The sequence below is a fragment of the Bos indicus x Bos taurus genome, chromosome 15 (genome assembly GCF_003369695.1).
Source record: "Bos indicus x Bos taurus breed Angus x Brahman F1 hybrid chromosome 15, Bos_hybrid_MaternalHap_v2.0, whole genome shotgun sequence".
Classification (NCBI taxonomy): Eukaryota; Metazoa; Chordata; class Mammalia; order Artiodactyla; family Bovidae; genus Bos; species Bos indicus x Bos taurus.
In genome coordinates this window covers 54,284,655-54,406,550 of record NC_040090.1, presented here as the reverse complement: position 1 = coordinate 54,406,550, position 121,896 = coordinate 54,284,655, and the positions used below count along the sequence as shown (strand labels likewise).

General features: G+C 49.6%; 5 protein-coding genes and 1 long non-coding RNA gene across 12 annotated transcripts; 2 read left to right on the top strand and 4 right to left on the bottom strand.

The window, feature by feature from the left end:
* The first annotated feature begins 15,753 nt into the window (after window positions 1-15,753).
* On the top strand, window positions 15,754-18,570 carry RNF26 (ring finger protein 26). Its single transcript, XM_027563487.1, has one exon. The coding sequence runs from the start codon at window positions 16,341-16,343 to the stop codon at window positions 17,640-17,642; it is 1,302 nt and encodes a 433-aa protein (XP_027419288.1). The 5' UTR covers window positions 15,754-16,340; the 3' UTR covers window positions 17,643-18,570.
* Window positions 18,571-20,404: 1,834 nt separating this feature from the next.
* Window positions 20,405-22,995, bottom strand: C1QTNF5 (C1q and TNF related 5). Of its 3 annotated transcripts, none has more exons than XM_027563486.1 (3): window positions 22,492-22,995; window positions 21,640-21,896; window positions 20,405-21,296 (listed from the first exon to the last, which is right to left on the bottom strand). In XM_027563486.1, exons 2-3 carry the CDS (start codon window positions 21,851-21,853, stop codon window positions 20,779-20,781), a joined length of 732 nt encoding a protein of 243 aa, XP_027419287.1. In that variant the 5' UTR covers window positions 21,854-21,896; window positions 22,492-22,995; the 3' UTR covers window positions 20,405-20,778. The 3 variants fall into 3 exon arrangements, with proteins under 3 accessions (XP_027419287.1, XP_027419285.1, XP_027419286.1); XM_027563484.1 differs by having other exon boundaries at window positions 22,177-22,994; XM_027563485.1 differs by lacking the exon at window positions 22,492-22,995 and having other exon boundaries at window positions 21,640-22,140.
* MFRP (membrane frizzled-related protein) lies at window positions 22,608-28,165 on the bottom strand. Of its 2 annotated transcripts, none has more exons than XM_027563483.1 (13): window positions 27,888-28,164; window positions 27,663-27,765; window positions 27,432-27,545; window positions 27,151-27,312; window positions 26,799-27,012; window positions 26,232-26,362; window positions 25,988-26,113; window positions 25,690-25,766; window positions 25,170-25,318; window positions 24,529-24,659; window positions 24,278-24,400; window positions 23,380-23,507; window positions 22,608-23,290 (listed from the first exon to the last, which is right to left on the bottom strand). In XM_027563483.1, exons 1-13 carry the CDS (start codon window positions 27,939-27,941, stop codon window positions 23,066-23,068), a joined length of 1,737 nt encoding a protein of 578 aa, XP_027419284.1. In that variant the 5' UTR covers window positions 27,942-28,164; the 3' UTR covers window positions 22,608-23,065. The 2 variants fall into 2 exon arrangements, with proteins under 2 accessions (XP_027419284.1, XP_027419283.1); XM_027563482.1 differs by having other exon boundaries at window positions 23,055-23,290; window positions 24,529-24,701; window positions 27,888-28,165.
* A 7,165-nt stretch (window positions 28,166-35,330) lies between these two features.
* Window positions 35,331-61,033, bottom strand: USP2 (ubiquitin specific peptidase 2). 4 transcript variants are annotated; one of them, XM_027563479.1, is made up of 13 exons: window positions 60,828-61,033; window positions 51,870-52,687; window positions 39,824-39,874; window positions 39,182-39,305; window positions 38,918-39,029; window positions 38,707-38,817; window positions 38,484-38,548; window positions 38,188-38,291; window positions 38,020-38,100; window positions 37,807-37,885; window positions 37,518-37,625; window positions 37,229-37,349; window positions 35,331-37,083 (listed from the first exon to the last, which is right to left on the bottom strand). In XM_027563479.1, the coding sequence occupies exons 2-13, from the start codon at window positions 52,644-52,646 to the stop codon at window positions 36,996-36,998; spliced, it is 1,821 nt and encodes a 606-aa protein (XP_027419280.1). In that variant the 5' UTR covers window positions 52,647-52,687; window positions 60,828-61,033; the 3' UTR covers window positions 35,331-36,995. The 4 variants fall into 4 exon arrangements, with proteins under 4 accessions (XP_027419280.1, XP_027419279.1, XP_027419281.1 ...); XM_027563478.1 differs by lacking the exon at window positions 60,828-61,033 and adding an exon at window positions 58,710-58,817; XM_027563480.1 differs by lacking the exon at window positions 60,828-61,033 and adding an exon at window positions 56,139-56,235.
* Window positions 43,711-52,896, top strand: LOC113905753. The gene is made up of 3 exons (XR_003514727.1): window positions 43,711-43,966; window positions 51,214-51,404; window positions 52,810-52,896. It is a non-coding gene; the product is annotated as an uncharacterized LOC113905753 (long non-coding RNA).
* A 19,925-nt stretch (window positions 61,034-80,958) lies between the features above and the next one.
* THY1 (Thy-1 cell surface antigen) lies at window positions 80,959-87,080 on the bottom strand. The gene is made up of 4 exons (XM_027563477.1): window positions 86,803-87,080; window positions 84,010-84,070; window positions 83,186-83,521; window positions 80,959-82,437 (listed from the first exon to the last, which is right to left on the bottom strand). The coding sequence occupies exons 2-4, from the start codon at window positions 84,044-84,046 to the stop codon at window positions 82,325-82,327; spliced, it is 486 nt and encodes a 161-aa protein (XP_027419278.1). The 5' UTR covers window positions 84,047-84,070; window positions 86,803-87,080; the 3' UTR covers window positions 80,959-82,324.
* Window positions 87,081-121,896: the final 34,816 nt, after the last annotated feature.

Genomic DNA, 121,896 nt, shown 5'->3' with positions numbered 1-121,896 from the left:
AATGGAGCTACATTGTTTTCAGTGTGGTAAAATACGCATAACCTAAAACTTACCCTTTTAACCACTTTAAGTGTACAAGTCAGTGGCATCAAATATGCTCACAATGTTATGCACTCATCACCATTTCCTAGTTTCAGAACTTTCTGATCACTCCAAGGAACTAAAATTTGAACCAAGATTGATCCAACTCCCAAATATGGGCCCCCTACCTGTGATAATTTACAGCTGGATTAAGTAAACACATCATGGAAAAGAAAGCAACAGATTGAATACCAACGAATTATGTGGTATAAACAGGAAATGCAACGGGGATTCAGAAGAGGGAACATCTACAGAAGGTGCCTGCACTAGCCAGGAAAGCCTTTTTGGAAATGTGGCGGCTCCAGCGAAAAGTCAAGTTTAGATAGGGGAGGAATGAGGCTAGATCATTCCAAGCAGAGCAAATGGCACAGACAAGGAGAGGAAGGGTGAGACTGAAGAAAGGGACGCACACAGCGACAACTACTTCTTCTGTATTAAAGAGTTTCAGCGTCGGCAGCTGGCTAGAAGGTCAGGCTGATGTGGGGAGGCTGGCAGACATGCACTGCTCTTTGCATAGCCAGCTCACCGCTTTCACTTTCAATGTATGTTTACTTAGAGTGTCTTGAGGAGAGCTTCAGCCACTGCTACCACCTATTGGCACCACCTTTATACAAACAGCTGGTGCTAAAATAAAGGGTTACACGGCTAACTAGAAATTCAAGAGGGTAGAGGGTGCATCCGCGTGAGAGGTTGGGCAGATGAGGTGGGGTAAAGTCACGGGGGAGGAACTTGGCTCTTAAGATAGAAGAGGCAGTGGGGACCCGCTGCAAGTTCTTGAGCAATGATGTGACGAAATTGAAACTGAGGTTTATAAGGCTTTCTCCATCCTAAAGGAAATCATCCCAAAGGAAGTCAGTCCAGCCTAAAGGAAATCAGTCCTGAATATTCAGTTGAAGGACTGATGCTGAAGCTAAAACTCTTAATACTTTCGCCACCTGATGTGAAGAAACGACTCATTGGGAAAGACCCTGATGCTGGGAAAGATTGAAGGCAGGAGGAGAAAGGGACGACAGAGGCTGAGATAGTTGGATGGCATCATGGACAGGATGGACATGAGTTTGAGTAGGCTCCTCGAGTTGGTGATGGACAGGGAGGCCTGGTGTGCTACAGTCAATGCTGTTGCAGTCAGACGACTGAGCAATTGAACTGAACTGAAGGGTTTCTCTATTTCTTCTTGCCTGAGAGCGCCCCCTGGTGCCCCTAATTTAAATTGTTCTCTCATCTCAGGGAAAGCAGGTAGGATGGGGGGATGGAAAAACAATTGATCAGTTGGAGAAGCCAGAGTCTTAGGCTTCATCTCAATTCATCCTGAGTGATGCCAACACTGCGGTACAAATAGAGGTGACATGTGGACAGAGAGGGTTTGCTTTGAAGGAAAAGGGCATTGTGGCAGCTCCCTTCTCTGTCTCATCATTGAACTAGGATGTCATGTGTCAGAGACTAAGCTTGGGGGCGGAGGGTGGGATCATAATTAAGACAAGGTTCATGGGCTTAAGAGGTTTGTGCTCTAGTGAGGGAAGGTGTGCTCGGTTGCTTCAGTCATGTCCAACTCTTTGTGACCCCATGAACTGTAGCCTGCCAAGCTCCTCTGTTTACAGGATTTTACCAGGCAAGAATACTGGAGTGGGTTGCCATGCCTTCCTCCAGGGGATCTCCTGACCCAGGGATCAAACTTGCCTCTCTTGCACTGCAGGCAGATTTGTGAACGCTGAGCCACTGGGGAAGCCCTACTGAGGGGACTGACAAGTAAACACTTAGAATATAATGTGCAAGTACTAGGGTGCACAAATGCAGACAAACAGTTACTTAACTCAACCTTAGGTGGCCAAGGAAGGCTTCCTGGAAGAGCTGATGCCTAGCTTCATTTTAAGGGATAATGGCAAGTAGCCGGGTAAATAGGGTATGGTAGCATCCTCTGGAAACTCCCATGGACAGAGGAGCCTGGTAGGCTGCAGTCCATGGGGTCGCTAAGAGTCGGACACGCCTGAGCGACTTCACTTTCACTTTTCACTTTCATGCATCGGAGAAGGAAATGGCAAGCCGCTCCAGTGTTCTTGCCTGGAGAATCCCAGGGACGGTGGAGCCTGATGGGCTGCCGTCTATGGGGTCGCACAGATTCGGACACGACTGAAGCGACTTCGCAGCAGCAGCATCCTCTGTGTAGGAGACGGCTAGTGGTTGGTTCATATCCTGCAAGAGAGGAATGAATTTAGTGAGGGATGAGGCCAGATTACAGAGGATTTGTAGACCCTGATAAATGGTTTAGCACAGCAGGGTGTGTATAAACAGTTCTGAGCAGGGAAACGCCTGCCAATCAGTTTAGATCCGTCTGAGTTCAGGCACAGAGGGACAGAACCAAAGGTCTCATTTTTCTTCCTTTTTTTAACTAATTAATTAGGCTGTGCCAGGTCTTAATTGCCTCATGCGAGATCTTCATTGCCAAATGTGGGATCTTTTTTTTTTTTAGTTGCATCATGCAGGATCTTTTTAAAATTGCAGCTTGTGGGATCTAGCTCCCTGACTAGGGATCAGCCCAGGCCTCCTGCATTGGGAGTGTGGATGGAGTCTTAGCTACTGGACCACCAGGGAAGTCCCCCCAAAAGTTCCACTTTCTAAGGTCCTGTCTCCCTTCCCAGATCTGTCCTGTCTCTTGGGTGACTGAGGTTGGAAACATCCAGCCGCTTCTGGGGAGGCTGCTGCTTACCTGGGTTATACCTGCTGTACCTGGGGTATGGCCTTATTTTAACTTTGAACATGCCAATCCATCTGATCATAAAAGCTTCACACTAGAATAAAACATAAGCTTGGAGGAATCTGGTCCCTTATGTCACCCACCATGACTGAGATCCTCTTGGCAGACTTCTCTCCCTACCACATCTGACTTGAGATGGGACACAACACTTCTGAGTCCCCTATCCACAATCCTTGAATTAACTCCACTCAGTGGAGTACTGCACAGCTGTTAAAAGGATAAGGACACTCCCTATATGTTGATATGGAATGATCACTGGAATATAATTTTATTTATTTATTTGAGGCTCATTGACATTTTTATTAAGGTATGGTTGGTGTGGAATATAGTACTAAATTTAAAAGCTTGATATACAGTGCTATATGTGGAATGCTACCTTTTGTATAAAAATAGATAAATATTTTTATATGATCAACATCTATTTGTACTTTCAAATAGAAGTAATTAAAGGACCAAAACCTCCAATACTTGTGTGGCCAGGTCAGATATAAATGAAGGTTCACATATTGTATGCAAGCTGTTTGAATTATTTGAAGGATGCTGCTGCTGCTGCTGCTAAGTCACATCAGTCGTGTCCGACTCTGTGCGACCCCACAGACGGCAGCCCACCAGGCCCCTCTGTCCCTGAGATTCTCCAGGCAAGAACAATATGAAGGCTAGCTAACTCTTAAACATGCTCTGCCCTCTTACCTTGACAAATAACCTTTCTAATGACAAAATTAAAAGATATGTAATGGCACAGTTTTTGTATGACTTAAAGTCAGCAAAATATTCAAGATAATTTAACTTAATTTTCATTGCGCATGCCTGGGTGTCCTCAAGAAGGGCCAGCAATGTTTGGATGGATAATAAAGTCACATGCAACTCATAAGTTATTATATAATATTCCATTAAATAAAATGTTCTTGTCTTCATTTTGGCAAAATACCTAATTACTTTGTATAATAAAAATCTCATAATGCATATTCTATTGCTAGGAATGCCAAGTTAATTTACTTTTCTTGGGTTGCTGTTTTTAGCTGTTTAAAAAATAAATTTCAATTTAGAGAAACATTGCTCCAAACTGAAATTATTACTAACAATTTTAAAGCAATACTTGGATTCAGAACTGAATCATAAATTTTGCACCTCACATTTAAACATTATAAAGGAGCCACAGATAATAAATATTTTATCCCTGAAAATACTTTTTCATCATGTACGTCTTTATCATAATAATTTTCAACAGCCTTTAAAGCAATATCTAGATCCATTTGGTGTTTACATTTTACTGTTTGCAAATTATTCAATGCTGAGCTCTTATTTAAAAAAAAACTCCAGAGCACTATTTTGTTACATTTCTTAAAATCTCTCTGCAATTGAAGCTGTAATTTGAACTTGGCCAGAAGTTAGTCTCAAGAGAAATTAGTTTGGGGATTATCTGCATGTGAGTCTTTTCCTTTATGCCCTTGCAAACATTTTTATTTCCTTGTTTTAGCTTCGCTTTTTATATATTTAATTTTATTTTGAATTAATTTCAAACATTCAGAAAGTTTGCAGAGATAGTGTAGACTCCCTGAATACTCTTAGAATCATGATGATTATTAATGTTTTGCCACAGATTTTGCTTTTTCCTTTTTTTCCCAAGCTACCTGGCTTGTGGGATCTTAGTCCCTCCACCAAGGATTTGAACCCACACTCTCAGCAGTGAAAACTCAGAGTCCTAACCACTGCACCACCAGGGAATTCCCCAGATTTTGCTTTTTTTATTCTTTCTAAATTAAAATTTATATTAAATTTTAACTAAAATTATTTATTTGATGTGTGTACATATGTATAATTATTCTAAATCATGAAAGTAGATTGCATGCAGTGTGCTCGTAGGTCCCTTTATACTTCAATATTTCCTGAGAAGAAGGATATTGTCCCATATAATCACAATACAGTTATCCAATTTAGAAGATTCAAATTGATACAAAACATTAGTCTATAATCCATATTCCAGTTTGACAAGAGTCCCAAACATCCACCGTGGTGTTGGTCTTTTCCCTGTGGAATAGGATGCAGTCCAGGTTTCTCTGTTGTCTTTAGTCTTCAGGTCTCGTTATTTCCCTATAATCTGCAACGGTTCCTAAGACGTTGCCTTCATATTTGTCAATCCGGATTTGTCTGGTGTAATCTTGTCCATGAAGTAGGGTTATGTAACCCAGGCTGAAATACTATATAAGTAATACATACGTTAGCATCCCGTAATGGTTCTGGTCTGAACCAATTTTTCCCATGATGGTTTTATTTATTATGATTTTGTTTTTTAATTTTTGGCTACACCCCATAGCATGTGGGACTTTAGTTCCCCAGCCAGGGATTGAACGTGCACTCCCTGCATTAGAAGTGCAGCGTCTTCACCACTGGATCCCTGGGGAAGTCACTCTGATGGTTTGAAATGATAATTTTCTCCTGTCAGCCTCCCTCCTTCTGTATCAGTCAGTGCTCCATTGTAAACAAGAGCCCTCCTTTCTAATTTTTTGTTTATTTATATTCTTTGTAGTATATCTGGACTCATGGACTCCTATTTTATTCAGTGGGTTTTATTCCATTACGGTCCTTATTTATTTTGATGCTGAAATCAACCCAGATGTGGCCACCTTTGATCTGGCTTCTGCATCCTCTGACACAGCCACCCCCACCCCCAGTCTGCTGGCCCCTGACCCATAATTTTTGGTGCTACTTCATTTCTGGCAGAATTTTCAACCTTCTCCCTTCTCTGTCTCAGCCACTATAATCAACTCTTTTCCCCCAGGAACCCTGTTTCTTTCAGTGGGGAATGGTAGAAACCAACATCTGAGCACTAGGTATGCTTCTTGCTACTAGGGTTTTATTGCTTCTAGGTTCTTTCAATGGACACACATAATCACATATACTATGTATATAGCACATCTAAGATAATATATAGTATATCTAATATATATATATATTATTATTATAGAAAGCATGAGTTTATACTGGTAACTTACAATTTTGATCCAGTTTCATGGAGTTCTCTACCTTGCCTTCCTGTATTTCATATTTATGTCTCCCTTTTTCCAAACGAAGAACTCTGGCTCCCAACAATATTTCAAAATTGTCTTACACTATAAAAAGTAAGCCTAGTAAAGTGAGTTCAAGAGGTCTCTACTTCCCCCAGGCTGAGGGTGTATGGTGTGGTGTCCAGTCGTCCAGTCATGTCCGACTCTTTGTGACCCCACGGACTGCAGCCCACCAGGCTCTTCGGCCATGGGATTCTCCAGGCAAGAACACTGGCGTGGATTGCCATTCCCTTCTCCAGAGGATCTTCCTGACCCACGGACGGAACCTGGGTCTCCTGCATTGCAGGCAGATTCTTTACCGTCGGAGACACAGGGTATACTTCCCTCCTTGCTATGTGGTTATATCACTCATATGAAATTCAGCTGGGTTCATTTGTTTCTGTTTGCATTCAGTTTGTTTTTCCCTCATATTTTGATTTAGTTTAATATTTTAAGTGTGTAGGAGATTAACAGCCTTCTAAAAGTCAAAATGACACCAGAGGATTCCCTGGTGGTCCAGTGGTTAGGACTTGGCGCTCTCACTGCTGTGGTCCAAGAACTAAGATTCCACGATCCATACAGGCGGGGCCAAAAACAATTTCCAGTATTTTACAATTATAAATAATGTGACAATAAATTTTCATTTTGTTGAAAGTGTCTTAACAGTACATTCCTAGAGGTGGATTTCTGGGTCAAAGGGTAAAATCATAGGTGGGGTTTTTTGTTTGTTTCTTTAATTGTGATTTTAAAAATTTGTAAAATTTAACTCCTTTGCCATTTTTAAGCATACAGTTCAGCAGTGGTGAGTGCTGTGTTATACTCAGTCTCTTCAGTCGTGTCTGACTCTTTGCGACCCCATGGACTGTAGCCCACCAGCTTCTCTTTCCGGGGGATTTTCCAGGCAAGAATACTGGAGAGGGTTGCCATGCCCTCCTCCAAGGGATTTTCACGACCCAGGGATCGAACCCGTGTCTCTTATGTCCCCTGCATTGCAGGCAGAGAAGCCTGGGAAATGGCAAATTAAAACAGTGAGATGCAATACACACCTATTGGAATAGCTGAAGTTCAAAAACACGGGCAGCACCAAGTGCTGGAGAGCATGTGGAGTGATGGGAACTCTCATTCATTTCTGATGGGAATGCAAAATGGCACAGCCACTTTGGAAAACAGTTTGGAAGTTTATTATAAAGTGAAACATACCTTTACTATAAGAGCCATTAATCACTCTCCTTGGTATTCACCCAAGGAGAATTGAAAACTTAGTTCTACACAAAACCTCCACATGGATGTTTATAGCAGATTTATTCATAATTGTCAAAACTTGGAAGCAATTGTGATGTACTTTAATAGGAGAATGGATAAACAAACTGGTAGCTGCATCCATACAATGGAATATTATGCAGGGATTAAAAAGAAGTGGGCTATCAAGTCACAAAAGGACATGGAGGAAGCCTGAATGTTTATTGCTAAGAAGATAATTTGAAAAGGCTACATACTGCATGATTCCAGTGATATGACATTTTGGAAAAGGCAAAACGAAGAAGATGGCAAAAAGATCAGTGATGGCCACAAAGTGGGGCTGGAGGGGAGGCAGGAAATGGTCATCCCTGTGGAGCACAGGGGATTTTTAGGGCAAGGAAAATACTTTCCATGATATTGTAATGGTAGACCATGGTATAATACATCTGTCAAAACCCATAGGATCTACAGCACATTTCAGGTTTTCTTTTAATATTTATTATTTTTATTTATTTATTTGGCTGTGCTGGGTCTTCCTTGCGGCATGTGGGATCTTTAGCTGTGGCATTTGGAATCTATTTCCCTGACCAGGTATAAAACTCCACCCGCTGCATTGGGAGCTTGGCGTCTTAGCCACTGGACTACCAGGGAAGTCCCTATAGGATGTACCGCATTAAAAGAGAACACTAATGTAAACTATGGACTTCAGTTAGTAATAATAATGTATTAGTATTAGCTCATCAATTGTGAAAAAACAAAGAAACTAAAACAGTCAAACTTAGGTTTAGATTTGTTAAACTTTTGTCAATATTACTAAGAAACAGTCCGTCTCAAATATCTGTGGGTAGCACACATTCAAGAATAATTTCATTTTCCACTTGGGACCATGTGGAAACTATTTGAGAGATTTCTGTTGTTTTGCTTAACTCTTCAAGCTCTTTTAGTATCATGTGTTAATTAAGTCTACTTGTTTTAATAGCATTTAGCCAATATTCTCATCATGTGTCCAAGAGTGTTGTAAAGTCAAATGTGATATGTGTTTTCCTAAGATATTTCATCTTTGGGAAGATCCAGAAATATAATCTTTTTAATGTTCCAAAGAAAGCCATGATGATCACAGTTGAGGTCAGGTCATAGTAACAAATAACTATGTGCCATACATGGCATATGGCACAAAAAATGTTTCTGGATTTTCAGTGGAAAAAATGACCTTGTTCATCTTTATTTTTACTAACCGTGTCAATTGCATTATCAACTTACCTTCAACATCCTTTTAAATCAATGCCTAAAATCGTAAGTTGCTTTTCTTCAGTCCTTCCCATAAATCAGAACAGGACTAAAGCCAATAAAATCGCGAGTATTTTTCATCTAGACTCATATATAGACAAATTTTAAAAAATATGAATTAATATTACAAATGTTCCTCAGCCACTATTGCACATACCACATTAATTTCTGAGTGCTTCTGGAACCACAAATTGGAAGAGGAGGAAAAGCAAGAGGATTTGACTAGTTAATGTATTTCTTTTCTTCCCTAAGTGCTTCAGTGGCTGAAATCCTCCCCTGGCACAAACCATAGAACTTTGTGGCATTTGGATACAGTCACCTCATGTTTCCAGGACATGGGTTATGAGATGTGAAGTGCTTCTCTGGGCCTGAACAGTGTTATTACTAGAGCCGATGTTTAGGGTTTGGGTTCTCCTGTACCAGTGCCAAGCCTCGGATGCCGATTGAGAGAGGAAAACAATTTTCAGTGTGTTTGTGATTTATGGGGCTTAGGGTGTTACTCGAAGGGAACAGGGTGGAGGGGTCAGGGTGAAAGCAAACTGTGGGGCCCTGTACCCAGTTCAGAGGAGTGGAGCCCTGTACCCAGGTCAGAGGTGTGGGGCCCTGTACCCAGGTCACAGGACAGACATCTCTGCAACTGATGGAGCCCTGTATCTACTGCTGCCATAAGCCTTCGGATCTAAACTAGCCAGTTCCCTGACCCCATATTAGGTAAAATACCCACCCAATGCATCCTAAAAAGTGAAAGTGTTAGTTGCTCACTGGTGTCTGACTCTTTGTGATCTCATGAACTGTAGCCCGCTAGGCTGCTATGTCCCTGGAATTCTCCAGGCAAGAATACCGGAGTGGGTGGGTAGCCATTCCCTTCTCCAGGGAATAGGTCAAGCCTGCATCTCCTGCGGGCAGATTCTTTACCATCTGAGCCACCAGGGAAACGCCCATAGCATCTTAACCAATCACTAATGCCATGCTAGTAAAGTAATGCTCAAAATTCTCCAAGCCAGGCTTCAGCAGTACGTGAACCGTGAACTTCCTGATGTTCAAGCTGGTTTTAGAAAAGGCAGAGGAACCAGAGATCAAATTGCCAACATCTGCTGTATCATGGAAAAATCAATAGAGTTCCAGAAAAACATCTATTTCTGCTTTATTGACTATACCAAAGCCTTTGACTGTGTGGATCACAATAAACTGTGGAAAATTCTGAGCGATAGGAATACCAGACTACCTGACGTGCCTCTTGAGAAACCTATATGCAGGTCAGGAAGCAACAGTTAGAACTGGACATGGAACAACAGACTGGATCCAAATAGGAAAAGGAGTACGTTAAGGCTGTATATTGTGACCCTGCTTATTTAACTTCTATGCAGAGTACATCATGAGAAACGCTGGACTGGAAGAAACACAAGCTGGAATCAAGATTGCCGGGAGAAATATCAATAACCTCAGATATGCAGATGACACCACCCTTATGGCAGAGAGTGAAGAGGAACTAAAAAGCCTCTTGATGAAAGTGAAAGAGGAGAGTGAAAAAGTTGGCTTAAAGCTCAACATTCAGAAAACGAAGATCATGGCATCTGGTCTCATCACTTCATGGGAAATAGATGGGGAAACAGTGGAAACAGTGTCAGACTTTATTTTTTTGGGCTCCAAAATCACTGCAGATGGTTGACTGTAGCCATGAAATTAAAAGACGCTTACTCCTTGGAAGGAAAGTTATGACCAACCTAGATAGCATATTCAAAAGCAGAGACATTACTTTGCCAACAAAGGTCCATCTAGTCAAGGCTATGGTTTTTCCTGTGGTCATGTATGGATGTGAGAGTTGGACTGTGAAGAAGGCTGAGTGCTGAAGAATTGATGCTTTTGAACTGTGGTGTTGGAGAAGACTCTTGAGAGTCCCATGGACTGCAAGGAGATCCAACCAGTCCGTTCTGAAGGAGATCAGTCCTGGGTGTTCTTTGGAAGGAATGATGCTAAAGCTGAAACTCCAGTACTTTGGCTATCTCGTGCAAAGAGTTGACTCATTGGAAAAGACTCTGATGCTGGGAGGGATTGGGGGCAGGAGGAGAAGGGGACAACAGAGAATGAGATGGCTGGATGGCATCACTGACTCGATGGACGTGAGTTTGAGTGAACTCCGGGAGTTTGTGATGGACAGGGAGGCCTGGCGTGCTGCGATTCATGGGGTCGCAAAGAGTCGGACACGACTGAGCGACTGAACTGAACTGAACTGAATGCCACTCTTCCAGTAGGAATTTTCTCGGTCTTGAGGCTATAAAAATTGGCTACTAGTCCTTGAAAGGGTTTGGCTTTCTCTTGAGCCAGCTCTCTGTTCTAACTGCATCTCCCACTCTAATAAACTTTAGTCTCTTCTCATTCTGCCTCATACCTGGCAACTCTTTTCCAACCCACACACAGACCATGACACAAACCTTTTAGGAATGTACCTTTTCATATAGTTTGACTTTGGGTATCTGGTAAATGATTTGCATAATTAAAAAGCCAAATTAAATCAAAAAGGAGAAAAATATCAAACTCTTAAGACCATGGCAGTGATATGGATTTTACTGAACACATGATGGGGAAATAAAAGGGAGGATTATAGGAGACACATCGCCACAAAGCAAAACTCCTAAATTAGACAGTCTTTCTGGTTTCACCCCGTCTCTTCAAGCCTGAACAACCTCTAAAAACCCCCTCTGTTGTCCCAGCTCGTATCTCTCACCTAGCAGCACAAAAGCCGTGCGCTTAGCACAACAGCAGAAACCAGCTGTTGTTCCAGCAGGCCCCTGAGCAGATGCCTGAGCATTTTAGATCATACCACTATATCTTCCATGACACAATTCTGCAAAGATAGAGGCATTAAGTTTTCTCCAGATCTGGTTTATTTTTTCTCAATCACTGCAACTCACACTCATAAGCAATTTGAACTTCCTCCCTAAAGTCAGTTGCTGTTGGTTCTTTCTTTTTTAAATTTAATTTTATTTATCTATTTAATTAATTCTGTATTTATGTATTTCTGGCTGGGTCTTCGTTGCTGCGCAGACTTTTCTCTAGTTGTGGAGAGTGGGAGCTATTCTTTAGCTGCAGTTCATGGCCTTCTCGTTGCAGAGACTTCTCATATTGCAGAGTACAGGCTCTAGGACACATGGGCTTCAGTAGGTGCGGCTCCCAGACTCTAGAGCTCAGGCTCAATAGTTGTGGCACGTGGGCTTAGTTGCTCCGTGGCATGTAGGATCTTCCTGGATCAAGGATTGAACCCATGTCTCTTGCACTGGCAGGCAGATTATCACTGGACTACCAGGGAAGCCTGGTGTTGGCTCTTTTGACCAAGACTCTCGAGTCTTCCAGCCTCCAAATAGAAGATGGGGATTTCCCTGGTGGTCCAGTGGCTAAGGCTCCATTCTCCCAATACAGGGGCCCTGGGTTTGATCCCTGGTCAGGGAACTAGTTCGTTCCCACATGCTGCTACTAAGGCCCAGAGCAGCCAAATCAATAAGTAAAAATAAACATTAAAAAATATTTTCAAATAGAGATGACCCCTGCTTTGGCAACAGTGGGTTTGAACCAGCTGTTATCTGAAACACAGTCCTGGAAGAGAAAGAAATATTATCAAGTCAGTAGAGATAGTGCTTAAGTCCAGACCACAACGATCACCTCAAAGGGAGTGTTTACAACCTCTCAGAACCAAGAAGTGCCTTTGTTTCCCCAAGCAGTGGTGGGGAGGGGGGTGTCATCCCAGCACTTCATTTGTACTGTGGTCACACGGTACTTTATATTTCTAGCATAGGAATAGAGAGCATTTTGCAGTAATTCACCCACAGTAATTTACCCATAGAATGTTGACCACAGGTAACCTCTGGCTGTCCGCTGCTGGAATGCCAGCAGAGTCAAAGGCTGTGTCTTGTTTAAGGATATCTCAGATCACAAAGGTGAGGCCTTGGTCCCAGGCTGATGGACATACTGTCTTAGAGGATCCTGCCAACTTCAAGGTCTTTCTCGGTGCAGAAAGCTGGCTGGTTAACTACCCACAGTGTAGGCACAGCAAATTTGCTGAGTTTGATTTTGGACACATTGAGTTTGAAGTACCAGTAGGCTATCCAGCAGCTGTTGAGGAAGCAGCTGGAACCTGAACTTTGAAAGACAAATTCAGGCTGAAGACATAGATTTGGGAATCATTGGGAGAGAGGGGAGGGGGCATGGTGAGCACAGAAAGAAGACAGGAGAGGGTAAGGTCCAGAGGCCAAGGGTGGAGGAAGTGGTCACTGGTGTCAAGTGCTTCAGGAAGATAGATTAAAAACACAATAGTATTCATTGGACAAGTAAAGTCTTTGAAGAGGACAGGTTATGGGTGGTGGGATCAAGTATCTTGAAGAGGAGATGGGCATTTTCGCTAAGATTTCAGATTAGGGGAAAATGAAAAACAAAACAAAACACCAGCAACAATAACCACAACAGACTGTGATATGGGCAGAAGGTTAAACAAATCTTTATATTATCTCCTTTGCATAGAGAAATGAGCATTTTGTGGCTAAAGTTTAGAGGGAATTGGGGGTAGAAACAGACTATTCTGTATATCAAACAACAATGGAGGACTTCCCTGGGGGTCCAGTGGTTAAGAATCTGCCTACCAATGTAGGGGACATGGGTTTGATCCCTGGTCCCAGAAGATCCACATGACAAGGGGCAACTAACCCCGCGAGCTGCAATTCCTAAGCCCGGGCTCCACAACTACTGAAGCCCACATGCCCTAGAGCCCATACTGGGCAACAAGAGAAGCTACCCCAATGAGAAGCCCGAGCACTGCAACTCGAGAGAGCCTGCATGTAGAAATGACGATCCAGTGCAGTAGAAATAAACAAATAAATAATAACAATGGAAAGTTGGAGTCTGGTGGCTCGAGAAAGAGGGGAAATCTCAAAAGGAAGAGGAAGACAAAGGGAAAACATGTCTCAGAGAAAACATGAAGTTGGGGCCTGACAGATGTGAGAGAGAAGCTAGAGAAAAACCAGGGGAGTTGTAGAGATTGCACTATGTTCTAACCTGTACTGGGAGCCACATGTCTCAGAAAGGTGTGCAGAATATTTCAGCCTTCAATCAGTGGTGCTTTGGGAAAGAAAGGATTCAGGCAGTGTCCAGGGTGGGGTGATGGAGACAGTTTAAGAAGAAGTCCAGGCCAGAGTGGAGGTAAAGAGTTTAATGTGCCAACTAAAAACTGTCACTAGCCACCAGTCACTGAACTTTGACATACCCTGAAGGGAATTCAGAACCAAGAGCAGGAATGAGGCACTCTGTGCTCTGGGAAAAACAGGCAGAACAGGCCTTCAGATAGTTATTTTCAGGAGATTTTATGAACCCAAATTCTTGTACCTTCTTATATCTAAAAAAGCACTACAATCATTAATGGAGACATCTGCTTCTCAGGACTAGCAGCAAACTTCCTGTGACCAGCAGCAGCCTTCTGTAAAAACATGTGTGAAAAGATTGCACGTCTGCCCAATTACCTACCAAAATTACAAATATATATTCACCTCCCCTCTTACGTCTTCTGAGCAGTCCCTCAGAACTATCTGAGAGACTGTCTGCTGGCCTATAGTCCTCGTTTTACTCTAAGTAAAACTTAACTCACAACTTTCTTGTTGTGCATTGTTTTCAGTGGACAAATGCAAGCAGGAAATTAAAGCAATAGAGGCCAGGGGAAGGCTCAGACCCCCAAGTATCCTTGGCTTTAGTAGAGAACACCAGGCTCTCAATATATTTGGGATAGGATCTTAGATATTTTGAATATTATTTGAATATTTTTAAAAGGGATAAATTTTTGAGGCCACTACTAAGGCTGCCCAGGCAGATATCTAACGAGAGTGTTTAAGTAAACAAATGAATAGGGCCTGGGCTAGGAGTGTGAGCTATTTCCGGCCTGTGACCTCTTTTTCTTACTGACAATGAGGTAATCTCCTGAGGATGCTGAGAAAACGTGACAGAGCTTGAGGAAACAGTTTGGAAATAGCAGCTTGGGAATCCCCCATCACAATCTGTTTCCCCTTAAACTGCGTGTGAGCAGGCAGGTCTTAAACAGTTTTTGCATCCCCAGGGCATGTGTAGCAGCTCAATACACGTCGGAGTAAACGGATGAGTGGAGGAGGACAAGTGACTGAGTCTGGCTGTGGAGGTGGTGCAATCCTAAAGCCTGGTTCAGAACACTGACCACCAATCCGTACTTAAAAAAAAAATCAAGGCTGGAGGGGAAGAGAAAGAATAGCGCCCGTGGTCAGTTCAGTTCAGTTCAGTCGCTCAGTCGTGTCCAACTCTTTGCGATCCCATGAATCGCAGCACGCCAGGCCTCCCTGTCCATCACAAACTCCCGGAGTTCACTCAGACTCACGTCCATCGAGTCAGTGATGCCATCCAGCCATCTCATCCTCTGCCGTCCCCTTCTCCTCCTGCCCCCAATCCCTCCCAGCATCAGAGTCTTTTCCAATGAGTCAACTCTTCGCTCAAGGTGGCCAAAGTACTGGAGTTTCAGCTTTAGCATCATTCCTTCCACAGAAATCCCAGGGCTGATCTCCTTCAGAATGGACTGGTTGGATCTCCTTGCAGTCCAAGGGACTCTCAAGAGTCTTCTCCAACACCACAGTTCAAAGGCATCAATTCTTCGGCACTCAGCTTTCTTCACAGTCCAACTCTCACATCCATACATGACTCCTGGAAAAACCATAGCCTTGACTAGACGGGCCTTTGTTGGCAAAGTAATGTCTCTGCTTTTGAATATGCTATCTAGGTTGGTCATAACTTTTCTTCCAAGGAGTAAGCGTCTTTTAATTTCATGGCTGCAATCACCATCTGCAGTGATTTTGGGGCCCCCCAAAATAAAATCTGACACTGTTTCCACTGTTTCCCCATCTATTTCCCACAGTCTAAAGTCCTGTTCCTTTAGAATCCACCTGCCAATGCAGGAGACTCAAGAGAGGCGGGTTCGATCCCTGGTTCTAGAAGATCCCTTGGAGTAAGAAATGGCAACCCACCCCAGCATTCTTGCTTAGGAAATCCCATGGACAGAGAAATTTGGCAGACCACAGTCCGTGGCGTCGCAGTCTGACACGACTGAGCCACGGAACACACACAAAGTCCTGCTCCTTTAGGGGGCGGGGCTGGGGCAATTCGCCTATGCTCTTCAATTGACCAATCCCCGCCTCAAGGGGGCGGGGATTTCAATCTGTTTCCGCCCCACCTCTGTAAAGCACTGAATGTGTTTGGGCACCGTTCAAACGGGCCAATGAACGCTCGATGTTTCCTGTGGTTGGTTCTCACCGATTGGCCAGAGTTCGTCGCCCCTCCCTCCTTGACATGCCTCTTGCCCTACCCTTTCTCGCACAAGATGGCGGCGCCCAGCGGAGTAGAGGCCGCGCCTGGGGTTTGCTGAGGCTCGTTCCCTTCCCTCTTGCTCCCTCAGGCGCAAAGCGCCGCGAGCCCAGAGAACGGGGGCCGGGAGGGGACAGGGGCACCTGCGTAGCTGGACCGCGAGCCTGCGCCCAGCCTGCGCCGCCCCCACCCGGCCCCGGCCTGGCCCGATCCCTTCCGTTCCCGGTGTTCTCTCGATCTGACCCATTGCCCGGCCGTGGTACGCCACCAGCAGGCCTCCAAAGCTGAGATTTTTCCTCCAGCCCGGGATCACTTCGACTTTAGAGATGTTTGGCTTCTTTCTTTCCAAACAGACCGCCTTCAAAACCGGCAGTCCTGGACCAGCACCTGGCCCCCTTTCCCTCCCGAGACTCCACTTCTTCTAACCCAGTTTTTCCTCAGTTTCTCTCTGATTGGAGAGACGGTTCACTTCCCTTCCAGATTAATCCCTGAGCCCCCTTCCCCCCAAATATTGACAACCCTGGCACCCCCCTCAGCCGGGAGCCAGACTTCTCTGGGACCAACCCCATAGCCCTATCATGGAGGCTGTGTACTTGGTAGTGAATGGGGTGGGCCTGTTGCTGGATGTGCTGACCTTGGTGTTGGACCTCAACTTCCTGCTGGTGTCCTCCCTCCTGGCTTCCTTGGCCTGGCTCCTGGCCTTCATCTACAACCTGCCACACACGGTACTGACTAGTCTTCTGCACTTGGGCCGTGGAGTCTTACTTTCACTGCTGGCCTTGATTGAAGCTATGGTCCGCTTCACCTGTGGGGGCTTGCAGGCCTTGTCTACGGTACTGTACAGCTGCTCTTCTGGCCTGGAGAGTCTAAAGCTCCTGGGGCACCTGGCCTCCCATGGGGCGCTTAGGAGCCGGGAGATCCTCCACCGAGGTGTCCTCAATATGGTCTCCAATGGCCATGCTTTGCTGCGTCAAATCTGTGACGTCTGTGCCATCACCATGAGCCTGGTGGCCTACGTGATCAATAGCCTGGTCAACATCTGCCTCATTGGCACTCAGAACTTCTTCTCCCTTGTGCTGGCCCTGTGGGATGCAGTGATGGGACCACTGTGGAGGATGACAGATGTAGTGGCTGCCTTCCTAGCCCACATTTCCAGCAGTGCTGTGGCCATGTCCATTCTTCTCTGGACCCCCTGCCAGCTAGTGCTGGAGCTCTTGGCCTCAGCTGCCCGCCTCCTGGGCAGCTTTGTGCTTGTCAATCTCACTGGCCTGGTGCTGCTGGCTTGCGTGCTGGCAGTGACAGTGACTCTGTTGCACCCAGACCTCACCCTGAGGCTGGCCACCCGGGCGCTCAGTCAGCTCCATGCCCGGCCATCCTACCACCGGCTCAGAGAGGATGTTGTGAGGCTCTCTCGGCTAGTTCTGGGCTTGGAGGCCTGGCGCCGAGTCTGGAGCCGTAGCCTGCAGCTGGCGAGCTGGCCAAACCGGGGAGGGGCCCCTGGAGCCCCGCAGGGTGGCCCTAGGAGGCTGCCCTCAGCCAGGACATGGCGACAGGATGCTCTTCCTGAAGCTGGGCCCCGATCGGAGGCAGAAGAAGAGGAGGTCAGGATGGCCAGAGTAACGGCTGCCCGGGGCCGGGAGAGGCTCAACGAGGAGGAGTCTGTAGCTGGGCAGGACCCGTGGAAATTGCTGAAGGAGCAGGAGGAGCGGAAGAAGTGTGTCATCTGCCAGGACCAGAGCAAGACAGTGCTGCTTCTGCCTTGTCGGCACCTGTGCCTGTGCCAGGCCTGCACTGAGATCCTGATGCGCCACCCCGTCTACCACCGCAACTGCCCACTGTGCCGTCGGGGCATCCTGCAGACCCTCAATGTCTACCTCTGAAGGTTTCCTCCCTCCCTCCTGCCCACCCCTCCATGCTCCACGCAGCCACCTGCGCTCAGACAGCGTTCACACCTGATCTCTGGGTCCCGGCCTGCATCCCCTGCTGCCCCGACAGTCATCGTGCTGAGTCTCTAAGCTGCATCTCCAGGACTTTGAAATGGGAAACCCTGGAAGACTGTGACTTGGGTAGGGGCAGGGTAACAGCTTTTCCTTACCCTGTGTGTCCTGTGATGCCGAGGGTGGTGAGGGTGTCATTCTGCAAGGCCCTGGAGACTGTTCACTGTGGACTCCCCTCCAGCCAGGGCCCACCCTGATGTCAGCGGTGGGGACTCCCCCTGCTTCGCTTCTGGTTTTTCTGTTGCGGATTTGTAGGTTCTCTCCCTGCACCCTCCCCACTTCCTTCCCAGCTTCTTCAGCCATGCACATCAATGTCATTTGGGTATTTTGGCAATTCAAGGGCCTTAGAAATATCTTGAACATTTGCTTTCAGCTGGAGCTGCTATGCTCTGGCAGGCTTTGGGGGTAGTATCTCTCAGGTGCCCTTTGAGCTGCTTCTACCTGTTGTGATCTTACAAGGCTCCCTCCTTACCTGACCCAACAGCTGGGATCAAGAATTACCCCCCAGGTGTGTGTGTATATGTGTATGTTTGCACCTGGCTTTGGGACCATGTACCCTCTGATACCCGGCATCACTGGGAACCTCAGGAGGGATAACCAGATTTCTGTTCCTCTTCCTTTCACTCCCCACATCACAGAGAAAAAAATGGCATTCCCCTTCTGTCCATCTCTCCCTGCCAGTGGGGAGGGCAGACTGTGCACATTTCACTAGAGTCCAAATACAGAAGAAGCCGGGGCTGAGGGGCATGCAGCTCCCTGAGGGGTCTGTCTGGCCCAGGATTCAATGAATAAAGTTGTGTTACAGCTCTGATGGCCTCTGCGTGCATCTTCGCACGGGTGAACGGTTGGTTATGCTAATGGATGCTGCAGCAGGGTCTTTCAGTCCCAAGTGTAGTTGATGGGGGAACTGGCAGGGGGAGAGCTGAGACAGGGTGCCCTGGGGAGAGCCCGTGCCCTGTGTGGCTAGATTTGCTTTTACCTTCTCCAATTTGTGCCCTCTCTTATGCATGGCTTTTGGAAAGCTATCCCTATCTTTTCCAGGCTTCCCTGGTGGCTCAGTCAATAAAGAATCTGCCTGCAGTGTGAGAGACCTGTAGGGTTTGATCCCTGGGTTGGGGAGATCCCCCGGAGAAGGGCATGGCAACCCACTCCAGTATTCTGTCCTGAATCCCCATGGACAGAGGAGCCTGGCGGGCTACAGTCCATGGGGTCTCAAAGAGTCGGACACGATTGAGCGACTAAGCATAGCCCTATCTTTTCCATTTTGCCAGAATTGAGCCCTCGGAAAGAGGAATGTGAACTTACCCATTGAGCAAGTTTTTCCTCTAGTGCCACTCTTTCCAGGAGAGAACTTGGGGTTCCTGCTGCCTGGAGTCCGATCTATCCTGAGATCCCTGAAGGAGTTGGTGCTTGTCTTTGTGTCTCTTGGCAGAGAGTGGCGCTATGATGGGCTGGAGCATAGCTGCGGGGCCTCTTCTTGGAGAGCTGGGAGGCCTGCCTCTAGCTCATTTAATGGGCCCAGTCCCCATTGGTTATATCAATCCTCACATGACCTGCAAAGGGGTGGGGGGGGGGGGGGCGGGACACTACCCCATAATTGTATGTTAAATGTAGGAGCGTAATGCCAGGGACAGCCTTCTGGAAGGAGGGGAGGGGGGAAAGGGGTAGGTCAGGAGGAAACGCTGAGGAGAGGCCCCTCCACTTTTGTGTTGAGAGCCTGAGCTGATGTGGGCCTGGCAAGCCCAGCTTTGTTAGTCCTTGGGTTAGGGGCGGGACAAGGCAGGGAGACTTGAAGGGGCTCTGCGGCTAGCCTCAGACTTAGTGGCCCGGCCTAGCACAGTGAGGGAGCATTCCCCACATCCACCTTGGAGTGGAGAGGCCTGAGGAAGGGCTTTTCTGCCCCTCTTCCCCCAACCCTGGAGGGGGAGATGACCAAAGGGAGGCTTAGTTACTTCCAGTCTCTGTTTAATGTGAGGATAAACATTTTATGAGAGAAGATAAACTTCCTGAGCTGGGAGCAAATAACCCCATTATCCCCCACCCCCATTTGGAATCCTACTGGGAGACCTCAAAACTCTTCCTCGACCTAATCGCCCTAGTAGCCAGGAGCTCAAGCTATCTAGGGTCACTGCTGCATTCTGGAACTAGGGCGCCCCCTTGTGGCAATCTCCAAAATGACATCTCTAGACAGCCAGGGACACTTCACTTCCCTGGCATTAGGGACAGAGAAATAGTGTTCCAGTCATCCAGGAAACAGGCACATAGCCAGAGCAGCCATGGGTGAAAATCCCAAGTTCCTTTTTGTTGGTCAGGGCAGGGACGTGTGTCTTGAAGCTCCAGCCAGTTCTTATGACATCTTCGAGTTAGAAAAAAGGTGTGCCTTCTTGGGAGGCCGGAGTCCCCCACCAGGACACCATCCCTAGCAGGGCGCTCCTGTTCACAAACTACACCGCTTGGGGGGCAGCTCCGTGGACTGGGCCTCTTCATCACCTGGGCCTGTTTTCTGTATCTCCTGGTCCATAGCTCCATCTAGCCTAAGAGCCCTCCCTTCTGCCTGAACACCCTCTCCCTCCACCCTGCTCCCTTGTCTCCCCATTCTCAGAATCAAAGTATCTCCACCAGTAAAGAGAGACTGAAGCCAGTAGGAGGGTTTTATTAGATTTATTGAATGATCTCTGAGAAAAAGGGCCCAGGAGCAGGAGGGATGAGGGAAGACCCAGAGAGACAGGGGACCAGAAAACGAGCACTGCACCTTGGGGTCCCGGGCCAGAGCAACTGGGGGGAACTACCGAACTCCTTTGATCTAGGGCAGAAATCCAGCCACTGCCCCATGCTGCCAGCCCTCATCTCAGCCTTGATCCCCATTCCCTGCCGGCAGCAGAACGGAGAGGCCCCCACCCCACCTCTGCAGTCATTCAGGACATTCCAGGGGGGCCAGCCCTCCCGGGTGATGGGGCCGTCGGTGTCACCTCCTCCTCCCCTAGGAGTGAGACAGCATGAGCTCACTTTGCAGTGGGCATCAAGCGAAGACAGGGGAGTTGTGCCAGTCAGAATACACTAGAAATCCAGAGAAGGTGCTGTCTGTCTTGATGCTGGCGTAGATGCCAATATAATCCCCCACGCCCACCTGTACCCACACCTGGTCTTCAGGCTCCAGCCTCACCATGGCGCCCCCGGAGAGCGAGGCTGGCTTGGGCCACCCCCCGAAGAACTGAAAGAAAGAGGCGATAGACTCGCCATTCTTGACCAGATCAAACTGCAGGCTAGCCCGGTAGACGGTGGCGTGGACGGCGAAGTAGTAGACCCCGGGCACCTGGCAGGTGAACTTGCCGGTGACGGCGTCGTAGTGTCCCTGCTCGTTCACCAGCACGCGGTCGAAGGGTAGGGGCGCGTCCGACGGCGGGGGCACCCGGCTCTCAGAGCGCTTAGCGCTGAAGGCGGAGCGCGGAGGCACCGAGCACTCGCCCGCCGGCCCGGTTGCCCCCATGGGTCCCGCCTCTCCTCGCGGCCCGGGCTCCCCACGCGGCCCCGGGAGGCCTGAGGGTGGGAAGGGGAGGGAAGCAGAGCGGTTAGGGTGAGCCCGCCGGGGTCCTCCCGCACCCTCCCTCAGCCTCCCAGCCGCCCCTTCCCGGCTGCGGCCGCCCTGCGCCCCAGGACCCCCATCCCCGCTTCCTGCAGGGCTCGGGGCGGATCTGAGGGTCCCAGGGGTTCCGGCTCCCGCCGCTGAGTCACTCCTCTGCGGGCTCCCCGATCTGACGGGGTCGGGCGGGGACGGGAGCGGCGCCCCCTGGCGTGAACCCCTAGCTCGGGACCCCGCGGGCAAGAGCCGGGCCGCGCTCACTGGGACGTCCCCACCGATTGCCGCCGAGGCGCCGCTTACCCGGCCTCCCGCCCTCGCCTTTCTCTCCCGGAGCCCCGGGCGCGCCATCGCGGCCGTCGCGGCCGTCGCGGCCCGGCAGGCCCTGGCTGCCGTGGTGGCCCGGCGTGCCGGGAAGGCCCGGGTGCCCCGGGCACAGGCTGGGGATCTTGTTGTCGTCCAGAGGGGCCGAGCCGGTCGCCAGGCCCAGGAGCAGCAGGGCGAGGAGCGGCCTCATGGCGCTGGCACGCGGGGCCCGGACGCCGCGGGCCTCTGGTCGTCTGTGGGCCGGGCAGGACAGGAGTCGGGACCAAGAATCCTGGGACCTGTCTCGGTCCCCACTCCCGGCGCGGCCGGCTCGGTCCCCACCCCACTGCCGTGTCCCTGAGCGAGGCTGAGTGGCCGCGTGGGGAAGAAGAAGAGGGGTCCCTAGACCTGGGAACCTCTAAAGCCCCGCGCCGAGGGAAGGACAGACCGGACCTCCCTCCTCCTCCGGCCCCGGCCGGCGCCCAGTCTTTCCCACAGTCCCCTCCCCCAGCCCCATCTCCCCGCCCCACTCACGCCCCTCCCGGCGCCCGGGGCTGCTGGCTCTTCGGGGCTCTGGCTAATTCAGACCCTCCAGGTGACCCCAGCGCTGTCTTCCCTGCGCTTCTCTCCAGCCAGGCTCCCCCCGCCCCCGGTGTCTCCCTGGTCCTGGTTCGTTCCTTGCCGGCTCTGCTGTGCTCCTCCCAGACTCCAAGAGGAAACCAGTTGCTCGGGGGCCAAGAGCCCGGGCCGGGAAGTAGCAGGGAAATAACTCGTGGTGTCGCGCGGCGGCCGGCCAAAGTTTCGGGGAGAAAGGAGGGAGAGGTTTGAGGCGGGCACAGAGAGGCAGACCTGTGAGAGACAGACGCTCAGGGCATCCATAGCTCCAAGGAGCTGGAAGCAGAGATGATGCCGCGACAGAATCCAAGGATAAATCCAGAAGAAATAGAAGCTGAGAACTGAGGGTGGAGGGTTCTAGAGCAGTAGACAACTGGATGACCAGGGCTCAGAACAGACCCTGCCACATGACTAGATTCTAGATGACATTTTCTGTTGAATAAATGAAAATGTCAGAAGGCGGGGTGATAGAGAGCCTGAAAAACCAGATGGGAGATGGGGAAGGCAGAAGACAGGAAGTCAAGGTCAGAGACTTGGGTGGGAAGGGGTCCAGATTGTCAGTGGTACAGCGTGAAGTCAGGCCAGCTGTTTGAAGCAGCTGGGGAAAGTAAAGGGATGGGGGAGGATCTGGGAGGGTGGGAGGAACCCACTAGTCCCACTGAGGACTCCTCTTCCCCTCCCTGGGAGGACCCCGAAGTGAGGGGGATGGGCAAAGTTCCATGTTGGGCCCCTTGCCTTGCTTCCCTGCCTGCCTACCCTGATGGGCAAAGGAGGGTGTGTAGCAGAGGGCAAGGGCCCCGCCTCAGGGTCAGGGCTGGGCACAAGCCTCCAGGCCAGCTGCCTCAGGCAGCCTGTTGCAGTTGAAGGGCCAGGGGGTGCCCAGTAGCGCCAGGCCAGACTGGCACTGGCGCTCTGCCTCCTGGCAGACAGAGCGGCAAGGGGGAAGGACACTGCCTAGTGGGGTGCAGTGGGGCACCAGCAGCCCGCAAAGGAGCCTCCGGAAATTCTGGTAGCAGGGCAGGCTTGTCAGGCTCTGTGGAAGGAAGAGAGGATCCCTCAGGCACCTGGCTCCCCAGGTTCCCTCCCTTCCTGGGGGCTCCTCCTTATCTCTGCTTGGAGCACCTTGTAACCTCTGAGGACCTCCACCACCTCTTCCTGGGTGGTCATGCCCACCCAGATGTTAGGGAAGGCCGTGGTGTTGTAGCTCAGACCGATGCACATCTCCACCTGGACAGGCTCACAGGCCAGCTCTGCGGGGAGGGGAGGGGAGGGTCACCCTGGGGAGCACTCACTAGCTGTGTGACTGGGGACAAGTCACCTAATCACCCTTTATGGGTCAGATGGGGCTTGTTGTGAGAACCAAAGGAGATAATACAGAAAGAAAGTGAAAGTGTCAGTTACTCAGTCATGTCCGACTCTGCGACCCCATGGACTGTAGCCCACCAGCCTCCTATGTCCATGGAATTCTCCAGGCAAGATCCTGGAGTGGGTTGCCATTGTTGTGAGAATCAAAGGAGTTAACATAAGATGTTAACATAATATAAGATGCCTTATATACATGTCGAGGGGTCCTGTTCTCGGGAGCCTACTCCAAGCATCTTTCGCCAGCCCTGGGCATCATGAAGGCACTTCAGTGATCTCAGGGAGCAAGGGTCACCAACATTGGCAGAACCACTAGCCATCTGGAAGGAATTCCCCTGGGCTCACCCACATTTGTGAGGTGGGCCCTGGAGAGAGCCTGTCTCTGTGTGGCAAAGGCCAGACTGGTTCTTGAAGCCCGAACCATCGGCTCCCAGATTCCCATTTGCCTTGGGGGTAACTCTAAATGCTGTTGCCATGGCTAGGGGAGAATCCCTTCAGGATTTGGTAAAGTGGTCCAGAGTCTGAACAGGGGGCCCCCAGCCCCCATCAGGAAGGATAGGGGTAACTGTTAAGAGGTGTGCCCGTGGGTTTCTCTGGACGGGCACCCAGCCTTCCCATGCCTGCCAGCCCTGCCCGCAGTGCAGGGCAGGCTCCTCACCTGGGGGTGGGAACAAGGGGCTGCTGCAGTTGTCATCGGCGCAGTCTCGCCATGTGCTGCACATCCATTGTGGACTCTTACACCCTCCATCCTGGCAGGACAACTCTCCGGGCCTACAGGGGCCTGCAGGCACGGGGGGACATGTCTGAATCCCCATGACCTTCACTGTGCCCGAACCAGCGTCTAGAACCCTTCCCCATTCTTCTGGAGGCACCCCTACTGCCCACACCCAAGCGCCCAGGGCCACCTACTCTCTGTGGCGTTGAGGGCCCGGTAGGTGGCTGAGAAGCCCCCAGCGCTGAAGCCATGGTCTGTCCTAAAGAGCACTGCCAGCTGGTGGCGCGAGGAGAGGAGACGTGGGGGCGGCTCTGCTCCACAGAACCTGTCCACAGCAGGCAGCAATCCTGGCATCGGGCCCCCCTGGCTGGGCGAGTATGCATGAGGCCTCTTACAGGCCCGGGGGAGACCCAGGTGTTCTGGACGATGCCGGAGGGGATGGGAGGCATAGTCATTGACTCATGGGAGGAAGACACACGTGTTCAGTAGACAAAGTACTAGACACACTGCTTGAACTTGAGCCACTTCCACCTGGGGAAAATCAGTGAGGGTTCTGGGGGAAGTGGAAATGGACCCAGGAGAACTGGGAGTGGGAGAGGCCTGGGGAGGGCTTCCTGGAGGAGGCAACGAAAGGAGTCGAGGCAAGAGGGACAGGCACAAAGGTGCGGAAGGACAAGCCTCTTTTTAAAAAGTGTGACAGTGAGGAGACCTCCAGCTTGGTGCAAGAGAGGACAATGAGGCTACTGAACGGGTGTGGTAATTTGTGGGCAGCCTTGACGTCAGGCTGTGGAGACAGGGGTGTATCCTTGGCTCCTCCTGTGGCTCTGCCCTGTACCTGTCCAGGAGGCTGAGGGCTCCAGAGCTGTGGGCCTCGTACACCTCCACGTAGTCAGACTTGCACTCGTCCTGAGCTTCCAGGCTGAAGTTGTGGAAGAGCAGTTCGATGCCATGTCCAGCAGGCACTGAGATATGCCAGGTACAAAGCTGGGGGAGGGCACAGGTGGGGTAATTTATGGGTTCCTTCTCCTGTTCCAATCGGGGTCCCCAGGCTGAGCTCCAGACGGGCTTTCCCTGGTTGCAAGTTGGGTAGGGAGTGGGCGGGCTTGGCCTACACCACTCTCAACATCGTTGGTGGAAGGGCCTTTAACTTGTCTGGTCTCAGAGATAAGCTTACCCAGCACAGGAGCTGGGTACCTAGTAAGCACTTAATAATGTCCCCTTCCTGTTTGCTTGATCTCTGGTCTTTCCAGGTACAAGGAGTATCTGCCATGCCGTCCTCAATTGCACTAACCCCGCTGCTCAGGTGTGCCCACATGTGCCCCACTGCCCTCCCCATGGAGCACTAGCTGGCTTACCTGTTGGTGAGGGTACTGCTGCAGGTAGCTGGGAGCAGAGAAAGTGCCCTCAAGCCCAGTCAGGTTCCCCCCACACCCTGTAGAGAGGAGGGGCGGAGGCTCATGAGTTTACTGGATCTGTGCCTTTCGCCAGTAGGCCTGGCAGTGACAGTGGCGAAGAATCTTGTCTGTGCCCATGGGAAACAAGTTCTGGGTCAGAAGGATGACCAGGCAGGTTTGGAGCTGGGCCAGGCCAGGGTGGGGTCCAGCCTGCACCTGGATCATACGGTACCTGCCCCAAGGCTGATCGGACCTGTACCTGAAAACTTGGCACTGCAGTTGATCTCGTCACTGCCATCAGCACAGTTGGCAAAACCGTCACACACCGAGTCACGCAGCAAGCAGACGAACTGGTCACAGGGGAACTCCTCGTGGGCACAGCTCCCTGGGGGTAGGCATCTGGATTCAGAACCCTCTAGAGTCTCTACCCCTTTTTTAGGGCTGGGAGCGGCTGGAGTTGGCCAGTTGACGGGTAGCCGGGCATTTGGTGGGAGAACACTCACCGTGTCCAGGGGCCACAGCCTGGTACCAGGCATGGAAGCCAGATCCTTCCACACTGCTGTCAGAGACGAAGGCCACCCGGAGGCGGCTGGCATTGGTATTGAGTGTGGGGGGAGGCACCCTCCCACATACTCTGCAAGAAACCAGATTGGGGATGAGAGGGGCTCAGAGCTCAGGGCCAGCGGGAGTGGAGCCTGCCTGGGCTCTGTGGTCCTCTTTCCTGAAGCCCCATCCTGGGGACGATGTGTCAAAAAAGGTTCTGTTCCTTTCCAGCAGAGCTGTGACCTCCCTGGCACCTGCTTGTCCATCCTTGAACCATTGATTCATGGGAAAGACATGTGGGAGCTCCAGCTTCCAGATTTGGAAGCCAAGGTCAGAGAGGGGAAGTGACCTTCCCAAGGTCATATAGTAAGATGGTGGCAGAGCTGGGCGCAGAGGCCAAGTCTCTCCATTTCTTCCTCCCAGTCAAGAGTTTCCCTCTGCACCTCCCTGGTTCTGCCCTCCAGACAGTCATTCAGTACAGGGTGGAGAGAGTGGGGGTTGGGATCTCTGGGAACAGAGGAACCTACCTGAGGAGGGGGCCTTCAGGCTCGGGAGAGATTTCCAAGCGATCGAAAAGACAAGAGGCCACACTCTCTGTGCTGAGAGTTTCGATCTTGAGCTGTATTGTGTGGTCTGTGGCCACCTGGATATGCCACACGCAGTGGGCGTTGGGTGGGTAAGGGTCTGGGTAGTTGGGACTGCTGAAGAAGCCCCTTGGGCCGGGAAGGAGGCCCCCACAGGCTGCAGAGATGGAAGTGAGCGTTCAGAGGTCAAAAGAAGAGAGAGTTTTGTTTTTTTTTCCTCAAGGTGCCTCTTCCTGCATACCCCTCTCCTGCCATCTTGGGCCCTTCTCCAGGAAGATCAGCCCTGAGTACTCACCGGACTGGGGTGCGAGGCTCACTCCTGCCTCCGGTTGCCCTTTAGGGGTCCCAGTTGCCTGGGAGGTGGTGGTGGAGGTGGCAGGGGTAGTGCCAGTGGTGGCGAGGCCTCGGGAAGGCAGTGGATGGTAGGTGGCCCCCGGTGAGGTTGTAGCCTGCAATTCTGGAGGTGACAGGATGGGGGAGGGGGCTCAGAGGCTCTGGATCCCTTGGGGGCATGGGCAGAAGAGCTCATGGAGTCTCATCCTAAAGCCCTTCTTCCTGCAGGCTCTGGGGACTTACGGGCCAGGATGATGGCCACCAGCAGCCCGAGCAGCAGGAGCAGCAGGCCGGCCAGCAGGAGGACACACAGCCAGGAGAAGCGGCAGTCTGGCTGCAGCCGTCGGGGATGCCGACCTGCGGACACGCAGGGCGGAGTTTTGAGAGCCCTCTCCCTAGGGCGTCCCTCACCTACCACCCTGAGCTGCCAGGCCTTTCTTGTCCTACCCCCGGGTCACCCCCTGAGATGGTTACCATGCCAGGGAGCTCGGGCGCTGCAGTCGGCGTCCTCCCGGAGGGCGGGGAAGGGGCAAGGTGGCCCTGATTCAGGCTCGAAAGCAGGATTGCAGAACTCAGTCTGAAGGGAGAGATCTGAGGGCTGAAGGCCTGTGGCAGTGCTGCCTGGCAGGTGTGCTCACGGGGCACGGCGGCCCTAGGCAGGCGTCTGGGGCTTGTGGGAGCGGCCCTGGTGGCCCTTACCTTGCTCAGCTCTGTCGTCTCCACACAGAGGACGATATCTGAGCAGTCCTTCATGGCTCTAGGCTCTGCATGGCTTTCTGGAGTCCCTGCGACAGCAGCGCAAGACCCCAAAGAGCCCACTTCCTGCCCCAGTCCCCCTCTCAAGGGGCGGCCTCTGCTCCCTGAAGCCGAGGGCAGTTGGGCTAGACCAGCTGTCCTGCTGCCCTAGGCAGACTGGCTCAGGCTGCTGGCTATTCTGTCTCTGTGTGGGGGAAGGATCAACAGCCAGAAGGAATTCGCAAAGGCATGGAATGGTCGCTTAATCCAACTCAGCTGAGGGTGCTGAAGTCGAGACCCTGGCACACAGCAGTGGTCCTTAAAGGCACAGGCCATGGCTGAGGACATCCTGCACAGGAAGCTGGGTGCTCTGTGTGGGCTGTGGCGGGGAGCTGGTCACCCCCTTTCTTAATCTCACTGAGGTGTTGAGTGAGTGCTGGGAGGGAAGAGGGGCAGTGGGGCATCTTGCAAGCATGAAGGAGCCTTCAAAGCCAGGTGTGAGGACTTGGCAGCTTCAAAGCCCGTGAGTCCCGAGGGCCCTGGACAAAAACAGCGGCCTTCTGCTCCTTCCAGGCTTCTGAGGTGGCTCAGGCATAAAGAATCTGTCTGCCAATGCAAGAGACGGGAGTTCAGTCCCTGGGTGGGGAAGATCCCCTGGTGAAGGAAATGGTAACCCACTCCAGTATTCTTGCCTGGGAAATACCATGGACAGAGGAGCCTGGTGGGCTACAGTCCATGGGGTCGCAGAGAGTCAGACAACAGTTTAGCGACTAAACGACAATTGCTCCTTGGCATCTGGGTGACTGAGGCATTACCCAAGCTGGGTCTTTGAAAGTCCCACTAAAGCACCTGGGTGCCCAGGGACAAGAACATGGTGTGGGTGGGACATGGTGTGTAGGGGCTGCTTGTGAACTTGAGGGGTTGGCTGCTTCTTCCTGGGCCGCTTCAGGCTGCAGGAGAAAGGACAGAGGAGGAGAAGGTGCCTGAGGCCTTGGGCAGGGTCAGGGCAGGCCCTTCAGTAGGGCTGTGAATTCTGGTGGGTGGTGCCATCTGCTGTTGCAGGATAGAAAATCTGCCCTCTGCAAACTACATCACTCCGTGCCTCTCTCTCCAGGAGCGAAGTTCTCCTGGAAAATCCCCGCCTGGCTCAGCTGTCCGCAGGGAGACTGGAAAGGGATTGTCATCTGTTTTGACTCGGCCATGCTCGGGCTGAGATGGGCAGGGCAGGAGGTGGGGAAGCAGTGTATTTTTTTTCTACTGTTTGTAGAATCTGTTACATACTAGCCCTGGGTGAGAGGTTCTGAGTGCAATTTCTCTCCTTGCATCACTGTGAGTCCGCATAATCCTTTAACAAATGATGGCCTACAGCTCCGGCTCCCGGGAGGTTCAGTAACTTCCTCAAGGTCACACAGCTGGTGAGATACCGAGACAGGAGTTGAACCCAGGACTGGGAAAATCCAAAACGCACATTTTCTCAGACACCTCTGTGCCTCTGCACTGGCCCCAGGCAGGCTGGTGACAGAGGGGAGCTAAGTGAGGAGCCCAGCAGGGAGAGAAGCAGGGAGGCTGCGTCTGTGACCCTGAGGCAGCTTTCCTCACACGCACACATCCAGCTCCTCTCTCTTTCTTTTTATTTATTTTTAATTTTAATTTTTTTAAACACCAAAAACATTTTTGTATTGGAGTATATAGCCAATTAACAGTGTGATAGTTCCCAGTGAACAGCAAAGGGACTCATACACACATACACACTCTCCTCCCAACCCCTCTCCCATGCAGGCTGGCTCAGAACATTGAGCAGAATTCCCTGGGCTATGCACTAGGTCCTCATAGGTTACCCATTTTATATATAGCAGTGTGCCTCAGTCCATCCCAAACTCCCCCTGGCAAACGTAAGTTTGTTTTCTTAAGTTTGTGTCTCTCCTTTTATTTTTAAAAAAATATTTATTTGGCTGCGCCAGGTCTTAGTTGCCCTAAATCTTTGATCTTCGTTGACACATGCAGTCTCTTTAGCTGAGGCATGTGGGATCTCATTCCCTGACCAGGGATCCAACCTGGACCCCTGCACTGGGAGCTCAGAATCTTAGCCTCTGGGCCACCAGGGAAGTTCCCTGCTCCTCTCCATTCACCCGCGGAGGGCCCTGGGGCACTTTTGTCTAGGGGAGAAAGCTTTCCTGGGTCCTAAGGCTGGACTGTTTGTAGGGGGTTTAAAAGGTCAAAAGTATTGTCCATAAATAACACAGGCATTGTTTGTCCTTCTCCCTTTCATTCCTGAGCACACAGCATGGTTTCATGAGGCTGCCTGAAGTGAAGCAGGTGAGAATCCAGCCAGGTGTTAATGAGATTTGCAAAAATGTAAATATTATCCTTCTTCCTCAGTTCTTTTTGTTTTGGAAAATGTAGTTTTATTACTCAGCCATTAAAAAGAGTCCATTTGAATCAGTTCTAATCAGGTGGATGAAACTGGAGCCTATTATACAGAGTGAAGTAAGCCAGAAAGAAAAACACCAATACAGTATACTAATGCATATATATGGAATTTAGAAAGATGGTAACAATAACTCTGTGTGAGAGACAGCAAGAGAAACACAGATGTATTGAACAGTCTTTTGGACTCTGTGGGAGAGGGCGAGGGTGGGATGATTTGGGAAAATGGCATTGAAACATGTATAATATCATATGTGAAACGAATCGCCATCCAGGTTCAATCCATGATACAGGGTGCTCGGGGCTGGTGCACTGGGATGACCCAGAGGGATGGGATGGGCAGGGTGGTGGGAGGGGGTTCAGGATGGGGAACACATGTACACCCATGGCGGATTCATGTCAATGTATGGCAAAACCACTACAATATTGTAAAGTAAAAAAATTAAAAAATAAATAAAACAGAGATTAAAAAATAAATAAATACAGAATCCAAACATGGCTAAAAAAAAAAAAAAATTTAAGGGAATTCCCTGGCAGCCCAGAAGTTAGGACTCTGTGCTTCCACTGCAGGGGGTCACTGGTTCGATCAGGTGGTTTAATCCCTGGTCACAGAACTAAGATTCCACAAACTGTGTGGTGCAGCCAAAAAAAGAAAGAAAAGAAAGAAAATGTTACTTATGTTAGCATATAAAAGATTTACTGTTATTTTAAAATTTTATTTAAAAATTAATAAGTATTTGGATTCCTTTCAAATTTTAACATGGTAAATATTGATAGCTATAACAGGCAGGGAGACTTCTTGGAAGAGGTGGACATTTGGTCTAAAGTTAGAGAGTTGAGGGACTTCCCTGGTGGTTCAGTGGATAAGACTCTGTTCCCTATGCAGGGGGCCTGGGTTCTATTCCAGGTCAGGGAACTAGATCCCAGATGCTGCAACTAGGACCTGGCATAGCCAAATAAAACTTCTTTTTAATTAAAAAAAAGTGAGAGAATTGAAAAAGATTTTAGTAGGTAAAACTTGGGGGTTGGGTAGGGATTCCAGAAAAGAGGGGCTGCTTAACACTGTGGGCCTCAGGAGCCTGGGTTGTAACCCCTTTTAAGCAGGGAGTGGCTTGGTCAGAACTGGGTCTCAGAACAGCCCCTGTTTGTGGGGAAGTGGTAGAAAGGAGGCAAGGGGGAGGCAGGCAGGGCTGGAAGCTTCTCTCTGGCTTTGCCCTTGCCCTCGGCCATCCTCCACGACATCCTTTGCAGTTGGCTGCTTCCTGAAAGTATTCATAGGAGGGGAGGTAAGCTGCGTGAGGCACCAGGGCAGGGCGGGACGAGAGCTCGGCTAAACGGACAACGAGAGAAACAGAACTTGATCCTCATAACAGCCCTGGGAGGCAAGGTCAGGGAGGTGTTTTTGTTCCCATTTTCCAGATGTCACTGAGGCGCCAGAGTCGCACAGCTGGCAAGGAGCAGTGCTGGGTTTCAGAGCTGGGTCTAATGGATTCTGATTTTTTAGCTTTTGTTCCTTTTCTTCCTTTCCTTTTTTTTTTCTTTCCTTCCAAGTTTTTTCTGCAAACCGTGTAGAATAGCGGGGGTGAGAGGGCCTGTAGGCAAGGACCCCGTAGGCAGCCTTTGCTGCAGCCCAGGTGTGAGGAGGAGGCCTGGGCCCTGAGGCCCCTGGGAGGTTTTCTGCTGGCAGCCATCGAGTCGCAGGTTCTTGCTGCATTCTTGGCTACCTCTTGGGCTTCCTTTTCTCCTTTGCAGGCCCCAGGCCTTGGCCTTCTTGCCTCTTCCTTCTCAGGGGTGTGCCCGCCTCCTCGCTGCCTGCAAGGACTTTGTGTCTCCAGCCCTCCCTTTTCTTGCCCCTGCAGGGGCAACTGCATGGACTTTCCTGCCAGCCACTGTGGATAAAACTAACAAGCTAAGGGAAGTGACCCCTTTTCTTGCTCAGGCGATTTCCAGACTCCCGGAAGCTCCACTGGGCTTTTGCTTTGGTTCCTGCAAAAGCTTGGCCTGCCTGGCTCTCTGTGGCCCCTCCATAACCAGGAAGGGCAAGGCTAGCTGAAGTTAGCTGTCACCTTCTACGTTCTGGCTCACTAGCTCTCCCTCCTACTGGGCCTCTGGCCCCAGACCTCAACTCCCGCCAGGTTGGCCTCTCTCTGGTCCCTGGCACACACTGTACCCACCCTGTCTTTGTCCAGGCTTGTCCTCTGATCTGAACACTTTCCTTTTGCTCGCTTCCAGGGCCAGCATTCTAGGCATGCATTTGGACTTAATTCTCCTTCACTAAGTCTGTCAAATACTCTCTCCTCTCGTTATTCACTGCCACCTGTACCCTTGACTCCCACCCCTTTGGTTCCTGGATCTTTAGTCTCTAGGAGCCAGGACGACTGCAGCTCTATCCCAGCCCACCCTCTGCAGTCTCCAAGAGGAAGGTCACACCAAGTACCAGGAAATCAGAAGAGCTCAGCCCTTGGCTTTGGAATGCCCAGACAGTGCTCTGCGTCACTAACTGTGTGGTTTGGGCAATGCTGTACTATACTTATTGCATTCCTGAAAAGTCAGAAACACTCTGAGAGGCCAGGGGAACTCGGCATTTGCTAAGGATCACTCGCTATGAGAATCTTAGTGGAGTGTTGATGGCACAGTCCTGGAAATGGAGGTGAGGCGGGGGAAATGGACATCCATTGAGTACCTACTATGTGCCAGACTCTCACAGTCACAATTCTGAGTAGCTCTTGTTGTGCACAGATTACAGAGGTGGAAACAAGCCCAGAGAAATGAAATACTTTGCTTGGACTATGAATGCTGTTCTCTCTGCTGCCCCATCTCCTGCCCGGGTGCTCATTTGTGCCTCTAGAGCGGTGCGTGGGCCCAGGTATGCAACAGATCGTGCTGGTTTGCTCTTGGCTGTATGAACGTGTAAGAATCCCATGGACAGAAGGGCCTGGTAGACTACAGTCCACAGGGTCACAAAGAGTTGGACACGACTGAAGCGACTTAGCACGTATGAATGTGTAAAGTGAGTGAGTTCCCAGGTTACTGTTCCGCTCAGCTGAACACAGGGTTGGGCAGTTTGCTGCAGAAAGCCCTGAAAAATGCTGTCAATTATTTGACCAAAAGGAAGAGCACTCAGATGGAAAGAAAGCTGGTGGGGAGTCAAGATCCCCGAGTTGTGTCCTGTCCCTGCCACCGACAAGCTGGTGGACTTGAGGTGTCTCTAGAGCTCATGTCCTCCCTGGCAAGATGAGAACATGGACAAGGTGACCCCAGCGGAAAGCAGGACACATTTTCTGAGCAGGCTCCTTTAAAACAGATAGACTCGAGGAAATGGAATCAGGGAACCAGAGGTAGGACTTGCATTTAGGGAAAAAATGACTTAGAGTGAGAACATTTGAGTTGAGACCTTTAAGAAGCTCTAGTAGCAGTCCAGTCTCCTTAATTCAAAGATAAGACACCAAGGCCCAGAAAGAGGGAGGTTCTTGTTCAAGGTCACACAAGAGCAGGAGCAAGGGGAGCTTCTCCTCTAGGGAGAGGCCTGCTGGGATGCCAGCAAAGAATGGGGACCGCAATCCCAGTTGCTAGGAGGCAAAGCTGACAGGTGAGGAAACACGGCGATAGGCTGTTTGGGGACCTGTGCAGCACTAGGACCTGTTGCCAGGGGGATGAGAAAGCACCACAGGTTAAGTACAGAAGGAAGGGCTGGGAGCATGGATGGGCTGAGCCCCCGTCCTCGAGGGGGCCCTTACCTATATATAGTCTGTCTGTTCCCCAGTAGAAGACAACAAAACACACAGGTGACTTCTACCTCTCGTGAAAAATTGGTCACAGAAGAGGTAGAGCACCTTACGTGGATTAGGGGCTCAGCCATCCACTTTGCTCAAGCCTGGTGTTTCCATTTGGAAGGTCATCCTGCTCACTTGTGGTTTGGGGGAAATTATCTTTCCTAGGTCAGGCCCCTGCCAGCGCATGTTTGGGAGAAATCTCTGCCTTGAGTCACTGTTGTTTTCGATCCTACTCAGGAAATGCCCAGACATACCTGCTGTCTTGGCCCAGGAGGTGTGACAGCAGGTGCCACTGTCTCAGAGACGGAGGGGGAGGGAGGCCTTGATCTCTCAGGGTCTGGATCATGGGTGGCAGTTGTTACTGGGAAAAATCCCACTAAGACACTCTAAGCTCAACTGGTGGAGACTTAAGTTTCCCAAGTTCTAGATCGGTGATAGAAATGGAAAATCTGAACAGAAAAAGAGAAAACCCAAGGAACCAAGTCCCTGGGGGTGCCAAGGAGGTCCTTCCTCCAAGAAGTTTAATCTGGTGATGTCTTGAAAACAGTACAGAACACTTCTAATGTAAACACAGCTGTTTCCAGGTATTAGTGGGGCACGTTGAGATGTTTCACATGAGGACCAGGCCTTGATCACTCCCTACCCAGGCATAGGCCACTCTGCTCTAAGAGCAAACCGTGCTGTCTGTATTCAGCCTCTGCTGGAGACCTGTCTTGGCTCGTCATGGGTGTGTAGAGGGACCTGAATTGTCAATAGAGAACCACCAGGGTGCCCATACCAGCAGTTAAAAAACAGACCATTTAGAGAGACGTCTGTTAGAGGTGATTTCCTCCGTGTGAAGCCAGGGTTGTGGTTACATGGGAGAAACACGCTGAGGTGTTCAGAAGTGGTAATAGGACGCCTCACCCCCTAAACGTTTCACCCCAAAGAGTAAAGTGTATACATAAACAAATGTGGCAAAAAGTTAAAATGTCAGTGAATCCAGATGAGGAATATCGTGTTCAAAGTAAGTACTATTCTGGCCTTTTTTAAAAACAGAATTGAGTAAAAAGTAGGTAGTTTACTTTTTCTAGAACAGGTAGTTTACTTTTTCTAGAACTTGGAATTTACAGCCTGGTTGAAGCAGTAAAATATCTGGCCACTGATAGGCTAGGAGCGCTTCCTGGGTTCGGACCTCTCCCAAATCAAGAGTCCATCACTTATCAGCTTATTTCTCAAAGCTATGATTTATTCTGTACAAGGTTCCACTGTACATCACACATTCATCTACTCTTGCTTACACGGTAAACAAGTGTATACACCAGCCCTTTGGCTCAGGTTCACAGCTCTTCCCTGGAGAAGGGTGTCAGGCCAGTTAGACTCAGGGTGTCTTATTCTGCTGCCTCCTGGAAGCACTGGAGAGTTCTGCCCTCGAGGGGCACAGGCAGGGCCCAGCTGTGTGGGTGTGCAGAGTGCACCATGCACAGAGCTCTGGGCCTTGGTGCTGAACAGCTTTTCTCTCTGGGACAACACAAGAGTTTTGCCCGACAACTTAAGAGCAAAATCAAGCCCATGGGGAAGAACCATACAACTGAGGCAAGATGTCCCCAGACACCCAGGCTCCAGCTCCCAGGCTGAACTGCAGACTGATGCCAAGGGGAGCTGGGGGTGGCATGGGCATCCCTGAGAAACTCGGTCCAAAGGGCCTATGTCAGGAGGCTCTGAGAAGGGGGGTGGGGCAGGGAGGCTGGGGAGAAGGAGCAAGTTAAGGGGGAATAAATTAAAGGTGAAAGAAGCTCAAGGGTCAGGGGCTCGTGCTATCCTTCCAACAGCTGGGGAGTAGACCAGGGCTGGGTTAGAGGAAGCTGGCGGGAAGAACTTGATACACTATCAGAAGAATTTCCTTTTACCTACTCTCTTCACCTCACTGCAGTGCGAAACGAGCCAGGGGCTGTGGGTGTGACCCCGAGCTCCCTGGCAGCTCTGGACATGGCACTGGGGAAAAGGGAAGAGGCTGAGGGATATTTCAGGGAGGGGCAGTTACCCCCTGGTCCCCAAACACTATAAGGCACAATTCTTGGAGGCAACTAGATTCCATCCAAAACATTAAAAAAAAAAAAACACCAAACCTGTCAGATCCCAGGTCTACTGTGGCTGTGCTTGGGCCTGGCCAACTCCCACCTAGCACCACTGGGGGCTAGCACTAGAAAAGTTGTACTTGTAGAATTAAAAAAAAAAAGACCAGCACAACATCCCAGCTGTGACGAGGTGTGAAAGAGAGCATCTCCAGTCTGAAAACTTTAGTTACGATAATTAAAAAAAAAAAAGTTGGGCTTTTAAAAATCAAAAACAGCTTTTTTCAAAGACGTCCCCTCATCTGTCCCCCTGGAGTTAGCAGCCTTAAGAGGGCTCTTGGCTCATGGGTGTTTTTCTTGCTCCTGGAATGGTGAAGCGGGGTCCAGGTAAAGACGGGCGGCGTTCCAGGCGGCGATCCTCCCAGCAGGCTCCAGAGGGCGCTGTGTTCTTGGGAGGCCGGGGCTGGGCCGAGGCCAGTGGGCCCGTGGACAAGGATCTTCTCCCCACCGAGGGCTGCGGTTTATCACACACGGGAAAAGAACCACGCGCTTACAAATGCAGACATGAGAAGCCGAGGGCACCGTGCTGGCTCGGTCTGCGTCCTGCCAATCTTCCCTACCAGGCGGGGCTCTGGGGCACCGGGCTCCCCACTCCCGGCTCCGGCCAGGCTGCGGCAACTCCTGCTCTGCAGCTTCACTTTCCTTTATTTTCCTCTTATTTGTCAGGACTTTTTTTTGCCTTTTTTTTGGTCTTTTTAAAAAAACTTAGGTTGTGGGGCCACCACGGGGAAGGGAGGATGGGATGTAGCTCCTCGTTGCTACATGCGGGAGGGCGGACTGGCCAACTCGTAGAAGAGCAGGTAGGCGTCGCTGGTACGCACTTGGCTGGAGGACATGGGGGAGACGCTGCGGAGAGAGCAGGACAAGTCAGCCTGGCGGCCTGGGGAGCCCGGGACGCGCAGCCAGGGCAGCATGAGGGCCCGTCTCTGACGGCTCCTGGGTGAGGGAAGGGTGTCTGACGGCTGGGAGCCCCGCCCGAGGCCCGGCTCACCTGGAGTCGTTGAACGTGTGCCACTCGCCTGTCACCGGGCTCCGGCAGTAGGCTGTGTAATGGCCGCCCATGGTGGTTCCGGAGTGATTGGACACGGCGTACAGGTTGTAAACAGCGTGGTCTGAAGAGGAAGCCTGAGGTGTCAAGCCCCAAGGTGTCCCTTGCGCCCTCCCCTTCTGCCCTCCCAGTCCTGCGTCTCCTCCCAGCTTCCACCTCTCTCTCCTCAGCCGCTTCCCACCAGCTCGGGGCCTCCCATCTGCAGCTCAGACTCCAGCTCAGAAACACTTACTGGTGTTTTCTGAGGCAAATTCCCTCAAGTCCAGGTCTCGTAGTGGGAAATTCACAAATGCTGTGAGCTTGCTGGTTCGTATCCTGGATTCTGAGAACCGCTTCAGATCTGGTGTTGGTGTGAGTCAAGGACAGAGTCAGAACAGGAGACAGCCCCTGAGGGCGACTACAGTCTCAGGAAGCAGAGGAGGGGAGAGCCCAGCGAGTTTTCTTGTCCTACCCTGCTGGCCCTCACCCGGCCCCCAGTCACTCTCTAATGTCAGCCCCTGCCCTGACCATCTGAAGGATACGGAGCACCAAGATCTTTGGGAACCTCTGGATGGAGAACTTCTTTATACACCGTTTTCTGGCTCGGCAGCGACAGCACGTCTGAAAGACATAACAGGACAGAGCTGGGAAGGACTCATGGGTGAGGCCAAGGCCGAGTGCGGCAATTCCGAGGCTGCTCCGCTCCCAAGAGGACTCCGGGAGACGCACCCTCACTGCCACAGAGGGTGACATACCGGCTTTTCATCGCCATCAAGCACGTCCTCTTTGGTGAAGAGCCTCATGCAGTCCATTAACGTCACCTCAGGATAACCTCGCTGTGAGAAAGAAGGGAGGGGTCAGAGGTCAACGAAGTGAAAGGGTAAGAGCAAGAGTTTCAAAACTGGGGCAAGAGGGGTGCCTACCTTAGTAATGGGCAGAGAGAGGTCCCAGAAGGGATCAAAGACCGTAGAACAGTAGCCACAATCAGTGCATGTCAGGGAGCTCTTCAGCTGCCCAACAAAGAGATCTGGGAAGAGACGGACACACGACGCCTAAAGGCCACGGGTCCTTTCTCACTGCTCCCACCTCAGTCCCCTGGGGGCTGGGCACTGGGAAGCTGGAGGGGTCCTGAGAGGATGGGCTTCTCATGCTCTGCTCAGGCCAAGCAGTTAACAGGGAAGGCAGGCAACCCATGCCCGCTCCCCTTGCCTGCACTTACCCCCGATCCGACTGTCTTCCCGTTCTAGATACTTTCTCCACATCTGGCGCCCTTTCTCATCATCACTAGGACCCAGAGAGAGGAAGGCAATTGGGTCAGAGCTCAAACCATGATAAGTGTAAAGGCCTAGCCATCTAAATCCTTAATATCCAAAATTCTTCTGAAATCATTATCCCCAAAGAAGTTCCCATGGTTCGGGCCCCAGCCCTCTCCTCCCACTTACGGCAGATGGTCGAGGTTTTCAGTGTTGGACTTGGGCCTCGCTATGACCCGGTTCACCTCATTATGCAGCCCATCCAGAAGGAAGCGAAGAAACTCCTGAGCATCCTGCTGACTGAACGTGAAGAAAAGGGAGTTAAGCGACACCTCTGGTCCCTCGAATCTGCTACTGCTGCCACCCACTCTGGGGAGGGACACGTCCCCAAGGCCCTTACTTATAGCCGACGAAGCGTGGTGCGTATCTCTGGATCTGGGTTTTGAACTCAGAGGGGCTCACCACGTCATTGGGGGATGAGGTCCATATGGTCTGGATTAGTTTTGCAAACTCTATAGGAAGAAGAAAAGGGTAGAGGGGGGCGTGGAGGATAGCTGAGCCATTTTCTGTATTCTATAGAGTCCCAACAAAAAGAAGCCAGAGGAAGAGAAATGGGAGAGAAGCATGTAAAAAAGTGGAAAAGCGTGCAGGGCCGGGCCCTCACCTTCCATGAGGGCCGTGTGAGCACGGCTGCTGTGGCTGAGGTCCCGCAGGTAGAGCCGCTGCAGGCAGTAGTCTCTCAGCTCCCGCGTGTTACTCAGGCACTGTAGGATGGAGTTCATGAAGCACTGTGGGAGACCACTGGACGTCAGCAGCGGAACAAAGACCCCTGGCTGGCATGTCTACTTACCTAACACTCAGAGCCCTCTGGTACACCTGGCCTACAAGTGAGCCTCAAGCCTCCCGTAGCCTCAAGTTCCTCTTTCTGTAAGTCACAGTGTTGAAGTGAGGCAAATCCCCACTGCTGGCACGGGTGAAGTAACTGGTTATTTACTAGAGGTGTGCAAAAGAGTGTAGGGCAGCTGGACAGAGTGGGTGGGAAGTGATGGATGTCCTGGGGGAGAAGGATCCAGGAAAGTGACTAAGGTATCAGTTAAAAGGGCAACTCCCATTTAGCAGTGCTTCCTGCTGGGGTGGGGGTGAGGCAGAGCCCAGCAACTCTGTAAAACATCAGCCAGGAAGGGCAGGTACCAACTGGCCTAGGGGGTAGGGAGTTAGCTGTAGCCAGGATCATCTGGTTAGATAGTCCCAGTTGAGATGGGACTGAGTCCCACCTCAGGAAAGAAGTGGGCTGGGGAGAACTCACCGTGTTCCCAAGGTTTCGAAGACCAGCCAGACCCTGGGCGCTCTTAGAATTCTGTAAGCAAAGAACATGAGGCATATTCAGGCTGAAGGAAGAGGCCTGGCCTACGTTAGGTTCTCTCTACAACGTTCTGCCAGTTGTAGCCACTAGCCTTAGGCCGTACACATGATCCTCTCTTTAACTTTAATCTACTTACATTGTAGGAAAGCGGGTATGGAATGCCTGTCATTTTCAACACAGGACAAAAACATTCTTCAAGATTTTGCTTTTTTTTTCTTGACTTATGTGGTTTTGCTTTCTTTAATTAACATGTAATTACCCCCCATCTTTTATGTTAATACTTTTCATTCTCTGCCATATTGGAGACTGGAGATTAGAAGCCAGAGACTAGGAATTCATATACCTGATTCTGACAAATTTCAGGTCCCAAATCCAGGCTCTCTCTCAAACGACCTACATTTGTACTCTGAGATGTCTGATAACTAAAGCAGCTGTCATAATGAGCGCTTCATGGAGGTCTTGAAAAGTTCAATGACAAAACATCTAAACTGAGTTTAGATCTTCAGCTGGGGAAAAACTCCAGTCGGCTTGCCATTCTGAACTGCCAGAGACAGGTGGAATTCCTTCCAGCTGAGCTCAGCTCCTGAGGGCTGTATAGAGCCTGGGAGAATCCTCCCTGCCTGGTTCAGGTTTCAACATCCTGGTCGGCCACTGGCTGGGAATCCTTCTGATGGCAGCCTGCGGCCAAGCCGAGGTCAGCACCTGGCTGAAGGTGCTGCTCTTGCTCCTGTACCTCTTGTGGAGGCTGGTGAGGGGGTGGGAGAGTGAACAGGACTCTGAGCATTGTTTGTCCAGGTCCCTTGGCTAATCCTGGTCCAACCTCCAAGAAGTCAGATAGCCTTTCGGCTCAAAGGGTTAAAGCATCAGCATACAGATGCGCCTGCTACCCTCTTTCTTGGGGAGGAGACCTGGGAGCAGGCAACTCTGGAGCAACACTGGCTGGGGCATGCGTGGGGCCAGCTCAACCCTGATCAGAACAGGAGCCTGAAATAACTCAGCTAAAATTACTCATGCCGTGTGCTGTCAGCAGCTCAAAGCCCATGAGGTTGTCAGCATAAGGGGGTGGGGTGGGGAGAGGCAGGCTGAGGGAGGGCTTTTCTCAGGAATTGCCCTGCTGATCCCCCACAAGAAAGACGATCCCTTCTTGCCAGTTATCAGGTCTAACACTCACAGGAAGGGAGGGAAATACCTAAACCCAGCAGGCGGACCTGCTGTCCACCTGCAGCTAGAAAGAAAAGCCTATTGGCAGCAGGTGGGGTACAAGCATCACTGAAGATCAGCGGTGTGTGGTCCCAAACATGACATTTAAATCTTACCTGTATGACAATCTAAACCCTGATGTTCCAGTCAGTGGGCCACAATAGAGATAATTCCCTGGACAAAGACCTTATCAGCGTTTTGAAGTAGACCTGGGGCTCAACAGAAACACTGAGTCTGTGTTGCTCATTTGGAACTAAATATTAAAGCCTGCCCACACCTGCATACCTGCTCTTCCTCCCCTAGAATACTCACTCGAACACCTCTTTCCAGCAGTGCTTTATCAGTTCTACCCCGCGCCCCTCCCCCACCTGCCCCTCATGCCTCAGACAACATCTGTCTAAATAGACCACAGAAGCAAAGCATTCTACCGCTGGTGACTGTAACTGTCCACCAAAGTGGGCCCTCGACTGAGATAGCAGTCACGCAGCACCAATGGGGGTGCGGCAATGGGAGGCTGGAGGCATCTTTCTAATGAAGCATTCCTGTGGTGTTGACGCTTCTCTCTCTGAACCAGCGGAGGGCAGGTCAGGAAGAACAGGTCATGATCGAGGTTACTATCCTTAAGAATCTAACCCTATGTCTGGCCTGGCTAGTGGAGAGATGCGGGAGGCTCCTTTAAGGCTTCTTCGCCAGGACCCTCTTAATTCTGGGGGTGGGGGTTGTGCCTTTGTCTAAAATTTCCTGAGCTTGAAAGTGCCTGCCAATTTCCAAGCACTCTGTGTAGAAGGCGGATGGGTATCAGGAGTCAGGGGGTGGGAGTGGAGGGGAGAGCAGAGCTGTTCTCTGCCCAGCCAGATATTCTTCTGCCATGAATAGGAAATCAGGAGCTCCAGGGAAAGTCAGCAGTTTCCATTCCAGAGGGGAACAAAATGTCCCAGGAGTGACCTTTCTTACGGGGAAAACAATCCTACCTCAGGGCTGACAGGGAGAGGCCCAAACTGGAGAAGCTGGGAGAGACCCTGCACACCAGCCTCTCAGCAGGAGAAGGAAATGACTCCAGCTGGGCTGCTGGAGCTCAAGTGCAAAGAGCTGAGAAAAGTTCGGGGCAAAAACTTCCTTAAAATTAGCCATCAGAAGACCTAATTCGACTCAGGAGCAGCCATTGTTCTAGAAGGCAGGTGCCACCTCCATGGCTAGTAAACAGACAGCATTCACCGCCCACTGAAGGAGCAAGAGCCCAGCTGCTATGTGAACATGGAGGAAACATCTGGGAACACGGGCCACAGAAGAAAGGCTGATGGAGGTTTGTGTCTTCACACTTGAGACCCCAGGAAAGGGCTTTTCCGGCTTACTTCACCTGTGCCATGAGGGTCAGCCATGAGTCCTGGCTGCAGCCAAGGAGCCTGGTGTGGCCCTGGCACGGGGCAGTGCACGCACTGCCAACACGGGAGCTTGTGCTGTTACGTAAGATCTGTCAAGCTCTGGCCCCTTCTCCCTTCCCCGAGGGGGCAATGCCCAGCTTTTAGCCCCAGCATCACTCTGGGGCGGCTACATCATTGAAGGGATCCAGTGCCCACTGAGCTGAACTGGGGAGGGGAGGGGAGGGGAGGGAAGGGACGTTGACCTCTTTCCCTGTCTGCAACTCCTTTGCCCTTCGCGGGGTCAAAGGACCCCTGTTGCCCACCCTCTGGGAGAGGGCGTTTTGCGATGAGTGACGGGGAGGCGGTCCCTTTCGCACCAGCCTTTCTTGCTGGCTTTTGGCCTTGAAGGAGTCACACCCGCAGAGTCCAGCGAGCTGCCCGTTCCCTCACACCCCGAGATCTAGTCAAGGTTACGCTTTTCTGCACCTGTCCTGATAGGTGCCAGGAATTACGAGCCCAAGAGCCACCTGGTGCTGGGGTCGAGGAGAGGGAGGTGGCAGGGGGACTCGGGGTGGGGGGGCAGGGACCTCAGCGAGGGGGATGGGGCCGCGAGTAAGCGTGAGATCACCTGGGGAGGGGGCATTCCTTGTCGGGAGACCCTGGGAAAGGAGGGGAGGGGGCTGGGAAGAATCTGTGCCCCGGCCGGGCGGGCGCGCGGTGGAAGGGGGCGGGAGTGGGGCACCCCGGTAAGGAGGCAGAACCCCAGCCCTCGGCGTGAGGGTCCCGGAAAAGGGCCCCGCGTACCTTGGCTTTGTTGAGCAGGAGCCCCACGAAGGTGGAGAGCAGCAGGGAAGGGGAGAGAGGGGAGCGCGGCCGCAGCTCCTTGGCGAGGGCGGGAAATGGGGCGGCGGGGGGCTCCTCGGGCAGGGTCACGGTGTACGAGGTGCGCATGCTGGGGGGCGGGCGGCGGGCTCGGCCCCTCGCCTAACGTTGGCCAATAGGGCGCGGGGGAGTACCGCGAGGTCCCACGGCCTGGACGCCCAGGCCAGCGAGGCCGCCACAGCACGCCGTCCGCGGCGCCCGGCGGTAACCGCTCCGGCGGGCCGACCGCGCGCTCCCGCACCTCAACCTCCCTGGCACGAGCCGCCAACCGACCCGGCGCCGGCTCTCGCTCTCCGGCCGACTGGGGGCCCCGCCGGCGCCTCGGGCCGCGCGACGTCATCGCCGGGGCGGGGCCAGGGCCCGGCCACGCCCCCACTCGGCCCCGCCCCCGGCTCCCGGCACGCGGACCGGAGTGAGGCCGCGCCTCCGCGCCTCCCGCGGTTCCACCCCCGGCCCGGCTGCCCCCAGCACCCCCGGGACCAGGCGGGCCTGCCCGCGACCGAGACCTGCAGACCCGGGGGCAGGCGGACCCGGGCGGGCAGGACCGGAGCGCGGAGCCCGGGAACCACCTCGGGGTTGGGACTCGGGAGAAACTGCCTTTGAGGCCCAAAGAGGACACGTCTCCAAGGCCGAGTGTCAGCGGGTGAGCTTCCCCGAAGGCAGCGAAAGATTCCTGACTTTTGGAGGGCTGCAGATCATTTTGATAACCCGATGAAAGCCCTGTACTCATTTTTTTCAGGAAAAAATGCACCCACGCGCAAACTTTTGCACAACATTCTGGGCGTGTGGGTGGGAGGGGACGACTCAGGCCTTCTTGGAGCCCAATATCCACCCTCCCTGTCCGTGAGGGTAAGAGGACCCAAAGGTAGATTTCCACGGCTTCCGGACGAGCTCCCCTCCTCCCTCCAGTCCTAGTTTGGCTCACTATCAAGAAAGGCAATGCCTAGATTTTTTACATGATGACAACAGGTCACTGTCCCTTTTGGCCCCAGGAAGAAACCTTTTTCTGGCCTCATCTACCCAATTACCCAATTCCATCTCTCTGAGAATCTCAGAGTTTGATTTGTTTTTGGGAGGTAGGAAGAAAGTCACAGCAGGTGGGGAAACTGGTCCTCAGTTGGTGTGTTGGGGGGAGTGTCCTTCTCTGACCCTAAGGGCAGCAGTGGTCGGAGATCAGAGGTCTCTGGGTTTTATTCCTGCTGCTCCACCCGTCTCACCTATCAGGGACCCACACAGAATCTGCCTGGAGAAAGTATCTTGTTTGGAGCTTGACGGCTATTTTTAGCCAGTATTTTTAGCATTTAAAAATACTCTGAGAGGCAGCAGTGTGTGCTGTTACTCATCTGTGGCCTCCTTCTGTTCCTCTTGGCCTGCTCATCCCCACATGTACACGCGCACTGCACACACAACCACAGCCACATGGGGCATGTGTCCAGGACACATGTATGGCTGTACCCCAGGCCTCCCACAGAACAGCACTTTTGTGCTGTTGAGAGAGGAGCACAGACGGTCGTCCCCGTGTTCCCACCTCGGTGGTGGGAGGAGTGGGCAGGAGGCAGGGGCTTCAGGGCATCTTCCTAGATGGTAAGTGACATTAGAAGAGCAGATCTCCAGTCACTGTCCTTGCTGGGATCAAAGCTGGGCCCTGGACAAGATGCAACAACCTTTCCCTCCATGCCTCCTTCTTCCTAACCACACTCCTCTGAGCCAGTCCCACACTGTCTGCAGCAAGGCTTGCATTTCATCACATCACTCCCCTGCCCTGACATACCTGACTCTTCCAGCCAGTCCGGAAGCCTTAGGTAGACTTGTCTGTGAGGCCGTGGTCCATAGGCTGGATAGCACCATGGTCACCACCCTCACTCTTCTCTAATCCCTGCTGCCAATCAACCTGCTTTAGCACATGCCTTCTCTCCTTTAACAAAACTGTCACCAGTGAAGTACTTACTAAATGCCAGGCACTGCTGAGCGCTTTATATACATTATGCCACTTAACTTGCATAACAACTCAGTGACAGTGACGCAGTAACTATTACCTCTGTTTTCTAAATGAAGGATCTTAAGCCCTGAGAGGTCAAACAACTTGCCAGGACTGCAAAGCTGGTACATGGCAGTGTAGGGCTTTGAACCCAGATGGATCCTACAGCAAAACCCATGCTAGTAATAACTACCAGGAGATTCTGGAATGCCCTTCCTGTTCTCTGTCAATTATCTCCTTGTAAATTCTGCTCAAAACTCATGTTTTCCACAAAGCCTTTTCTAATGAACTCCAAGTTGTAAACAGTCCATTACTGCCTACTCTCAGTTTTCTAGCATTGTTTCCACCTTACCAACTTGTCTTAGTATGTTTATCTTTGTCTTATACATGTTTCTACTGCTACTGCTAAGTCACTTCAGTCGTGTCCGACTCTGTGCGACTCCATAGATGGCAGCCCACCAGGCTCCCCCGTCCCTGGGATTCTCCAGGCAAGAACACTGGAGTGGGTTGCCATTTCCTTCTCCAATGCGTGAAAGTGAAAAGTGAAAGGGAAGTCGCTCAGTCGTGTCCGACCCTCAGCAACCCCATGGACTGCAGCCTTCCAGGCTCCTCCATCCGTGGGATTTTCCAGGCAAGAGTACTGGAGTGGGGTGCCATTGCCTTCTCAATACATGTTTCTAAGACTTCTGTAAATGGTCTGAGCTTGTGTGTTGATTGTACCATCACACTGATACCTCAAGGGCAGGACTGTGAGTTCTCTTAGTGGGTGCTTAATAGAGGTGTTGAGCTCATCACAAAAGGGGGCCAGACCAGGCAGTGCTGGAAGTCCCATTGAGCCTCAGAGGGTGGGGTCAGTCTGGGTTTGCATGTTGAGTAAGTGATTTGCAGGAAGTGCTGTCAGGCGGCCACCCACTGGACTGTTTGGCTTGTTTCCCCATGACGTAGGCCAGCTACCCTGGGGACATCATGGCATTCTGCCAGCCTGCTCTCTCCCTCTTTCCTGGGATGTAGGAGGTCAGGGGCATTGCTGGGAGCAGGGAGGCCCAGCTGGGGAAGGCTCTTCATGGGTGCCCTTTGAGAAGTCTGGTTGGAGAGAATTCAAATGGGGTCCAGTCTCATCAGGCAGGTGTGATGGCTGCTGGACCCGGCCATGAAGAACTGTGGTCATTTCTCAACTAACCGAGACCCCGAGAGACCCTTTCTCCTCAGTGCCGTTTCCTGAAGTGGCATGAGCAAAGCAGACAGTCTTCGGGGATCTGAATCTGGCTCTGGCTCTGTGACTTTTTGCCTCAAACACACTGAGCTAATCTGAGCAGAACTCCTTGCTGGAGCCCAAGACTGCCATTTCTCAGACCCTGTGCTTGGCCTGCCTCCCCTGGCGGTATTTTCTTCCCTCAAATCCCCCCTGGCACGGATGGAGTATTTAAATAAAGTCAGGTTTAGTTGTGTGAAGACAAGACTGCAAATATCTTGCTTTCTCAGCTGTTAGTGGGCAGCCCAGTCCCAGGTTTAGAAACACGGCTTAAACCCTGCTCCTGCACGCACCTGCAATTACCCACGCAAGACGGGACAGACTGGCGGCCTGATTGAACTGGTGGGGGCTCAGGGTCCTCGTTAGGGGTTCGGCTCTCAGCCCTCCAGTGCCCTTGGGGAGGGAGGGCCAGCCAGCTGGACCGAGGTCCCTGGGAAGCTCCTCCTTCCTGCATCACTCAGACCCCAGGAGGCCTAAAGCTCTGTGCTGCTTGGAGCCCCTGGGCAGTCTGGTCTGGACCAGCTGGATTCCAGAGGCCCACACACTTCCCTCTCTCATTTATGTCTCTGTGTGGGGTGCCAGTTTTACGTCTCCATTGAGGTGAGAGGGTGCAGGGAACCACGTGTGCAGCTCTGGGCCCTGAACATGATGTTCATTTCTGCAGCAGGATGGTCAGTGGAGCGGCTCTCCCACAGGCAGGGAACATTTTGCTAGGCTTGGATTAACTCCTGCCTTGCTGAGCCCACCCCCATGCCACTTGAACTCACTCACAGAGACATCCATCCCAGAGTGGGGGTGGAGGAGGAAGCAGGGAGCATGGTGCTGGGCACTGATTGAGAAAATGAGCCTGGATAAGGCGGCTCCAAGGCCACCAGCCAGGTCGCAGCCCATAGCCGGTCTTCGAGGCCTGGAGACATTAGCGTCTTGCTGATTCTGACCACAAACTACAAAACGACTGCCCTTTCTTTCTCAGCAGCTAGGATCAGTCCTGCCATGGGACCCCTCTGTGTGACCTTCCTAGGCCGTGAGCACAGCTTCAGGCCCTCAGGAAGTTTGCCCTCCTCCAGGTGGCCTTGTGGGTAAGGACAAGCCCCAGGGTCTCAGGCTGCCAAGCTGGACAAACAGGACAGCAGGGATGCAGTTCACTGTGGCTGAATAAACAGTGAGAAGGCCGGGGACAGAGGGAAAGGTCACACTTCTCACCCAGGAGTCCTAGGACAGCCGCCGCTGTCCTCCACTTCAGACTAAAACTCCTCCCTTCCCCCCACCGCTTGACAGCAGTCAAGTCCAAAGTCCCACCCAAGAGGAAAATCACATGACCTCATCTTATATAATCTCCCTGTCACTGAACAGCTGGAACCCGAGGCTTTGTGAGATGAGTCAGCAGCCCCCCCAGGGGCAAATAGGATCTAGGTAGTCCAGGTGCCCAGGCCGACTGCTCCTAGCAACAGGTCCCAGGGCAGAGGGCAAGGGTGTGGGGGCCGTGTGAGGGCAAGAGGCTGGGCCGGGCTCCGCATCTGAGTAGCAGGTGCCCAGCCCGTGACTTGTGCTCTGGAGGGCCCTGGGCCAGCTCCCAGCTCTTCTCAGGGAGAGGAGAGGGTGCCCTGGGAAGGGTGAGCGCAGGGCTGAAGCTGGCAGGCAGCACTGCCAGGGCTCAGGGGAGAGAGCAGCTGGAGTGGGTGGAGCTGAGGATTAGCATGGATTGTAGGGGTTAAAGCGCAGCCCTGGTAGGGCTCAGTGGGAACAGCTTGTCCTTCCATAGGCCCAGGGGAACAAGAGAAGTGGAGTGGAGGGGGGATGTGGCCAAGCTGGGGGCTTGGACCCTGGCTCTCTGCAGGGCCAACCCACCTGGTCTGGCTTGAAGCCCCCACTGTGGGTAGTGAAGGGTTTTTTATTTTTATTTTTTAAAACCAGTTCTGAACCAACATACAACTCCCCTGCAATCTGTCTGAAGGGGGGTCTAGGGCACCCTCACTGCCCTAGGCTGACAGTGCGCACTCCGTGGACTGGCATCTTGTTGGTGCTTAAGCAAGCCAGCCATGGACGGGAGGTGTTCAGAATTCTTGTCCCCCTCCACCAGTTCTTCACTCAGCTCAGCTGAGTCTGTGATATTCCAAGTTCATGTGGGCTGTTACTATTAACAGGAGGATTGAGTCTGGTTAGATCTGTTCTATTCCCCCCGTTGGTCCTGCTTCTTTTGACCTGTAGTTCAGGTCAGCTGCCCAGAGAGCCCAGGGCCAGGGCTGCCTCAGAGGAGTCAGATCTCACCCAGGGCCCTGCCCTAGGATGCACTCTCAGCTTTGTTCCTCCCGGCGGTGGTCCCCGCCCCCACTCCAGTCAGCTGCCAAGGCCCCTTCTTTTCCAGCAGCACCTTTTCCCCCTGGAGTTTAAGGAAGCTCTCCCATTGCATTTTACTGGTTACAGATTCCCCTGCATCCATGATTTGCTTTGAACCTCATGACATCCCTGGGAGGTGGGCAGGGCAGGCATGACCACTCCCTTTTATGGGTGAGGCAACAGTTCAGATGAGAGGTATCCAAGGTTAAAGAGGCAAAGTGTTCTTCCAGCGGCCAAACTGTTCATCCAGCCTCGGATGACCTTCTCCCTTTCCCATCACCTATGACACTAAAAAAACACCTAGGGCGGCCTCCGGTGCAACTATTTTTAGAACTTACTTCCCCAAGCTTCCCCGAGGGCAGGGACCACAGCTCACATCTCTCCTGCTCCCCTCCCCCCTCAAACCCCAAGCACCTGGAAGGCAGAAAGGAGGACTGATGTTGATCAAGCACCTACTAAGTGCCAAGCCCTTTCACACCACAACCTCTGATTCCACACCACAATCTCTGAAGTGGGAACTATGATTGCTCTCGTTTTACAGAGCAAACAGGTTCAGAAGTTCACGCATTTCTCTAAGGTTACGCTGCTAGTAAGCTGAACACCATAAAATGAATGAATGAGATGGGAAGAGGGAGGTCAGAAAAGAAACTGGACCTGGTTCTAGAAAGAAGTGGTCCAGGCCCCACGAACAGCGTGGTTCTCACCCCAGCAAGATGTGATCAGCACCAGAAGCGAGGGTGAGGGTGGTGAGGGGAGAGGAGTGAGATTAAATCAAGGTCTTACCCCACTGAGCCCAAGAAAGGTCTTTCCCAGTTGGCAGTATTGAGCTGACCAGGAAATTCGTGTGGGTTTTTCTGTTACAGAAAAACTCAGACGACCTTTTCCTTGAGGAAGAGCTCAGAGTGAAACACTAGCTCAGTTGTAGGGCTGCTGGTTACTCCTGTGTGTTGTGGGTTGTTTCTGGACAGGGAAAAAGAGATGTTACAGTGGCTGAGTTTGCCCTGGGTCAACCTGCCCACTCCTCTGAGGTCCTCTTGCAAAACTCCCCTCAGGCTGGCCCTGGGGGAGGAGGCTGGGGCCAGGGTGTCTGCTGTGGAGACTCCAGGGAGGTTTGGGATCTGCCTGTGTGGGAAGGAGGCGGCCCTGCTCTCAGGGGATTGGGGCTGAGACCCGCTCTGTAGTTTAGTCTGTGGAGGGGAGGTTTTCACACCTCAGTGTGCTTGAAGATTACCTGAAAAGCTTGTGAAAAAGGGCAGGAGTCTCAGGCCCTATATCCCTAGAGAGTTTGCCTCCAGGGGTTCTGGATGGGGCCCCCAGACAATTCAGCGCACAGATGATTCTGAAGTAGTCTGCAGACCCCACTTTTTAGGAACATTGAGCTCCATAAACAAAGGGATTAAGCCCCATAAAGAGTCCTTCTGAACAAAGGGAGGGAGCCCCTCAGAGGCCTCTAACACCCAGGCCCCTCCATCGAGAGCCGCTTTCTGATTGATGGCCCCTGAGATGAGCAACACCAGACCTGTTCCAGCCAATCACGCATCAACCCAAGTATGTGTCCCCCAAGAGCGTGTCTCTGAGGCCAGCTCTGTTGTTTGCCATTCTTGTCCACTATAGCCCTCCAACGCAGCCAGCCCTGCCTTCTCAGGGTCCGAATGTTCTGGGAGGCACCAGCCTTTGCATCTCCCATGGCACTTCACAGGGGGTCCAGCAAGGCTGAGACTCTCTAAACAGTGCTATCAAGTTGTCCTCTCAGGACCTTTAGTTTTGACAAGCTTCAAGGTCTGTGTCCCAAAGCGCCGCCCCTATCCTGTACCCCTGTTCCGTTTTTCTGGACAAGTCCCCTAAACAGCATTTCTTGCTATGGCACAGCTATTGTTTCTAAAAGCCACGTGTCCTAACAGTAGAAGGGTACATAAAGTAACGAAGAGGACACAACACCCAGTTCTCCTGCCCATCTGCTTGCCTGTCCTTCTGAAGACCCACTCATATCCATCCATCCATCTACCCGCTCACTCCCCCATCTACCCATTCATTCCCCCATACATCTGTTCACTCCCCCATCCATCCATCCAGTCAACCATCCATGTGATACGCAGGCCAGCTGAATTCTACACTGAGCTAGGTACATACTGAGGGATCTGGAGATTTGATTTCTTTCTCATCCTCTGAAAGCTCACCACCTAATGGGTAAACTGATGACTACACAAAAGGAAGAATTGTAGTCAGTGCCCCAGGAGAGGTGTGTCAGGGATCAGATGTGGGTGGGTCATGCCAGCCCTCACTCAAGTCTCCAGCAGAGCCTCTTTCCCTTATTTTAACCCAGGCACATTGGAGTAGAAAGAGACTGGATCATCTAAAGCCCTAGACAAGAAGTTCTGCACCATTTTCTCCAAAGACACACGAGAACTACTCCTGTTTAGACCCCTGGTCCGGAGCCAGGCAGCATCCATCAGAGGAAAGATCCTCTTCTGATGTCTTACGTCCCAACGTTAAGCCATGTCTCTGGACTGAGAGGTAAAAGCCTGAGCAGGAGAAGAGATGCAGTCAGGGCCGGGGGGCCTCTCTTACCACAGGGCACACTGGTGGTCTGGGGGTCTCAGCATGCAGTCCAGGATGGGGCAGGGCTTGCAGGGGCCCCAGGCATGTTGGGTGGGAAAGCCCAGGATAAGAGTTGCAGTGTATGTGAGGGTAGCTGGGCATTTCCAAGAGCAGTGCAGGGCCATTGTCGAGTGCACAGGTCGTGAAGTGCATTTCCTGGGGAGAGTGGGAGAGCCTCTGAGCAAAGACATCAAGCCACGAGGGCACCAGGTGTGCTGAGATGACTTCCCTGGTTCGTCCCCACCTGGGCTATAGGAACAGCCACTGTGAGGCCTGGGAAGGAAAACCTCTGCCTGCGATCGTCGGTCAAGGTGGAAGCCCTTTTCCTCATCAGTGGCTTCCTCCCCAGCCCATCACCAGGTCCCCCCGGGGCAAACTCACCATGGTGTCTCGCCCTGGGGAGCTGGAGCGGCTGGACACAAGGGCCTGGCCCTTGCCCTTCTCCCACAGACTGTAACGGCCACTGGGTCGGTAGGTGGGGCTGAGGACTTCGGGGGCTCGTGAGGGAGGGGTCGGGGTGGGCACCTGAGGTGCGCTGGCCTTGCGCCCATAGTTCTCCAGGTAGTCGGCCAGGTACTCGGAGCGGCTGGCCGCCTGGTACAGGCCCTGCAGGGCGCACAGCTCCTTGCGCGTGCGGGCCAGCATGGGGCTGCGGCCCAGGTTCCCAGAGTCCAGCCGGTAGCTATCCGAGGTCTGGAGGCTGGAGAAATCCCGGGCCAGGTCTGATTGACTGTTCGACTTCTTCTGGGTCAGGGTCACCCCCTGGTCGCGGGCACTGACAGGCAGGTAGCTGACGGAGCTGGTGGTCACTCCATAAGAGAATCCACTGCCCCCGCTGAGTCCACTCCCTGAAGGCCGCTCGGTGCCCCGAGTCTGGCTCTCAGCCCGCTTACCACCCCCGATGACGTCAGGTCTCAGCAGGGGGCGGCCTCGGTCATAGTCCAGGATGGAGGGGGGGCCATAGGTACGGGGACGGGTGAGATAGCTGGTGGGGGGGCTGGGCTTGAAACCAAACTTCTCCTTCTCCAGGAAGGAGGCAGCCAGGTTGGTTCCGTAGGAGGAGGGAGTGTAGGTGCCATAGCTTGATTTGGTGAAAGGCGCATCTGTAAAACGGGCTGATTCTGTGTAGCGCTTCAGAGTGGAGGAGAGCTGGGACATCCTTCAGGGCGGCACTCGGTGGGGACTGGGAGCCTCATGGGCTGAAAGACAAGGAAAGCAGTTGTCAGAAGGCCCTGCAGGGGGTCAGGCTGCTCCCACTGTGCCTGCTCTCCATCCCCCAGTGGCTTGATCTCAACCAGGGGCCACACTTGTCTGTTTCCAGGAAAGCCACTGGCCCACCACTGGGACACACCTCTGCATGTGCGTGCGCACCGGCATGCAGGTCTCCACGCACCCAGGCATTCATACCTCAGGGAGAGCCCCAGAGCTGAGCAGGCTTTCATAAACCACACGGGTGATCAGTCTCAGCACTACTTGGACTGGACGCTCCCCTCAAGGCCCCCAGCCTGAGAGCAGGGACTGCTCCACTTCTGCAGCCCTTCAAGCAACAAACAGTACTCCAGGGACTTCCCTGGTGGTGCAGTGGCTAGGACTCCGCACTCCCAATGCAAGGGCCCTGGGTTCCATCTCTGGTCTGGGATCTCATGTGCCCCAACTAACAGCCGGTGCAGCTGAATAAACAAAAACAAAAAAGCCCCCAATAGTATTCCAACCCAAATCCCATGTGCTTCCTCTCCTTGGCTTCTTTCTGCAGGCACCCCCGACATGAGGGATGCTACCGCCCTCACCTCCTGGATTAAAAACTGCTGGACATTCCAAGAGTTCAGACTGCTCCCCTCTTTGGGAGCAATCTTTTGGGAATCTTACACTGTTTAGACAGCATGACCTGAGGATCATTTAGCCAGATACCTGATGAGGAACAAGAGGCCCATGAGAGGAGGAAAGGGGCTTAGGTGTAGGTGGTGGTGGTGATGAGTGGCTGAGGGGAACGCTTGATCTCAGTCTCCAGACCCAATCCCAGAGTGCTTCCCTGGACATGTCCACCTGCTGCGGTGGGGGATCCTCGTGTGGTAGAGTCCACCCTCTGCATTGACCTAAGCCTTCAGTTCTAAGTGGAGTTACAGCCCTGTGGCCTCCCAGGGCTTCCCCTATTAGTACCCACAGCAAACCGATAGTGATAATGACTTGTGCAAAGGGGGCCCCCTAGAGGCTAAGATCCTGCACTGCAGGCAGCGCTCTTACCTCCACCCGCAGTCCTTGCAGCTGGGGTGGATCTGCTGAAGGAACACAGAACCTCTGAATTGAGTTTTCAAAGCCCAAATGGGTCGACCTTTTTTTTTTTATTTTAAGTTTAACATCATATATATTTTACCACAAGTGAAAGGGGACATTTCCACATACATCATCCAATTGAACCCTCCCGCGGGCCTAGGGAGTGGACAGCCACGACCACGCTTTACATAGAGGACACCAAAGTGACCGATGTGAAACAGCTAGAGCCAGGTCTCACCATGGAGACATCAGATTTGGGAATCTAGCCCAGATTTCCCCTCTGCTGAAAAAAGGGTGATCATCAGTTAGATGCACTGCACCTGTCACCGGCCCGCACTGTCAAGCTCGCTTTAATTGTTGCTACAAAGGACTTGTAGCAACATCCTCCAACTGTTACTCAGACTAAACAGTAAGAGGTTTGCCCAAGCTGTTTTTCAGGAACTTGGAGTCAGCTGTGTCCAAGTGCATGCCGTAGCCAATTAAGACTGGTTAGGACATCCACCACCCCCACCCCCCGGGGGCATATGAGAGTGTCCACTTGATGAAGGGTCATCCATCTTATGTTCTCCGTTGTACAAGTGGAAAGTGCCACTGACTCGCCCAGGGCCACATACTAGCAGAGCGAGGACTCGTGTCCATGTCTCTCAGATTTCCAGCCCAGTGCCCTTCCCACTTTACCTCAACTCACCACCCCCATCAAATTTAGGCTCACGTGGCGAGCCAGAGTCCCTCCATCACGTAAACCTGCAGGCTTTATCTCTAATGGAGCCGGAGGGCAAAGGAGGAGTAAGAAAGATCTCTCATTTTCCTTGAGGGTCAATAGGGGCTCTTGGGGGCTCCTGGGGTGGTGGGGGTGCAGAGCCATCCAGGACTCTCAGAGGAGTCTTGCCCTGTGGCTGACTAGCTGGGTGTTTCTGCCCTAGTCATTGAATCTCTCTGAGCCCCAATTTCCTCAGCTGCAAAATCAGTATAGTAATCATCATTATGATTCCTACCTCACAGGGTTGTTGCGAGGAATAAATGAGATAATAACATGTGAAAGCTCTCAACAAAGACAGTGGTTATTATCTCCTCTCCCAGCCCTGCCAGGCAGCCCGGCTCCTCCCTTTGTAGGCCTATAATGATGTCGGGGCTGACTGTCTCCTGGCCGGGCCAGGCTCTGACCGCAGCCCTGGGCATCGGGGTTCTCCCTGCAGCTCCTAGTGAGATGAGTGGGTCGTGGGCAGAATCTAGCTGTTTGGCAGTCAGTGGCTCAGGCAGCCTACAGCCTGCCCTAGGCCGTAGCCCAGCTCATTAGGGCAGAGGGGACCTGGTGCCAAGCCCCAAGTGCTGAGTGCTAGGCAGAGAGCTCTAGATACTCAGTTCATGTAAGGTATGGGATAGGTTGCAGAGGTGGGAGGTGAGCAGGTGGCACTTTTCATATAGGCCCCAGGCCAGAACTTCCAGACTCTGCCAGAGACCTCCAGCCATTTTCAGTCCAGGGCAATGTCAGAGAGGCCTGGCCTATAAATGATCATCCATCCTTATTCCCGCCTGGCCTGGCTGGGGGCTCCCTCAACCAGCCGTGTTCCCACAGCCAGCACAACTTTTACCCCTTTCTAGGAAAAGATAACAGGAGGAGGGCCTGGTGCAGGGCTGGGGGAACCACAAGCTTCCCTCCCATCTGCTTAGCATCCTGGGGTCCAAGGGAGGAAGAGGATGAAGGCTGAGGAGGCCAGGGGCGGAGACGGGCAGAGGCTTGGGGTGGGGGCGTGGGACCAGTCCTGCTCTATTTCACTTTGGAGAGCTCCATCAATAATTCAAAGTCACAGAGACTCCAGGTCCCAGGAGCTGGGCTCTGGGACACTGAGCAGCCAATCAGATATGCCCCCTACCCCCACAAGGGCCTGAACTCCTGCCTCCTCCCCACGGGTCTCTCTACCCCTCCCCCAACACTGCAGCTCGGGGGAATTGGTATTCTGCAGGCAGCACCCCAAGCTTGCGACCTCTCCTGGCCCTGCTGACACAGAAGTGCTGGGGCCAGACAGGTACAGCAGACAGGGACAGACAGCCCTGGGATGGCCCACAGGTCGCCCTGGGCAGGATCGGGGTCGGGAGTGGAGCCGCACCACTCATGGGAGGGCTCCTAAACACTGCTCTCCTGTCTGCTTCAATCTGCCAGACAGCTGACAGGCCTCCCTACCACTAACAGCCCCCTGGAAGCTGTCTTGTCAGTGCTGGCATCTGGCACCGAGTTCCTCTGTCTGGGGAGAGGGTCCCCGCTGCGGCTGAGGCCTGGAGCATGCCTGTCTCCTCCCCCAACCCCTAGTTTCGCTCTTGAGGACAGTGCCAGCACCTTGCAGGTGAGCAGATGGCTTGGGTTGGTGCCCCTTGAGTTACCTGGCGTGGCTCTCCCTGGAGGCTGTAGGAGGCACCCTGGCCGGGAGAGCAGGCTGGGGCCCTGGCTATAGCTCTGCTGCACAAGACAGGGACAGGACGGGCACTCACATGGCTGCGAGTCTCCTCGTTGCCAAAGGAACGGCCTGAACTGAATGGCCCTTTCATGGGGCAGTGGGAGGCCAGCCGATTGGCTGTGATCCCCCGTGCCCCTCCCTGCCCAGCGTGGGGCCCCTGCTGCCTGACTCCTTTCACTGTTTACCCAGAGCTGGCAAGTACAGGCATGCGGTTCCAGGCAGCACCTCCCCAGGTGCCCGCCACCTCGGACAGTGGGGCAGCCTTCCTGCCAGCCTCCTTGTCCGTGCAGGCTCACCAGGGCCCTTGGCTCTTCCTGTTCTGCCAGGCTTCCCTTGCTTCCCTCTCGCTTTACTCAGTTTTCCTTCTTGGGAGGTATGGAGGCACTTCTCCTCCTGAAAGGACGAGGTAACCAGTTGGCCATCGCCCCGCCAGCAGGTACAGAGCACCCCTGGACCAGGCATCCCACTGGGTACTTCTTAGGCAGCTTGTCATTTTTCAGCAGCCCAAAGTCCAACACTGAGACAGCCTTCCCAATGCCCCGGGCTTACAAACGTCATTTGAAGGTTTAATTTTTTTAAACATTAAATTGAAATTCAAAATACTTTCATTCAAATAGACAAGATATTTAAATAGTGAAACAGTCAAGTGAAGCATTTAGCATTCATATTCCTGAAGTTATTAAAGCTTAAATCAGCACTAAGACTTCTGGGACACCGCATATTAATCACTCACTTAATCCTCATGACTGCCCTAAGCAACAGGTGCTATTATTATTCCCGTGTGCAGATGAGGACACTAGGGTTTGGAGAGGTGGTGTGGATCCCCCGGGGTCACACTGGGACTGGGACCTACCGGGCTCTGTCTGTTAACGCCTACCTTGAAGCCAACCCATCGCCCCTGTCTCTCTTCCCTGGCCTTTCCCTGAGCTGGCACAGGGTGGGGGTCCTGCAACATGGGGTGAGGGGGTCCAGGTGTCCACCGTCTAGGCAAAACAGCATGGCGGGTACAGACTCCCAAAGGAGCTGCCCTTCGAGTTTCCACTGCAGGCAAACGAAAGCGAAGCCAGGCGCAACCTGAGCCCCGGAACAATGCTGATCTGCCGAGAGATGGTCCAGGAGGCCTCCATTTCACCCGTGATGCCAAGCTCCTGCATGTCCCCCACCTCCTACTCTTGCGGCAGCTTGGCCCACTCCCTAGGGTACCCAGACTAGGTGAGTCAGGGCTTAAAATGAAGCCTATCTTCCTGGGGCCACCAGCCCATTATGTCAGCCACTGTCATTTCCTGTTGCTCACGTGAAGGGCTCCCTAACCTGCCCAGCCAGGGGAGGGACTTGCTCCCCAGGAATGCCAGGCACTCTTGGCCCCCAGGGTATGGGATGGGTGATGCCCAACATCCCAGTAGCCTTCACGGCCCCCCTCTGCCCAGATCCGCTCTCCTGTCTGGGGTGAAGGCACGCCAGCTTCTGTGGCCTTGCCACTGCCTGGATAGAAAGCCCCTAGCTGGGCTTCAGACATATACCTCAGCGGGGTTTAGTTCCTTTCCTCCTATCTGTGTCCGAGACAGGTGAGTAGGGAATCCCAGCCAGTCCCACAGGTGCTTGGGAACCGTCACAGGGGTGACCTCAGAGCTTCCCAAAGCTGCTTGCTAACAACATCGGAATGAGGCACTGAGACGGCTGACCTTGAAGGGTAAAGTGGGCTGACAGAGGGGCCCTGTCTCCATCTACACTTTCCCACCACAAGCCCAGCTGCTGGGACATTGCCTAGACACAAGCGTCATCCCCTACGTCGAGGGATGTCCTGGCAGGAGTGAGATGTAGGCGGAGGGGGAGGTTGGGGTGGGGGATATTTGTGCTCTCACAGTTCAGGAGTTCTGTTTACTGCTCTCAGATGCTCAGGAGCCTCTGCCTGCCGCTAGCGGCTCTACCTCTCAGGCTGGCACCCTCTGACCCACCAGTTTAGTGCCTTATATGCCTTGGCCAGGGGTCATCAAGGGGATTGGGTCCCTCTCAGTTACTCAAGGGGACTGGGACAGGGCAAAAGAGGTAAGATAAGAGATTGGAGATTAAAACCAGAATTCCACCTGGAGGAGAAGAGGTGGGTGGGCTTAAGGCAGTGTCTCTTCAGGGTTCTTCATTTGGGTTGGGAGGGGGTGGGCATATACCTCCAAGAAAAGGCAAAGATATGGGGCCCCCAGGCAATATTGGAATTCTTAAATTCTATTTTCTAACCACGACTGTCCCAGGCACTCTCCTGGAACCCCACCCCAGGGGAGAACCCCAGGCTCCTTCCCTCTCCTCCAGGGCTTCAGTTTCCTCCTCCTGGCCTCCCAGCCCTTGGTCCTGCCCCTGGGTCTTGCCCATAGCACCTCCCAGGCCTGGTGGGGTGGCCTCTCACATGCTCCCCCAAACAGACAGGGATCCCTCAAACAGACAGTCCAGGGCCCTCTGGACAACGGCCCTGTGAAGTTCGGATACCAAAGGGACAGTTACTGACCTGTGTCCGGGGACACTGGGCAGGATCTGGGGGCTTCTCCTTCCCCGGCAGGGCAGGGAGTGCAGTGGCAAGGCCAGAAGCAGGAGTCTGACTTGGGCTGGGTAATCCGGGGCTCAGGTTACTGACTCGATATATAGTATCTTATCTGACCTCATGGAGATGGCTAGCTCCACTCGCTGGCATTCTGAGCCCAGGGAGAATTAAAGGGGCAGTGGCAGGCCCTCCCTTTCGAGGTGGGTGCCAGGCAAGGAGATCCTAGGAGACTGTTTGCAGGGAGCATTTTGAAATGGAACAGAAGGGGGATTCAAGGGGAAGCAGAACTGGAAAGAGGGTAGAGGGATGGGGGTGGAATTAGGCAAAAATACGGAGAAGGAGGTGTCAGTCACAGAACTAGAGAAGAAGAAGAAGCCCCAGTCCACCTCCTTTAGCTTTGAGATGGAAGAGACCTGGAGGCAGACAGCAGCTCGCTCAAGGACACAGAGGCAGGGAGAGGCAGAAGGGACCTCTTTCAGGTTTCCAGTTCAAACTCTTTTACAATGGACTTCTAGGCTTGGGCTTGTATTCCAAGTCTTTCCTTTTTATTGCCTCGGAGACATTTAAGCAGTCATTTAAGTGGTCCAAACCTTATTTAGTCTTAAAACAGGAGTAATAATAATGATATACCTCATGGAGGTAAGGATTAAATAATGCTTGTTAATTTCCTGGCACACAGTAAGAGTTCAATAAATGATCACTACTACTATATCGAATACTTCCACTTATAATTAGTGGTAGCATTTGTCGGGTGAACCTTGCTAGGGAGAAAAGATTCCTCCAGGCCAGCCCGTGGGAGTGCTCTGTTCTCATGTCAGAAAACTGCCATGGTTTTCCGAGCTGATCTGTGTCCCATAGCTGGCAAGGCAAATGAGGCTTGCCCAATTCCCAGATGTGCAGTCCACCCGTCAGAGGGGGGCCAGGCTCACTTGGGCTCTTTCCTTCTCTACCTAGAAAAGTATAGCAAGTGTAGCTTCCCCCAGGCTACCAGGAGCAAGCCTGGCTGCTCTGGAGTGGTTCCACTCTACCTGGAGGAGTGTTCAGGATCCCGAGCCTACAGAGCCAGGCTGGCTGGGCAGGGTCACAGGAGGAAGGTGCAGGATTCTTAACCTCTCGGACCTTGGTGCTCTTGTCAGCTCCCAGGCTGTTTCTCCTGTTTCTCGATGGCTCTCCCTGGGGACTGGGAGTACCCGGGATGGTGCCTCCACCCTGTCTCAGCGGAGACTACTGACTCAACTCAGGTCCTGACGATGCACTTCAGAGGACGCCCTCGTCCCCAGCCCTCATTCCAGTCCTCATTCCGACTCCAGTCTGGCATCATCTACAGCATCAAAGGAATGGTGGCTGCTCCAACCCCAGCCCAACCAGCTCTCCTTTCCTCCACTGTACATGTCGGACTCTGGGGACCTTTTCCTGCCTGTGCCTGGGGAGATGAGCATGGGCAGGATCTCCAGCTCAGTCCCATTCTAAGAGCGGCCAGGTCAGGAGGTAGATGCTCCTCCTTAGAGGACAGCCAGAATGGGTTGGCCAGGACTTCCTTAGGCTGTTGAGTATAAGTTACTTGCCTTGAAGCATCGCGTGCCTAATTCTGGTTTGGGATTGGTGAGAATTTCAAAGATGCCTCTTTCTGGTTTGGGATTGGTGGAAAATCTACCCCTCTTCCACTTAACTACTACCCCCCCACCCCCACCCCTACCCCTTTGGCAAACTGACCAGAGACAAGCCCCCAGGAGCTTTGAGAGGAGGGAGTAAGAGCTGCCACGCACACGTGGGGAGGGGTTTGTCAGGGTCCAGGCATCACTCTCCGCCACATCCCACACAGGGCTCGGAGATACGGTCCTGCCCAAGCAGCGTTTCCTTAGAACACGCTGATCAGCACACAGATGGCTCTCCCTGGCACCCTGAGCTGTCGGCTCACACACACAACTGGCACCCACAGCTGGAGATCCTCAGCGCAGCTGGCACTTGCCCTACATTCCTAGTACCCATTTTGCCCAGGCGGTCGTTGACACCTCACTTTCAGAGCCTCAAACGGCACTGCCCTCCGTATCCCCCCTTCCCCAGTCTCCGACAGGTGGCACGTACCTGCCTATTCTCCGAGGATGGATGAGTCGAGCCGGGCACAAGCATGGAGCTACGGATGAGTCCCGGCTGGTATTGGAGCGGCGCAGTAAACAGCCGCTGACGCAGAGGGCTCCCTGGCCTCGGCTCTTGTCCGCCTCTACCCCACCTCCGCCGGGGGCCCAGAGAGGACCTCCCCGGGAAATCGGCGCCACCCAGCGGGCCGCTGCCTCATTGCGCCGGGGGCCGGCAAAGCCACACCTCGCGTCTTGCGTCACCAAGACGCGTCACGGCGATTGGCTTGTTCCTATTGTGATGTCACCAGGGCCCCGCCCGACCAGGATCTCCCAGGCGACCGACATATACAGAGAACCACGTGGAGAAAAGGCACACGAGCTTGGAGCGGATGGTTGGAGCACATGAATTGGACCTGAATATGACACGACGGGACAGCTGGAAGGTATTGGGAAAGAGGAAGGGTCACGGGGAGAAGGCTCAGCGTTGAACCCCAGGGCATACATATCAGCTTTCAGTTTTTAGGTAAGGCTAAATGTTCCAGTTCCTTCCCACCCGACTGGGAGAGGGCCAGTTCTTCTGCCTCTTCCCTTCTTCTCTACTCTTTAAGACACTCTCTGCTTATTTTACTAACATGAGACGAGTGACTGGTGGTGTTTTCTGAAGTGGGTAAACGGTGGCACTGGGTCAGTAGAAGAGATTCTCTTTTTGTCTTTCAAGAAAAAGCCAAAGGAAACTTGATTTTTTGTCACTTCCATTCTTTGTATATAACTTCCCCCCCTTTCCTCCACCGTGAAGAAAACCACATGGCCAGGTAGATTGGTGCCAAGGCAAGTCCAAGGTTTTCAATTTCCCCTGGACCATCAGTCCTTTCAAGTGTCCTTAGCTGCTTCTCTTATTCTCTACAGCTGGCATTTGTCCATTACCACTCTCCCAAGTCCCTCCTTATCTTCTGTTTCCCTGAGGAACTAAAGGCAATCAGGAGGGAAATCCTTAAAGTTCTGCCTACAAACATAGCTGAATTCATTCTTACCTCTGCTCCAGGAGCAGTGAGAGCTGTCTCTCTTGTGCAAGACAAATATCTTCCAGATCTCAGCTCTTTTGTTTTCTATTGTTACCCTCAAACCGGGTTCCCCTTTTGGTGGGTGTCAAGCCAAAAGACACAACCAAGTCAAAAGATTGGGAGAAGGAAGAATTTATTGCTTGCAGCAAGTAAGGAGAGTAGATGGGATCTTTCCCCAAGCAGTGTCTCCCTGAACAGCAAAATTGGGGAAGTTTTAACCTAAGGGTATATGCATATTCATGAGGGATTGAGCAGTGTATGCATATTCATGAAGGGGCTTAAGCAGAATTCCACATAGAATTGGATCAAAGGTTAACAAAGAGCCTTCAGTTTGGTTCAGTCCCTCAGTAACTGACTCTTTTCGACCCCACGGACTGCAGCACACCAGGCTTCCCTGTCATTCACCAACTCCCGGAGCTTGCTCAAATTCATGTCCATTGAGTCCGTGATGCCATCCAACCATCTCATCCTCTGTTGTCCCCTTCTCCTCCTGCCTTCAGTCTTTCCCAGCATCAGGCTCTTTTCCAATGAGTCAGTTCTTCGCATCAGGTGGACAGAGTATTGGAGTTCCAGCTTCAGCATCACTCCTTCCAATGAATAGTCAGGACTGATTTCCTTTAGGATTGACTGGTTGGATCTTGCAGTCCAAGGGACTCAAGAGCCTTCTCCAACACCACAGTTCAAAAGCATCAATTCTTTGGTGCTCAGCTTTCTTTATAGTCCAACTCTCACATCCATTAATGACTACTGGAAAAACCATAGCTTTGACTAGTCGGAATTTGTCGGCAAAGTGATGTCTCTGCTTTTTAACAGAGAGCTTTAGTTGATTGACTTCAGAGTGTTGGAAAAGGTCAGCATCATTCCCTAGATTCAGACCTGTCTAGCGTCTCAGCAGATAGTTATCATTCCCCACCTTGGTGAGGACCTTAGATCCAGCTGAACGAAAAGATTGACATCAGATTCTTATGTATATCCCTTAAGGAAGAACTAGGACTCTTTTTATTAAACTATTGTTTACTATGACTTAACTGAGCAATTGTTTCTTGACTGGTTTTCCTTTATTTCTGCATTCTTTCCCTTCACTTAAGGTCATTGATCACTGAGACCTGTTCAAGATCTGCCACTGAGGCCAGGCTTAGATGACAAAACAGCTTCGGCCAAAAATGGCTTCTCTTCTGTCAAGAAAGCAATGCCTAGGTCTCTTTCTCCAGGGACCGCCTACTCTGTTTACCTTAGGACCCTCATTCCATTGCATTTTAGGGATAGCTACTGGACATGCTGAGTAATCTTCTTGGAAGTGGGAATACAGCAGTGAACTAAACAGGCAAAGTCCTTGCTTTTAAGGAGCTTACATTCTAATAGAAGTAGAAGACAATAAGCAAATAAGGAAATAAGTAAAATATATAGTATTGGATGGCAGTCAGAGTGATAGAGGCAAATAAAGCAGGGAGGATGATACAGTGTGTCAGACGATATCAGAGTTGGTCCCAATGATAAAGTGACTGGATAACCCAAAGGAGCTAAGGGAGTGAGCCATCTGGATGTCTGGGCAGAGAGTATTCAAAACAGAGGGAACAGTAATGCATAGGTCCTGAGATAGGCCACCTTTGAGGAAGAGAATGAAGATCAGTGCAGTTGGAGTGAAAGAGGACAAGCTAGAGAGTGGAAGACAAAGTCAAAGAGATAAGGGAACACCCTTATTGGATACTAAGAGCATTTCAGTGACTTTAACTTTTACTGGAAATAAGATTTCTAGTAGTCGTGTATGGATGTGAGAGTTGGACTATAAAGAAAGCTGAGTGCCAAAGAATTGATGATTTTGAACTGTGATGTTGAAAAAGACTCTTGAGAGTCCCTTGGACTGCAAGGAGATCCAACCAGTTCATCCTAAAGGAAATCAGTCCCGAATATTCATTGGGAGGACTGATGCTGAAGCTGAAACTCCAATACGTTGGCCACCTGATGCGAAGAACTGACTCATTGGAAAAGAGCCTGATGCTGGGAAAGACTGAAGGCAGGAGAAGGAGACGACAGAGGATGAGATGCTTGGATGGCATCCCCGACTTGATGGACATGAGTTTGAGTAAGCTCCGGGAGTTGGTGATGGACAGGGAAGCCTGATGTGCTGCAGTCCATAGTGTCGCAAAGAATCGGACACGAACTGAACTGAACTTTTACTCTGAGATAGGAGCCATTGAACAGAGGAAGGACATAGATCTGACTTTTGCTTTAACAGAGTCCCTAAAACCACTGTATGTCATGGCAGTCTGAGCCTGGGTTGGAAAAGAATTTCCAGACACAGAGTATTTCAGAAGGGAGTAAGTTCAGGGTGCTTCAAGTGCAGTGGGCCGACCTTCTGACAGGTCAGGGAGAGTCAACAGTTTTTGTGGGTTAGTAGCCAATTTTTATTGGGGAAGGCAATGGCAACCCACTCCAGTCTCTTGCCTGGAAAATCTCATGGATGGAGGAGCCTGGTAGGCTGCAGTCCATGGGGTCACTAAGAGTCAGACACAACTGAAGTGACTTAGCAGCAGCAGCCAATTTTTATAGCCTCAAGACAAAAAATTCCTGCTGGAAAGGTGGCATTAGATGATTGGTTAGGGTGAGTATTTTTGCCTAATTTGGGGTCAGGAAGCTGCCTGTAAGGATTGGGGGGCTTCTGGCAATGGTTACAGCTGGGTTCAGTTAGTTCCATAGATGGCCTTGGTTCAAGGTCTCGCATCTGTGACCTTGGTATGGGACCCCACAGTGAACAGAAGGACAGATCTGAAGAGAGCCAGAGTAGAAGCAGGAGACCATGTAGGTCACTACAGTCATCCCATGAGAGGTGATGGTGGCTCTGCTTAGTGTCTAGCAGGAGAGGAGGTGAGAGGCAGTTGGATTCTGGATGTTTTGAATATAGAGCCAATAGGGTTTCCTGATGGATTGGGTGGCATGAGAAAAAGGGAGGGATTTTTGGCCTGACCATTAACTGAGGATGTATAGGCTGTGAAAATTTTACTGAGTCCTAGCTCTTTGTGCTCCATGCACAACAGGCCAGTAAATTGGGAGACAAGGTGCTGAGGTGAGGACTAGAGACATTATTCGGAAAGTTGGCAGAGAAGATGGCAGACTAGTGTCTCAAAAAAAAACATCTTATCAGGGTCTGGATGTCTTTTATAGAACAGAGAGGGGGAGGAGGTGAGGAAGTAAAGTATTTTATTTTATTTTATTTATTTATTATTTTTTTTGGAAGTAAAGTATTTTAAAAGGCCGTGTGTGTATGCTCAGTCATGTCCAACTCTTTTGTGACCCCATGGACTGTAGCCCACCAGGCTTCTCTGTCCATGGGATTTCCCAGACAAGAACACTGGAGTGGGTGCCATTTCCTTCTCCAAGAAGTGAAGTGAAGTGAAATTGCTCAGTCGTGTCCGCCTCTTTGCAGCCCCATGGACTGTAGCCTGCCAGGCTGGGATCTTCCCAGTCCAGGGATCAAACCCAAGTCCCCTGCATTGGCAGGCAGATCCTTTAACACTGAGCCACCTAGAAAGTCCAAAAAGGCCATAAGTCTTGCAAATATCTCCTGGAATGGCCAGTCTTGGGTAGTAGAGGGAAGGAAATGTGTTAATTTCTTCTTTCTTATAGCCATTCATGGGTGGACAAGATCAGGATGTCTCTAAACAAAGGCACTTTGGTTCAATCTTCAGGCAGAAGGGAGGGTTCCCTATGGTAGGCCATTATGTACAGACAGTATCCTGTTAGTGAACAAAAGCACCAGGAAGCAAAGATTAGAGTAAAAGACAGATCCAACATGTAGTCAGATTTTGTTCTAGGTGGCTCAGTGGTAAAGAATCTGCCTGCCAATACAGGAGACACGGGTTTTAATTCCTGGATTGGGAAGATCCCTGGAGTAGGAAATGGCAACCCACTCCAGTATTCTTGCACGGAAAATTCCTTGGATAGAGGAGCCTGGCAGGCTACAGTCCGTGGGGTCGCAGAGAGTTGACAAGACTGAGCAGCTGAGTGCGCACGTGCGTGTGTGCACACACAAATCACAGAAGGAGCAGATTTGGGAGTGAGGGGAAGATCAGGAACTTGATTTAACACGTATTAAGTTTGAGATGTCTATTAGGCGTGTCAAGACACCAAGAAAGAGGTTGGATTTACATGTTTGGCAAGATCTGGGTTGGAGATATACAATTGAGAGTCATCAGCATACGGATGTTATTTAAAGATATGAGATTAAAAGAAATCACCAAGGGAGCAAATATAAACAGGAAAGAAAAGATGTGCAAGGACTGAATCGTGGAGCTCTCTGTCAACTTAAAAAAGATACACAATGTGATTTATTGGGGGCAAAATAGTTTTATTTGGGGGCAAAATGAGAACTGCAGCCTGAGATGCTGCACCTCAGATAGCTCTGAGAAACTGCTCCAATGAGGTGAGGTAGTGGGGAGGTCGGTATATGTGGTTTTGGTGAAGGGGGAGTTCATATAATCAAGCACTTTCTTTGCAGAAGTTTTCTGCTAGCCATGAGGGGCTGATGTCACCATGAGGGGATTTAGTGCTTTCCTAGATAGGAGGAGATGCAAGGATTGGGCTCATAAAATCAGTTCCTGAAAATATCTAGCTATCTAAGGACTTGTTCTGCCAGTTTTCCTGGAACACAAAGTATCGAGTTCCTGTTTTCCACCCTGCACTTCCTTCAGGGCATGTGGAAGATCAACAGCGGCAACAGCCCGGGGTTCAGTCCCTGCAGAGAGAAGTGAAGTCGCTCAGTCGTGTCCGACTCTTTGAGACCCCATGGACTGTAGCCCACCAGACTCTTCCATCCATGGAATTTTTTAGGCAAGAGTACTGGAGTAGGTTGCCATTTCCTTCTCCAGGGGATCTTCCCGACCCGGGGATCGAACCCCGGTCTCCCCCATTGCAGGCAGACGCTTTACCGTCTGAGCCAGCAGGGAATCCAGTCCTTGCAGAGGCAGATGGCAAAAGCCTTTGGCAAGTGCCAGTTTGTCGTTGACATTTCTGATATTAAATGGTTTTAGAGAATTACTGTTTAGTTGCTAAGTCATGTCCAACTCTTTTGCGATCCCATGGACTGTAGCCTGCCAGGCTCCTCTGTCCATGGGATTTCCCAGGCAAGAATATTGGAGTGGGTTGCCATTTCCTTCTCCAGGGGATCTTCCCAACCCAGGGACTGAACCCGTGTCTCCTTCTTTGGCAGGCAGATTCTTTACCACTGAGCCACCATGACAAACTGGTTAGAAACATCTAGGTCCAAGGTGGCAGAAGATTAGACTTCCAGTGGACCTTGAGCCTCATTCAGTTCAGCTCAGTTCAGTTGCTCAGTCGTGTACAACACTTTGCGACCCCATGGACTGCAGCACGCCAGGCCTCCCTGTCCAGCACCAACTCCCAGAGCTTACTCAAACTCATGTCCATCAAGTCGGTGATGCCATCCAACCATCTCATCCTCTGTCACCCCCTCTCCTCCCACCTTCAATCTTTCCCAGCATCAGGATCTTTTTCAGGAGTCAGTTCTTCACATTAGGTGGCCAAAGTGTTGGAGTTTCAGTTTCAGCATCAGTCCTTCCAATGAATATTCAGGACTGATTTCCTTTAGGATTGACTGGTTGGATCTCCTTGCAGTCAAGGGACTCAAGAGCCTTCTCCAACACCATAGATCAAAAGCATCAATTCTTTGGCACTCAGCTTTCTTTATAGTCCAAATATCACATCCATACATGACTACTGGAAAAGCCATAGTTTCGACTAGACAGACCTTTATTGGCAAAGCAACATCTCTGTTTTTAATATGCTATCTAGTTTGGTCATAGCTTCCAAGGAGCAAGCATCTTTTAATTTCATGGCTGCAGTCGCCATCTGCAGTGATTTTGGAGCCCAAGAAAATAAAGTTTCTCACTGTTTTCATTGTTTCCCCATCTGGTTTGCCGTGAAGCGATGGTAAATGAGTTTCATTATATGCTCAGTATAATACCTTAGCATCTAAATGACACACCCTCCAGCACCTTGACAGTTCAGAGCTAACCCTAAAGGTCAAAGTGGGTGGTGGCCTAATTCCTGGAAATTCCCACCTCTTCCTCCAAATAGGTAGAATACTCATTAGCTTATGAAATTACCCACCCTTGTAAAAACTGACAATCCCATGCGCTGGGGCCCCTCTCACCTTCTGACATGGCCTACACTCTGTCTGTGGAGTGTGTTGTAAGTCCACTTTTTATCTATCACTTTGTCTCTCACTGAATTCTTTTTGTGATGAGACATCAATAACCTGAGTTTCATTAAGTCCTGAGACCAAGTGTGTGATCTCAGTTATATGTCTGCAGAATAGCTCAAAGGATATGGCTCAGAATATTATCCATGGCCCTTGAGGAGGAACTAAAGTTTGTGCGTTGGTTTACTTATTTATTTTTGAAAAATGTAGTTGGCTGTGCCAGGTCTTAGTTTTGGCTTGCGGGGGTTTATGTTGCCGTGTGTGGGGTCTAGTTCCCTGACCAGGGACCGAACCAGGGCCCCTGCATTGGGAGCACAGAGTCTTAACCACTGGGCCACCAGGGAAGTCCCCCTTGACTTGGTCTTGCTTGACTGTTTTCCTTTCATTCTGCATTTTCTCACTTCTCTGATTAAATTGTTCTTTGGGAAGGCCTAGGAGGCTAAAGACTTTCTACAAGTAAGAGAAAGGCAGAGGATATAGGCGGCTCTGTGCTGGGAGGGCCCCACAGGGTCCTGTTCAGTTACAAAGACAATTTTTTAAGTGGAAAAAATAGTTGTACGTTTATACGTTGATGGGAAAAAGCCAGAGTCAGATGATGCAGGAGAGAGATTACTGGAGCAACCTTGTTGACGAGGTAAGAGTGGAGGGGATCTCGTACAGAATGAGAGCTTGGGTTTGGTCAGGGCACTAAGGTGTATCCAGAGTGAGAAATGAGCAGCACAGTATGGGTACCATGGCACAGAGATGGATGGATGTGGTGGAATCTGGTGGAGATTCTCTCAGATGGCCTCTTTTCCTCAGTGAATTAGGCAGCAAGGTCAGCTGAGAGAGAAGATGGAGGAAGGGTTGGAAATTTAGAGAGGTCGGGGCGGGGTTGATGGACTAGTTACCTCGGGGCACTTAACCTTGAGTGTGTATCAGAATCACCTACAGAGTCTGTTCAAGCCCCATCCAGAGTGTCTGGCTCTGGAGGGCTGGATGGGCCTGAGAATCTGAGTTTCTAAGGAGTTTCTGGGTGATGCTGAGGCTGCTGGTCTGATGACCCTTTGAGAACTAGCTAGTATGGGCCAGTGGCTGGGAGAGCGAGTGTATGAACTGTACACAGACAGGGTTGTCAGGCAGCTTCAAGGACTGGTCTGAAGTTGGAAATCAGGGATTGAAAGTGTTTCCATTCAATATTCTTCCTCTCCACATTCTCAGTCACTGTCCCTGAGTGGAGTCCTATCTTTTTCTTTTTTTTAACTTTTTATTTTGTATTGGGGTATAGCCAGTTAACCGGAGAAGGCAATGGCACCCCACTCCAGTACTCTTGCCTGGAAAATCCATGGACGGAGGAGCCTGGTAGGCTGCAGTCCATGGGGTCCCTAAGTCAGACACGACTGAGCGACTTCACTTTCACTTTTCTCTTTCATTCACTGGAGAAAGAAATGGCGATCCACTCCAGTATTCTTGCCTGGAGAATCCCAGGGACGGTGGAGCCCGGTGGGCTGCCATCCATGGGGTCGCACAGAGTCGGACACGACTGAAGCGACTTAGCAGCAGCAGCAGCATAGCCAGTTAACGATGTTGTGGTAGTTTCAGGAGGACAGCAAAGGGACTCAGCCATACATACACATGTATCCATTTTACCCCCAGACTCCCCTCCCATCCAGGCTGCCACATGACCTTGAGCAGAGTTCTGTGTGCTGTACAGTAGGTCCTTGTTTAAAAATTTTATTATTTTTAAAACTTTTTATTTTGTATTGAGGTATAGCAGATTAATAGTGTTGTGACAGTTTCAGGTCAACAGCGAAGGGACTCAGTCATTTATATACATGAATCCATTCTCCCCCAAACCCTTCTCCCATCCAGTCTGCCCCATAACATTGAGGAGAGTTCCCTGTGCTATATAGTAGGTGCTTGTTGGTTATCCATTTTAAATATAGCAGTGTGTACCTGTCCATCCCAAATCCCCTAACTTCCCCTTCCCTTCATCCTCCCCCTACCATCCAGCAAGTTCCTGTCTGTGAGTCTCTTTCTGTTTTGCAAGTAAGTTCATTTCACATATAAGGGATGTTATACAATGTCTGCCGACTTTCCCTTTGATATATAAGTCTCCCAATTCTTTCCCTTAAAAAAACCCCATAAATCTTGAAATCGCTTAGCTCTCTTCTCTTCACAGTTCTCTTGGAAGAGTTGTGCACACTGTCTCCCCACCTCCCCGTCTATTCTGCAGACGGCCGGAAACCACCCGCACCATCCTCTCCTGCTTGCTTGCTCCAACGGGCCTTTTTAGTCATACTCGATTCCTTGACCTCTTACAAAATTAATACCTCCTACAGATTGTGTGATTATGCTTTTCTCCTTTACTCCCTGCTACCTCCTTCTCATACCCCTTTCCTTTGGTGTTCCTTCAGTCTCAGTTTTCAGAGAACTTATAGCACTGTGGCTGTTATATTTGCAGATTGTATACTGTAGATTTCCTGAGATAACTTCTGACTCCTCTGGTTACTAGTGGCAAGCCCTGCAACTTTTACATCTGTATCTTCATATGTTAACAAAAAATGGGGTACTTCCCTGGTGGCATAGCAGATAAGAATCTGCCCGACAATACAGGGGACAGCAGGTTTGATCCCTGGTCCGGGAAGATCCCATATACTGCAGAGCAACTAAGCCCGTGGGCCACAACTACTGAGCCCACGTGCCCTCGAGCCATAAGTCACGACTGCTGAGCCCATGTGCTGCAGCTGTTGAAGCCCCTGCCCCTGGAGCCTGGACTCCGCAACAAGAGAAGCCACTGCACCACAGCTAGGGAGTAGCCCCTGCTCACCACAACTAGAGAAAGCCTGTGTGTAGCAACGAAGACCCGGCACAGCCAAAAGTAAATAAATATAGCAGTGTGTGCATGTCAAAAAAGATATTTAAAAAAATGGGGATAGTAGTATCTGCTTCCTCACGGAGTTGATTTGAGACTAAGTAGGTTCGTATAGGAAATTCTCAGGCAGTCCAGTAGTCAGGACTCCATGCTTTTACTGCTGAGGGTGCGGGTTCAATCCCTCATCGGGGAACTAAGATCCCATAAGCCATGTGGCACGGTGAAAAAAGAAAAGTTTGTGTAAACAAAAAGCTTTCAGTGGCACTTGGCATGTAGTGAGTGCCTGAGCTCATCTGATCTCCTGCTCATCCATCAGCTATTGGGCTGATGATGCCCAAATGTGTACTCACTCCTGAGTACCAGTCAGTTATCCAACTGCCTCCTGACATACCCTTGGACATCACATCAGTACCCCAATCTGAGCATGTCTAAACCTTTAAACCTACCATTTTCCATTCCATTTGTTCCCCTTCATTTAATCCCCATATCTATCAATGGTGGCATCCTCTATCTAGTTTACTACCAAAAATTTGCTAGTTTTCAACTTCTTTCCTCCCATAATTCTCAAACAGAGGTGTTCTCTTAGTCTACCAACTCAGATATACAGGAAATTAACTTTTTTTTTTTTTTTTTGTAATATGGCTACATTTCTATGTGGCTGCTGTTTAGTTGCTAAGTTGTGTCTGACTCTGCGACTCCATGGACTGTAGCCTGCCAGGCTGCTCTGCCCACGTGCTTTCCCAGGCAAGAATATACTGGAGTGGGTTGCCATTTCCTTCTCCAGGAGATTTTCCTGACCCAGGGATTGAACCTGAGTCTCCTCCTTGGCAGGTGAATTCTTTCCCACTGAACTACCTGGGAAACCGTTCTATGTGGAGCCTGCCCTTATTTAACTGGAGTGGTGGACACTGAGTTTCAGTCCATTGATGGAGTTGCCCTTCCTTTCTGCATGCTGATTGCCTGAAATCTGAGGGGTGTCCCATACATACTTACTAAAGCCCTGGAGGAAGTGGCCCTTGTTATTGGGTTGGCCAAAAAGTTCATTTGGGTTTTTCTGTAAGATGTTATGGAAGAACCCAAATGAACCTTTTGGCCAACCCAATATTAAATGGGCACCCAAGCGTCCATTGGGATGTATGCAGTCTGGTTCCTGCTTGTGTGACCTCATTAGATCTGATGTGTCTCTGCTACCTGTTGGTCACTCTTGGACACGTGGGAATTATTCGGCCTGTTCCAGGCCCCAGAATAGCATGAGAAAGCATGACGCTGTCCAAGGTTTCAGCTGTCTCTAAAATAGGCTGCTCTCTGCCTGTCCTCTATCTTAGGATCTACCCTTGGTTGGGTGGTAGGGCCCCCTTGTGGTCAGATCTCAAAACCTTCTCTGGGTTTTTTCCGTCTCTTGGCTTGCCTCTGGCTTGTGTCTGCAGGTGGTGCTGGTGGTTGTGCCAATGGGAGGCCTGGCTTTACCCAAAACATCTTTTCCACAACTTCTCTCCAGGCCGTGAGTCCTTTCTGTCTTGTGAAGGGTCTAGGCTAATGGAGCATAAAGGCTAGAACTGGCTTTCCATTTTTCCCCTTTCTTTTTTTTTTTTTTTTAATAATTTATTTATTTTTTACTGTACTGGGTCTTCGTTGTCGCATGGGCTTTTTCCTAGTTGCAGAACACAGTCTTCCCTTTGTGGTGGCTTCTCTTGTTGCGAAGCATGGGCTCTAGGGCACGTGGGCTTCAGTGGTTGTGTTTCCCGGGCTCTCGAGCACAGGCTCAGTAGTTGTAGCGCACAGACTGAGCTGCTCCGCGGCTTGTGGGATCTTCTGGATTCTCCACCACTGAGCTACAAGGGAAGCCCTGCACCCTGGTTTTTGCTGTCACAGCCTTTTACTGAGGCATGAGCACAAAACCTTGGCTGGTTAAAGTAGGGCTATAGGGGTAAAGGAAAGCCAACAAAACTAATATTTTAAAATATCATCATATTGTATGGACTGCATCTTGTGGGGACCATGTCCTTTTTATTCTCTTTCCTTTTGTTCCCCTCAGGTTCTCCTCTTACCGCGTCCATTGCTTCTTAGTTCCAAGTTTGTTTGTTTTTTTTTTTTAAGATTTTTTTGGTGTTGACCATTTTTAAAGTTTTTATTGAATTTGCTACAGTATTTCTGTTTTCAGGTTTGGTTTTTTGGCTACGAGGCATGTGGTATTTTGGCACCCCAACCCTGCATTGGAAGGCAAAGTCTTAACCACTGGACTGCCAGGGAAGTTCCCAGAGTTTCGTTCTCATATTTCTCCTGGTTTGGCAAAATTTTCTTCCCCATTCTGAGGGTCAGGTTTTTGGAAAACAATGTGAGGTTTTTATGGTTGAAGACCTTTAATAAAAAAAAATAAGTTCAGGAAGACTGAGTGGCATATCCAATGCCTGGTAACTATTTTATCTTGACTGAAGTCAATGCTAACATTTAACACTCACACTAAAGGAAGTATCAGTAACATTTTACAGACCTCAAGTTAGCAGTAATATGTATATTTAATTTCTGTTTGTCATCCCTGGGTGATTTCACCTTTTTGGGATTTCCCTGCAGTTTCAACAGTCTAATTTGGTTCAGTGCAGGTGCCATGTAGTTAGGGGTTCTCCTCACGCTAGGTGCCTTCTGCAGGTATGTCTCCGGAACTTTAGGATTTCCAGATGTTACGGCCTGGCTGTCTCATTCCCTCATGGTCTCCAAGCCGACTTTGCAGAATCCTTTATAAAGGGTGCCGGCCTGAGATCAGATCCTGATTTTTGACGCCTTGGTAAGGAGAAGCAGGAAAATCCATCCTTTAAAAGTTGCCAGCAGTTTCCTGGTAGTCCAGTGGCTGACTCCACGCTCCCAATGCACAGGGCCTGGGTTCGGTCCCTGGTCAGGGAACTAGATTCCATATGCTCCGACTAAAGACCCCGTGAAGCCAAATAAAAATAATATATTTTTGAAAAAGTTGCAAAAACTTCCAGTTTATAGAGAGGGAGAGACTTCCTGCTGGGGCTGACTGATTCTTTGCTTTGGGAAAATCACCACAAAGAGGTTTTAGTTTCCCAGACGTGGAGCAAGTATCCATCACTGACCTGAGAGGGTAGTTAGATCTGGTGGGTGGGAATTGTTTTCTGGCCTTCTAGCTTTTTTAGAAGGCACTAGGGAGAAAGTATGTCCTGGCTCTGAGTTTCGAGTGCCCTGGCTGGGTCTCTGCCCAGCATATGTGTGCAGGATCGGAGGTGTGAGACAGGGACTCAGGCCTGGGGTGGGGGTGGGGCTGGAGGTGATAGAAGGTGGGAGGGAGCTGGTGGGTGGTGGACTTCCTTCAGGCCTACTCAGGGCCCAGTAGGCCGCTAACACAGACATTTTCAAATGGACTGAGTTGGCGTGTGTCGTGAGTCTGGGTGTGAGTCTGGGTGTGAGTGGCCTCTTGGGGTTAGAGGCATACCCCAGCCCATGCCTCTGAAGGAAGTGGACTTTTGCTGTTGTGCTGACAGGAAGTAAAGAATGGGGGGTGATGGATCTTAGACTCTAGAGGTGAAGACGCTTTCCCCTTTCTGGCCTCCTGACACTGTGTTCTGGGCTCTGAGGGGTTGGTGTGCTCAGAGCGTTCCTGGAGCTGACCCTCACCTGAGGAAGTGAGGCGAGGGATGTCCCTATTAAAGGCCCTCCTCCTCTTCACAAGTTTGGCCGAGGTGAACAGCTCTGCTTCATAAGGACAGCGGTTCGAACCACTGTGGTTCCTGCCCTTGGTCTGGTCCAGCTCTGTTCAATAGAGCTTTCTGTGAGGAGGGGACATCACCAGCCACATGTGCTGTTGAACGCTTGAAGTGTGGCTGTTGTGGTTGAGGAACTGAAAATTTAATTTACTTAAGTGTTACTTGTTTATGTCTAAATGCCCATATGTGGCTAGTGGCTACCATACCAGACAGCTAGGGTCTAGATGGCAGAAAGCCATGAAGTGTTAAAGCCCGAAGCCTGAACCCAGAGCTGTGATGCTGGCTGTCGTCATCAGAGGACATGGAGACTCCAAGAGGCTGTGTCACCCTGTGTGGGGGGTGGAGCTGCCCCAGAAGGTCCCACAGCAGGAGGTGCCAGTGTCCTAAATGTGCCAAGGCTGCAGCTGACACCCCAAGAGTCCAGGACAGTGGCACCAAGCGTCAGCCCATAATTAAACTGACTGCCCACCATCCCATAGTGACTGCCTCAGGCCTGGTCCTCCCTGTCTGGCTCAGTCACCAGTGGTCCAGAGAATTCAGCATTTCTCTTCTGTAGCATCTCCTTACCTGAGCCAGTTCCCGTCCTCACCTCCCCAAAACCCTCTCATGCCTGGACACTTCTCTGGGATGGACAAGCTCTGCTTTGTTCTCAGCCTCTTCTCTGGAGAGTCTGAGTGCTGGCCTTCAATGAAACTCATTGTCCCTGAGGACATTGTTTCCCTTGAAGCCTCCTTCAGTGGAGTCTGCTTTTTTTTAAACTGGAAGATAATTGCTTTACGATGTTGTGTTGGCCTCTGGCACACAACAATGCGGATCAGCCATAATTATACATATATATGTATATGTGTGTGTGTGTGTGTGTATGTATGTATGTATGTATCTCCCTGCCTTCCCAAGCTTCCCTCCTCCCTTCCAGTGGAGTCTGCTTTTACTCTATACCTCACACACCTCAGGGTCAGGAGGTGGGGTTTGGGTGTCCTAGGGCTGCTGGGACAAATGACCATCTCTTAAAGCAACAGAAATGTTTTCTTTAGACTTACATTTTTGGCCAGAAGTCCAAATCAAGGTGTTGCCAGGGCCATGCTCCCTCTGAAGCCTCTGGGGACGGTCCTTCCTGGCCTCTCCCGGCCTCTGGTGGTCCCCAGCGATCCTTGGCTGGTGGCAGCGCCGCTCCAGTCTTTCCTCCATCTTCACATGGCTGTCTTCTCTGTGTGTCTCCTGTTTCTCTGTGTTCAAATTGCCCTTTCTCATAAGGATCCCAGTCTTTGGATTAGGGTCCACTCTAATCCTATGGGCTTCCCTGGTGGCCCAGAAAGTAAAGAATCTGTCTGCAATGCAGGATCCGTGGGTAGGGAAGATCCCCTGGGGAAAGGAATGGCAACCCACTCTAGTATTCTTGCCTGGAGAATTCCATGGACAGAGGAACCTGGTGGGCTACAGTCCATGGGGTCACAGAGTTGGACATGATTGAGCAACTAACCCTGATCCTATGACTTCATTTTAGCTTGATTACATCTGCAAAGATCCAGTTTCCAAATAAGGCTTCATTCATAGGTCATGAGGATTAGGACTTGACTGTATCTTTTTTGGGGGAGGCTACACTTCAACCCACAGCAGGTGGGGGACGTGTCCTTGCTGCCTTCCTCCCTGTGGAGGAGTCTACCGGCATCTGGGTGCCCTACTGCCTCCCTTCCTCACTGCTGCCCCCTGCTGGCTCCAGGTCACTGCTGCCTCCCGGCTCAATGGCTTCCTTTCCACTGTGTCTCTCTCATCATTCTCTATGATTTCAACAACCACGTGGATGCTCCTTCCAGTCCTCTGGCCTGTCAGCTTTGGCCCCCTGTACCTCCTCTTTCTCTCTATGTGTAATCTGCCCACTCTCTGACCTTTTTACTTCCTGACACAGTCCATTCTGAAGGAGATCAGCCCTGAGATTTCTTTGGAAGGAAGGATGCTAAAGCTGAAACTCCAGTACTTTGGCCACTTCATGCGAAGAGTTGACTCATTGGAAAAGACTCTGATGCTGGGAGGGATTGGAGGCAGGAGGAGAAGGGGACGACAGAGGATGAGATGGCTGGATGGCATCACTGACTCGATGGACATGAGTCTGAGTGAACTCCCGGAGTTGGTGATGGACAGGGAGGCCTGGCGTGCCTCGATTCATGGGGTCGCAAAGAGTCGGACACGACTGAGCGACTGAACTGAACTGAACTGAATTGACACAGTTAAGACTCTAAAATGCATTTTACAAATGTAAGTGCTCACATAAACACAACAAAAAGTTCCCTTGTTTGGAAAAATTTCCATGCACAGAGGAGTTTGGCAGGCTACGGTCAATGGGGTCAGAGAGTCAGGCGTGACTGACTGACTGAACACACATACATAGAAATTATACTCATTACTTTGTGTTAATGTTCCATTGGACAGAACTTAGCCATATGTGCACATCTTGCTACAAGGGAGCTGGGAAATGTAGTCTTTATTCTGATCAAATGTAGTCTTTATTCTAGTTCAAATTTGTGGGTTCTACTGCTGAGAAAGAAGAGGAGAATGAGTGTTGGGAAACCACTACGCAGTCTGTCACAGCTTTGCTGCCTCCTAGCAACAATCGCTGTGTTGAAATAAAACACTGACTTCCTACTGGGCTGTAGATTCCTTCAGCCAGGGGCTGTGTCTTTACCTCTTAGCACAGCTAGGTACTTAACATTTGTTGTACAAATAAATGTTCCAGTGCTACCATCTGATTTTATTTTTTATTTTATCTTTGGCTGCGCTGCGAAGCTTGCAGGATCTTAGTTCCCTGCAGTGGGAGGCGTGGAGTCCACTGCACCACCAGGGAGTTTCCCCCATCTTATTTTGGAAATCAGAGGAGTGAGGCATTGAAGGGTGGACTGACTAGGATCTTGTAGCCCAGGTTTCCACTAAATACCAGAAGCTGTTTGAATGACCTCCTCTGACCATGCCCACTGCCAGCCACTCCCACCTCTGCTACTGGGCCAGGCCGGCCACCAGTGCCCTTCCAGGGTGGAGCCACACTTGGCCTCTGCAGAACTCTCCCGATGGTCCTACTCGGCCCACTCCAGCCTGTGCCCATTTCCGTACCTTCCCTGTCCCTAGGTCTTCCCTTTGCCCGGGCAAAGATGCCTCCCAAGAGTCTTTTTTTTTTTTCTGCTGTGCTGGGTTTTTGCTGCTGTGTGCAGTGGGCTTTCTCTAGTTGCGGTGAACGAGGGCTACTCTGTAGTTGCTATGGGTGAACTTCTCATCTGGGTGGCTTCTCTTGTTGCAGAACACAGGCTCTAGGCCGCAGTAGTTGCAGCTCCAGGGCTCTAGAGCACAGGCTCAATAGTTGTGGTGCACAGGCTTAGTTGCCCCTCATCATGTGGAATCTTCCCAGACCAGGGATTGAACCCCAGTCCCCTGCATTGGCAGGCAGATTCTCTTACCACTGAGCCACCAGGGAAATCCTTCTGGGAATCTTCACAGGACACGATCCTCCCAAGCGGTGGGCATATTTGGGCCCTGAGAGCCCTGGGCAGAAGGCAGTCCCACCTTTGTCCCGAATCCTTGCTGGATTAGCAGGAGGGAGGACCTTTGTCGCGCTTTGCCAGAACTCAGGACTTCAGCCCCACAGATTCCTTAATGATAGATGAGAAAGTGGTTGACTCCTAACCTGGGACTTGCTTCCTTCACATGTAAAGACAAACCTGCTCATCACAACATGGGAGCTGCAGACACAGGACAGGAACATCATGCTGGTGGCGGTGGGCAGAGGGGTGGGGTGGTTGGAGGACGCATGTCATGGGTCCCCTGGATGCCGGGTACATTTATTGGTTGGCCAGAGAGAGTCCCTGAGTCTCCCCACAGTGATCCCCTTGCCCTTCCTAAGGGAGCCCCTGGGTGTTGTGAAGACCCTCACACCAGATGTTCAGATGTTCCTTTGTCTCAGTGATGGAGGTGTGGAGAGGAGCTTCTCTCTGTTTCCATTGAGCAAGCATTCTGTGCCCTAAGGGAGGGACCTAGATGGCAGAGGGGGGCATGGGGGAGGGGTGAGGAGGAGTGGGAAGGGGCTTGGTGGGCTGAGTTCTGGGCATTTGTGCAGGAACCAGGGACGGCTGGGCCCCAGCCCTCTTTTCTTTTCCCCCCAAATTTTAAACTTTTAATTTTGTATTGGGGTATAACCTAGATAGCATATTGAAAAGCAGAGAGATTACTTTGCCAACAAATGTCCGTCTAGTCAAAGCTATGGTTTTCCCAGTGGTCATGTATGGATGTGAGAGTTGGACTGTGAAGAAAGATGAGTGCCCAAGAATTGATGCTTTTGAACTATGGTGTTGGAGAAGACTCTTGCGAGTCCCTTGGACTGCAAGGAGATCCAATCAGTCCATCCTAAAGGAGATCAGTCCTGGTATTCATTGGAAGGACTGATGCTAAAGCTGAAACTCCAATACTTTGGCCACCTCATGTGAAGAGTTGCCTCACTGGAAAAGACCCTAATGCTGGGAGGGATTGGGGGCAGGGGGAGAAGGGGACAACAGAGGATGAGATGGCTGGATGGCATCACCGACTCGATGGACATGAGTTTGAGTGAACTCCGGGAGTTGGTGATGGACAGGGAGGCCTGGCGTGCTGCAATTCATGGGGTCGCAAAGAGTCGGACACGACTGAGTGACTGAACTGAACTGAACTGAACTGATAGCCGATTAACAATGTTGTGGTAGTTTCAGGTGGACAGTGAAGGGACTTAGCCATACGTATGCCTGTACCTGTTCTCCCCCAAAGCCCCCTCCCATCCAGGCTGCCACATAACACTGAGCAGAGTTCCATACAACAGGTCCTTGTTGGTTATCCATTTAAAATACAGCAGTGTGTACACGACCTTCCCAAAGTCCCTAACTACCCCTCTTTGTTATTAGCCAAGTCCCCGTGGACGTGTCGCAGCACCCTCAGGCTCTCCTGCCTTGACCCGAGAGGAGCTGACTGCCATCATGGCCTGCCTCTGAGAGCCCGCCGCAGCCCTGGCCCACAGTCTTTCCCAGTCAGCTTGTTCTGTGAGGCCTGACAGCTCTGACTTTTGTCTTTGAGCCCCTTCTCAGGCCCAGGCCTGTTCCTCTCTTCTCCGTCTTTGCCTTCTGGGAGCCTCTGGACCCCAGGTGGCCTCTGTATCTTCTGAAGCTAACCCCACTCACTGTGGGCCTTGGGCTCTCCTCCTCCCCCTCCACACCACGGCGGTAGGGGGACCCTTGATGGGGTGGGGCACTAAACTCTTGAGGGGGACAGTGCCAGGGTGACAAAGACCCCACAGGGGGCTCACGCAGGTGCCAGGGTCTCATGGCTTCTCACAGTCAAGGCTGCATGGCTGGCTTCCCAGTTCCTTCCAACTTGAACTCTTATTACCCCGAGTGTAGCATTTTAATTCCCTTCCCTGGTAAAGGCTCTTTTGGCTCAGTGGTAAAGACTCTGCTTGCCAATGCAGGAGACCTGGGTTCGATCCCTGGGTTGAGAAGATCCCCTGGAGAAGGGAATGGCAACCCACTCCAGTATTCTTGTTGGGGGAATCCCATGGATGGAAGAGACTGGCAGGCTACAGTCCATGGGATTGTAAGAGTCGGACAAGACTTAGGGACGAAACCACCACCAAGCAAAGCAAAAGGGACCTGTGCCCAGGCTGGGTGCCCTGTACTGAATGTCTGACAGCCCACGTGGGGGATGGGTGGGCCCCTGTTTTTGGCGACACAGTTTCTTTTCCTTGGGGGCTTCTCTTGCTCTCTTCCAGCCTGGCCACTAGGGGCTTGGGAGTAGAATTTAGATCCTAGGCCTTTAAGCAAAAGCTCAGAAAAATCATCCTACCCAGCACTAAATCTCAGATGAGTCAGATTCTGGGTAGTCACCACTCTCCTCCCCCAGATCCCCTGGCAAAGCCTGGAAGGATGTCTGGGAGCTGTGTCACTCTGCCAGCCACTGGGACCCAGAGCCACCCTGTGGTGCTGTTCTAGCCCTTGGTGCCAGGGGGCGCTTGTTGGCATTCTGCTCAGTGATTTTAGGGGAGGGAGCCCGGGATGGGCCTGTGTTGTCTCCCCACCCCAGTGCTATGGTCAAGCTGGACTTAAGAGATGCTTGTCCTCACACCTTGATGGATGTGGGTAGCTCCCACGTAGCAGATATAACCTCATCTGAGAACAACCCCATCTGAGAAGGCAGACTCCACACCTTGGTGCTTGTTAGCCTATCCTGGAACCAGCGGCATGTGCCTTGGCCCAAACCATGTTATGGGCAGGTGAGTCTGCAGAGAGGAAATAATATTCCTTTATTTGGGCAAACGTGTGGTGTTATAATGGTTGAGAAGCCAGGCGTGCAGTGGTCCACCCCTGGAGGCAGAGAGGAGAGGAAGGGCTGCTGAAGGCAGGAAGGGGGGCACAGGAGGCAGGGGGTTGGACCTCTTGGCTAAGGGAGTGGGAGGCCGGCCTGGAGAGAGGAGCAAAGCAGAGACCCACAGGAGGGCAGATTCCAGAGGCTTGGTTTTATTGTACAGTATTCTTTTTCCTCAACGAGATGCCATAAGCTGTGCTGGCACTACACACGGTCACGAGATATGGCAGAGCCGCCGGGTGGGGAGCTGGGTGCTGGGAAAAGCCATCGCTTGAGACAGGTCCCACTCGTGGGTCTCACCCCATGGCCTGCCTCAGGCCCCCCCGGAGGTCCCTGAGAAGGCAGGCCTAAGGGGCAGGGGGCTGTCAGAAGGCTCAGGCACTGCTGGGGGAGAGGGGAAGAGCCTCCCGGAGAAACACTGGGGCCAAACTCCATGGGTCTCCATCAGGGCCTCCACCAGGCCTGACTTTACTGCCTCCAGGTCCGAGTTCTGGAAGCGCATAGGACCTTGGGATAAGCCCGGGAGCAGGCTTGTCCTCCTCTGCCACCTTCCCAGCTGCTGGTCGGGCCAGTGAGAGACACTGGGCTCCCAGCTGTGGCTTCCTCTGTGGTGGGGGAGGGTGATGCACCCTCCACCCGCCTCCAACCCATCAGCAGTGCTTCCCGCACAATCGGCATCGTCACTGGCCCAGACCCCGGGGCCAGGGCCCCTCGGCAGGGTAAGAAGATGGCATTCTTCTGTGGCAGAAAGTGCTCGTGGTGACGCTCGGAATTCCCCCCACGTGATGGGCCAGGCTTGGCGGTGCCCCCACATCCGGGGCCTTCAGGCACCGCCCTGCCTGCTCGGACCAGACACACCCTCCCCCTCCACGTGCAGGGCTCTCCCAGGCCTCAGGTCCCCGCGGGCAAGGATGACGCCCTTCAGAGACTGATACCCCTCCATCCTTCCACCCCTCCCATCCCCTCACTCGCCATCAGGTCTCTAACCCTGGCTTTCCCGTTCACAAACTCCCCAAGAAAAGGAAGGATAAGCCCTAAATATAAACCAGACGGAAGCAGCTCTGGAATAAAGAGTACAAGTAGCCAGTGGCGGGCAGAGGGGGTGTGAGGTGGTATTGGCAGAGGTGAGGGAATGGCATGCAGCACTGGAATTCCTTAGGAGGGGAGGGTCCCCATTGCTCCCCAAGGTGTGTGAGGGGTTGTGGGGAAGGGGGTTAGCCGACTCGGAGAAGCAGGATCTCTGGACTGGGCCTTGTGGCTTCCTGTGTCCTCCGTGGGCCCAACCCGTCACAAGGAGATGAAGTCCATGGCCTGCAGCAGAGGCAGGGACAGCAGCAGCAGCAGCAGCCACGAGGTGTTCTGGATCAGCAGGCTTATGCCCCCACACCTGACCAGTTTATCTGTGGTGAGAGAATGGGGCAGACAGGAAGGGCGGGAATGGAGAGGAGCCAGGATCAGGGCAAGGTGCTTTCCCTTGGGGAGGCTGGTGCCATGATGTCTTGGCTGCAACCATGGCCAACCTGGTTGAACCAACCATCTTTCCCATTTGCAGGTTCCTGAGCCCTTGAAGGGCTTCCCTGGTGGCTCAGATGGTAAAGAATCTGCCTGCAATGCAGGAGACCCAGGTTGGATCCCTGGGTCGGGTAGATCCCCTGGAGAAGGGAATGGCAACCCACTCCAGTATTCTTGTCTGGAGAATTTCATGGACAGAGGAGCCCAGTGGGCTACAGTCCATGAGGTCACAAGAGTCGGACACGACTGAGTGACTAACACCTTCATCCTTTTTTCCTTTCCTGAGCCCTTGAACACGTATTATCACAAGAAAACTGTGGGTGAGGTAGCTAGAGCCATCCTGTTTTCCAGGTAGGGAGAAGGAGGTTAGGGGAGGCCGAGTGATTTGCCCACAGTCATAGGGGAAGCATCCATCACACTACTCCACCTGTCTGACTGTCCGCTTAGCCCTTCCCCCATGCAGGCTGGGGGTAGCAATTCCCTGGGCACAGGTGGCAGGAGGGGACAAGGGGAAGAGGTTACGGGGCCACTCTCCTCTGCGGCCCAGCCAAGAGGCTTGCCTGGTGTCCCAGCCGGCCCGCTCCTCCCCAGCTTGCCTCTGCCCACTTACTTGATCTTGCAGGGGGCTTGCCTCACCTCTCAACACAGAGACATCCTTATTGGAGACGGAGGGATTCGGGCCAGAGAGGCGGAGTTCACACGTGTAGATCCCCTCATCCTTGGTGGTGAAGTTGGACAGGTAGAGGACCTTGAGGTTGTACTTGCTGAAGAATTTGGTTCGGGAGCTGTATTCTGGCCTAGTGACCCCATTGGAGCCAGAGAGCACCCACTTCTTTGTGTCACGGGTCAGGCTGAACTCATACTGAATGGGCGTGGTAGTGGTATTCTCATGATGGCAGTCTAGACGAAGGCTCTGGTTCACCAGGCAGGCTGTCAGGCTGGTCACCTTCTGCCCACGGGCCACCTGTAAGACTGGCACCAGCAGTGCCCCCCTCCAAGTTGGGGAAGGACCTATAGAGCAGGGGGCTTCCCACTCACATTCACAGCAGAGAAAGGCCTGACCAGGGAGGGCACAAGGGTCTGTTGTTGAGCACCTCTCCCTGCCCAAGCGGTCCCTGAGGGCCAGTGTACCTTCCCTTCTGCAGACTCCAGCCCATCTCCCTCTGTTCTAGTCCTGGGGTCCCGCCAGTGTGTTCTAGGGGCAGGAGATCTTGATGCTACATCTTGGTCTGCATTTGCAGATCCCAACTCAGTATGGGGCAGGCTTAGTGAACTGTGTTTCCAGAAATGGTCCCAGGTAGTCAGAAAACTAACTAGGTTGCTCAGCTGTCTTAGGGATAAAAGAAGCCCTCTCTCCCTTAGTCAACTCCGCTTTCTGATTTCTTGAGGAAGAAGCTAGCTTTTCTGAAAAGAAAGCAGCCAGGGAGCTTGGAATCCCAGCCCTACCCCTTGCCCGATACCTGTTAGCAGGAGGGCGATGCCGATGGTAGGGTTCATGGTGCCGAGAGCTCAGTCCTGGATCTGGGGTGGAACAAGATGGGAATCAGCCAGGAGGTAGGGCAGGTGTCCCCAGACTTACTGCCAGGGCTGGGGGCCCTCGGGAGACATCCCATAATGGCCATCCCAGCCCCTCTCTATAGCCCTCTCCCCTCCCCACCTCTCAGTGAATGTGACACTGCCACTCAGCTCTTCCCTGTCAGGGAACACACCCTTCTGTGGTGTGTGTGTATGTGAACATTTACTAGCTGGGTGGCTTTGAATAAGTGGCTTTAACTTGATCATTTCCAAGGCAGGGACCTCCTACTTTTTTTATTGTAAAATTTGCAGAAACACAATTTATCTTAACCATACATATTAAAAGAAAAAAATGGCTGCATCAGGCAGCATGAAGTCTTAACCGCTGGACCACCAGGGAAGTCCCTGTTAATCATTTTTAAGTGTACAATTCAGATGTGTTAAGTTCATCTACCCTGTAGTGCAGCCAATCTCCAGAACCCTTTGTTGAGGAAATTAAAATGGAGGAAGTCTTGTTCAGGCTTCAGAAGCAGGAGAGCAGGCCTCTGACCTGCCTGGACACTGCCCAGATTCTGTGCCTGCCTGCAAGCACAGCTAGTCAGGTGGTGCGTTAGTCAAGAAAAAAGAAAAAAGAGCGGGTCTTGGAATTCTTGAACCCCTGAAGGTCTGGCCAATCCCCCAGGGTCTAATGAAATCCTATGACTCATAAGGTGAAACAAACAGCATTGTAAAAGGGTTAAATAAGTCAAACCAGAAGAGCATTTCTGCATGCAAACAAATGATGCTATCACTGTAAGGCCTGGGATTATAAGCAGGAACCCCCCAAACTGCAATTTGAAGTCTCACCCGCTAAGTGGACGCACAGCCTGGGACATTTTTCCAACTGGGACTCCAGACTGCTGTTATTTGGGACTTCCCAGTGCTGTTTAAGTCTGGATGTTGGTCGGCCCAATTTGGTGATGTATGTGCTGTTACTTTACTTTTTCTATTTCTCTTTTAGTGATTATATATAAATAAGCCTCTATTAAATATTGAAATTGTTTATTTGTGTATTTATTTTTGGTTTCTTTTGTTAAGGATCCTTCCAACCTGAAATGAAAATTCAGCAAAACACCTTTTCATCTTGCAAAAACCAGAACTCTCTACCCATGAAACAAAACCTTCTCATTCAGGGCCTTCCTATTTCTTGTTCTGAAGAAACTCCCCAGTGCCCAAACAGTTCCTGGCATATAACAGATGCCTGAAAGATACTGAATGAACGTGGCTTTAGATACCCACCAGGTTGTGATGGGCTTAGTGAAAATGACAAACATCTAGCACTGTTCAAGAGTGAGTGATCCACAAGCGTTCATCTCTGACCGACTGGGGATGATGGTTGGGTGGTCGGTCATGTGTGTCTGGGGCCCCACTTGGCACACAGCTAAACGTGTCTCAGGCTGTGTGTGAGGAAGGTGACAGTGGTCTCCTATTGCATGTGTTCTCTGCATCGGAACCAAGACGTTTTCTATTGTTCAGCTCTCTGGGCAGGATTCCTGGACCTGCAATTTTCCAGTCCGGCTTCTGGTAGCCTCTCTGACTTGGCTCTCTGCCCCATCTTTTTTTGCAGTCTGGGCTCAATCAGCATCCTGGCCAGGCAACAGAGCGGGTAGCCTAGCCTGTCCGCAGCAGCGCTCGCCTGGGAGAGGCCACAGGAGGGCCGTGCCCCGGTGCTAGCGCTCCCGTGCGCAGGGCGCGCAGCTAGCCGTGTTCAGGTCCCCGGCGCCCTGCCCAGTGCGGGGAGGGAGGGGCGAGGCTGGGGTCCCTGGGCGCCTGCGCTGCAGTCAGTTCCCTTTCAGACCCCCGCCGAAAGGGACCCGGAGGTGCTGTTGGGGAAGAAAGGGGCGGGGGCAACATCTGGTTTTGATTAGCAGACACCGAGTTACAGAGGCGGGTGGCGAGCTTGGGATCTAGAGAGGAAGGGGGGAGGCGGCTAGAACTAGAAAGGAAGCAATGGGGCTGGAGCTGGAAGGGGATGCAGAGCGGAAGGGTGGGGTGGACGCTATAGGGGAGGCACCGTCTGTTAGCGTTTCCCTGGCCTTGTGTCCCCGCAGCTCAGAACCCGGAGAAGCTTTGCGCTGCCTCCCGCTCTAGCCCTCATTCGACTAACCCCACCCTTATTTCGTTTCCCTATTACAAGCCTTTCCTTTCCCAATTGAGGTCCCCCTTCCCCCTCGCTTATCCTTTTCCGGTTGTCGCCTCCCCTGTCTGCCGGCCTTTCTCCCAGTCCGCCCCCCCCCGCCCCCGCACACCCCCCACCCGTGTCGGCCCCGCGGCACTGCGGTTTCGCGTTCCTTGGATGCCCGGCACCAAGCCCGCCGCGAGGTCGCAGGGCAGAGACTGCCTTCAGCTTTTGGTCCTCCGTTCCCTTAGTCTCAAGCATCACCACCCCCCGCCCCCCGCCTTTACGATCTGGGTTTGGGTACTTCTGGGTGGAGAGCAGAACCCAAGCCTGTCCTTGCCGCCCTCCTCCCGGTTCTCCTCCAGCACTCCAGTCCCAGGTAAACGTCTCCCAGCGGGCGAAAGGTGCGCCGCGGCTCCCGCCCCTGCCTTGCAAGCAGGCCCCTCTCCAAGCACTGCGCAGCTCCTCCCCAGGGCGCCCTCGGTCCGTTTTCCGAAGCCTCGGGTCGGGAGGGCTTGCTTGAGCGCCAGAGACCTATCTATCCCTGCGCCCCGGGTCCCGCCCTGGCTCCAGCTCCCACCTGGCCTCCGGTCCTCCGCCGCTGCAGCAGCCCGCAGACGCGCCGCCGCCTCCAGTTGCTGCACCGTGCCCCGCGCCCGCAGTTTTCACCAGGGGTGGGAGAGGGGGAGCGGGGAGGGCCCGGGGGCTCGTCCAATCAGAGGCTGAGCGGCAGCGAAAAAGGGTGGTGGAGGGAGGAGGAGGCGGCCCGAGACAGACGTGAAAGAGGGGACTTCTGCAGCAAAAGGGGGCCGCCATCCTGTGGTCGGCTGGCCTGGTCTGGGAGGGCGGGGTTCTGGACCCTGGAGATCGGGCTGGGTTCGCTCAGGGAACGCCAGCCGCCTCCCGGAGCCCCGCCAAGACCGCTCCCCTTTTAAGGCTTTAAACCTTTCTTTTGACCTAGGTTTCGGAAGCCTGCGCGAAAACCGAGGGGGTAAGGAATGGTGGATGGAAGCCAGCTGCTGGGCCCCCTTAGGCAGCGCCCCCGCCTCCTCGTTTCCGTTTCAGCTAGGACTCATCTCCGCGGGAGCAGCCAGTGAGAGGTTTTTGGTGTTGGAATATTCCAGGTTTTCTCCAAAGGAAGATAGTGGGGTGTTTTTCCACATGACAACAGCCCTTAAGGGAAGCACTTGGTCTTTCCTGGTCCCCAGCCGTGCCCCAACTCTTCACCCAGCCTAGAACACCCATCTCTTAAGAGGCTTTCTGCTCTGTAGCACTGTGTCCCTCAACTCCGGGGCTGGCACTTCTTGGTGCAGACAGCTAGAAGTTTCTTCTCGATTTCATGTTCTCCTCTTACCCCTCACACCCACCCAAGTCCCTAAGCGCTGTGTGCTTGGTCTTCAGACAAGAGAAGGTGTGCTGCCCTTTACAAAACACTCTGCTTGGCCTGTTCCATCCATGGCCACAATCTGCTGGGATCATCTCATCCCACATCCATTTCATGGCTAAGAGGTGGAGAGATGGCCAGTTGACATGGGCTGTGGAGCCCCAAGTCTTTGGTGCTGTATATTCCACTGCTGCATCTCAGCCCAGAGGAAGGGGAAATTCTGCAACTGTGGGAAGGGAGAGGAGACAGGACCAGTAGAAAGAATAGCAGATACCACGCTTTTAATCATCTGGGGCATCTGTCCTTGCTCCATTAATTTGAAGTCACCAGAAGCCCTTGGACCTTTTTTTTTTTAATAGCCAGTGCTGATGACTTGTGTCTCCAATTTTTTTTTTTTTGGAACAAAGGTTTATTTGATTAATTTGCCTCCTTGTGGCCTCTTTGTGAATTCTGGTTGGGACATCCTGTGGGCTGACCCTGCCGCCCCCCTGCCCCCCCCCCCATTCTAATTATTCACAGAGATCAGTGTTGGCACCTTCTCTGCAGTTTCCATTACTGTAATGGTACTGTTGGAAGCCATCCCTGGGCTAGCAAGTGGGAGATTCACTTCCTTCTCCCTCCCTTGGAGGTTAGGTGGCCTCCCAGCACTTAGAGTGATGGAACTTTCTAACTGGAACAAGCCTCACAGATGGTCCAATCCACGGAGCCTTGGCTCTGGTAAATAGCAGGAGCTCCTGGAGCACTTTATGAGAAATGTAGCTGCTCCTGCCCACCCGGGATTTCCCTAGCCTAGTAGTAGGGCTGCCCGAGTCTACATTTCACAGGCTCCCAGGACCTGGGAACTGCAGACCATCCCTTTTCATAGATGAGATGAGCTGGCTTCTCATTGTCTGGAGGGTAATTTTTAAAAAAGTATTTATGGATTTAATGTTGGCTGCTCTTTGTTGCTGCGCACAGGCTTTCTCTGGTTGTGGTGTGTGGGCTTCTCATTGCGATGGTCTCCCTTGTTGTGGAGCACCGGCTCTAGAGACGGAGGGCTTCAGTAGTTCCAGCACGTGAGCTCAGTAGTTGCAGCTTGAGGGCTTCAGAGTGCAGGCTCAGTAGTTGTGGTGCGCAGGCTTAGTTGCTCCGTGGCATGTGGAACCTGGAGTCTTCCGGGACCAGGGGTTGAGCCAGTGTCCTCTGCATTGCAAGGCAGATTCTTAACCGTTGGAGCACCAGGAGAGCCCTGGAGGGTAATTTTTAAGTCCCTGGATGTCCTGCCCCTGGCGGCGGACCTCCACCACCACCTCATCTTTCCCATTCTTCCTGCTGCTTTCTGGACATGCTAGCCTCCTCCTTGGCACTCCACTCTGTCTTCTTTCCTGCTCACCAGCTTTCTGGTTCTCAATGCAAGGATCTTTCCTATCAAAACACAGTTGCTTTAGTTGCTTTTGCTTCAGCCTAACCCGGCTTCTACCCCCATGGGGTTGGAGATGGTTCTTTTTCCCTTTGGGCAACACATGAGGATACCCACAGGCCCCTTAACAACAGACCCTGGATGCTCTGTTTCCCACTCTATGGCCCAGTCGCTGAGTGTTACTGGATGGAAGGCCTGGCTGTGCTATTTTGATAAGGTTTCAAGGACCTGGCCTATTTTCTGGGTCCCCAAGCACTTTACTTCAGGAAGGGGAGGGGAGTGTGGCAACAGTGTGTCTGCTAAACCAAGGTGTCTGACTGGATGGAGTGAATGGCTCAGATGATCCATTTAGGGGCTGGGATGGAACACAGGGTCCTGATGGGGAGGAGATTTAAAAACTCCCATTTTCTAATGGCACAGGATAGGAGTGCTGAAAGCAGGAAGGAAGGGTTTATCCCCTCAAGGCAAGATTTCCCGACTTACTGTGGCTGCCCTGCGGGTCCCTTAGGTCTTTCTTCTCCCATCACCTCTGGGTGCCCCATCTGGAGATACATGGAGTAATGCTTCTCTCAAAATGCACCTTCCTTTAGGCTAACAAAGGGTCTACCAGCCATTCTCTCTATTTCCTGATTTCATCCGATTGTCTTTATAAAATCACAAAGGTGGCAGAAGCCATCTCATCATTTTGTAGCTGGAAAATGAGGCCCCAAAAGGATAATGATCTGTCAAAGGTCAGACAAATATTTTGAAACACAGCCAAGACAAGCTAGACTGCAGATCTTCTGACTCCAGGTACAGTGTGCTCCACTCCTTCCAGGGTGGGTCTTCAGCCTTCTGCTGGACTGACTTCACTGTCATCCCAGATGACATGGAAAGAACAAGGAGGTTGTGGAGTACTCTGAACATACCTGTCAGGCTGCTACATTGTTTTGATCGCCTCCCCTTCACTCTGTTGATAAGGCAGAATTCCCAGATTCCTATCCTAGGGTTTTGGAGATGGTCAAACACGTGGAACCTGTTGACTTAACAAAATAGTCACAAGCTAAAAGTTAAGAGTTCGGTTTTATTTGGTGAGAATTTTTAGGACTTCAAGCACGGGAGACAGCATCACAAGTGACCCTGAGAGAACTGCTCGGAAGAGGCGAGGGGAGGAGCCAGGTTATAGAGAAGCTTGGCAGGCAGTCTGAACATCAAAAGATTATTGTTAATTAAAGAAAATCAGAATTCCCAAGTTAAGGAATTTAGCGCTTTTCTGTGTATGGGAAGGCGCAAGAGTCTGGGCTTACTCACTGAAATTATTGCTTTCAGGTGCATCCCAGCTATCTGGGGCCAGTATCCTGTGTTTTCACGTCCTGAGCATCCTTTCCCAGGGCCCACCATAGGGGGTGGCTGTAGTCTGACGGCAGCTAGATGGCAGGTATTCTTTTCCTTCCTGAGTGCCCTTAGGGCTCACTAGCTCACCTTGGAGGGCTGTGATGGCTGATGACTGAGGGGCTTCCCAGGTAAAGAAGTGGTAGTGGTAATGAAGCCATCTGCCAATGCAGGAGCTACAGGAGCTGCAGGAGACGCAGGCTCAGTCCCTGGTTGGGAAGATCCCCTGGAGGAGGAAATGGCAACCCACTCCAGTATTCTTGACTGGATAATCCCATGAACCGAGAAGCCTGGTGGGCTATAGTTCATGGGGTGGTAGAGAGTCAGACATGACTGAGCATGCATGAATTTGATATCCTTGTTTACTGATATGGCAAAAATAGTCCATGTCTGACCCTGACACTGTACGGATGTGATTGACTAATGAACAGCAGTTTATTAGTCACCTGTACTGACAGCCCAGAGAAAGACACCACATGCCAGGCCCTGCCACTCAGGAGCTGCACTCGAATAGTAAACAAACAGGAGCTCTGGGAGGCTTTGTGGTATCCAAAGGGTGGAATGCTCATTTCCCACAGGAGGATATGATTGGCTGGTTTGAATAATTCTGTGGACTGGCAGGGAACTGAAGGCTGGTTCTCAGGGATAAGAAGGAAAAAAGATGGTTAATTGACTAGAGGAACTTATCAACAGAAGCTAATAACTGGGAAATAGAATTTGTGGTTAGATCACTTGAGCCCCCCACAATTTGATCAGATATCAAGACAACACATACTGTTGAGTCCTAATTTTGGTCTAATTGAGGCTACACACTGGCCCTTCCTTGGGATGGTCTGTACTCTTGTTCTAAGCTTATACCTTTCTACTTTTTTGAACCAGTGGTGGCAGATGGTGTGTTTTTAATGTCCCTTCTAGGCACAAAAATAAAAGTGGTAATTTTCTGTTGCTCCTCAAACTTCTTTGGAAATATGACTAGTCTATGAAATTAAAAAGTCTTGGAACTGCTTGACACTCTTCTGCCTCTCCTAATCTCTAGTTGAGGTCCACTCCCAGAGTGAGGTTACGCCCTGAAAAACTGACTGCCATGTTTGGTTGGAGAGCATGACAAAAAAGGGAAGTTTCTCTTAGAATGCAGGGCAGAGGTCCAAGCACCGATGAAGATCACATTTTCAACATTTAAGACCCTTGAATGTTTGATCAAATAATTAATAGTAATGTGTATCTTTTTGCCAATTTTTCTAAATGTCCTTTGGACATCTAATAACAATGTATAAGATACAAAATTTTAAATATATTTGTGTAGGATATAAAATAATATAAATTAATATAAATGTAAATCTATTATATTTAAATTATTAATGACATCATTCAAGATGCTCCTATTCTTATTTTTTCTGCACTTGATAAAATATTCTCAGAGAAATGTTAATATGTTTCACTATGATTATATATTTTTTCTTTTCCCTTATATTTCTTCTGATTTTTACTGTATGTATCTTTGTTTCTTTATTGTTAGGTATCCAATAGTTTATGATATCTATCTTCTTTGTGAATTGTACCCTTTATTATCAAAAATACTCATATTTATTTCATTAAAAAAAAAACAAAAAAACATATTCAAATGTTAATAGCAATATTCATAGTTTCCAAAAAGTGGAAACAACAGAAAAGTCCATGAACTGATGAATGAATAAACAAAATGTGTGAAATTAATCAAATAATTAAAAGACATTATTGCTCTAGGCACAATGTTTAAGGCACAGGGCTAGACCCTGGGAATACAAAGATCAATAGAGCACAGTCTCTGCCTTGGAAGGGTTGTCCAAGTGGGGATATGTAAATGGTAAATAGATAATTAGAAAGCAATAGGGGAAAAGCATGGTAGATTCTTACATTACTGACCTTCAGTGAATCATCCATCCTGATTTCCTTGCCTCCTTGTGATCCCCTTCTTCACTGACTCTGGACTTGGCATGTGTCTGCTTTGGCCAATGGGCTATCAGCAAATGTGATGCAAGCAGAAGCTTCACAAGTGTTTGTATGTTGGGACTTGCCTTCTTGGAATTCAGTTGCCACAAGAGAAAGTTTGAGCAAGCACATGGAGAACCAAGGTGCCTCAGTTTATATCAAAAACCATTTGGGATAAGCTAGCCCCAAGTTGACCTGCCACATGCTCACAAACACATGTGTAACCCTAACTGATGCCACCAAGAACGTCAGTAGTAGTAGAGGACAGACTGTGGTACATTTGCTCAGTTGATGGCTCCCCAGGGAGTCATACCTCTTCCATATTGATTCTGAGCTCAGCCACATGACAGGTTTTGGCCAATGGGATCTGAACAGATGTGATTCAGGCAGAGACTTCATGAGGGCTTGCCTCTTGGAATTTAGCTGCCATGTGAAGAAGCCCAGGCTAGCCACATGGAGAGACCTGAACTCAAATGCTCTAGCTAACAGCCCCCGTGAATTGCTAGGCACTGAGTGAGTCATTCTAGGATCATCCAACTCCTAGGCCACCTGTAAACTGACTGCAAATGCAAGTCTGTATGGAGCACAGATGAGCTGTCCCTGCTGACCCCTGACCAAACTGCTGATACCCAGAATTGTTATTGCCTTTAGTTACTACTCTGAGTGGTTTGTTACACAGCCACATATAACAAATACACCAGGTGAAGAGAAGAAAGGGCATTTAAGATCGAGGAGAGGGGATAAACAAAGGCATAGACTCAAAGCAAAGTGGATGTGGGAAGATACAGATAGTGTGGGGTTGCCTGTGCCAGGCAACTGGAGGAAAGGTGGCAGTCAACATGGATTGCTCTAAAAATGGCTAAACTAAAAAAAATAGTCACAACCTGAAAGTTGAGAGTTGTGTTTAAGCTGTGGGAAGTTTTAGGACTTCAAGCCCGGAGGCAGCATTTCAGGTAGCCCTGAAAAACTGCTTCAGGGAGGTGGGGAAGGAGTCAGGTTTTAAAGACATTTACAGCAAAGGGGGCAGATAGTGTGAACACCAGAGATTACTGTTAATTAAGGAAAACCAGATATCTCCAGAAATTAGCGCTCTTCTCTCCAGTAGTCATGTATGGATGTGAGAGTTGGACCATAAAGAAGGTTGAGCACCGAAGAATTGATGCTTTTGACTTGTGGTGCTGGAGAAGACTCTCGAGAGTCCCTTGGACAGCAAGGAGATCAAACCAGTCAATCCTAAAAGAAATCAACCCTGAGTATTCATTGGAAGGACTGATACTGAAGCTCTAATATTTTAGCCACTTGATGTGAAGAGCCGACTCATTGGAAAAGACCCTGATGCTGGAAAAGATTGAGGGGAGGAGGAGAAGGAAGTGACAGAGGGTGAGATGGTCGGATGGTATCACTGACTCAATGGACATGAGTTTGAGCAAACTCTGGGAGATAGTGAAGGACAGGGAAGCCTGGCGTGCTGCAGTCCATGGGGTCACAAAGAGTCAGACATGACTTAGCAACTGAACAACAAGGAAAATCAGTTATCTCTAGGAATTTAGCGCTCTTCTATGTATGGGAAGATGCAAGCGTCTGAGCTGACTAAACTCATCTGTTTCATATGCATCTCAGCTATCTGGGGCTAGCATCCTGCATTTTCATATCCACCCTCGCCCCTCCCATTTGTAGGGAATGGTGGCAGATATATCGCAGGCATTGTTCTCTGGGGGGCACTCCCGGTTCAGAAATTCACATTTGGAGGGCCGGAATCTCGGATGGCTCTGACATTCTTGTTTATAGATATGGCAGGAGATATTCCATTTCACAAAAAGGTGGTATGGGTGTTTAGAGAAGTAGAAGGGATCTTACTGCTGGTGTGGGTGACACAGGAAATGGTATGTAAAAAATTAGGAAAGAATTTCACTGTCTGGGTTGCTTTGGCCAGGTTCAGGTCTTGCATGAAACATAAAAAGGCAGTGAAATGGCTATGCTTGTGCATATCCAACAGCAAGCCTGGGGAAAACCAGCCACTACTGTGGGGCCTGAGCTCTTTAGAGCCCTGAAATGGCACCAGATGGTTTTAGTGTGATAGACACTTCCTTGAGGGCCCGTCTGTGTCTTATTCACTGCTATATCTCGAGGGCCCCCAGGTCCTAGCACAAAATAGATCTCAGTAAATATTTTTGAGTGAATATGAAAAGAAATAAGAGGGACTTCCCTGGTGGTCCAGTGTTTAAGAACCAGCCCGCCAGCGCAGGGTACATGAGTTCGATCCCTGATCTGGGAAGATCCCACATGCCATGGGGCAACTAAGCCTACCAGTCACAGCTACTGAAGCCTGCGTGCCTAGAACCCATGCTGTGAAACAAGAGAAACCACCGCAATGAGAAGCCTGGTCACTGCAACCAGAGAATAGCCCCAGCTCTTCACAACTACAGAAAAGCCCACGTGTAGCAACAAAGACCCAGCACAGCCAGCCAAAAAATAAAATAAATACAGTTAAAAGAAAAAGAAATAAAAGCAATCAAGTATTGTTGGTGCTGTTTATCGGGCAAAAAAGGAGGAAAGTCCCAGGAGGGTTTGGGAGAAAGTAGTGGTTGTTTCTCTGGAAAGAAGAAGAAGGGCATTTCTGACAGAAATAAATGCATGGAGGCCTTAACAGTGTCTGGGAAACTAAACTTTCTGAAGTTCCGTGTAGTTCGAGCATGGAGTGGGCGGAGTGATGGTGCCTGAGGTGTGGCGGGGGAGAGAGAAGAAGCCAGATGACAGGAGACTGGATTTATAAGGCTAAAGGTTTTAGGCTTTATCCTGTTAGCAGTGGGGAGCCATGGCAGGCTCTGAGGCCAGGGAGAAGTTTGATGAGACTTGGATTCAGGAGAGAGGAGTGGAAACTGAAGTGATGGTGTGGGATTGGAAGGATGCACAAGAATGGATGCAACTCAAATGGGAGCATAGGAGTTGGGTTGAGGGGGACGAGGGCCTGAAATGGGGCAGGAGCTGTGGGGATAGATGGGCAACGTGGGACGGATGAAGGAGACACACATGGGAGAAGTCACAGGACCTGGGCACTTCGTAGATGTGTTTGAGGTCTGACAAGAACTACCAGTGGTGTGGTTGCTCTGAAAGAAGAGATCAAGCAACTCTGGGGCAAAAGGTCCTTTAAAAAATTATTTATTTTTAATTGGAGGATAATTGCTTCACAGTGCTGTGTTGGTTTGTGCCATACATCAACATGAATCAGCCATAAGGTGTGCATATGTCCCCTCCTTCTTAAACCTCTCTCCCACCTCCCACCCCTCTAGGTTTTTACAGAGTACCAGGTTGGGCTGCCTGCATCAGACAGCATATTCCCACTGGCTATTCATTTGACATAGTCTGAGTGAACTCTGGGAGTTGGTGATGGACAGGGAGGCCTGGCGTGCTGCAATTTATGGGGTCGCAGAGAGTCAGACACGACTGAGTGACTGAACTGAACTGAATGTGTATGTTTCACTGTTACTCTGTCAATTCATCCTTCCTTCTCCTTCCCCAGTTGTGTGCACAAGTCAATTCTCCCTGTATGGGTCTCTGTTGCTGCCCTGCAAATAGTTTCATCAGTACCATTTTTTTTAGCTTCCATATGTATGTGTTAATATGTGATATTTGTTTTTCTCTTTTGAGGCAAAAGATCTTGAGTTCAGTGTCAGCCCTGTTGGGTCTGAAATCCTGTGGATAAGCAGCGGAGAGGTCCAGGCTAGGGCTGAGGAGCATGGTCTGAGTAGAGGGCAGATATTTGGTAGGTGTTGGAAAATAGGGTGTGATGAGCACCCAGGGGGCATTGCAGGCCTAGCAGAATACAGAACTCAGGACAGGACCTGAAGGAGCACTGGTGTTTAAGCCACAGAGCAATGTGAGAAGGAGTGTCAGAAGAATGGGAGAGCCAGGAGAGAGCCACACCCCAGAAATGGGCAAGAGGTCAGTGGTGCAAGTAAAGACTGAAAGGTATTCAAGAGATTTAGCAACAGGAAGGTCACTTGGGGAGAACAGTTCTAAAAGCTGGTGGAAGCTGAGGTCTGAGGTCGTTGTTTAAAAATATAGGTTTTATTGTTAGGCGTGGAAGGCCAGCCATGAGGGGCTGACTACCACTGAAAAGGCAGTTGGCCATAGTCATAGATTGTGAGAGGACTGCACACCACTCACAGAGGCAGGGGTGGTGGGGAGCCCACTGGGAAATACTGGCACTAGTCAGGAAGCAGAGGAAAAGGGGAAACTGTGGGCAAGAGTTTTTCTTGCGGTTTCTGTGGGAAGGACTAGATGAGGCAAGATTAACAGGTTTAGGGTTGGCTAGTTTGAATCATCTCAGTGGGCACTCTGGGGCACAAGGGTGTTTCCAGTTGGCTCGCACCTGGCTGTGAGATGATGAAGCCAGATGGCTATTGATCTGGAGTGTGAGAGACTGATGTAGGAGATGGTTGAGGGTGTGGGCACCCTCAAATCTGATTGGTTAATTGAATTAGCTTGGTTGATTAGATTGGTTGATTGAAGTGGTTGTTTTATATTTGAAAGGTGCACTGTTGCATGAATGGTTTACTACCTCCAGGAATTGGCGGACCATGGGAGGAGCAGTCACCCCAGATAGCTAAGCATCAGAATACAGAAAGTAAAATGCATGGTTAATATAGTGATGGGTTGGGCAGTGAGTCAGAAAGACTGAGGATGTAAACCTTGTATGTGAGGGGCTACCGGGGCTCCCTCTTCTCTCAACGGTGGTTGGAAGTGGTGAGGTGGGTTGCTGGTTTCCAAAGCAGAGGGCTGTAGTCCCCCAGGAAGGTCAGGACCTGCCCACTTGTGGGATCCTGCTCATGCCCATCTCCTGGGCAGCAGCGCCTGGCAGAGATGTTTGAGAGCATGGGATATGGGATTACCTGGACCTTCAGGCTCAGTCTCGGGGGTTTTGTCTTGGCTGACCTCAGTTTGCTCAAAGTTGGGGCAGGCCCAGAAAGGGCTGTCTGAGAGGTGAGAATAGCCCCTGCTGAGTCCTGACTCAGTCTCTCCAGTAAAGGGAAATCGAATTAGCAGTTTTTTGGCAGGTACTGCTGTGCCTAGGGATAAACAAGACTCATCCTTGTGGAATGTGAGCAGAGTTAGCATTTTTTTTTTTTTATTGGCTTTTGGGGAAAACAAACAAAAAAAAATACAGTCATAGGTCCCATAGCTCTCTGAGGTCGCCTCCATCTTAACTTTCTGCAGCCAGGACACATCTTGGGCAAAACTGCCTCGTAAGCAAACTGTTGTCTCCTGCTTTGCAAGCTCACTCCTTCTGAAGAAGCTGACAATTATCCAACATCCCATTGCCAGCTGGCTTCAGCCAATAGAATTGCGGCATACAAATAGAGCATCTGCAGCTACTCTGGGTCAGGCTATACTGCAAAGTAGGAGGAATTTCCTCTAAGAGGGGGAAATTCAGCTCTTAGATGGGGGAAAATGAAAAAAAAAATCAAATATATATATTTTTTATGTTGGAGGCATTTCTGCTGCTCCTTGGCAGGAAGGAAAGAAGGAGAATGTTAACGGGTATTCTTTCTTCCAAAGTGCACCGCGTATAGGAAGGTATGTATTAATGGTTCAGCTTCTCTGATGAGAGTATGAGGTGCAGTCCTGGAGTCCATGAAATGGTGAGAGTGTGTATGTGTGTGTGTGGGGGGTGATGGGGAAGCAGTGGTGGTAGCTGGAGCTCTGTTCACCTAGGCATGCCCTGAGCCTCTCTCTTCAGCTTGCCCAGGAAGATCTCTGTCCATGCACCCTTCCAGGAGCTATTGGAGGAAGAGATAGACCTGAGTGGAGTAACTCTGGGTACAAAATCCTTCTTAGCCCAGATCCTGGGAGTTATTCTCTCTTGTTTTCACCCCCATAACCAGACTTTGAATTATACCTGTAAAATGCTTCTTGGAGCCAACTCTTCCTTCCCATCCTCATGGACACAGCTCTAGTCTTGGGACACATCTTCTCTCGCTTGGATTATTCCAGTAGCCAGTTAATGGGTCTCTTGCTTCCAGTTGTTGCTCCGTACTGCTACCCGAGTGATTTCCCCCCACCCCCAAACCACGTTTAAAAAAATGTACATACTTAAAATGTTTGTAATGCACGGTGTTGTTGTTTAGTTGCTAAGTTGTGTCTGACTCTTTTGTGACTCCATGAACTGTAGCCCTCCAGGCTTCTCTGTCCATGGGATTTCCCAGGCAAGATCACTGGCATGGGTTGCTATTTTCTTCTCCAGGGGATCTTCCTGACCCAGAGATCGAACCACATCTCCTGCATTTTAGGTGGATTCTTTATCACTGAGACACCAGGGAAGCCCTATTGTAATGCATGTATATTGTTCTAAATTCAGTTATATGGAAGAACATGGAGTAGAAAGTAAATCTTTATCAACTTCTGTCCCCTAGTCATTGCTACCAGTTGTTAGCAATAGTGTGAGGTATGTGTGCTAAGTCGCTTTAGTTGTGTCTGACTCTTTGTGACCCTGTGGACTGTAGCCTGCCAGGCTCCTCTGTCCCTGGGATTCTCCAGGCAAGAATACTGCAGTGGGTTGCCATGCTCTCCTCCCACAGATCCTCCTGATCCAGGGATCAAACCTAGGTCTCTTGCAGCTCCTGCATTGCAGGTGGATTCTTTACCACTGAGCCAGTGGGCAGGCCCTGGCAGTTATGTATCTTTCCAGAAATAACCCATGAATATAACATAGCAAATCTGTTTTTTGAAGAGGCTACATATGTAGCCTTTATATACATTTTGCTGTGCATCTTACTTTTTAACTGAATGTCTCTCTTGAAGGTCATCCTATATTAGGACATATAAAGTTGACTTATTCTCTTATCAATGATTTTGTAGTTCATTTGTGGTCATATTACAGTCTATTTAACCAGCTCCGTGTGTGTGTGTGTGCGCGCGCGTGTGTGTGTGTGCACGCGCGCTCAGTTGTGTCCAACTCTTTGTGACCCCATGGACTGTATCCCGCCAGGCTCCCCTGTCCATGGGATGTCCCAGGCAAGAATACTGGAGTGGGTTGTCATTTCCTCCTCCAGGGGATCTTCCGACCCAGGGATCAAACCTGCATCTCTTGCATTTTCAGGTGAATTCTTTACCACTAGTGCCACCTGGGAAGCCAACCAGTCCCGTATTAGTGACTGTTTAGGTGATTTACAAACAATGCTTCAATGAGTGATTTATACAAATGTCATTTTACATGGGTTTGATCAATCAAATTTCTTAGGATTTGAGTGCCTTTAAATATTATTACTAAATATCTAATTCAAATTATATTGTTAAATGTTTCCCTCTTGCAAAAATGAAAAACATGTTTATAACTTCAGTCAAGACTGTTTCCTGAGCTCAGACCCACTGATCAACTATTACTTTGTGTAGCCACTTGGAGATCTCAAATCTGATACATTTTAAATTGACCTCCAGTCTTTCCCACTGGATAAATGGGACCCCCCATCAGCACAATCACTTAAGCCAAAATTCCTGAAGTCGTCCGTGATTACTTCATTTCCCATTCTGCTACCCTGGACCATCAGGGAAGTCCCAGTACCACTCTGTTCTGATTACTGTTGCTTTGTATATGATTTGAAATTGGGAAATGTGGGTCTTCTAGCCCGACTTTTATTACATGGATTGATTTTTTTTTTTGCAATGAATATAGGTGGAATCATATGAAATGTACTCTGTTGTGTTTGTTTTCTTCTACTAAATATTATCTTTGAGAGCTACCTTTTAAAATTAACTTAAAAATAGAAAACTTTAGGGCTTCCCTGGTGGCTCAGTGGTAAAGAATCCACCTGCCATTGCAAGGGACACGGGTTCAATCCCTGGTCCGGGAAGACCCCACATGCCGTGGAAAAACTTAGCCCGTGCACCACAACTACTGAGCCTGTGCTCTCGAGCTCTTGTGCTGCAACTTCAGAAGCCTGTGTGCCCTAGAGCCTGTGCTCTGCAACCAGAGAAGACACCACAATGAGAAGCCCGTGCATTACAACAGGGCACAGCCCCCTGTTCGCTGCAACTAGACAAAGCCAGCGCAGCAACAAAGACCCACCACAGCCAAAAGTAAGCAAATAAATAAGATGATTAAACAAATAAACCTTTAAACAAATGACATACTTAAATCATTTTAAAAACTCAAGTAGGATGAAAAGGTTATAGTGAAAAACCATGCTGTCTCCAAATCCAATTCTCCACTCCCTCCTCCAGAGATAACCAATGTTATCAGTTTCTTGGGCATTTATGCAGAGAAAATTTAGGCATAAACAGGTCTCTAACTGTGTACCTTTCTCTGCCACCCCCGCAGAGATCATAGTGAAAGCTACATACAGTAGAGAACGCTCTGTTAGATTTATTTTCTAATTATTTCATGAACTGGCCTACTTTTTCTCCATCCCTACCGCTATTCATTTTTTTAAGAGTACAGGGGCTGTTACTTTGTCGCTGTCATTTAATCTGGTGTTTCTTCATAATTAGACTCAGTTTATGCACTTCCGGCAGTAATACTGCGGAGCTGGGGTTCTGTCCCTCTCAGTCCATCACTTCAGGATGCACCTTACGTTAGGTCGTGCCATTATTTGGGAATTGAATTTCGTTCACTTGGTTAGGATAGAGTCTGCCAGCTTTCTCCACTGCAAAAATATCAATTTTTCTTTTCAATTTTTTATTTATTTTATTGAAGTATGGTTGATTTACAATGTTAATTTTTGCTATATAGCAAAGGGATTCAGTTATACATACACATACCTTCTTCATATTCTTTTCCATTATGGTTTATCAGAGGATATTGAATATATGTACTGTACATATAGTAGGATTTGTTGTTTATCCACTCTATATATTACAGTTTGCTTCTGCTGATTCCAAACCCAAACTCCTAATCCATCCCCCAACCCTTGGCAACCTCCATTCTCTATGTATGTCTGTGAATCTGCTTCTGTTTTGTAGGAAAGTTCATTTGTGTTATATTTTATATTCCACATATAATTGATACCATATGATATTTGTCTTTCTCTTCCTGACTTACTTCACTTAGTATGATCTCTAGGTCCATCCATGTTGCTGAAAGTGGCATTATTTCATTCTTTTTTTATGGCTGAATATTATACCATTGCATATATGTACCACATCTTCTTTATCCATTCATCTATTGATGGGCATTTAGGTTGTTCCCAAGTCTTGACTATTGTGGATAGTGCTGCCATGAACACAGGGCTGCATGTATCGTTCTGAATTATAGTTTTGTCTGGATATATGGCCGGGAGTAAGACTCCTGGATTATGGTAACTCTAGTTTTAGTTTTTTGAGGAACCTCCATACTGTTGCCATAGTGGCTGCACCAATTTACATTCCCACCAACAGTGTGGGAGGGTTCCCTTTTCTCCACAGCCTCTTCAGCGTTATTATTTGTAGACTTTTTAAAGATGGCTATTCTGACCAGGGGGCTTCCCTGGTGGCTCAGTGGTAAATAATCCACCTTCAAATGCAGGAGACATGGGTTCAATCCCTGGATTGGAAAGATACCCTGCAGAAAGAAATGGCAACCCACTCCAGTCGTCTTGCCTGAAAAATCTCATGGACAGAGGAGCCTGGAGGGCAAAAGAGTCAGATACCACTTGGTGACTAAACAACAGTTCTGACCAGTGTGAGGTGGTACCTCATTGTAGCTTTGATCTGCATTTCTATACTAACTAAGATGGTGAGCATCTCTTCATGCCATTTTCAGATCGGTTGCTTGTTTTGTTCCTGTTGTGTTGTATGAGCTGTTTGTATATTTTGGAAATGAAGCCCTTTTTGGTTGCATCATTTGCATTTTCTCTCAGTCCGAGGTAGTCTTTTCATTTTGCTGATGGTTTCCTTTGCTGTACAAAAGCTCGTAAGTTTGATTAGGTCCCATTTGTTTATTTTTGCTTTTATTTCTATTGCCTTGGGAGGCTGACCTAAGAAAACATTGCTACAATTTATGTCAGAGAATGTTTTTGCCTATGTTCTCTTCTAGGAGTTTTATGGTGTCATGTCTTGTATTTAAGTCTTTAATCCATTTTGAGTTTATTTTTGTGTATGGTCTGAGGGAGGTTCTAACTTCACCGATTTACATGTGGCTGTCCACCTTACCCAACACCACTTACTGAAGAGACCATCTTTTTTCCATTGTATATTTTTGCCTTCTTTGTAGAAGATTAATTGACTGTAGGTGGTGGTCACCTCTTTTTACAGAGCCTTTATAAGAAAAGACTTGAGCTTACTTCCTCTCTCAACTCTCTCTGCCAGGTGATGATACAATGAGAAGACAGCTATCTGTGAATCAGGAAGAGGGTTCTTGCCAGAGGGGATCTGTTGGTGTTTTGATCTCGAACTTCCAGCCTCCAGAAATGGGAGAGATAAATGTCTATTGTTTAAGCACCTTTCCCCCTAATCTATGATAGTTTGTTACAGCAGCCTGAGTTGAATGAAGTGGTGGTGCTGGGGGTCGGGGGTAGCGAGTAGCCGTGGATTAGGATGGGAAGGTCTGCATGGCTTGACATGAGGCAAGGGTGAAGTTCCCCAAACTCCAAAAGCCCAGATCGCTCACATCTGTGTCCTGCTCTGTTTCCTAGGCAACATCACATTTGGTCCTTCTAGCAGCCTTTTAAGTAGATAAGATGTTTCGATTTTACAGATGAGGAAACAGCCTCCAGTAGTCCACAGCCTTTGCCCAAGTCATGTGGGGTGAGGCAGGGATTCAAACCTAGGTCTTCTGATCTCTTCTGACCCCTAGACCAGAATATCATGTTGACTGTGGAGCAGAAACACAGCTGAGCTATTATCATCCTGCCTTAAGAGACGGGGGCACGGAGGCACAGATGGTCAAGCTTTGCTTCCTGACTCTGGAGTGTGCCAGAGGTGAGGACAGAACCTCAGAGGTCTGGCTCCTGCATGACTTTCTTCTATTTCATCCAATTGCTTCCTTCTAGCCAGGCCCGGATTTCCTTACCTAGCAGTTGGCATGCCCTCAGGTAGGGGCTTAAACCATGGCAACACACATGTCCCACTCAGACTGGGGACAAACGCTGTCGTTCCTTTGGGGCCATGTTGTCTCCTTCTTTTGTCCTGCAGCAGTCCTTGGCCCTGGGAAATCCCAGGCAAAGTGTATCATCTCTCTGGCCTCAGTGAGGTCCTCTGTGAAATGGGCGGACGGCTGACCCTCATGCCTCCATCCTAGCATCCTGTGTGGCTCTGGTCTGTATCCAGAGGCTGTGCTCAGGGTCCATCCACACGCTGCATCCTCAGAGAGGAAACCAGCTGCCTGGGATGTTGTCAGTCACAGCTGCAGTTGAATAAATTAAATCATGAGCAGGAGGAGGACAGCACTCCTGATGTCGGGCTCCTGAGAGGGCAGGGGTGCTGCCTGTCTCCTGGGCCCTCCCCATCTCTCCTACCACTCTGCTCCAAACCGCGTCTTCCTCCTCTCCCTGGAGCCAGCCCAGCGCCCGCCTTCAGGAAGCTTCCTCCAGGTGATTCCACTCTGAGAGACTATGTGTTTCTTGTTTTTGTGTCTTGACCCCGGGCCCATTTCATTCAATTAGAAAAACACCAAAAATTTATAAAAAGGACAAAAACAAAAATAAAAAAAGTAAACAAAAAGGAAGAAAGAAAGAAAGAAAGAAAGAAAAACGTCAGTAGGGTCCCTGTCTGGGCTGCAGGATGTCACAGGGATTTTTAAGGCAAGAGCACAAGCATGCCAAGGAAATCAGTGTTCTTGTGAGGGGATGAATCACCTGGCAGAGAGAGTTGAGAGAGGAAGTAAGCTCATGTCTTTTCTTATAAAGGGGATGAACATCCTGCTGGAGTTCAGGATGGGGGACACATCCAGGTCCCGTCCAGTGGGAAGGCTGAGGGGGATAAAGATGGAAGAGCGGCTGTGTGTGTACACGCTCTTGTTCCCATTCCAAATCCCCCGCGGATCCTCGGGTATGCTCTTCTGTATGGATTCTTCGTCAGGCCCCGGTACATACAATGCACTGATTTTATTTAATTAATTAGAGATAACAAGAGATAAAATCCATGGGATTTTCCAGGGCAGAATACTGGAGTGGGTTGCCAGGCCCTCTTCCAGGGGATCTTCCCAACCCAGGGATTGAACCCACATCTCTCGTATCTGCTGCATCGCAGGTGGATTCTTTACCATCTGAGCCACCAGGGAAACTCACACATAAGAGATAATGCATTTCTTTATTTTCTCTAAAACAGCTTCAGTTAGACTCCAAACCCAGTTTATGCCTGGTTGGTGGGAGCTGAAACTTTGTCATCTTGGTGTCTTGAGGCCCAAGGCAGTACAAAGATTCCAGGTCACATATGGAGCCCAGGCACCAGCAGACGGGCCTCTTGGCAGCCATGCTTGCCCTCCGCACTGCTGAGGCTCCCTTGAGCCGCTCTGCTGCCGGCCGCCCCCTGGAGCTCAGGTTTGAGGTACAGGAATCCTGTACCTTGTCATTGGCTGGGGAGTTAGTGGGAAGCAGGACATGTTCCCCACTGCTGGCAGTTCCTCCTCTATACCTGTCCGGCTAAGGGAAATCTCTTTTTAGTCCAGGAGACTCTCTTTCTGTGCTTCCTAGCATCTCTCTTCTCCATCAAGGACACCTAGCATATCCACTTGGGAAAACAGAAGCCAGGAATACAGGAAGAGTGCTGTATTCCTTGGTGTTATGGACTGAATTGTGTCCCTACAGAATTCCTATGTTAAAGTCCTCAGGCCTGGCATCTCACAATGTAACAGATAAGGACCTCAAAGAGATAATTATGTTAAAAATAAGGTCTTCCCGATGAGCTGTAACCCAATAGGACTGGTGTCCTCATGACAAGAGATTTGAACACAGACATGCACAGGAGGGAAACCATGCGAAAATTCCAGAAGAAGGCGGCCATCTGCAAGTCAAAGGAGAGAGACCTTAGAGGAAACCAACCATGCTGAACCCTTGACCGCAGACTTCCAGCCTCCAGAACTGTGAGAAAGTAAATTTCTGTTGTCTGAGCCATTTGGTCTCTGGCATTTTGTTATGGCAACCTTAAGAAATTAATATTGTTAAGAATTTGTGTTTTGTTTCTCTAACATATGAGTTTTCCAGGTGGCACTCATGGTAAAGAATCCACCTGCCAATGCAGGAGATATAAGAGACGAAGATTCCATCCCTGGGTTGGGAAGGTCCCCTGGAGGAGGAAATGTCAACCCACTCCAGTATTCTTACCTGGAGAGTCCCCATGGTCAGAGGAGCCTGGTGGGCTACAGTCCAAAGAGTTGGACACAACTGAAGTGACTGAGCAAGCATGCATGTTGTAACTGTTCAGTCACTCAGTCGTGTCTGACTTTTGCCACCCCATGGACTGCAGCACGCCAGGCCTTCCTGTCCATCACCAACTCCTGGAGTTTACTCAAACTCATGCCCATTGAGTCGGTGATGCCATCCAAGAATCTCATCCTCTGTTGTCCCCTTCTCCTCTTGCCTTCAATCTTTCCCAGCATCAGGGTTTTTTCAAGTGAGTCAGCTCTTCGCATCAGGTGGCCAAAGTATTGGAGTTTCAGCTTCAACATCAGTCCTTCCAATGAATATTCAGGACTGATTTCCTTTAGGATGGATTGGTTGGATCTCCTTGCAGTCCAAGGGACTCTCAATGGTGGAACCCAAAATACAGTGGCTTAAATATGATGGGAGTTAATTTTTATCTCATGAATGAACGTGAACATGGCCATCAGGGCTGATGTGGCGCTGGGGATTCACCTTTTGATTTCCGCTCTGTCACTCCCAGGAATGTTGCTCTTATTTTTATGGTCCCTGAGAGCTCCCAATCATGTCCCTGGGCCCACACAGAGGAAGAAGGGAGAGGGAAGGAAATGCCCCTTCCTTTGAAGTGCACTTCACTTCTGCTCATACATAATGGACCAAAGTTGGTCACATGGCCACATCTAACAATGAGGAAGGCTGGCAAATGTCATGATTCTGGATGTCTATGAGCACAGCCAGAAAGTGGGGGTTGAGATACTACCAGAGTAAGAATAAAATGACATCTAGCAGTCTTTGCCCTCCCAGAAGCAAGGAAGAACAGGAATTATTGATTGGTCGGAGGAAAGGGAGAAGGGAAATGGCAAGGAGGAAATTGTAAATATCTTCAAAATTATCTGCTAAACAAAGAACAGGAAAACCTGTGCAGATCCTGTCCTCTAGCTGCTCCCAAATGCTCACCATTTCTAGAGAACAATATTTAAAATGAGCAATTATAACAAACATGACCATAGACAATGGAGTGAAAATGACTACAGTTACAACCTACATTGCAATTGCTCTTTGAAAGAAGCTACATCCATTAGAAAAATTTTTCGATGAGCCGCTTGGAGGTGGGAGGGGAGAACGTGAGAGCCAGGATCAGCTGGATGCTGAGAAAGGAGAGCAACACCAAAACGAATCTGTGTAAGAAATCTATAGGAATCAGGCATCACAGAGGGCAGAAGTGAGGGCCAAGTAAGAGGCAGAGAGGTGAAGGGGACTTCCCTGGTGGTCCAGTGGCTAAGACTTTGTGCTTCTAATTCAAGGGGCTGGGGTGGGATCCTTGATCAGGGAACCAGTCAGTCAGTTAGTTCAGTGGCTCAGTCGTGTCTGACTCTTTGCGACCCCATGGGCTGCAGCATGCCAGGCCTCCCTGTCCATCACCAACTCCCGGAGCTTACTCAAACTCATGCCCATTGAGTCAGTGATGCCATCCAACCATCTCATCCTCTGTCATCCCCTTCTCCTCCTGACCTCAATCTTTCCGAGCATCAGGGTCTTTTCAAATGAGTCAGTTCTTTGCACCAGGTGGCCAAAGTATTGGAGTTTCAGCTTCAGCATCAGTCCTTCCAATGAATATTCAGGACTGATTTGCCTTAGGATGGACTGGTTGGATCTCCTTGCAGTCCAAGGGACTTTCAAGAGTCTTCTTCAACACCACAGTTCAAAAGCATCAATTCTTTGGTGCTCAGACTTTCTTTATAGTCCAACTCTCACATCCATACATGACTACTGGAAAAACCGTAGCTTTGACTAGACGGACATTTGCTGGCAAAGTAATGTCTCTGCTTTTTAATATGTTGTCTAGATTGGTCATAACTTTTCCAAGGAGCAAGCGTCTTTTAATTTCATGGCTGCAGTCACCATCTGCAGTGAATTTGGAGCTCCCCAAAATAAAGTATGTCACTCTATTTGCAATGAAGTGATGGGACCGGATGCCATAATCTTAGTTTTCTGAATGTTGAGTTTCAAGCCAACGTTTTCACTCTCCTGTTTCACTTTCATCAAGAGGCTCTTTAGTTCTTCTTGCTTTCTGCCATAAGGGTGGTGTCATCTGCATATCTGAGGTTATTGATATTTCTCCTGGCAATCTTGATTAGAGCTTGTGCTTCATCCAGTCCAGCATTTCTCATGATGTACTCTGAATGTAAATTAAATAAGTGGGGTGACAATATACAGCCTTGATGTACTCCTTTTCCGATTTGGAACCAGTCTGTTGTTCCATGTCCAGTTCTAACTATTGCTTCTTGACTTGCATACAGATTTCTCAGGAGGCAGGTCAGGTGGTCTGGTATTCCATCTCTTGAAGAATTTCCACAGTTTATTGTGATCCACACAGTCAAAGGCTTTGGCATAGTCAATAAAACAGAAATAGATGTTTTTCAGGAACTCTCTTGTTTTTCGATGATCCATTGGATGTTGGCAATTTGATCTCTGGTTCCTCTGCCTTTTCTAAAACCAGCTTGAATATCTGGAAGTTCACAGTTCACGTATTGCTGAATCCTGGCTTGGAGAATTTTGAGCATTACTTTACTAGCATGTGAGATGAGTGCAATTGTGTGGTAGTTTGAGCATTCTTTGGCATTGCCTTTCTTTGGGATTGGAATGAAAACTGACCTTTTCCAATCCTGTGGCCACTGCTGAGTTTTCCAAATTTGCTGACATATTGAGTGTAGCACTTTCACAGCATCATCTTTTAAGATTTGAAATAGCTCAACTGGAATTGCATCACCTCCACTAGCTTTGTTCATAGTGATGCTTCCGAAGGCTCACTTGACTTCACATTCCAGGATGTCTGGCTCTAGATGAGTGTGAGTGATCACACCATCGTGGTTATCTGGGTCGTGAAGATCTTTTTTGTACAGTTCTTCTGTGTATTCTTGCACCTCTTCTTAACATCTTCTGCTTCTGTTAGGTCCATACCATTTCTGTCCTTTATTGAGCCCATTTTTGCATGAAATGTTCCCTTGATATCTCTAATTTTCCTGAAGAGATCTCTAGACTTTCCCATTCTATCGTTTTCCTCTATTTTTTTACATTGATCGCTGAGGAAGGCTTTCTTATCTTTCCTTGCTATTCTTTGGAACTCTGCATTCAAATGGGTATATATTTCCTTTTCTCCTTTGCGTGTCACTTCTTTTCTTTTCACAGCTATTTGTAAGGCCTCCTCAGACAGCCACTTGGCCTTTTTGCATTTCTTTTTCTTGGGGATGGTCTTTTTCATTGCCTCCTGTACAACGTCACGAATCTCCGTCCATAGTTCTTCAGGCACTCTGTTTATCAGATCTAATCCCTTGAATCTATCTGTCACTTCCACTTTATAATCGTCAGGGATTTGATTTAGGTCATACCTGAATGGTCTAGTGGTTTTCCCTACTTTCTTCAATTTAAGTATGAATTTGGCAATAAGGAGTTCATGATTGGAGCCACAGTCAGCTCCCAGTCTTGTTTTTGTTGACTGTATAGAGCTTCTCCACCTTTGGCTGCAAAGAATGTAATCAATCTGATTTCTGTATTGACCATCTGATGATGTCCATCTATAGCATTTTCTTTTGTGTTTTTGGAAGAGGGTGTTTGCTATGACCAGTGTGTTCTCTTGGCAAAACTCTATTAGCTTGCCCTGCTTCATTCTGTACTCCAAGGCCAAATTTGCCTGGTATTCCAGGTATTTCTTGACTTCCTTCTTTTGCATTCCAGTCCCTATAATGAAAAGGCAGAGAAGGCAATGGCACCCCACTCCAGTACTTTTGCCTGGAAAATCCCGTGGATGGAGGAGCCTGGTAGGCTGCAGTCCATGGGGTCACTAAGAGTCGGACACGACTGAGCGACTTCGCTTTCATTTTTCACTTTCATGCATTGGAGAAGGAAATGGCAACCCACTCCAGTGTTCTTGCCCAGAGAATCCCAGGGACGGGGGAGATTGGTGGCTGCCGTCTATAGTGTCACACAGAGTCGGACATGACTGAAGTGACTTAGCATAGCATAGCATAATGAAAAGGACATCTTTTTTTGGGTGTTAGTTCTAGAAGGTCTTGTAGATCTTCATAGAGCCATTCAGCTTCAGCTTCTTCAGCATTACTGGTCGGGGCATAGACTTGGATTACTATGAAATTGAATGTGGTTTGCCTTGGAAATGAACAGAGATCATTTTGTCATTTTTGAGATTGTATCCAAGTATTGCATTTTGGACTCTTTTGTTGACTATTTTGGCTACTCCATTTCTTCTAAGGGATTCTTGCCCACAGTAGTAAATATAATGGGTAAATTCACCCATTCCAGTCCATTTTAGTTCTCAAATAAATAAGATAAATATTAAAAAAAATAAGTGGAGAGGTGGAAAGTGACTTGATAGAACCCTTAGAACAGGATGCCTAGTATTTCATTTTAAATCACTTGAGTTCTGTAATGTAACTCTATCCTGCAAACCTTTAGTCAAATCTACTAAATATATAAAGGCCTGTGTGTGTGTGAATTTCACATCTGGGTCATTTAGTGCAGAATAGGGGCAGCTTTGTGAGAGGACAATGCACTTGTTTATTGAACAAATTAGGCAAAATAGGGCTGAAGCAGTGGTGACTAGAGACTGCATTAGCAGTATATCCCCTTCAGAATTCTAGAGGGACAGGGATGGAAGTGAGAATGGAATTCGAACCAATTTCATTGAATCTGAAATATCAGAGCACATCAGCAGTATTTGCATTAAACCATTACGACAAAAACTGGTTAAATGTTGCTTCCCAGGCTCATGTCCCTCTGCCCAGGGGAGTCAGAGAAAGTATTGCGGCCCCATGGACTGGGGCCTGCCAGGCTCCTCTGTCCATGGAATTTTCCCGGCAAGAATGCTGGAGTGGGTAGCCTATCCCTTTTCCAGGGGATCTTCCCAAGCCAGGAATCGAACCGGAGTCTCCTGCACTGCAGGCGGATTCTTTACCAGCTGTGCCACCAGTGAAGCCCCAGTTAAATATGCTTCCTTGGCTTATGTCCCTCTGCCCAGGGGAGTCACAGGAAGTGCTACAGAGGAGAGGACACAGGATTGCCTTAAAGGAGATGAGGACTAGCTTTCATAGTGGACGGAAGAGGTTTTTTTAAATAACACATTGGAAGGTTATAAGCAGGGTTAATGAAATTGAATCTGGGCTTTAAGAATGAGATGGGGTTTGGATCTGTGGGTGTGAGTGTTACAGCCTCTTTCCCCCAGCTACTCACTAAAGACATTTTCTCCCGTATTGCCTGCAATGGAGATGGCTGTCTTTTCCAACTTGGTTCCTGGGTTTTTGTGAAGCAAAACACTGGTGAGAGGGGTAGAAAGAGACAGCAAGAAGCCAAGATGGGGATGTGCATTGGGAAGGGCTGAGAATCACTTGTGGGAGATGGTGGGTGTGCAAGGAGGCCCTCTACATGGCACCCCTCTTCTCGCCTAAATCCTGAAACAATGAAGATGAAGACAGGGTGACAAGGTGTCAGGCAGATGGAGATGAGCTATCACGATATGAAGCAGCTGTTGTTGGTGAGTGTGACTTGTAAAAACATTGAATAAATTGGACATATAACATCGTATAAATAAAAGGTGTACAACTGCAGGCAGGCATTGCCTCAGAGGAAAGAGGCATTAGACCTCACCCTGGTCATCCCTGCTTCTCTGTTAAACTGTTCTGACTCTAACACTTACTGAGAGATGAAGCGGAAAACCCCATGTCTTCAGGATCTTAAGAGGCAGACATATGGGGGGTTGTATATCTAATCAAGAGAAGAGGTAAAAAGAGGGTTCTGTAGGCCAAAAATAATAAGCTCATTAGTCGACACCTTGAGAATTATGGCTCAAGAACTTTATCTGGGTGGCATTTTTGCAGAACTATGCGTCCAAGGGCATGAAATAAAATAACTGCAGTTGAGCAACTGGCTGCCATTCTGTCTCCACACCATTGCCAAGAGCCTCCTGAAGATTTCCCATCTTTCCTGTCTGTGGAGCTGAAACACTGGTGCTGGTGATTATGGTTCCTTTTAGCAGTAATAATGATGTTTGCAGTACTAACAATCCTTTAAATTTATTCAATTATTTCAGCTTTCAAAGATCCTCTCTCCTTGTCTTTTCACTTAATTCTACAATGACCCTGGGACTACTCAGCCCAGGTAGGAATATACTCATTGTATTTTAGAGGAAACAGGCTCAGAGAGGGAGTCCATGCTCACACCACCCCCTTCTCTGTTTCCCAGCTCTTTCTGACTGTGCTCTTTTGATATTTAAGAGGGGGTAATAAATAATTCCCCTTTCCATGCCTGAATTCACAGCCAATTGAGAGACAGAGGCACAGGGTGGAGACAGAAATATCAGCTTAATTGCTGGAGTGGACCAGAATCATGACTACAGGGGGCGCAGAGAACACCATCATGTGTTCACTGACATTGGAAGGAGAGATGGATATGCTGGTTCTAGATTTCTTTTCTGAGCCAAACCCTCAATTGAGTTAGAGGTTGTTTTGTTTGGAGATACCTTTCAGAGAGCAGAGTCCTAGAGGCAAACCCTCTCTGGAAGAAAACTGTCTCAAGTTAGGCTCAAAGGACCCTAACAGATTATTATTATGAGCTCTTGAATAAAGAAGACCAAATTCATTAGAAGCCAAGTCACCACCATGCCTGAGAATCACAGAAACAATGGACAGCAATGAACAGCAGATTTCAAGGACAGCAGATGATGGAGTGTCTGATACTCAATACAGACTAATTATATAGGAAATGTTTAAAGAATTAAATGAATAAAATGCGATGCTTCAAAGAATATAATTACAAAGAGAAGCATACAATAAGAAATTATCAGGGACAAGCAGATTTGAAATTAAAGAAAGAAAACCAAATCCAGTCATTTTATTTAATACAACATTGTAAATGTCCTAAATGCCACTGAATTGTTCCTTTTAAAATGATTAATTTTATGTTCTATGAATGTAAACTCAAAAGGGCCACCTCAAAGTGAAAAATGTAGTTGTTGAAATGGGAACTCAATGGATAGGTTTAAAAAGCACAGTTTCAACAGAGTTGAAGAAAAAAGTAGTAAACAGAAAGACGTGTTTGAAGAAGGTATCCAGAACGTCTTAAAGAGGAAACGGAGATGGAGAATCTGAGAAGGTAAGAGAGACGAGCTAGTGTGAGATGGTCTAATAGACATCCAGGTAAAGTCAGAAGGAGAGAAGAGACAGAAATAAGGACAGGCAACATCCAAAGAGATTCAAGTCATGTCTATCATTAATGGTACAATGAAGAAACATGAACAAGTCTTTCATTATAGTGGAAGATTCAATGAAACCTTTTGATCCTCTCAATAGACACAGATTTTTTTTTTTTTTTTTTGTAAAATTAAACACCTTTTGCTAAGCATACAGTGGATAGACCAGAATTCCTAAACCTGGAAAAAGGAATTGACGAAACATCTGCAATAAGCTCCATTCAAAGAACAGCAAAACCCAGAGTAAAACCGCAAGTGCTGACGAGAATGCCAAGCAAATGAAACACATATTGCTGATGGGAATGCAAAAGTGGTACAGCTACTTTTGAAAAGAAAGTTGGCGATTTAATAAAGTTAAGTATATACTTGCCTGGAAAATCCCATGGACGGAGGAGCCTGGTGGGCTGTAGTCCATGGGGTCACTGAGGGTCGGACACGACTGAGCGACTTCACTTTCACTTTTCACTTTCCTGCATTGGAGAAGGAAATGGCAACCCACTCCAGTGTTCTTGCCTGGAGAATCCCAGGGACGGAGGAGCATGGTGGGCTGCCGTCTGTGGGGTCGCACAGAGTCGGACACGACTGAAGCAACTTAGCAGCAGCAGCAGCAACAGTATATACTTGCTATATGACTTAGTAATTCACTCCTAGGTATTTACCTATATGAAATAAAAAACTTATGTTTGGAACTTCCCTGGTGGTCCAGTGGCTAAGACTCTGTGCTCTCGAAGCCAGGGACCTGGGTCCCCTCCCTGCTTAGGGAGCTAGATCCCAGATGCTGCGATTAAGAGTTTGCATGCTGAAAGTAAAACATCCCGCGTGCTGCAACTAAAACCCTGAGCTGCCAAATAAATACATAAATAAATATTCATTTAAAAAGAAAAACAAACTTACGCTTACCTAATGTAAACTATGGGCTTTGGGTGATTATGGTGTCAGTGTAGGTTCATCACTTGTAACAAAGGTACTGTGCTGGTGGGTGGTGTTGATAATGGAAGAGGCTGTGTGTGTGTGTGGGCAGAAGGTAAATGGGAAATCTCTGCATTTTCTGTTCAGTTTTCCTGTGAACCTAAAACTGCTCTTCAAAAAAGTTCTTAAAAAATCAAGTGAAAACCTGTATCTGAATATTGATAGTGGCTTTATTTGTAAACAACCCAGAAGTTCCTCAATTGAGAAAACAATGTTGACAATGAATGTCATTGTGTGACAACTGTGGGCACATCCATGCGATGGAATACTCCTTGGTAATAAAAAGGAAAGAACTACTAATGTAGGCAACCCGGTGGGTTAATCTCAAATGCTTTATGCTAAATGAAACCGCTCTCCTCAGATAGCCATAGTTCCGTTTATATGACATTTTGGAAAAGGCAAAACTCTGGACAGAGAACAGATGCTGATTGCCAGGGGTTTTCCAGGGAGGAAGTTTTTGGAGTGATAAAAATGCTCTGTCTTGGGACTACCCTGGTGGTCCAGTGGCTAAGACTTGGATCTCCCAATGCAGGGGCCCAGGGTTCAATCCCTGGTCAAGGAACTAGATCCCACATGCTGAAACTAAGACCTGATGCAACCACATAAATCAAAATAAATATTAAAAGGTGGTTTTTCTTGATTGTGGTATGACTGCATGTGTTTTCAGAATTTATAGACTGTTGTGCCTAAAAAGAGTCAATGTAAATTATACCTCAGTAAATCTGACTTAAAAAATTGGAATATTTCTTCACCAAATACAAGGCAGGGGCTTCCCTGGTGGCTCAGTGGTAAAGAATCCACCTGTCAATGCAGGAGACACAGGTTTGACCCCTGGTTTGGGAAGATCCCGCATGCCGTGAAATGACTAAGCCCATGTGCCACAACTATTGAGCCTGTGCTCCAGAGGCCGAGAGCCACGCTACAGAGCACATGTGCCTCAACTACTGAAACCCACGCGTCCCAGAGCCCACGCTCTACGAGAGAAGCCACTGTGACGAGAAGCCTGTGCACCGCAACTCGGGAGCAGCCCCAGCTCGCCACACCTAGAGAAAAGCCTTTACAGTCAAAAAAATAAAAAAGACAAGGCAATATACCCATGTTCATAGCAGCTCATTATTCACACCAGACAAAGGGTGGAAATAGAATCCATCAGCGGATGAATAGATAAATAAAGTGTGGTCTATCCATACAATGGAATATTATCCAGTTTTAAAGGGGAAGGGAATTCTAACACATGCTACAACATGGATGAATCTTGAAGACAATATGCTAAGTGAAATGAGCCAGTCACAAAACGACAAATATCATCCGATTCTAATTTATGAGATGAGCTCTCCTGGTGGCTCAGTGGGAAAGAATCTGCCTGCAATGCAGGAGATGCGGCAGGAGTTACGGGTTTGATCCATGGGTTGGGAAGATCCCCTTGGAGAAGGAAATGGCAACCTACTTAAGTATTCTTGCCTGAAGAATCCCATGGATAGAGGAACCTGGCGGGCTACAGTCCATGGGGGTCACAAAGAGTTGGACATGACTGAGCATGCAGGCACAAGAAATGTCGTGTCTGAGATTTTGGGACCCCATGGTCTGGGCGCACCAGGATTCCCTGTCTTTGACCATCTCCAAGAGCTTGCTCAAACTCATGTCCATTGAGTCGGTGATGCCATCCAACCATCTCGTCCTCTGTCGCCCCCTTCTCCTCCTGCCTTCAATCTTTCCCAGCATCAGGGTCTTTTCCAATGAGTTGGCTCTTTGCATCAGATGGCCAAAGTGTTGGAGCTTAAGCTTTTAGCATCAGTCCTTCCAACAAATATTCAGGGTTGGTTTCTTTTAGGATCAACTGGTTTGATCTGCTAGCAGTCCAAGGGACTCTAAACAGTCTTCTCCAGCACCACAATTTGAAAGCATCAATTTTTCAGTGCTCAGCCTTCTTTATGGTTCAACTCTCACATCCATACATGACTATCTTCTCAGATATATCTGTTGCAAATATCTTCTCCCTTTCAATAAACTGCCTTTTTGTTTGGTTGATAATTTCCTTCGTTGTACAAAATCTTTTTGGTTTGATTAGTTGCATTTATTTTTGCTTTGATTTCCCTAGCCTGAGGTGACATATCCAAAACATATTACTAAGATTGATGTCAAAGCGTGTACTACCTTAGTTTTCTCCTAGGAGTTTTATGGATTCATAACTTACATTGAAGTTATTAATCCATTTTGAGAACGGTGTAAGAAAGTAATGTAGTTTGATTATTTTGCGTGTAGCTGTTCAGTTTTCTCAACACTGGAGGCTGTCTTTTCCTCATTGTATTAATACATTCTTACCTCCTTTGTCATAAATTAATTGACCATATAAGTGTGGGCTTATTTCTGGGCTTTCTACTCTGTTCCATTGATCTGTGTGTCTGTTTGTGTAACACGTATTTCGGCATATCTTTGTAACACATGTAATTTTAAATAAGGACGTGTGATACTTCCACCTTCATTCTTTCTCAAGGTGGTTTTGGGGTCTTTTGTGTTTCCTTACAAATTTTATAATTATTTGTTCTAGTTCTGTAAAAATCATTGGTTTTTATAGGAATTCCATTGAATCTGTAGACTGTCTTTCTCTGATTTATTTCATTTAGCATATACCCTCCAGGTCCATCCATGTTGTTGCGTATGGCAAGATTTCATCCTTTTCTATGGCTGAGTCTTTGTTTTAAAGTCAATTTTTTCTGATACAAGTATTGCTGCCCCAGGTTTCTTTTTGTTTTCATTTACATGGAATAACTTTCCCTGTCTCTTTACTCTCAGTCTGTGTGTGCATTAGACTTGAAGTGAGTCTCTTCTGACATGGGTCTTCCCTTCTGCTTTTGCTCTCTTCCTCTTTGTTTCATTCCTTTGATTTTTGTGTGTATGTATCGATGATAGATTTATGGTTTGTGGTTTCCATGAGGATATAACCATTTTATTTTATTTTGCCCAAGCAAGAGACTTTATTGGGAAGAGTTGCCAGGGCAGAGGGCAGGAGGTTGAGGGAAACCGAGAGAACTGTTCTGCCATATGGCTCACAGTCTCAGGTTTTATGGTCATTGGGTTAGTTTCTGGTTTGTCTCTTGCCAGTCATTCTGAATTGGGATCCTTCCTGGGAGCATATGCATCACTCAGTTGAGATGGATTCCAGCAAGGAGAATCCTGGGAAGTTGGTAGGACCTATGGACTGGAGTCTCCCATCTCCTTTTGACTTCTCCAGAATTCTTCTGGTTGGTGGTAACTTGTTAGTTCCTTGTTCCTTACCAGGACCTCCTTTTGTAAGAAGACTCCTGCATGTGTATTCTCTGGTGCCTGGCAAGGGTGGGTGGTCAGTGGTTCCTTTAACAGTTTCTCTTTTTTCTTGAATAAGGTCCTTCACAGAGTGAATGTATACAATTTTAAAAGTCAATGTTTTGAATAATTTATATTAATAATTTGGTAAGTTGGCTTTTTTGTTGTGTGTTAGAACTCATCACCAGACCAAAGGTCATGTAGATATTTTGCTGTTTTCTAAAATTTTTTATAGTTTTTTAAATTGAATTATGGTGCTAGTTGCAAAGTTTGTGTTTATGTTCATTTCATTCCATATGTTTTTTTAACAGTTATTTATTTTTAGTTGATTGATGATTGCTTTACAATATTGGTTTGATTTGTCATACATCAACATGTATTAACCATACATGTACATATGTCCCCTCCCTCTTGAATCTCCCTCCCACCCCCCACCCATTCCCACCTCTCTAGGTTATTACAGAGTCCCAGTTTGAGTTCCCTGAGCCATACAGCAAATTCCCATTGGCTGTCTATTTACAAATTTTGGTACATATGCATCCATGCTGCTCTCTCCATTCATCTCACTCTCTCCATCTTGTCCCCCACCCTTGTCCGTAAGTCTGTTCTCTATGTCTGCATCTCCATTGCTGGTATGTGAACAGATATGTCAGTACCATCCTTCTAGATTCCATATAAATGCTTTAATATACGATATTTGGTTTTCTTTTTCTGACTTACTTCACTGTTTCATAGGCTCTAGGTTCATCCACTTCATTAGAACTGACTCAAATGTGTTTTATGGCTGCATTCCACACAGTCTTTAATTGTTCCTTAGCCACGTTTTGAGAAGGGTCATGGCGATATTCGACTCCATTTCAGTTTGGGCTTCCAGTCTTAGTGTACACAGCAGAGCTGCATTCTGGATGAGACCTCTGGGGTTTGTGAGCGCGGTGCTGCCCGCTCTTCTCTGGTGGTTCACAGGGGGCACCAAACCCACCTCTGACCCGCGGGGCATCCCCACGTTTTGCCTTCAGACTTGGCAACAGCTGGCAGGAGCTTTGTCTCCTCAGGACCGTCAGGGGATAGGCTTGTGGATAATGGGACTGCGTCCAGGCTGAGAGGAGTGGGGTTGCCTCAGAACCCACTAGCAAGGAGGCGCTGCAAGAGGGAAAAATGAGGACGAAGTAGACGTTTCCTGTGTCCAGCTGAGTGATGACCGGAGGTCCATCTCAGAGGACTCTGGAAGGAAAGAGCTCCATGTGAAAAATGGTGGGTTTTTAGTTAGATTTCTATTAGATGATCTAGAGGATGATCACTGATGTTCTTTAGTGTTGGTGGCCAGTTTTCCTGTCACTGTTTCTTAAGAGGACTGTCCTTTCCTCTTTGCGTATTCTTGGCTTGATTTTCATGAACTGACCACATGCTGCTGCTGCGAAGTCGCTTCAGTCGTGTCCGACTCTGTGCGACCCCATAGATGGCAGCCCACCAGGCTCCCCGGTCCCTGGGATTCTCCAGGCAAGAACACTGGAGTGGGTTGCCATTTCCTTCTCCAAGATATAACCATTTTAAATTGATGATCTCTTAAATTTGAACACATTATAATAAGCCTGCATTTTATCCCCCACCCACATTAAGTATTTTAACATTATATTTCACATCTTTTTGCTTTGTGTATCTTTTTACTACTTACAAATATAGATCATTTTATTCCTTTTTTCTATCTTCCTACTAGCTTTATAAGTGGTTGATCTACTACCTTTACTGTATATTTGCCTTTACCAATGAGATATTTCCTTTCATAACTTTCGTATCTCCAGTTGTGATCTTTTCTTTTCCACTTTGAAAAGCCTGTTTTACGTTTCTTGTAAAGCCTGTTTAGTTGTGCTGAACTGTTTTAGCTTTTGCTTGTCTGTAAAACTTCTTTATCTGTCCTTGAGATCTGAATCATAGCCTTGCTGGGGAGAGTATTCTTGGTGTTTTCCTTTCATCACTTTAAATTTATTGGGCCGCTCCCTTCTGGCCTGCAAAGTTTCTGCTGAAAAGTCAAATGATAGTCTTACAGGAATTCCCCTCTTCGTACCCAGTTGCTTTTTGCTTTGTGGCTTTTAAGATTCTTTAACTTTTGCCATTTTAATTATGATGTGTCTTGGTGTTTATCTCTTTGGGTTTTCTTATTTGGAACTCCCTGTACTTCCTGGACCTGGATATCCATTTCCATTCCAGGTTAGGAAAATTTTCAGCTATTATTTTTTCAAGTAAAAAAGAAAGTTTCAAGTAAGTTTTCTCTCTCTTCTTCTTCTTCTGGGACCCCTCCAATGCAAATGTTAGTACTCTTGATGTTGTCCCAGAGGTCTCTTAAACTATCCTTTTAAAAAGAAAAAACTCTTTGGACTAACCTGGCAATTCAGTGGTTAAGACTCCATGTTTCCACTGCAGGGGGTGTGTGTTCAATCCCAGGTCGGAGGACTAGGATCCCGCCTGCCATTTGGTGCGGCCAAAGGGGGGAAAAAAAAAGTCCTCTCTTTTCTGTTCAGTTTGGGTGATTGGAAGACACTTCTCTGTCTTTCAGTTCGCTGATCTGTTCCTCTGTATCATCTAATCTGCTGCTGATTCCTCTAGTGTATTTTTTTCTTTTAGTTATTGTATCCTTTGCTCTGTTTGGCTCTTCTTTATATTTTCTAACTCTTAGAAGCTTCTACCTTCTCACTGTCTTCATCCATTCTTTGCCCAAGTTCTCTGAGAATCTTTGTGATCATTACCTTGAACTCTTTATTGGGTAGATCACGTATCTCCACCTTGCTTAGTTCTTCTTTGGGGATTTTATCTCGCTTCTTTATTTGGAACATATTCCTCTGTCACTTTACTTTGCCAGATTCTCTGTTTTTATTTCTGTGTATTAGGTGGGTTGGCTATGTTTCCTGATCTGGAAGTGGCCTCGTGTAGGGGGTGTCCTATAGAGGTTGGCAGCACACTCCTCTGGTCACCTGTATGCTCTAGGAGTGGTTTGTACATGGGTTCCATGGGCCTTTCTGTCATTTGGGAGGTGACTGCTGTGGGTTCACTGATGGCTAGGACTGGCCCTGGCCCAGTTGGCTGCCAGACTCTGCCTTCTGTGGAGGCTGCTTGCTGGCGGGCAGGTCTGGTCCTGGTGTGACTGGCAGGGGAGCCTGGGGCTGTCCAGAGCTGGTGCAGGCTCGCTGGCTGGATGGGACTGGGTCACTGCAGATCTGGCTTCTTGGCCTGGGGCAGAGGGTCCTGAGACTGGTGCTAAGCAGTTAGTGGGAAGGTAAGCCTCTGGTGTTAATAGGCTAGAATAGCTAATGGCTTGCCAGCACCAGTATCCTCACACTAGAATGAGCTTCCCAAATGATACTGCCAGCATCTGTGTCCCCAGGGTGAGCTCCAGTTACCTCTTGCCTCTCTGGAGGGCTCTCTGAGATCAGCTAGTGGGTATGACCCAGGCCTCTGCACTGGGTCTCAGAGCATGTGAGATTTGTATGCTTCCTCTCTGATGGCTCAGCGGTAAAGAATCCACCTGCAGTTCAGGAGATGTAAGAGACACAGGTTTGATCCCTGGGTTGGGAAGATTTCCTGGAGGAGGAAATGGCAACCCACTCCAGTATACTTGCCTGGAAAATCCCATGGATAGAGGAGTCTGGCAGGCTACAGTCTATGGGGTCGCAGAAGACTCAGACACGACTGAACAACTGAGCATGCGCGCATGTACCTTTAAGAACAGTCTCTTTCCTACAGTCCTCCAACTTCCCTGTGTACAAGCCCTTCTGGCTTTCAAAGCCAGATATTCTGGGGGTTCATCTACTTAGTGCAGGACTTCCTGGGCTGGGGAGCCCAAAATGGATCTCAGACCCCTTGGTTCTTGGGGAGAAGCTCTGCAATTATGATTGTCCTCCTGTCTGTGGGTCAGATACATGTCAATTTTTTAAAAAAATTAATTATTAAAAAAATTTGTTGTTGTTGTGCTGGGTCTTTGTTGCTGTTTGCAGGCTTTCTCTAGTTGCGGTGAGCAGGGGTTTCTCTTGTTGTGGAGCACAGGTTCTAGGCATGCAGGCTTCAGTAGCTGAGGCTCGTGGGGTCTAGAGTGTGGGCTCAGTAGTTATGCACAGGCTTAGTTGTTCTAAGGCATGTGGAATCTTTCTGGGTCAGGGATCAAACCCATGTCCCCTGCATTGGCAGGTGGATTCTTATCCACTGTGCTACCAGGAAAGTCCTCTGCTGAGTCTTATCCACTTTTCCAGGAGGAGATGTCCCCCTGCTACTGGGCTATGATTGCTAATATGTCTTAGTCATCTTTGCAACCTCAGTTCCCAGTACAGAGTGGAGAGACCTGTGCATGTTGGCTGAGAGCATGCTCAGTCAAGTGGCACTTGTATACATCGTTTGCAATCCAGAGAGTTGAGGCTAGCACACCCTCTGTTCCTTAGAGGAAAATATTTGGGAAAGTGCCCTGCCCCCCAGGAGTTCTCTTTATGCTGCAAATGACAGGAAACCTGCCCCAAATTGGCTTAGGCAAGAGAGAGAATTAGTTGTTAACTGAATAGTTCAGTTATGTTAACTTCAAGTGAGGCTATACCCAGGGTTCTATTTAATAGGGACCTGGTTTCTCTTTCTCTAACTCTGCCTCTTCTTTGTTGGCTCCATTTTCAGATAAAGATTCTCATCATGACCCCCAAGTGGTGGTGAGCAACTTCCAGGGAATTTCTTTTCTAGAGGGCCAGTGACTGCCTGCTCCAGACTCATTGACTTTAAAT

Coding starts and splice junctions, on each gene's coding strand:
- MFRP (XM_027563482.1), bottom strand. CDS start 27,941: ATGAAGGACTGCTCAGATATCGTCCTCTGTGTGGAGACGACAGAGCTG. Junction 24,401..24,528: donor GGCCCTCAACGCCACAGAGA/GTAGGTGGCCCT, acceptor CCGTGCCTGCAG/GCCCCTGTAGGCCCGGAGAG. Junction 23,508..24,277: donor CCCCTTGTTCCCACCCCCAG/GTGAGGAGCCTG, acceptor CCCTCCCCGCAG/AGCTGGCCTGTGAGCCTGTC.
- THY1 (XM_027563477.1), bottom strand. CDS start 84,046: ATGAACCCTACCATCGGCATCGCCCTCCTGCTAACAG. Junction 83,522..84,009: donor CATCGCCCTCCTGCTAACAG/GTATCGGGCAAG, acceptor TGCTGGTGCCAG/TCTTACAGGTGGCCCGTGGG. Junction 82,438..83,185: donor GGATGTCTCTGTGTTGAGAG/GTGAGGCAAGCC, acceptor CTCTCACCACAG/ATAAACTGGTCAGGTGTGGG.
- RNF26 (XM_027563487.1), top strand. CDS start 16,341: ATGGAGGCTGTGTACTTGGTAGTGAATGGGGTGGGCCTGTTGCTGGAT.
- C1QTNF5 (XM_027563486.1), bottom strand. CDS start 21,853: ATGAGGCCGCTCCTCGCCCTGCTGCTCCTGGGCCTGGCGACCGGCTCG. Junction 21,297..21,639: donor AGGCGAGGGCGGGAGGCCGG/GTAAGCGGCGCC, acceptor TCCCACCCTCAG/GCCTCCCGGGGCCGCGTGGG.
- USP2 (XM_027563479.1), bottom strand. CDS start 52,646: ATGTCCCAGCTCTCCTCCACTCTGAAGCGCTACACAGAATCAGCCCGT. Junction 38,818..38,917: donor CCACGCTTCGTCGGCTATAA/GTAAGGGCCTTG, acceptor CTTCACGTTCAG/TCAGCAGGATGCTCAGGAGT. Junction 37,084..37,228: donor CACACGTTCAACGACTCCAG/GTGAGCCGGGCC, acceptor CTCTCTCCGCAG/CGTCTCCCCCATGTCCTCCA.